Source organism: Neofelis nebulosa, chromosome 8 (genome assembly GCF_028018385.1).
Source record: "Neofelis nebulosa isolate mNeoNeb1 chromosome 8, mNeoNeb1.pri, whole genome shotgun sequence".
Classification (NCBI taxonomy): Eukaryota; Metazoa; Chordata; class Mammalia; order Carnivora; family Felidae; genus Neofelis; species Neofelis nebulosa.
Window position 1 is genome coordinate 103,992,734 of NC_080789.1, and position 121,896 is coordinate 104,114,629.

At 40.8% G+C, this 121,896-nt stretch overlaps 1 protein-coding gene and 2 long non-coding RNA genes across 6 annotated transcripts; 2 read left to right on the forward strand and 1 right to left on the reverse strand.

The window, feature by feature from the left end:
* Positions 1 to 39,002: 39,002 nt before the first annotated feature.
* LOC131484068 (uncharacterized) lies at positions 39,003 to 40,390 on the forward strand. The gene is made up of 2 exons (XR_009247998.1): positions 39,003 to 39,970; positions 40,301 to 40,390. It is a non-coding gene; the product is annotated as an uncharacterized LOC131484068 (long non-coding RNA).
* Positions 40,391 to 50,027: 9,637 nt separating this feature from the next.
* PARP11 (poly(ADP-ribose) polymerase family member 11) lies at positions 50,028 to 118,712 on the forward strand. Of its 4 annotated transcripts, none has more exons than XM_058743985.1 (9): positions 71,233 to 71,438; positions 79,913 to 80,012; positions 97,194 to 97,322; positions 98,388 to 98,508; positions 101,677 to 101,752; positions 104,858 to 104,930; positions 105,009 to 105,139; positions 114,103 to 114,254; positions 115,776 to 118,712. In XM_058743985.1, the coding sequence occupies exons 2-9, from the start codon at positions 79,989 to 79,991 to the stop codon at positions 116,090 to 116,092; spliced, it is 1,023 nt and encodes a 340-aa protein (XP_058599968.1). In that variant the 5' UTR covers positions 71,233 to 71,438; positions 79,913 to 79,988; the 3' UTR covers positions 116,093 to 118,712. The 4 variants fall into 4 exon arrangements, with proteins under 4 accessions (XP_058599972.1, XP_058599968.1, XP_058599971.1 ...); XM_058743988.1 differs by lacking the exon at positions 79,913 to 80,012 and adding an exon at positions 95,035 to 95,148 and having other exon boundaries at positions 71,234 to 71,438; XM_058743989.1 differs by lacking the exons at positions 71,233 to 71,438; positions 79,913 to 80,012 and adding an exon at positions 50,028 to 50,123.
* LOC131520162 (uncharacterized) lies at positions 57,880 to 71,150 on the reverse strand. Its single transcript, XR_009265955.1, has 3 exons — positions 71,011 to 71,150; positions 66,988 to 67,257; positions 57,880 to 58,137 (listed from the first exon to the last, which is right to left on the reverse strand). It is a non-coding gene; the product is annotated as an uncharacterized LOC131520162 (long non-coding RNA).
* Positions 118,713 to 121,896: the final 3,184 nt, after the last annotated feature.

The window sequence follows — 121,896 nt, forward strand, 5'->3', positions numbered from 1 at the left end:
AGCTTGGCTATACATTTTTCTCAATGTCTATTGGTGTCATTTGCCCATTTTTTTTCCCACTTGGTTGTTTATCTTCTTCTTAGTGATGTATAAGATCATTGATTTTCAAATTAACTTCCTTTTCCCCCAAATATATGCACTTAAGGCCATTTACTTTCCCCTATAAGCTGGATCTTACATATGTTTATATGTCATATTTTCATAATAACAATGTTTAAAATATCTACTATTTCTTCTTTGTCCTAGGGGTTATTTAGAAGCATATTACTTAATTTCAATTTTATGCGGATTTTCTCATTATCTTTGTGTTATTGACTTCTAGTTTAATCTACTGTGGTCAGGACATAATCTGCATGATTTGAAAATATTTTGAGGCTTGCTCTACAAAATAGCATACAGTCAATTTGGACATATATGTCTTGTCAAGTCCATATACACTTGAAATGAATTCTATAGTTATTGGGCACTGTACTGTATATATGTAAATTAAGTCTTTTGCTAATTATGCTGCTCAAATCTTTTATATCAACACTGGTTTTGTCTGCTTATTTTATGTTTTTTAAAAAACATGTCTAAATTTCCCACTATGGAGCTTTATACTTATAATTTGTATACTTTTCTGCATATGATGTGTTTTGATAAAAAATTTACTAAATATCTCCCATTGTAGTTATGGGTTTGTCTATTCCTCCTTTAAGTTTTGTCAACGGTTGCTTCATATATTTTGAGATTGTGATTTTCTTTCGGTAAATGCAAATTTGTAATTTTTATATCTTTCTGGTAAAATGACTTTCTTGATCATACTAAAATATCTTCCTTTTTCTCTGCTAAAGAGATATCTCTATATTTCTCACTTTAAAATTTACTTTGTCTTATATTAGCACACCTGTAAGTTTTGTTTTGGTTAGTGTTTTTATGGTATTTTTTTCATCCATTTATTCTTAACTTTTCTGTATTGTGATATTTATGGTATTTATTATGTAAGGAATATAGAGTCCAATTTTGTTTTTCATCTAGTCTGAGCATAGTAGTTTTGTCAGCTGGACATTTTAGGTAATTATAGACGCATTTATGTTTAAATATGTCATCTTACTACTTGACAGCAGATTAGACACAGCTGAGAAGAAGATAATTGAATGGGAAAATAGGTCAGAAAATAATTAAAGGTGCAAACAATGAGAAACAAAAGGGTACACAATATATAGGGAGAGTATATAGCAAGAGTATAGGTGAAAGACATAATATACGTGCAACTGGAGTCCCAGAAACAAAGCAAATTCCATGTTTTTCTTTTTTTAACTTTTTGGGAAGTATTTGTTTTAATCAATTTCTATTAGCTTGTAAAAAATATATATTTAACTTTATATATGTTATATGTTCATATGTTATTTGTTAATACATATATATGTTAATATGTATGTATATTTAACACATTAATAGAATACACACACACACACACACTTATATATTTACTGCTTACCCTAGAGATTTTAACCTGCAATCTTTATCTTATTACGGTCTAATATAAATGAGTACTTTTTCTACTTTGTGGAAAATTGCAGGTCCTTAGAACACTTTAACTCCATTTATCCCCTTGTAACTTTGTACTATTGTTGTTTGTAAATTAATTTCATATCGATTTGAACTTAACAAAATTATATTTTTATGTAGTTAATATTTATTTCCATTTACCCATATATTTTTCCTTTCTATGGTTCTCATTTCTTTTTGAATCTCTGTGCTTCCATTTATAAACATTCTCTTTCCACCTGAAAAATTCCCTTTTCTGTTTCTTTTAGCATAGGTTTGTTAATAAAGTTTCTCCAATTACTGCTTGCCTGAAATTTCTTTATTTCACCTTTATTGTTTTTTAAAACAGTTGTTTATTTTTTTAATGTTCATTGTTGAAAGAGAGAGAGAGAGAGAGAGAGGCTCTGAAAGTCAGCACAAAGCCCATCGCAAGCCTCCAACTCATGAACCATGAGATCATGACCTGAGCTGAAGTCAGATGCTTAACCAACTGAGCCACCAGGAGCCCTTCACCTTTATTTTTGAAGTATATTTTGCTGGATATAGAATTCTAGATTGCCAATTATTCTCTTCAGCCCTTTGAAGACATCATTCAACTGTCTTCTAGCTTTTACAATTTATGTTGACAATTAAGGTGTCAGTGTTGTTTTTCCTCTTTTGAAGGTGATTTTTTTCCTCTGCTGCTTTAAGATTCTTATGCTTTTTTTAGAAAAAGATTTCCTGCAGTGGCCCTAGGTGTGGATTTCTTTGGTTTATTCTGTTTAATGTTCAAAGGGTTTCTTAAACATGTGGGTTGATGTTTTATTTCACTGGGAAATTCTCATCCAGTATCTCCTCGAATACTATTTTTGTCTCATTTTTTCTCTCCTGGGATTTCAGTTAAATGTATACTAGTTCTTTTCACCCATTCCAGTAGTCTTATATTTTCTTTTATGTATTGTCAATCTTTTTTTCACACTTCTTCAGTTTGGATTTTTTTGGCCTATCTTTCCATTAATCAAATTTCCCTTTGGCTGTGTTCATCTAATCTAATCTGCTGTCCAATCTGTTGCATTTTTAATTTCAATTATTGAATTTCTCAATTCTAAATTGCCACTCTCTATATAAAATCTTTTTTAATATATAGTTTTCAGGTCTCTACCAAAGTTGTCATCTTCTCATTTGATTTATTTAACATATTTATGTTTTCTTTTAAATAGGTTCAACCCTGAGATCAAGGGTTTCATGCTCTACTGACAGAGCCAGCCAGGCACCACTAATTTATTTTACATATTATTCATCTTTTTAAAAAAGTGTCTGTCTGATAAATACACTATATGAATGCTTTGTGGGTCCATTCATATTGTCTGCTATGTCTCTTTCTGTTATTTTGAATGCTTGTTTATTTGACAGGAGAGGGGGAAGTAGAGTACTAGACAGATTTTTTGTATAAAACATTGGAGAGATAATTTGACTTCCTAGATGGTATCTTCCTGCATAGAATTTATTGTTATTGTTTCTTGTAGGCATTTAGATTAGGGCTGATCAACTAGTCCAATAAAATACTTGAAGATGGGCTAGTGTTTGTGAGGGCTGGTCTAATTCTGGTTCACTGCGATTCCTAGGGTATAGCCTTTTGATATCCCAACTAAAAACCTGGGAGGCTAATTAGCACCTTTCTCTTGGGGAATTCTGAACCTCAAATACCGTTCTCCAAAACTTGAGAGGCCGTTGAAAGTTCTTTACTTGACTTCTTCGCCACAATTTTTGATCAAATGTCTCTAGGGGAAGAGCCATATAAAATGTTGGACTCCTCAATCTGAACTTCCTTTTTCTCTAGGTCCTTATTCTTATAAATATTTGTTTCCCTGGTAGCCCTCCAGTCCCTTGAGTAGATTATTTATTTATGTGACATTTAACCTAGCTCTTCTAGTTGTTCTCGGGGACAGATTTGGTCTAAAACAGGCTGGAAGAAGCTTCCATTGCTGAAAGTAGGAAAGTTAGAGCATTCCCTGATGCCGTTTAAAAAAATTTTTTTAATGTTTTTATTTTATTTTATTTTATTTTGAGAGAGACTGAGCACGAGAGGAGGAGGGGCAGAGAGAGAGAGGGAGACAGAATCTGAAGTAGTGTCCAAGCTCTGAGCTGTTAGCACAGAACCCATCACAGGGCTTAAACTCAGGAACTGTGAAATCATGACCTGACCTGAAGTCTGATGTTCGACCAACTGAGCCACCCAGGCACCCCACCCACCACTCCTGATGCTATTTTAAAAGTTATCTTTCAGTACCTTTTCAATTTTTGATGTAATTATTGCTCTCAGTCAGGTTTTCTACACCTTTTGAGTAAGTCTTCTAGAAAATCATCCATTTTATTTAAGTTAAAGTTTATTGTTATAAAATTATATATGGTATTTATTCTCTTATAATTTAAAAAATGTAATGTATCTTTTGCCATGTTTCCTTTCTCATTCTTGAGTTTCTAAATATATGTATTTTTTTTCTTTATCAGAGTTGGCAAATATTTATCTACTTTATTGTTCTGTTCAATAACCTGGTTTCTTGTTATATCAGTTAAGTTTATGGTTTAAACTATTTTTTTAGTGTTTATTTATTTATTTTCAGAGTGAGAGAGCATGAGGAGGGGAGGAGCAGAGAGAGAGGGAGAGAGAGAATCCCAAGCAGGCTCCACACTGTGAGCGCAGAGCCCCACTTGGGGCTCAAACCCACGAACCATGAGATCATGACCTGAGCTGAAATCAAGAGTCAGATGCTTAACCAACTGAGCCACCCAGGCACACCTAAGTTTATGGTTTTAATTTTTTTTTTTAAATGTGTTCTCTAGAGGACCTCAGTTTTGTTTTTTCGTTCTTTCGTTCTTTCTTTCTTTCTTTCTCTTTTTTAGAGACAGAGAGAAAGTGAGCATGAGTGGGGTAGACGGGCAGAGGAGGAGAGAGAGAGAAAGAGAGAAAGGGGGGAAAAATCTTAAGCAGGCTCCATGCCCAGCATGGAGACTGAGCAGGGCTGGTCCCATGACCCTGGGATCATGACATGAGCCAAAATCAAAAGTTGGCTCAACCAAACTGAACCACCCAAGCACTAAAGATCTCAGTTTTAGGCCAAGTCAAGATGGTAACTTGGGAAATAATATTTAAAAAAATAAATAAATAAGGCTCCCCTTTGGTGTAAAAGAGTCAAGTTTCAATCCTGACACTATCATTGGCTATCTGTCTCATCTTAGGCAACTCTCTCCAAGTCTCTGAGCTTCACCTGTGAAAGGGCAATAATATCTATTCTATAGGATATTGTAAGATAGCATATTAAAGAATTTAGTACAGTGCAAGGCACATGGTTAAATACATAGTGGTTGTTATTATTCTGATGTGTGAACAACCGAGTAACAATATAATTAGAATTGTCATAACACAACTGCTGACAAATATTTAGGATGTCATGTAAAGTGATTACTCTGACAATAATGGAACATGGAAGATAAGAGCTAAGATTTAACTAGACAGACTTGGGTTTGGATCCTGGCTGTACCACTTACTTAGCTGTGTGAACTTGCACATGGTACTTAACATCTCTGAGCCTCAGTTTTCTCATCTGTAAAATGTGAATCATAATAGGATCATTTCAAGGGCTAGTCAATATAACACAAACAAAGTTCTTAATACAGGGCTTGCTTGGCACATAGGCTTTAATACATTTTAGCTATTGTTATTAAATTGTTAATTCCAGAAGGCAGGGCTAGAAACAACAAGTAGAGATCTCAATATAAGAAGGATGTTTCCAAAGATTAAAGTTCTCCAAAAAGGGAAAGATCTAGCATTGCAAGTAGTAAGTTACACATGAGTTAAACACTCAGTCTCCAAGGTGTTTTCAGCTCTGAGATTCTATGATTCCATGACAGTATCAGTGTTCTAGATCTTTCCCCCTTTCTAGATTCCTAGGCCATTTGCCTTTGCTATCTCACTTGGCAACTACTTTGTTACGCTATGTGTTCTTTTTGGCTTGTCTCTTCATTCATTTAATCACAGTGCAGGAAGCCCCTTGCCAGATGTTGAGAATAAACTGAGGAACAACACTAGACACCCCCCCGCCTCCCCTGAGGCTACAGTCCAGCAGGCAAGAGAGACATTAATCAACCAACCTTACTGACTACTGAGTGTGTGACTACAGCCTGAGATAAGAACCCTGAATATGAGAGAGCATGGAGAACCTGACCCAGACCCCCAGCTCAGGATTTCCCTTGAGTAAGTGACATGTGAAGTGAGATTCACATTTGACTAGGATGGCTGAAGTAAAACAGGGAAATGAGCAAGTCTTGTCTTAGATGTCCATCCACTTCTCCTAAACCTAACATCTCTCGACTGGGGCTCATGCTACTCGGCAGCCATTGCTTAGGCAATTCTTTATGTGGGGCATGTCGCCTGAAACCAATCCTCCCTGACTTGCTCTTACTAATCAGAACCTACCCATCTGGTGTCGCATTTCCTTATGCTTGGTTCAGCGCTAAGTCAAGTTTAAGATGACACTTCTTTTCAATTAAATCGGTGCATTTTATCAAAGGCTTTAATGTGTTAAAGAAGAAGGATGAGTAATGAGGTCATTTCAGCCATTCTCTCAGGCTGGTAGAAGGGATATTTTTGGGCAGAGAGCCTTTCTCTTCCTCTAAACTACCTCACGCCATGGTTGTATACTTGACCTACCTACGCTGGAGTTCCGCTCCGCCTCTCCACACCCCATCCCCCAACTCAAAGCCCCTCCATCTTCCCACACCCACAGATTCACCACAAACAGCCCTGGGTCTTCTCTACACAAGCATTCACAGCCAAACCCTGTGCTTTCTGCAGGGTTCCAGGGGAAAACAGCAGACAAAAGAATGTCTTCCACTTGACCCAAAGAAGGAGACCTTGTTGAGGAAGGGACACTTGCTTTGTTCAGCCTTTTCTCTTGGGTAGCAATTATTATCAGCTGCTGTCAACTCCTCCTTCAAGGAAGAGGGAGCGTAAGGGGAACCGAAGGGTGCCTGCCTTGTCACCTCTGTGTCTGGCTCGGTCAGCTTCAGTTATCTGCCTCAAACCTCTCTCTTAGGCATGGGAATGCATAGAAGTGTTTTGTTTTTGGAGCAAATTGACTATGAAATGATAAATCAGAAAGGTTCTACTGAAATAGATATGAAAGACTTCTTCTGTCTGCTTTAAAACGCTGCATGACAAACGCTGCATGATCACAACCTTTTTTCTCTTCCTCCTCATAAAAAAGAAATGCAGGCAGTACCATTTGGTGGTGGTGTTATTGTCACTACTATTTTTATAAAGTGTCACGTTGGCAATGATTATCTGTGTGCCTGCATGGTCTGCCTGGAGTCATGGAAGATTTATTTTGTGTCACCAATCACAAATTCACTGATGGGTGTGAGGGAGAGGAGCAGGGCTTGTAGTCTCAGAGAAGAAGTCAACCAGGGCTATTAAATGTAAAAAAATAGGGGCGCCTGGCTGGCTCAGTTGGAAGAACCTGCGCCTCTTGATCTCGGAGTTGTAGGTGTGAGTCCCATGTTAGGTGTAAAGATTACTTACATAAATAAAAATCTTAAAAAAATGAATACAAATTTAAAGTTTAAAAAATATATTCACAGGGTGGATAATCTACTTCCTCGGAGGATTTCAATAGGTTATCGATATAGGAATCAAGAGAAGTAGTGGGCAGTGTGGTGGACTAATGGTTTGGAATGCTGGTTTGTAAGGCAGTAGAAGGCACTGCACTTATATGCAGGATGAAGGCCTACAGGAGTTCTAAAAGAAAGCTCCAGAATTGATCAAATATGCAGAACATGGGATTTTGGAAGCAAGACATCAAAATCACTCAGTTCAGAGAAGAGATAATCTTCTCTGAAGAGAAGTCTTCGAGGATGTGAATGAGCCTGTAATCACTGATGTACTGCTGTTGTTCTGGAATCCAATATTGTTTTGATATTCCATCAGTAGACATTTAACTAAGACATTTATGACCAGAATTGGTGCTTGGACCCTAACCTGCACTGATAAGGCAACTAACAGCAAGACAATCAGCATCTTAATGGTTAGTCACATCTTTGCATACAAGAAGGAATATGGAGGGGTGCCTGGATGGCTCTGTTGGTTGAGCGTCTGACTCTTGATCTCCACTCAGGTCATGATCTCACAGTTTCATGAGTTCAAGCTCCGTGTTGGGCTCTGCGCTGGCAGTGCAGATCTTGCTTGGGATTCTCCCTCTCTCTCTGCCCCTATCCCAGTCTGTCTGTCTTTGTTGCTCTCAAATAAATAAATAAACTTTCAAAAAAAAGTATAGAAAATGAGAAATTACCTTTGGCTTTGAAAAGTAGGAGAGGATCACAAAGGAGACATTTGGAGTGGGTTTTGAAGGATGACTAAGAGTTTGCCAGGCAGTAAAAGAAAGAGAGGGGAAAGATCATATGCAAAATACAGCTGTTCTGAAGAAAATTATTTGTTTGGAGACTAAGAAGCAGTTCTGTGGGCCTGTGTCAAAGGCTGATGTAAAAAAATTAATAGAGACTTTATTATACATTTACTGAGAACCAGGCAACATCCAAGCGCTTTAAGCGTATTAACTAATTCCTACAACAGTCATGTGAGCTTTATTATTCCTTAACTGATAAGGAAAAGAAGATATATTAGAGAATAAAATGATTGTACCTTTTCATGTAGTTTTATGAGGAGCAGGATTAGGTGGGGGACAGAGGTCAATGAACCGGCTTCATCTTAAAGAAAGAAAAGCATGCTGTTTAGTATGCAGGAAGCCCCTCTTATCAGATATTTGCCAATGGTTCTTAATTGCCTTCAACTTACAGGATAGGCGTCTTAGTGTTCATGATCCAGGCTTCATAACTCTGATAAGTCCAAAACATGCGCATTTAGGAAGAGCAGCTATTCATCTCTGTTTGAAATGAAAATGGGACAATTTGTGTCCTAAGTAAGATATTTACAAAAGCCAAGACTTGTTTTTCTTTAAGTACATGGCTCTCTCCCTTATTCAGAATTACTTACTCTACAACTTCCACTGCCTAGAATCAGGAATACTTCGGAACAGTCAAAATAGACATTGTATTGACTATGTACTAAAAATGCGTGGATGTTATTCAGACCCATTTCTTCTTGCCGACAGACAATTCGTATAAGCTATGATGCTTTATAAATTGCTTTCAAGTACATTATTTCATTTTAATTTTCACTCACTTTAATTTTTGTGTACTTCCTTACTTTCTGGAAATAAAAGGTGCACCAGGCTCATTTTGGATATTTCCTGACCCAATGCTAAAATCAGCTATGTCTTCAAGAATCCTGGTTCCTTTTCAGGGCACCTGCGTGGCTCAGTAGGTTAGGTGTCCAGCTTCAGCTCAGGTCATGATCTCACGGTTCATGGGTTCAAGCTCTGTGTCAGGCTGTGTGCTGACAGCTCAGAGCCTGGAGCCTTCTTCAGAGTCTGTGTCTTCCTCTCTATCTGCCCCTCTCCCACTTGCACTCTGTGTCTCTTTCTCTATCAAAAATAAATAAACATTTAAAAAAATTTGTTTAAAAAGTAGGTTTAAAAAGAGAGTGCTGTTAGAAGCCAAGGTCTGGGTATAAGGTGTGTCAATTTCTCCTGGAGTACCATTACTTTTAGGCAGACCAAGGAGATACATGTGCGTATGTTAGTCCATGCATGAATACATGTCTATTAGTGCTTCTGTGTATAACCATGTATGAACGTGAGTCCATACTATTGTCTCCAATTCTAATCCATTACCATGCGGTTTGTTTTGGCCCCCTCTTCTTGCTTATCTGTAATCTCCCACTCCGATAATAAAAACCTGGCCCCCACAACTCACTTTCCATTTACTTAGTTGTTCATTACCAGGATACATGTATAGCAGAGTCAGAATACAGTGTTCAGGTAGTTTCTTTTGCCTTGAGTCTTATAGACTCCATTTATTTCCCAAGTTATTTAAAGTTGTACATTACCTACTCCCTTCAGTAAGGTTGTTCGATTCATTTGTTACCGTTCTATTATTTTGATCACATAAGGCATTCTGAAACCTCTTAAATGATTTTTTAAAATTTACATACATTAAAGATTTATTCCTTGTGCTATGAAGATCTATGGGTTTTGACAAATACCTAGTGTCATGCATCCACAATTAGTGTCATACAGAATAGTTCTACTGCCTTAAACCAAACCAAATCAAACCTGGGCTTTATCTATTCAACCTCCTCCTTTTTCCCCCAAACCCCTGGTAGCCACTGATTTTTTATTTTTACCATTGCTATAGTTTTGTCTTTTCAAACTGGTTTTCATTTATCCACATGTCTTTAAATAATTTTTTTAATGTTTATTTTTGAGAGAGAGAGAGAGAGAGCATCAACAGGGGAGGGGCAGAGAGAGAGGGAGACACCGAATCAGAAGCAGGCTCCAGGCTCTGAGCTGTCAGCACAGAGCCCGATGCAGGGCTCAAACTCACAAACCACAAGATCATGACCTGAGTTGAAGTCAGACGCTTAACTGACTGAGCCACCCAGGTGCCCCTATCCATATGTCTTTAAATTAAGGTTCATCCATGTATTTTTGCCACTTTTTGTCTCATTTCTTTTTCTTTTTCTTTTTTTTTTTGTCACTGATTAATATTCGATTGCATGGATGTACCACAGTTTGTTTAAATCAATCATCTATTAAAGGATAACCTTGACATTGCCAGTTTTTGGTGATTATAAGTAAAGCCTCTATAAATATTTGTGTGCGAGTTTTGGTGTGGGCATAAATTTCAAATCACTTGAGTAAATATCTAGTCAAATCTATGTTTGATTTTGTAAGAAGCTGCCAAACCGTCTTCCAAAGTATTTGTACCATTTTGCATCCCTACCAGCCATGAAAGAAAGTTATTGCCCCACTTACTCACCAGCAACTGCTATTGTCAGAGTTCAGAGTTTCAGGCTTTCAAGTACATGTGCAGTGGCTTTTCATTATTCTTTTAGCTGGAATTCTCTAATAATAAATAATGTGCAGCATTTTTAATATGCTTATTTGCCATCTGTATGTGTTCTTTAATGAGGTGTCTGTACAAATCTTTTGCCTATTTTTAATTGGGTAGTTTGTTTTCTTATTGTTGAGTTTTAAGTGCTCTTTGTACATTTTGCCTATAAGGTTTTTTTTTTTTTATCAGTTACATGTTTTGCAAATATATTCTCTCTTGTCTGTGGCTTTTTAAAATTTGAGCATAGTTGACACACAATGTGACATTGCAGGCGTACAACATAGTGATCTGACAAGTTTTTACATTATGCTATATGCACCACCGAGTGTAGCTACCATCTGTCCTGACACATTACTATTATAATAACATTGACGATATTCCTTATGCTGTGCTGTCGCCTGTCTTTTGATTCAACAATGTCTTCTATGGAGCAGATTTTAATTTCAGTCAAGTCCAACTTACCAAAGCTTTTGGTGTTGTACTGACTTATATATATTAAAAGATTTTCTACATCAAGCAAACATGTCTTCTGCAAAGACAAAAAATTTTTCTTTTGGCCAAATTTTATACCCTTTATTCCTTTTTCTTGCTTCTTTGCACGGGGTAAGACTTCTGGTACAATGTTGAATAGAAGGGGTGAGAGATGTTAATCCCATCCAGTAAATTAAAAAATTAATATATATTTATTAAATATATATTTTAATTTGGTTATTTTATTTTACCTTTTTTTAAAACTTTTTTTTAACATTTATTCATTTTTGAGAGGCAGAGCACAAGGGGGGAAGGGGCAGAGAGAGAGAGGGAGACACAGAATCTGAAGCAGGCTCTAGGCTCTGAACTGTCAGCACAGAGCCCGATGCGGGGCTTGAACCCACGAACCGTGGGATCATGACCTGACCCGAAGTCAGACGTTCAACTGACTGAGCCACCCAGGCACCCCTATTTTTTATTTAAAAAAATGTTTATGTATTTATTTTTGATGGGGTGAGGAGCAGAGGGAGAGAGAGAGAATCTCAGGCAAGCTCCACACTGTCAGTGCAAAACTCGATCCCACAAACCATGAGATCATGCATGACCTGAGCAGAAATCAAGGGTTGGACACTCAACTGAGTGAGCTACCCAGGAGCCCCAGAGTTTGGCTATTTTATATAGTTTCTACTTCTCTGTCAAGATTTCCTATTTGTTAATGTATTATTAGCATATTTTCCTTTATATATTTGAACGTTGTGACTTTAAAATTCCTCATACTTGCCAAATACAATGTCTATATTCTTTTGTGGTTGATCTCCCTTTATTGCCTTTTCTTTGGAAAATGAGTCACATTTTTATGTTTCTTTGTATGTCTACTTATTTTGTATTATACCCTGGACACTGTATGTGGTAGAGATTCTGTATTCCTTTGAAGAGGGTTTAGTATTTAGTTTTAGTGGACAGTTAACTTATGTGGACCATGCTCCATGCTATGTGCCCTCTGAGTGTTGGCAAAAGCCACTGATAAATTATTTCAAGTTTAGCAGGAGTCTTTGGACCCTGCTACATAGATTTGTAATTCAGGAACCAGCCAGCATTTATATACAGATTTGGGGGCTTTTTCTTTGGCTGTCTCCAGTCTTGGATTTCTCCCTTCAATTCCCAGATGATTGGGGTTCCCCAAATTATATCTTCTGGTACTGTAAGCTAGTTAGACTATTGATCCTATTTTTAATCACCCTGGTTGGGTGCTGACTGAGACTTGCCCTAAGACAAAAAGCTGGAAAAAAGAAAAAAAAGTCCATAGGAATCAAAAGCAAAAGTAGACAAATGAGACTACATAGAAATTAAAAGCTTTTGTGCACAATCAACAGAGTGAAAAGGCAATCTATGGAATTGGAAAAAATATTTGCATACACACACACACACACACATATATATATATACATATATATATTTTTTTTTTTTTTTGAGAGAGAGAGAGACCATGCATGCATGGGGAAGAGGTAGAGGGGGAGACAGATGGAGAGAGAGAGAGAGAGAGAGAGAGAGAGAGAGAGAAAATCGCAATCAGGCTCCATGTACATCATGGAGCCCAATACAGGGCTCAATCCCACGACCCTGGGATCATGACCTGAGCTGGAATCAAGAGTCAGATGCTCCAGGCACCTGGGTGGCTCAGTCTCTTAAGGGATGGACTTCAGCCCAGGTCATGATCTCACAGCCCGTGGGTTCAAACCCTACATTGGGCTCTGTGTTGATAGCTCAGAGCCTGGAGCCTGCTTTGGATACGGTGTCTCCCTCTCTCTGTCCCTCCCCCTGCTCATGCTCTGTGTGTGTCTCTCTCAATCTCTTTCTCTCACAAAAATAAATAAACATTAAAAAAAAATTTAAAAAGTCATATGATCAACCAACTGAGCCAACCAGGTACCCCTGCAAATAAAATATTTTATAAGTAGTTAATATACAGAATACATAAAGAACTCGTAGAACTAACAAGCCAAAAAAAAAAAAATCAAATAACCTGATTAAAAAATGGGCAAACTGGAATAAGCATTTCTCTAACAGTAATATTGAATAGAAATATTATGCTATCTTTTCTTTTGGGGGGATGTTAATGTAAATGGTATTGTGTTTTTAACTTCACATTCTACTTGTTCATTGCTGGTATATAGAAAAGCAATTGGCTTTTGTATATTAACCTTATATGCTTTGCTAGAATCACTTTTCTAGTCCCCTCCTCCAGTAGTTTTTGGTATATTCTTTCAGACTTCCTACATAGGTAACATCATTTGGAAACAAAGACAATTTTATTTCTTCCTTCCCAATTCATATACCTTTTATTTCCTTTCTGTTTTGTTGTTTTAGCTAGGACTTCCAGTATGGTGTTGTAAGGAGCGAAAAGAAGAGACATTCTTTCCTTTTTCCTGATTTTAGGAGGAAAATTTCCTCTTTCTCACCATTAAATACGATGTCAACTGTAGGGCTTTCATAGGTGTTCTTCATCAAGTTGAGGAAGTTCTTCTCTATTCCTGGCTTATTGGTAGTTTAAATCATAAATGGGTGTTGGATTTTTCCAAATGCTTTTTCTTATCTATTGATGTAATCATGTGCCTGTTGATGTGAAGGATTACATTAATTGGTTTTCTGATGTTGAGTCAGCCTGCACACCTGGGATAAATCATATTCGGTCATGGTGAATAATTTTTTTTAATGTATTGGATTAAATTTGCTAATATTTTGTTGACATTTTACATCTGTGTTCATGAGATATATTGGTCTATAGGTTTGTTTTTCTATAGTGTGTTTGTCTGGTTTTTGTATTAGAGTAATGCTGGACTCATGGACAGAATTAGGAAGTACTTCATCTTCTTTCTTCTGAAGAGATTGTACAAATATATAATTTCTTCCTTAGATATTTGGAAGAATTTACCAATGACCCCATCTGAGCCTAGTGCTTTCAGTTTGAGAAGGTTATTAATTATTGATTTAATTTCTTTAATAGATGTAGGTCTATTCAGATAGTCTGTTTCTTCCTGTATGAGTTTTGGCGATTGTGTCTTTCAAGGAATTGGCCCATTTCATCTAGGTTATCACATGTGTGGTCATGGAGTGGTTCATGATATTCCTTTATTGTCTTAATGTACATAGGGCTTGTAGTGATGTCTTCTCTTTCATTTCCGATATTAATATTGTGAGTCCTTTTTCTCTCAACTAGCCTGGCTAAAAAAGATCAACTTTATTGATCTTTTTCAAAGAACTAACGTTTGATTTTATTGATTTTCTCTATTGATATTCTGTTTTAATTTCAGTGATTTCTGCTCTGATTTTTATTATTTCTTTTCTTGTGTTTACTTTGGGTTTATTTTGTTCTTTTTTCTAGTTTTCTAAAGTGGAAGCTTAGTTACTGATTTTAGATATTTCTTCTTTTTCTTCTCCTCATCCTCCTCCCCTTCCCCCTCCCCCTCCCCTCCTCCTCCTCCTCCTCCTCCTTCTTCTTCTTTGTCTAATATATGCCTTCGCTGCTATAAATCTCCCTTTAGGCACTGCACTGTTTTTTCAGCATCCCCCAAATTTTGACTAGTTATATTTTCACTTTTATTTAGCTCAAAAAATTTTTTAAATATATCTTTAGATTTCTTCTTTGACCCTTGCATTGTTTAGAAGTGTTTTGCTTGACCTTCAAGTATTCAAGTATTTGGGGATTTTCCACCTATCTGCTATCAATTTCTAGCCTAATTCCATTGTAGTCTAAGAATAGATATTGTGTTAATTCTATTCTTTTAAATTTCTCAAAGTGTATTTTATGGCCAAGAGTGTGGCTTATCTTGGTGAATATTGCATGTGAGCTTGAAAAGAATGTGTATTCAGTGTTGTTGGATGTAGTAACCTATAGATGTTCATTCTATTCAGTCAGTTGATAGTGCTGTTGAGTTCAGTTATGTCTTTACTGATTTTGTCTTCTGGATCTGTCCATTTCCAAAAAAAGGGTACTGAGGTCTCCAACTCTGATGGTGAATTTATCTATTTCTCTTTGCAGTCTATCAGTTTTGGCTTCATGAATTTTGATGCTCTATTGTTAAATGCATACACTTTAAGAATTGTTATGCATTCTTGGAGTATTGACACCTTTTTCATTATGTAATGCCCCTCTTTATTTCTGATAACTGTCTTTGCTCTGAAATCTGCTCTCTCTGAAATTAATATAGCTATTCCTGCTTTATTTTGTTTAGTGTTAGCATGATGTACTTTTCTCCATCTATCTCGAAAACTCAGGTTTAAAATGATTATTGATACAGTTGGATTAATATCTACTACATATGTTACTGCTTTCTTTACATTGCTCTTGGTCTTTATTCCTATTTTTGTCTTCCTATTTTTTCTGCCCTTTTTTGCCTATTCTTATTTTTTCTGCTTTTTTTGTGGTAAAAAAACATATAACATGAAATCTATCTTCTTACACATTTGTAAGTGTATGATACTGTTAACTATATGCACGTTGTTGAGCAGAGGATCTCTAGAAATTTTTCATCTTGCATGATTAAAAGCGTAGACCCACTGAACAGCAAAGCCCTCTTCCCCCTCCCCCACACCCTGGCAACCACCATTCTATTTTCTGCTCCTATGGGTTTAACTACCTTAGACACCTCATATAAGTGGGATCATGCAGTATTTTTTATTCTATGACTAGCATATTACACTAAGCAAATATCTCAATATTCATCCATGTCTAGCATATGACAGAACTTTCTGCTTTTATAAGACTGACTAATATTACATTGTATGTGTATACCACATTTTCTTTGTCCATCCACCTCTTGCCTACTGTGTATAATGCTACAGTCAACATTGCAAATATCTCTTCAGACTCTGTTTTCAATTCTTTTGGATGGATACACAGAAGTAGGATTCCTGAGTCATGTGATGAGTTCTATTTTTAATTTTTTGAGGATCCTCTAGTTTTCAATAGCAATTGCACTATTTTACTATCCCATCAACAGTGCAAGAGATTTCCCATTTCTCACATTCTTAGCCACAGTAGTTCTTTTCTTTTTATCATAGCAATCCTAATGGGTATGAGGTAATAACTCATTGTGGTTCTGATTTCCATTTCTCTGATAGTGATGTTGAGCATCTTTTCATATACCTATTGGTCATTTGTGTGCTTTCTCTGGATAAATGCCTATTCAAGTTTTTTGCCCGTTTTTAAATCAGTTTATTTTGTTTTGTTTTGTATTGTCTCCTACTTAGTTGTGAGAGTTCCCTTGGATATTAATACCTTATCATATAAATGGTTTGAAACTATTTTCTCCTATTCCATAAATTGTCTTTTAAGTTTGTCAATTATTTCCTTTGCTGCAGTTTTTAATTCTGATATAGTCCACTTGTTTAATTTTGTTTTTTCATATTCTTTCCCTTTTGTGGTTTCTATTATTCCATTTTCTATCCTTTCTTAGCATATCAACAATACTTGTTTTTTGCTTGTTTAGTGGTTGTCTTAGAGTTTGCAATATGCATTTACAATTAACCCAGGTCTACTTTCAAATAAAACTATAGTGCAAGTACCTCACCCATAGTGCAAGTACCCTATAATAGCAAAATAATCCTAATTCCTATTTCCCATTTCTTTTTTTATTCCTGTCATTCATTTCATATTTATATATATTATAATATTATATATACTTATATATTAATAATACATTAATATTATATATAATTCAGTGTTGCTATTATTATTTTGAAAAAACTGTTATCTTTTGGGTGAATTAAGAATAAGAAGAATAAAAGCACTTATTTTATCTTTACTTATTTCTTCTCTAATGTACTTCCTTTCTTTATGTGATTCTAAGTTTCTGATCTGCATAATTTTCCTTCTCTCTGAAGAACTTTTAACATTTCTTCCAAGGTGGATCTACTGGCAATGAATTCCCTTAATGATTGTCTAAGAACATTTTTATTTATTCTTTACTTTTGAAGGATAATTTTGTAGTATACAGAATTCTAGTTTGGGGTTTTCTCTCTCAACACTTCGAATATTTTACTCCACTTTCTTCTTGCTTATATGGTTTCTAAGATGTAATTCTTATCTTTGTTTCTTTATAGATAAAGTGTTTTCCTCCCTCTGGCTACTGTGAAGAGCTTTTTCTCTATTTTTGATTTTCTGCAGTTTGAATATGATATGCCTAGGTGTAGTTTTTGTGGCATCTATCCTGCTTGGGATTCCTTGAGTTTCCTGGATCTGTGGTTTGATGTTTGATATTAATTTGGAGAAATTCTCAGTTACTATTTTTCAAATATTTCTTTTGTTCCTTCTTTCTTTTTCTTCTCCTATTGGTATTTCCATTGCACATACGTTATACCTTTTGTGGTTGTCCTGCAGGTCTTGAATAATTTTTTTACACTCTTTTTTCTTCTTCCTTTTCTATTTTGGAAATGATTTCTATTGAGATATCCTCAAGCTCAGAGATTGTTTCCTCAGCTGTGTCCAATCTACTAATGAGCCCATCAAAGGCATTATTCATTTCTGTTACAGTGTTTTCAATCTCTAGCCTTTCTTTTTTATTCTTTCTTAAAATTTGCATTTCTCTGCATACATTGCTGATCTACTTTATTCATTAGAGTCGTTAGAATATTAATTGTAGTTGTTTTATTTTTTTTTATTTTTTTTTTCAACATTTTTAATTTATTTTTGGGACAGAGAGAGACAGAGCAAGAGCGGGGGAGGGGCAGAGAGAGAGGGAGACACAGAATCGGAAACAGGCTCCAGGCTCTGAGCCATCAGCCCAGAGCCTGACGCGGGGCTCGAACTCACGGACCGCGAGATCGTGACCTGGCTGAAGTCGGACGCTTAACCGACTGCGCCACCCAGGCGCCCCGAATTGTAGTTGTTTTAAATTCCCAGTCTGATCACTCTAACATCCCTGCCACATCTGAGTCTGGTTCTGATGCTTGACCCATCTCTTTAAACTTTGTTTTTTGCTTCTTGGTGTGATTTGTTAAGTTTTTTCTTGCTAGTTGGACATGATATCCTGGGTAAAAGGAATTGAAGTAAACAAGTTTTTAATAATGTGGTGGTGAGTGGTGAGGTGTGGGGGGAGGGGAAGACTTTTATAGTCCTATGATTAGGTCTGTTTTTTAGAGAGCCTGTGCCCCAGACTGTGAATTCATAAGTGCCATTCACTCCCCCACTCCCATGCCTTAGGAGGGACAAGATGTCTAGAGTGGCTGGAGTTTAGTATTTTCCCTCCCCCATGAGGAAGGTTAGTGTAAGTGGAGTTGGCTATTTCCCTTCCCTACATGGATAGCCAGAACAGGTTGTAGTTAGCTATTTCCCTTTGCCTATTGGATCATCTCTGATAAGACCTCAGTAGGCTAGATTCTGGTAAAAAAAATTTTCTTACAGACAGGCCTGGAAGAACAGAGTTCTCTGGTACATCTCAAAATGACCCCTTTCCTTTCCCCTGGCCAGATGCATGAGGGGATTTTTCTCTGATACTCACTGTGAATACCTGGTCAAGATCCTGGAGGTAAAACTGACAAAAAGGAGAGGGCCCCCTCTGAGTTTTTACCTCTCAGACTTGTCCATCCTGAGCCTTTAGCAACTTGTCCATCCTGTGCCTTTGTTGGTTACAGTTTAACATGTCCAACTGCAGTACTGGCTCCCATGTACGTTTCTACTCCAGTAAGTTGTGATTTTCTATATTTGCCTTCGATTTTTCTGTATTTCCCTCCAATTTTGGGGGCGGTAGCTTGCCTTGTGACTTCACTTCTCTGATGGATCTAACAAGACATGTTGATTTTTTTTAGTTTGTTCGGCTTTTTCTAGTTGTAGGGATGGAGTAATGACTTCTAAGCTCTTTATGTGCCAGATCACAAACCAGAAGTCTATGATACCCTTTCCATTCTTTATATGCACAAAGATCTGACTCTTAAGTAGTCCTTAAGCAAGGAATTGCTATTCTACTAGAGTGTTAGGTAGCAGATGAAATGTGAGTATCACATGCCCACAGTGCATGGAGCTCACCAGGTTATTAATCTGCTTGCCTGGAGGAAATTATCTTAGATCAGTGATAGTTCTCAATCAAGAGAGATTTTATTCTCCAGGGAATATTTGGTAATGTCACGTTTTTGATTGTCACAACGGGGGAAGCTGCTATAGGCAACTATTAAGTGGAGGATGCCACTAACCATTCCTCATTGAGCAGAACAGCCCCCCACACCCCAGCAAAAAATTATCCAGTCCCAGATGTCAATAAGTGAGACTGAGAAACCTTGTTCTGAGTTAACCTTGAAGTTTTCTTCTCCTCCGTCTTCAATAAAACCAGTGTTGAACCAACTTGTTGTCTTGAATGCTATTTTACAACTTTGAAATTCAACTATTCTCTTGATTATTTTTAGGTCTTGCCACCATTATTAGGGTATGAGTCAAGATTCAGCCAACAATGCACTGAGTATCTATGACCCACCAGGCAGCATGCCTATTACTTTCTCTTGTTATCTTCATTCATCTTCATTAAATATTAATTGAGCCCTTAATACATGCCAGGTACAGTACTTCAACATGAAAGAAGGATTGTTTTCCCTGCTTTTACAGATGAGGAAGCTGAAGCTCAGAGAAGTCACCTGATGTAACCCAAATCATATAGCTCAGAATTGGCTTGTCAGTCAGATACATATGCTGAGAGAAGCCACCATAGCCTTCTCTCTGCTGAGAGTTGTGGGTGCCCATATGCTCTGGCTAACTGAGGCTAGCTAGCATCAGCATCTGTCAAAGTTTGGGAAACTGAGGCAGGGTTGAGGAAGCGACACCATGAGTGGCAAAGAGAGGAATAGAACCCAATGTTCCAAGTCCCCACCCAGGTGCTCTGCAGGCCTCCCAGAGAGCATGAATGGGTTTTGATGGGGATAATAGTCTCTCTCCAAATACACTCACTGCTAGCCTTTCTTATTGAGCAATTCAGCTTTCAAATGCTCAGTACATTAGACCAAAGGATGGGTGTTTTGTCTTCTTTTTCCCCCTGGCTTTTTCTTTTTTAGGGAAAGCAATTTGCTCCTTTCTGATTTAGAATGAGATCTGGCAAGTAAGTGCTTGTTCTCCCTCCTTCCCTTGTTTCCCCACTCCCTCCCCACCCTTCAGTTTAAAAACAAGTTGTGGGGAAAGGGAGGGGGAAAAAGAACACAGGATCCATGCTAAGCAAAACTATTTGCATAAGCTGTACACTTGGTTCTCAGAGCCTGAGCTGATCTAACCTATGACAAATTCCTCCGTCTCGGCCACCTGCCAGCTGCGTTTTCATCGGGGCTGGCAGGACAACTGAAGTCTACATTCTGTACTAATTAACGACCTTCGGGGAGAAGACCACCAATTGCAATGCCAGCACACTTTGCTTGTTAAAGGGGACAGGGGGCCGTGTTGGACAAGGCCCAGGCTTTTTTCTTTAGGGTGGTGGGCGGGTAAGCAGGCCAGGAGGAGTGAGGGGTGGACAGGGTTGGGGGGTGCAGTAAACATACCAGAAAGACAAACTCTAAGTTGTAGTAACAGTTGAGAAGACATCTGCACATGCCAGAACATTGTCGTGAACTCTGGCTTCTTCAAGGTAACTCTTTAGCAAGTAGGAAAGGGGCCTAGGAGTGTGGGGCTATCTTTTGGGGAAAAGACTTTGACTAGTCCTGAGAGTGGCAGGCAGAGCCCATGCTACACAGGGCAGCCAGGTCTGAAAACATTAGGGTTGCTTTATCTGTGCCTGCCAGTCACCCCCACAGAGCAAACAGTCATCAGCTTTTGGTAGCATCACCTTGTGGTACAAGGATCAGAGATATGGGTCTACAAGCCATGCTTCAAGAAAAATCTTCTCCAACAAGATCCCATCCATTTCATTTTTCTTTACTATTGGGGCTTGGGGACATAAGAGGACATTCTCAAAGCAAGTGGGGACAAGGAGAAGACTCATCCATGAATCTCCCCATCTAACTCGGTTGCTCATCTATGTACTGGCGAACGTCGCACTGCCTTTGCCACTTTGTGTGTATTCTTGTAGCCATCCTTCATTTTCTTCTCCTGGATGGAGGAGGCCTCCAACTATGACACATGAGGGCTGAGGAGACTCTATGAGATCATTTCACATACCCTTCTGGCTCCAAGAATTACTCTTTAGAAACTAACCCTAGGTGGGTGATGACACAGTAAGCTTTTAAAGAATGAAGAAGTGTCCCCCAGGGTCCTGCTTGTCCACTCGTATGTTGGGTGGTGTAGGGAATCTCTTTGTCCAACAGAAATGTTCCTGGCTGATGTTCCTTGGCCTAGGACCTCCTGCCCACCTGCCCAGCAGTGTCACTCCTTGAGGGAAAACAGAGACTTTGGTCTTCCAGCTCACCTCCTCACACCTCAATCTCCAAAGTCTGTGACGTGGAATTAGTTTCTTTCTTATAGGCACATCCATTCGAACTGTGGGAGGTAAAAGAAGGGCCAATTGTCCCTTCCCTCAGGAGGAGCCTGGAGTAGAAAGATGGGGTGTCCCTCTGCTCACCCTTATTCCCTGTAGGCCCCCAACCACCCCCATAACACCAGCCCCATGCTTCATTAAGGGAGCACAATGTGTCCCCGTGGTCGCCTGCCAGCCGGGATGTCCTGTGTGACAGCAGATGCAAAGAGAATGAACAGGCGGCTGAAAGAGCTGGGGACAAAAAGAGCACATTGTCCAGAGCTCTGAAAGGGCTGCCTGAGAGGGGACATATGCATCTGAAAAAAATACCCCAGTGGGTCCCCCCCTTGCTGGCCTCAGCCCGCCCTCACCCAAACCTTCAACTGATGCTACACAATGGCGTCTCTAGGCCCAGCAGGGCCAGGCCAGCTCCAGGCTAACAGCAGACACAGGGGTTAGAGGGTGAGTGCGAGGCACAGGTTCCCTCCAGGAAACTCTCTACCCTTGTCCCCTATCACTGAACTGCAGAAGACCAGAGCTGGGAGTGTCTGTAGAAATTATCTGGCCTCCGTCCCTCACTTTGCAGGTGAAAGAGGCTGAGGTTCAAGATAGGTGAGGCCAGGATTCCTGGGCACCCAGGTCTCCTACTGCCTGCTCTGCTTTGCTTTGGGTGCCACAGATGCATCAGAGAATGAGGGTGGACTTTCCAAAGGGGTTAGGTATTCTCACTAATCCTCCCCTCTGCTGCTCTGCCAGGGTATGGAGCCAAAACTCAGCTCAGGAAGTGATTGCATCATATCCGTAAGAATCCCAGGGCTTGGTTGGATTTCGGAGTTTGGAGCCCCAAGAAATGGGAGAAGAAGTAAAAGAGCTTACAAACAAGCTGCTATTTTGTGAGAGACGACTTCACGGTTTTGCAAAAGGAAAAGCACATGGGTTTACAAGTCAAATGTAAGAGTCCAAGTCCTCTATTCTGTTTTGTGAACTCAGACAATCCATGGAACTGCCGCAACTTCAACTTCAAAGTTAGAAAATTAGGGCTAATGCCAGTGTCAGTACCTTTATCGATAACCAATTCTGGTACTAACAATCATACTAGCAATATCTGCCCTGCCTCTCCCAGGGAGCCACTCAAAGATCAAATGTGATACCACGAGTGAAAGTTCTTTGTAGACAATACATCACTGTATAAATTAGAATATTATTTTTAACACTAGAAAGCTTGGGGAAAGCTGTAATGCATGGCCCAGGACAATATTTCTTTGGAAGATACTTTCTAATCAGAAATTGCTTCTTGAGTTTTTGGAGGAGGGGAGGAGGACTTAGTGGAAGTCAAGGTTCTTTTTAAAATCAATTATAAATTGATAACTCCTTTTAAACATAATGGCAGAGAAACTTTCTGGAAAACCAACTCTCCTAGTCAAGGAAGGTGTCCGTAGAAGCACTCAACCTTTAGCCTGTCTCCAGTGAATTTTATGACATAAGAAAGTTCCCCTCCACCTGGGGCCACTTCCTCTTTCCTCCTCAGCCCCTCCCAAGGTGTACTTAAGTGGACCCCACAGACTCAGACTGCGTCCCCAGGAGAAATGAGCTCACCGGCTGTATGCTAGCAGATGTGGGGAAGTCTGTGTGGTCTCTCACAACAGCTGTTCAGAATTCTTTTCCCCTGAAAGTTTCCATTCTGTATATGGGGAGGTGGGCAGGGGGGAAGGGCAAGCCGGCAGGCAAGGAAAGAATGTCAGCTCTCCGCCCTGTTTTGGAGCTGTTTTGTTTCTTTGAGATCTCAGTGTTTCAGAGACAGTGTACATGCTGGAAGATGTCATAAATGAGTTTGTTTTGTTCCAGATGTATGACACCAGGATCTCCGGCTTGGATTATACATATTGTGTTGCCATGCCAACACACACACACACACACACACACACACACATGCACACACATGCTAGTATCCCAAACTGTGCTCAACACTGGGGAGGGAATGAGGGGCCTCAGAGAAATATTTTTTTTCGTCTCAAAGGAATTTCCCATGTGAAGTCAAGTAACATATTCCTGAATCAATTAGAGGCCTGGTAAATATCACACTGCCCGGAACCCAGAAGAAGGAGTGTTCTTTTTGGACAGGGCTAATCAGAAGAGAGGGTGAAGGACTTCAGCTGGCTGGAAAGGAGGGTATAGCTTGGGCAGAAAGGCAAGGGCTGGGCACCCAAACAGGATAAAAGGGTATACAAGATGGCAGAAGTGGGATGAGCCCCTTTCTCCTACCCACGGGCATCCTACATATGTCCAGAAGTCTACTTAAAGATTCCTAGAGCAGAGAAGACCAACTCGTCTATCCCTATCTCCAAATGGCTTCATGACCAAGTCATCCTCTCTCATTCATAAAGCTTATTCCAGAATCTCTAGCGCGTTGTTCTAGAGTTTTACAACTGTAATTGTCAACAAATCTTTCCTCATACTTGCTTTTAATTCCTCTGGCAGCATGGTATTCACAACCTGAAAGCAAGTCTTAAATTTGTTTAAACCAATGGCTCCAGAGAGGTACTGTGTATAGGGTGAAAGGAACTCACTCAGCAAACACTAACAAACACCTATGGTGTGTCAGGCTATACGTTAGGCTCTAAGCATTCAGAGGTAAGTTAGGATTTTCTTCCCTTTAAGATGTTCATAGTGTAGTAAGCAATTAAAGCATAATGTCAGAAAGTGTATTATAAAATATAAGCAAAAAGAATTCACATGAATGTTACTATTTGGGGTTTGGGAGATGATAAGGAAGGTTGCATGGAAGAGGTTATAGTTGTGCTGGATTTTGAAGGATGAATAGCGGTTTGCCAGGTAGACATAGGAGAAACTGGTGTTCTAGGCACAGGGATCAGTAGGTGTGAATACATGAGGGATAGACAAGCATCCCCTCCTTATTTCCTCCTTTACTGTCATAAAGTCAATTTAGCATAAACTAAAAGAACAAAAAATGGAAGACCAAACGCATAAATAGCACAACACTTCACAGAAATAAACCTTAGAGGCACACAGGGTCTTTTATTAATTGGTTGGTGCCCAAGACAGTGTCTGAGACTGATGGTGAGGTCAAAGTTCTTAGCAGAGTGCCCAAGCATGTGAAAGCCACTTGATCATTCACTTATTTATAGACTACTCTGAGAAAAGGGATTCCAATGGAGGTAATGAAAGCTTTAGCTAAATCCATGAAAGATAGAATCATAACAAGAAGAGGGGTATAATGTTGGTGTAATAAAAGAAGACATGTTTGTCTACTGTGGCCCTTGGTCTCTTCTCAAATGTTTCTGTTACATAATATAAGTCTGGTTTCCTTACTCATTGAGCTGGAAGAGACACACACTACAACAATAGTAAGTATGATGGCAATGGTGGCAATGGAAACTTACCATGGACCACACTCTGCTCTACGTGCTTTGTATTTATTAACTCACTTAATCCTCATGATCCTGTAAGGTAAGTGTGATTATTAGCCCCTTTTTATAGACAAGGAAACTGGAGAGTCAACTCAAGCAATTTACCCAGGATCACCTAGCTAATGGTTATCAGAGCCTGCAGTTGAGCTTAGGTGGCCTGGTCCCAGAGCCCAGATGCCAATCCATGACCTTCTGGGTCTTCTTCCAGTGATACAGGACAAACAAGAACCCTTTCCCTGCACCCTTGATGCCTATTTACTGAGTCTCAAATAATAAAAATCATTGTTGTTGTTATTATAACTGTCTTCTAGAAGTCCTTTCCTCCCACCCTCACTTCTTCCAAATATCAGAATAGGGGTGGTGGCAGAGGAAAAGCGGACCCCCCAACTAAGATGTTGTTTGATGATTTGAAAGGGGTTCTGAGCATCTCTGTGTCCCTGCCTTTTACTTTTGCTGGGGGGATTACAAGCCCCACTTTGACCTTTTGCTTTACCTCTCCAAAGCCTTGCAAGAAAGATATCTCATTATAAAGATGAGAAACTGAGGCATGAGGACAACAATTCATGTACCAGTCATAAGACCCTGAGAACATCAAGGCAAGATAAGGCAGCAACTCCTATTATATAGTTCCCCTGACCACACAGCTCATGTCACTAGCATCACTAGCCCAGCGCCAGGTGAGAACAGATGGCGGCCATGTGACACATCTGCCTCTGTCTCCTGTTCCTGCTCCAAGACCGACTTCACACATCCATGAGGGCATTCTCTTCCACTGAGTTTGGATGCTGCCTCAGAAGACTTCTTTCTTTTTTTCTAAATTTTTAAAAAATGTTTATTTATTTTTGAGAGAGAGAGAGAGAGAGCACGCATGAGCGGGGGAGGGGCAGAGAGAGAGGAAGACAGAATCTGAGGCAGACTCCAGGCTCTGCACTCTCAGCACAGAGCCTGACGTGGGGCTCGAACCCACAGACCACAAGATCATGACCTGAGCTGAAGTCGGACACCCAGGTGCCCCAGAAGACTTCTTTCTCAGTTGAGTGCTTCAAGTGGTCACTACATCTCAATCTGATTTGACCCATGAGATAAAACCCTTTTGATATCCCTGGACCAACCATTAGCTGTTTGAAGGCTAAGAAGTCCTTGGGGCCCCTCTTAGATCTAGAACCAATATACCACCTCTGAGGAGAGCTGGACATTTTCTCACTGCAAGGCTTTTGGGCTAGCTAGTGTTTCTCTTCTCTTTTATGGGACCAGAGCTAGAGGAACAAACATCTGAGTAGTGGCCTTACTTGAGGTTAGATAAATGAACTTTTATTGTGTGTCAGTCCCTGTTAAAAATAAGATATAACAGGGGCGCCTGGGTGGCTCAGTCGGTTAAGCATCCGACTTCGGCTCAGGTCAGATCTCGCGGTATGTGAGTTCGAGCCCCGCCTCGGGCTCTGTGCTGACTGCTCAGAGCCTGGAGCCTGTTTCAGATTCTGTGTCTCCCTCTCTCTCTGACCCTCCCCCGTTCATGCTCTGTCTCTCTCTGTTTCAAAAATAAATAAATGTTAAAAAAAAAAAAAGATATATCAATCCCCAAAGCTTCTGCTTAGGATTGTACAGAATATATTCAGACTACAATGTGAATGGCACCCCAGAGGGTTGAGCAGTGCACAATCTGTACCACTGTCCCTTGATGCCCTCATTATTCCTCCCTTAGGGAGCTCATAGTTGAGTTGGGGTAATGATATCTAAATAAACAACCATAATTCAGTCTCATCAGCGCTATCACTGACGCACATCCAAAGTATACAGCAAAGGAGGAAACCAGTATCTCCCCATCTGAGAGCTGGGAAAGTCTTCATAGCATAAGTGCCTTTAAAGCTAAGCATTGAACAATGAATAGGAGCTCCTCCAAGACAGCAGGAAAGAAATGGCATTCTGGGTAGAGGAGCCGGAATGCGGAAAGGCGTAAGTGCATGGCAAATGGTTTATCATGTGTGTAGAGAGGAGGGGGTTGTGGGGCTGCAGGGAGTTCACTCACTCTGTTCTCAGACCACACGGGCTATGCCTGGGTGCCTGCAGTTAGATCAGGCCACTCCCAGGAATCTTCTTGTCTGTACTGCTCAAGGCTGTCTGGAGAGGAAAGGTCCTCAGAGATAAGCATGTCCAATCAGAGAGGAGATGGAGAGATTTATTTTTTTTAAGGCAACCCCCCCCCCCACACACCTCAGTCCCACAGTACATCAGTGTGTGAAAGTCAGAGCACCGATTCACAGCTTTCTGGGAGTGAGGTGAGAGCAAGGCTATTCCCAGAGGCTCCAGTCTCTGTTTGTGCAGACAGCATGGAATCTTTTCAAGCCATGACCATGTGGCATCCGCTGTTTCCCTCCAGGAAAATTCATGACATGGTGAGGAATGGGCCAGGCTGGTCTGCCAGAGAAGGGGCAGACGTTCTGGGGCCCTGCCCATTGTGGTGGTCAATCCACTTGAGAGACTGTAGCAGTTAAAAGCTCAGTCTCAAGCTGAACATAAAAGCAGTCCCCAGGTTGAGGAGAGGGAAGCAAGAAAGGGCTTTTAGGGACCAAACCTTCCTCAAGGAAAACGCTCCAAGGACAAATAAATCCACTCCTAAGCCAGATAAATCCCCAGGCACTCGGCCACTGAGTGAAGTGTCCATCATCTCTGGCAAGGGTTCGCTTTTCTCCTGCAGCCATGGGGGAAAAGTGCAGACAAAGTCCCAGTAGGTTCAAGCCACAGGGCAAATGCTGGCTGACCATCTGGGCCAGGACAATTCTGTCAAAACTAGATTTGGGGTACCTGTCACTGTTCCAAACACTTCAGGGACTGTCCTTGTCTATGAGTAGAATCCAAAATCCTCACTGTGGCTTATTTAGATCCATCACTACCTCCCTCTGTCGTTCAGCTGCTGCACCATTGGCCTGTTCTCACTCCCCACAGGTGGCTCTCCCTTCCCTGGGAAGTTCACTCTTCCCTGAGCTCATCACAGCCATAGTGCTGCACTGCCAGCCGGCAAAGCCCATCCGTCCCTCCCTTCTGAGCTGCTGAAAATGCAGCCTACCCCCACCCCCCCACACCCACAGCTGACTCACATTTTGCCCCTTCTATACCGCTAAGTCATGATCCCTCCTCTTGTTCCTCCACATGATTGCACTATGTTGGTCCCTACCTTATTTTGATCAAAGATAAATTCAATTAAAAAAAAAAAGGTATGCATGGTTGTATATCTTTCATTGGATTTCAAACTTCTTAAGGGCAAGGACCAATCTCCCACAGTGTTCATGTAAGTGTCTTACACTTAGTCACCATGTACCTACTGGAAAAAAGGAGTGAGGGAAGGAAGGGAGGATGGAGAGGTGGAGAGAAGAAAGGAAAGAAGACTACTGTTTTTTTTTGAAGACTACTGTTTTTTTAATTGTTTAATGTTCATTTATTTTAGAGAGAGAGAGTGTGTGTGTGTGTGTGTGTGTGAGCGGGGGAAAGGCAGAGAGAGAGGGAGACACAGAATCCGAAGCAGGCTCCAGGCTCTGAGCTGTCAGCACAGAGTCTGATGTGGGGCTTGAACTCACAAACCATGAGACCATGACCTGAGTTGAAGTCTGACGCTTAACTGTCTGAGTCACCCAGGCACCCCCAAAGACTACTGTTTAATGAGGTGATTTTTTTTAAGTTTATTTATTTATTTTGAGAGAGAGAGAGAGAGAGAGAGAGAGAGAGAGAGAGAGATGAGAGCACAAGTGAAGGAGAGGCAGAAAGAGAAAGGGAGATAATCCCAAGCAGGCTGTACAGAGTACAGAGCCAATGTGGGGTTCAAACCCACAAACCGTGAGATCGGATACTTAACCGACTAAGCCACCCAGATGCCCCTAATGAGGTGATTTCTTATTCTTGAAAGCAGACCTTACAAATATTGCCTTCTTGTATAGATATAATCAATTCTGTCTGAAAGAGAAACCCTGTAAACCAGATGTTTTCACAAAGATATCTATGTGTGATGTGGCATCACATATTTGAGTACATGAAAAATGGTAGTTGCTTTTCATAAAATGTTTCCTTTTTTTTTTTTTTTTTTCAATAAAGATTTCACAAGCCCCTACACTGTGTCGGGCACTACACAAAAAGAGACTGAAACATGGGGGCAGATGTGAGCTATGTCCTCTAGAAGCTCCAAGTCTATAGAAAAGGGGAAGGCATGAGCCAAAATATCAAATGCAAGGTGAAAATCCTTACACAAGGTGAGGGCTGGTGAAGAGGGAGGTTTACCGCCAGCCTGCAGAGATGGGAAAGCGGGGCTTTCTGCCTTGAAGGTCTGGGGAGGAATTGCAAATCTGTTTGTTTATTGCCAAAGAATGCTTGCCTTGGAAACTGGAGAGTGCCTCAGATTCAGTTCCAGTGATAGAGTGTCTCTAAACTGGGTCAGGGACAAAGACAAAGGACAGACGATACCATAAATAACAAACTTATAGGGCAGAAGGTGTCAGCTCAAGTATTTAGAGGCTCTCTGCGAGAAAGAGGGAACCGGGGGTGTAATCCTTGGATGAGAGAGGTTTAGGAAAACTTCAAAACCAAAAAGTCAATTAATTATTGAGCTCAGCACTTTTCTTTCTTTCCTGGCATGTTACACCTTCTTCCAAATTGATTTCCCCAACTTCAATCTCTCCCTGGTCTTAACTACCCTCCACAGTATTGCAAGGTTGATTTCCTCAGACAGCGCTTTGACCAGGTTATTTCTCTTGTTACAAATGTAATAGTTCCATTGAAAAAGAATAAAAGTAAAATTTTGATGGGCTAAGTCATTTTAGCTGTAGCCTGTTTTAACAGTGCCTCCAAGTGATTCTGAGGCATGTCAAGATTTGCAAATTATTGCCATATGGCTTATCTCTTCTCCCAAGGAAGTATATGTATCTTCTGAGGCAAGAGCCCTCCCTAGTATATCTCAGAGTCCCTCAGCTCAGAGGCTGGCACATGGCAGATGTTCTAGAAATCATGGAAAGGTAACATATATATTCAAAAGTTGCTTGTCAAGTGGAGTGCTGGGTGCAGAGGGAAATGGAGCAGAATTAGATGTGTCAATGGGCGTTTGTTCATTTTTTTCTATCCCCCCCCCTTTTCTCCCATGACTTATTTACTCCATAACTGGAAGCCTGTACTTCCCACTTCTTTTCACTCGTTTTGCCCATCGCCCCACCACTCTGTCCTCTGGCAACCACAAGTTGTCTGTATTTATGGGTCTGTTTCTGTTTTATTTTTTGTTTCTTTGTACTTAAAAAAAATCCACATGTAAGTGAAATCGTATGGTATTTGTCCTTCTCTGACTTATTTCGCTTAGCATAATACCCTCGAGATCCATCCATGTTGTCACAAATGGCAAGATCTTAATCTTTTTTGTGACTGAGTAATATTTATTGTATATATACATACCATGCCTTCTCTACCCATTCATCTTTCGATGGGCATTTAGTTTGCTTTTATATTTTTACTATTTTATTTATTTCTTAAAATGTTTATTTATTTTTGAGAGAGAGTGCAAACAGGGAAGGGGTAGAGAGAGGGGGGCAGATGGTCCAAAGTGGGCTCTGCCCTGACAACAGCAAATGTGATATGGGGCTTGAACTCACAAACCACAAGATCATGACCAAAGCCAAAGTTTGACGCTCAACCGACTGAGCCACCCAGGTGCTCCATATTTGACTGTTTTAAATAATGCTGCCATGAACATACAGGTGCATGTATCTTTCCAAGCTAGTATTTTCATTTCCTTTGGGTAAATACCCAGGAGTGGAAATCATCGGATTTCTATTTTTAGTTTTTGGAGGACCATCCATACTGTTTTCCATAGTAGCTGATCCAATTTGCATTCCCACCAACAGGGCACAAGGGTTCCCTTTTCTCCACACCTTCGCCAACACTTGTCATTTCTTGCCTTTTTGATGCCAGCCATTCTGACTGGTGTGAGGTGATATCTCATTGTGGTTTTGATTTGCGTGTCTCTGATGCTCAGTGATGTTGAGCATCTTTTCATGTGTCTGTTGGCCATCTGGATGTCTACTGTGCATTTGTTTTGAGTCTATTGGAGGAGACAGAATTGACACATGCAGCAAGTGAGAATAACACAGTGTTAGTCTGTAGGGGGCAGTTCCTAAAAGCAACACAAGCATAGAAAAAGGGATGAGCTCGGGTGGCTTAATTTTATGTCTTTATACGACTGAACTCTCCCTTCACGGTGCTTGTTTTATTCCTTATATGTCTAGGAGTAGGTGGCCAGCAAACCAGAGGATGATGATGATGATGATGATGGCAACAGTAACAGTCCTATTACTACTTGTGATAATAATAGCTAACCTGTATGAGGTGCCACTAGCATTTTATATAGGTAGCTTATGCAACCCTCACAGCAACCCAACGGTAGATACCAGGGAGGGGTTGAAGTTGGGGAAATCAATTCAGAAGTTACTGCAACGTGCTAAGTAACTCAATGAGATAATGTTATTAACTGGTTTTACAGAGGTGGAAACTGAGGCACAGGGAAGTTAGGGGAGATCTTACTGATTTGAAGCAACAATCAGGTTGAACACTTCTGTGGACCAAAAGGGTTGAGAAGGGAGAGCTAGGGTTCCAGCAAAGTGCAGGATGGGACTTTAGACTAAACGGAAATTCATGATGTCTTCAGCAGGAGTCTTTCTGGATGGCTGCAGCTCCATATTTGGGCTTCCATGAGCTTTCTGGTTCCGTGATTAGTTCGTTTTCCCACCTCCAGGGGGGGACTCCCCTTTTTCTTTATCCATTCTGCTTTAACCCATTTCACTATCCTCCTGTCCCTTTAGAAACCCCCAGATACTTCTAGGAGTGATATACTGGCATCTCATCGCCCTCTTTTTCTTCCTTTGCCCCTGGCTTGGATAGGCTCACCATTAACACTGAGGATCTTTGAGGTCTCTCCTCCATCCTAGAACATTCTTTTCATTTCTTTTTTTCTATCCCATCAGGTATGGAACAACAAGATCCTATGGCTCCTCTTACGTCTGGATTTTAAAAACAGATGCACAGAGAGTTAGAGTTCAGTGTGATCCTGTGGGGTGGATGCTTTGGGAGACCTGCGGCAGCTAAGTTTTATGCCATCTCTGACTTACTGTGTGACCTTGGGGCCAGCCACTTGCCCTCTCTGTGTCTCAGTCCCCCGCGGTGGGATCATAATATCTACCGCCAAGCAGTGCTCAGAGCATGAATGAATTATTATCCTGAACGCCCTCTGAGCTTCTGGGACAAAGGTGCTATGTTAATACACAGTATCCCTCTTCTTCTTCTTCTCATTAGTATTATTCAAACCCAGATGGCATTATTATTGTTGTTGATTGACAGCCCCGCATAGCCCCATTCACGGGTGTCAGAGAGCCAGGCGGTAGTTAACACAAGCAAAAACCATGTTTAAAACAAAGCCCAAGGAACACTCCAATAGTGTGTGCCTTGGGTTGCTATTAAAGCCAGAGCAGCTGCATGGCATCGCGGAGGGACAGGGCAAGGAAATGCATCCCGGAGCACAAAGAGGGGAAAGTGGGTCTTGACACTGATCATATAATCGTGCTGGGCTTTTATAGACACTGGGAGGCCTCAAACAGAATAAATGCTTGAACTTTATCCACGGTTTACAGGCAGCGGCTGTAAAGGTCTTTGTTGCTGTTGCTGCCATGTTAATGACCCAGCTTGGGGCGCTGCCGCGGCCGCCGGCCGCTTCTTCCAAAGAAAACAAATCAAAGTGAGTAACTCGATGTCCAGCAATGAGTTTTCCATTATATAAAAATAAGTATAAATCTTTCCCAGTTGGGCAGCCGTACTGCGACGTCGGAGGCTGGTAAAGGGGTCAAGGGAGCTAGACGCTTTGAACCCCTGAACCAGCACATCAAAAAGAGGCTCCTTCTCTTTGTTAATTGCAAAATAAACAGATAAAAATAAACTGTGGTGTTCTGGCTCTGTGGACAGTATTTGCACCAAAGGAGAGAGGATCGGAGGCAGCCTGGGAGGGGCAGCAGGGTCCCTTGATCTGATTCTCTGTTCCTTTTCCACCCTGCCTACACTGGTAAAACCCCAGGAGTAACTGACCCTCAACCAGCAGAGACATTAATCTTCAGCTACAGGGCCTGCCTTGCAACATTGGAAAAGTTCAGTCAAAGTGGTATCCTGGGCAGGTACAATTTAGTGCCTCGGAAGCTTTAAAAAATGATGGTCCATAAATATTCTGATCGTTTTAACAGAACTTGGGAATCTTTGGTAGCGTGAGGAAGCTGAAAAGTGGAGGCAGCATGCTTTTGGTGGAGGTTTGGACAAGCGGGAGCTCCTAGCACATGAGAAAATGGATGAACTAGGGTAGCTGGGACGAGGAGAGGCAAGCCTGTGAAAGAAGAAGGCAGGGTGGAAGTGGAGGGAGAAAGCAGGGGCAACGAAGCAAGAGAGAAGTCTGGGGGAGCTTGTCCCTGGTTGGCGGCGGGGGTGGGGGGGGGGCGGTGAAGGGAGTGACAGGGACAGAGTTAGTATCAAGGGAAGGAAGTTACACATCTGTGGGCCCAGGGAGGGAGGCCTTGGATGGGGAGGCAGATGAATCCTGAAGGGTGCTGTTTGTAGGGTCTGGGACCTATCCCCTTCCCATACCTATTCTTCCTTCAGTCACAGCAGAAAGAACTCAGTGTGCTGCTTGAATGTGGCAGTCTCCCAAAACAGAACTCATCACCCCCAACAAAAATAAATGTGTTCCTTTTACCCACACACTTATTGAGTTTTCATACTCTTCTTCCTCACCAAGTCTCGTTCCTTCCCTGGATCCTCCAGACTCTCTCTTCTTCTCCACCAGGTGGGTATTCATCCATCCATCTTTTCACTCAGTCACCATGATGGAACCCTTCCTGTGCTACCTTCCAGAAACCATGCAAGCTGTTCTAGATGCTAATAAGGTAAGGTCTCTGTCCTTAAGCTGCTCTCTTCCCAGCGTCAGAGACAAACTGGTGCCATCATAAGTGCTTGAAGCTTGGGGTGGGTCAGGAACAAGATCAGGTGAAAGGGAAATCACTGGGTTATGAGATGAGGAGACTGGGGGGCAGGGCGTGGGGTGAGGACCAGCTGGTTAGGAGGCCTTGTCATCTCTGAAGCAAAAGGCCACCTGGTCTGAGCTATGCCAGAGGGAGCAAAGAAGGCAGACTATCTACAAAGGTGGAATCAGGGGCGCCTGGGTGGCTCAGTTGGTTAAGTGTCTGACTTCAGCTCAGGTCATGATCTCACAGCTTGTGGGTTGGAGTCCCGTATCGGGCTCTGTGCTGACAGCTCACAGCCTGGAGCCTGCTACGGATTCTGTGTCTCTCTCTCTCCCTCTGCCCCTCCCCTGCTCATGCTCTCTCTCTCTCTTGGAAGTAAATAAACATTTAAAATATTAAAAAAATAATAAAATAGAAAGGTAGAATCACCTAGAGAGGAAGGTGTGGGAAAGGCAAGGAGAGGAAACCTTTCAGAATTCTAGCAAGTGTAATTAACTCCCCCCGCACCCAGAAGTGTGTCTAACACCCTCTGCGTGTCTCTGCTTTTGCTGCCTCCCCCTTACTTTCCTCCCCCAGGCATGTTCCCAGCGATTTCAAACTTTCCTCTCCATTCCCCAACATTCCTTCTCCTTCAGATCTCATTTTCACCTCCATATTCTCTCCTTTTTCCGCTTCCCTGCTCTTCCCAGGGGGCTCCACAGTGACATCCTACTGCCCAGGGCTGCTGGAGGGAAGTGTGGAAGGGTTCTCCTGGGAAGCACGACGAGGGAGATTGGGCCCAGAGAGGAGACAGACCCAGAGAGATGAGGTCAAGGGTGGATTTGAGGCAGAAATTAAATTAAATTAAACTGGTCTTGTTTCTTCCTTGACATAGTCTGTTGGGAACAGATTTAATGTGGTCCCTGGAGATTTCACATTCCATGGTCCTAAATTTGAGATTTTGTTATAGTGTGGGAGAGAACCTAATTCCTAAAAGGGCATGAGGGAAGCTTCCCTTCCTGTACCCCCCACCTCCCAGGGAGCGGGAGCCTACATTCCTGATTCTAAACACCTCAGGAAAGACCAGCACAGCCTTCAGAGAGACGACAAGGAGTCGTTTCTGTGGTTTTCCACACTGGTGGGTCCAGAGTGGTTTACTAAACATCTGCTAGATGTTCTGCTTGGCTTATGCATATGTGTATTGCTCATACATTATGTGTCTTCTACTCCTGACATCAACCTTGTGAGGTAACTGTGATTAGAATTCCACCTCAGAAATGGAAATACTGGGGCTGGCGGAATTAAGGGACTAAGCCATGTTCGCAGGAGGCCTCGGCCAGCAGTCTTTCCCACTCGGCCACGCACTCCTTCCATGGCCAGTGCTCTTCAAAAATAAAAGTAAAGCATTCATAACCCATATTAACCTGATGTACATTTAATCTGACATTTTTTCATTCTCTCTCCTAAAATGTTAGAAACAGATTCACTTTCTGGGTTTTGCCCGTAGAACATTTAAAATGTTTCCCATATAATTATGACACTTTTCGCCAGATGAAACATTTGGTATCCTGGAAAGGGTTTGGTTGCTTGGTTGGTTGGTTTTTGAAGGATGACATCAAATAAAGTCTTTCACTCACCTCATCTTCCAGACCTTCCCCAAGAGAAGCTCCTCAGAGGAACTGATCTCTGGGCCGATATGTGAGAATTCTTTCCCAGGACTGCCCCAAGGGGCAGGCATTCTGGAAGAAAACTGTCTGCCTCCCCTGCATGGAAGGGGACCAGAAGCAGGCTTGATGGGCAGTGGCTGGAGGTGTAAATGGGCAAGGGGGCTCAAAGTAGGGGCGCAGAAGGTGAGAGAGGAGTGAAACACTGCTGTAATTTAAAAAAAAAGTAGAAACTATGAGAGTGGCTTTGGGAGAGTGGAGGACAGAAGCTGGAAAGACCTTGATGAGGGTACTGGTAAAAATCCAAAAGATCTCCAAAACACTGTTAGCAGAAGCCTGATATCCTTCCAGAAAGCATCAAAGATTAAGGAAAAATGAGGCAAAGGTAACCGGAAATTAGAGAGAAAAGGATCCCTCTTTTGCAGTGGCAGAAAGGTTAACCACACTCTTGCCTGCAGTGATGTGGAAAATAGAAAAGGTACCTCAAGAACTGGGTGGCCTGGCCGAGGAGATTTCCGGACACCATTCAAGGTTTCCCTGGCTTCTTCCTGCTGCTTGTATTAAAATCTGACAGGAGAGGGATAAGCTCAAGGAGGGAAATAAAGTTAAATATAAAGGAGGCGAATCTGCATTGTTGGACTATCCCCTGCCTCTTCGAGCTGAAAAGCAACGTTAAACTAAGAATGGCTTCTAGACAAAAATACTATTCAGGGAATACTCAGAATAACACGTTGGAAAGATGAAACTGAGATGGTGGTGATAAAGTCCTTTGTGAAGACCTTGGAAAGATTTAAACTAAGGAAACTATTTGGGCAAAACCAAAAACAAAAACAAAAACACAGGACTTTTAAGGACCCTTGGCAGCCTCAGCAGAAGCCCGAGGTACAGAATGGTTTATCATGAAAAGATTTGTGAATGTGGCCTTTTTCCTTCCTCTAATTGCATGAACCACAATAAGATTCACAGGAGGCTCCCAAAGATTTAAAGAGAATTGTAAAAACAGAAACATCACCAGTTTGGACTAAAAGAGAGAAAGAAAAGTACCAAAAAAAAAAAAAAAAAAAAGTCTTTGGATCTCCAAACTTCTATAGGGCCGAGAAAACTCAGTAGCAAATATGGGCTACCTTTTACAGAAAAGGAAGAATGTGACAGAGGGCAGAGCCAAGAGCCACAGAGAATAATTCCCAGGGCTTTATCTCTCATGAGAGGACTGGCCACATGTGCCCTGCCACAGAATTACTTTAGACCCTGCACTCCTATTTGCCTCCTGTTTTCCCCCTTTCTGGGTGGAGTGTCTATAGCGGCTATCCCACACCTGTGATTAGGATTGAATGTTGGGTGTGGCAGAGGGGTACAGATAGCTGGTCCCTTTAATTCCCAGGTTTTCAGATAGAAATGAGCTGTGCTGGGGGAATGGTGTCCATCTCTCTATAGAATACACCTTCCTTGGCACTTTGCACACTCTGTTCCCCCTCCCTAGAGTTGTCTTCCCTTTATTTCTCTACCTGGATAATTCACTCTCATTCTCTAAGATTCAGTTCAAAAATCAGTTCCTCCATGAAGCCTTCCCAGCTTCACCAGTTAAAGTTAGTGGCTAGGTTTGCTGTCTTTCTACAGGACTTACCATGGCCTTACTTTCTGTCTTCCCACTGGCCCATGAGTTCAAAAATGGCAGGGACGATGTTTTATCACTTTTGTTGTTTACAGAAACTCATTGCAAAATTAGTACAGATGTTCAGCACATACATGATGGTAAACAAACATGAAACATATATATTTAAACAGATAGCATGCAATCTTTGAAGAGAGTGAGTTAAGAAAACCTAAATGGTGTGCTTAATAACTGAGGCATGGAGAAGAGGAAGTTTGATAAGTGTGGAGCTGCGGTCCTCTCTGGAGGTCAGTGTCTTTGATTTGGTGTTTGGAAAATCTGAATGTACTTGCCAGGTGGTAAGAGTATACAGGAAAGACACAGCTTCATTTCTTTGGGTGCAGGTGAGGAATTTTTTTCTCCTCAGCATACAATCAGTGACTTCTAACTCAATCTCAATCTCACAGAACATGAAGGGGGAACCAGGGGTTCTGGAGATGTGAACATCATCAAATTCCCAGAGACCACCTCAGACCTAAAATGTTCTGTTTGGAGAAACCAACTTGGAAACAAGCTTGTGTTAAGCTCCATGTGACCAGAAACTGGCTGTGTCTTCCTTTGTCACCACTGGCACATAGTAGGCATAAGAACATTTTGTTAATGGTTGATTATTGGCATATGGGAAGGAGGAAGAAAGGAAGGGAGAAGGTTAAGGGATCTCTTTAGAAATGTTCTAATGTAGCTTCAGTGAGCAGGAATTTTTTTTAAACGAATGGTGTGGATTTCTGGAGTGCGGGTGATATTGTAAAGAAGGTTTTACACCACCACAATAGTGATCTCCAATACCCATGGTCTCAGACTTTTCTCCAGAAGGCCCCTTACATCTGCATGTGACTCTGCTCTCCCCTAATTCTTAGTTAAGGCTCATTTCTGAGAAAGTAGGGGACAGAAGCCCATGCCTCCTGCTGTCATGGAAAACTCCATCTGAATGTCAGGGAACCAGAGTCTTGAGGGCAGATGATTCATGTTGGGCCCAAAATAAGATTTAGTGAAATGATTGATATTTCTGTTCTTTTTCTGTCTCTCCTCATGTGAATCTTATAGCTGAGATGTAAGAATTATCACAAATACACAAATATGTGTATCCCAGACTACATAGAACAACGTAGGGAGCCACTTGCAAGATACATTTTAAGAGGGGCTGGTGAGGGCTCTTTCCTCCTCCACCTGCAGCACAGAGCTGCCACTGGCCAATACAGTGGCTTTGTAGAAGTTAGAAAAACCATTCTTTCCTTCGAGAAGATGGCAGCTCTGTGCCAGGGTACATGGCTTAGCGGATAGAGGGTAGAATGGGTTTATGGTGTCACCCACCCTGTTAGCTTCAAGTTCCTCGGTGAAAACAGTCTACACATTCCCAGATGAAAGCCTGTTGTCATGGAGTCCAAAGTTCCACCATTTGGATTCCATTCTTTATGACTGGATGAAAGTCGTGTTCCCTCCTTCATCGTGACCAGGGCTGCATCGACACCAGGCTCCTATCAGCCATCACTGCATTACTCTACCAGATGACAAGAATTCGGGGCAACAACATGGGAGGAGCCACCAGGCAGAGGCAGGAACTAGTGGAAGGCCCAAGGAGGAACAGACGGGCTTGTAGGAGGAACTTAGTGGCCCTGGGAGGCTGAAGTTCTGGGGCAGAGGGTGGGAATGGTAGGGTGAGACTGAAGGTTGGTCAGACCAGACCACATTCACCTATGTCCTTGTAATGGTTTTAACGTGGCTTATAGCAACTTTAAAATTACACGTGTAGCTTGCATTATATCTCTATTGGGCAGAAATAGAACTTACTCTCGACATTAATGCAGTGCCTAGCACCTAGCAGGTGCTCATATACAGGACTTGAGATGAAACTAAATGTACCACAATGACATGTCTAAGAACTGTGGCTGATACCCTTTCCTTCAGCAGTACTTCTTTCTGTAATTTTTGTTCTTTTATTTTTTTCCATTCTATTGAGATATAATTGACATGCATCCCTGGATAAGTTTAAGGTGTACAGTATAATGGTTTGACTTACCTCTATCGTGAATCTTGTTCTCCTTTGCAAAAATTCATACAGATACTTAGCATAAAAAATTAAGACAATGAGCCAAAAGGTACCCCTAGATACTTTTTCTGTAAATAAAAAATTCCCCACGTCCCTCTCCCTTATCTCCTTCTCTGGGATATGCCATAATTGCTCAAGTACAGTGAGATAGTTGGTTGTACAAGTAGAAAAGACAATTTATTAACTTTGGATCCTTTTTGTAGATGGTGAAGTTGATTCAGAATTCTAAATTGTTTAGGGGCACCTGGCTGGCTCAGTCAGCGGAACATGACTCTTGATCTCCGGATGGTGGGTTTCAGCTCGGTGTTGGGTGTAGAGACTACTTAAAAATAAAATGTTTTAAAAAAAAATTCTAAATTGTCCAAACTCTAAATCCTTTCTGAGGGCTTACCATGGATTCAAAGTCAATATCTATAGGAAATACAGCACAGAGCAGAGGAAGTAGTTAATGCCTTTTTGTTAAGTGAAATTGAATGAATAAAGCCTTGAGCCTGAGTTAAGAATGTGCTGGGAAATAGAGATTTGGAGAAAAATTTTAGGCTTTTTCCCCCCCTGAATTACCAGGGATATGAAATCTCGAATAAATTTCATCTGGAGTTCTCAGGAAGCTGGGACGACTAGTGGAATCAGGAATAAAGTTGTAACGTGACATGGGACGACCACTTCTCGTTCTCAGCTGTCTTACCCACAGTTCTGTCTTACCCGCATGCAGCTTTGGTGTGACTCAGCCCTGTGTCCCGGAGTGAGCCCTCCGTGACAGTGGGCCAGGTGAGAGATGGCACGTGCGGAAGGAGGTGGCTCCCAAAGAAGCTCCAGGGGCGGAGGTGCAGGTAGGAAGCAGGCGTAGACAGGTGCCAGAGGAGACTGTGGTTTTAGGGGAGTTTTTGTTTGTTTGCTTAATTACTTGTTAGAATGGATTTAGTTTCTCTCCCCAGAAGAGATACGGATTCAAGATGAATTTTAGATGTTTTTAGAACAAAAATGCTACTCAGTTGAATTTCTGTTTTTGCCATAGCCGAGCAACTGAGCTGGAGGAAAAGAAAGCACAAGTATCCCGCACCCAGACTGAAACTGTTTTTTGTTTTTTCCGTGTCACAGAGCCTTCATTCTGTTCCTGAGGAAGAAATAGTATCCTGAAGGAGTCCAGAAAAGTTGGACAATTAAGTAAATATTTTTGCTCAAAAAACATGCCATTTGGTGCCATTTTCCTTGATAAATTATCTTCTCCTTGTCAAAAAGGGACCAAAAAAATGTAACCCTTCTCCTGAGATAGAATCATAATGAACAGAAAGATACAATTGGGCTTTTATAGATGTTAAAGCATTTAAACATACTAGACCTTGAAGTAATTAAGCTTTTTTCCATCATATTTTTAACATTCCTGAAATGGAAAAAAAAAAAAAAACCAACCCAGCGCTCATGCTAACATCTCTTCTCTTTTTAAAAGAATGCTGTGTTGGGGCGTCTGGGTGGCTCAGTCGGTTAAGCGTCCGACTTCAGCTCAGGTCACTATCTCGCGGTCTGTGAGTTCAAGCCCCGCGTAGGGCTCTGGGCTGATGGCTCAGAGCCTGGAGCCTGTTTCAGATTCTGTGTCTCCCTCTCTCTGCCCCTCCCCCATTCATGCTCTGTCTCTCTCTGTCTCAAAAATAAACGTTAAAAAAAAAAAAAAGAATGCTGTGAAATTGAGGAAGGAAATGAGACGGTTTGTCCCTAATCGTCTTGCCTTAATAGTTGTAAAGGCCACACTTTTACAAAAGTATATTAGGCTATCTTGACTGGCTTCATGCAGAATTAACTTAATGGCCATGATACAAGACAACCTTCATGGAAAAACTGTGTCCACTGCTTTCCCCCTACTTACACAGTCGCTCAGAGCAGACACTTAGATAAACAACAACTGACCACAGAGGTAGCAATATGGCAGTAAGTCACATGTCTTGTGTGTTCACTCAATCTTGCTTATCATATGATTCATCCATTCATTCATTCAGTTTATATGTATTGAGTGCATTGTGCAGAGAGGAAATAGAAATAGCTTAGCCTGTAGGATCTGGAGCCAGCTTCCCAGTTGAAATGAGTTTTGATCAAGGTCTTAAAGTTAAAGGTGTGGCAGGAGGGCCATGCTGACAGAAGGAACACAGGTGTAAAGGCACAGGAGCATGAATGTTCAGGGAACAGCAGGAAACCCCATGTCAATGGAGTGTGGGACGCTTGGCAGTGGAAGTGGGGTGGATCTGAATTGCAAAAGATGTTGAAAGGCAGCCTGAGGAGTTTATGTTTCAATTTTTAGGGAGAAACTTGTCTGAAATGGATAGCCTGTTAATTTGGCTTTCCTTAATTTTATATTTCCCTGCTCTCTAAGCATAAAGCAATAAACGACAAGTGTAAAAAGAAAAGCAAACATAATAAGATGTAGCCAAACTCAAATACGAGAAAACAATATCTTTCTGGATCACTGCAGAGCAGTGAGAGTGGATGGAGCCATGGGCTTGTGGGGCTCCAAGTCCAAATCAGACAGCAGCAGGAAGAAGCCTAACTCCTTTGGGGGCAACCAGGACTGAGCCTCTATGCACAAGATGATGGTAGCAGACTAACTCCCTGGAGACAGGGTCTGACTCTCTCAGAAGATCTGGGGCCAGGGAAGGAAGATCTAAGACCCAACCTCCTAACTAGGAACTGATCCAGGTTCTGCGATGGACTCTGTAATACTCTCATTGTCACTGTGGGGCGGGAGCCCCTCGACATCACTATAAACTGGTGAAGGACCGAGAGTGCAGGGTCCTGGGTGAAAGCATCCACAAAACTTCTCAATTGGTGCAAGAGAGATCAAAACAAACAAAACAGAAATCCTCTCATGCAAAATGAGTCTGCAAACTTTCCAGAATGTATGTAGAAATGAGACAATCAACAAAATCAATCCGTAACTCCAGTGAAAAAACAATTTATGAAGCAATTTGACAAGAACTCACGTAAGATGATTAAAGATATTAAAAAGAAATTAGATACATTTACAACGAGCAAAAGTTGTGACAGATAACAGGGAGAAATTGAACTAGATAGATTTAGTATCAATAACCTTTGGTTACATCACAAACCGCCCCAAAACTCAGTGGCTCAAAAATCAAACCTGTGTTGTATCTTACGGTTTTGTGTTGAGTAGGCAGTTCTGATCTGAACTGGCTTAGCTGGAGCTGCATGGTCCAGGATGGCCTTATTTGCACACTTGGGGCCTCAGCTGGAGTCACTGGGACAGCTAGGTGGCCTCTTATTGTGCTTTCTCATCTTTTAGGAAGCCAGTCCTGGCTTCTGCGCACGGAGATAGCATTTTCCTGCAGCCAGAAAAAAGGACAAGCTCCAGTGTACAAGCTCTTCTCAAGCCCTTGTTTGAATTATATTTGCCAATGTCCCCTGGTCAAAGAGAGTCACAGAGCTAATCCCAGATTCAAGGATGGAGAAAGAGAATCCACTTTTTCATGAGGAGAACCTCAAAGTCACATTGCAAAGGGACATGCATGTAGGAATGGGATGAATTTGAGGCCATTTTGCAAATCACCACATGTAGGTATGCAAAAATGATCTGCTGAAAATCTTGGAACCTAAAAATATATTATTGAATGGAATAAGAAACTGAATAGGCAGGATAAATCCTTTGGGCACAGTTTAAGAGATCATTAGTAAATGAGAAGATAGTGCTGACAAATTCACCCAGATTTAGTACAATAAAACAAAGAAATACAAAATTTTAAAGAGAATAGTTAAAGGAATGGAAGATTAAATGAGATGTTGCAACACACATCTCTAATTTGAGTACCAGCAAAAGGAAAACTTGAAGGAGCAATGGAGAAGCCATTTTTTGAAAGAGAGTAGCTCAGAATTTTCCAGAATTAAAGGAAAGCATGAGAATTCAAATCAAAAGTGCACTTTGGGTATCTAGCAGGATAAAGATACATCTATATCACAGTGAAACTGTGTAACAAATTCAATAAAAGAAAAATCTTTAAAGTTACCAGAGAAGAAAAAATAGATTACTTGTGAAAGATTAACAATTAGACTGAAGTTGTGCCTTCAACTTTCCACCCGTAGCAATAGAAGCCAAGAAATATAGGAATCGTATCTTCAAAGTGCTAAGGGAAATTTATATTCAGCTGAGTCAAAATGCAGTATAAAATTTTAAAAATACAGTATAAAATAGAAACATTTCAGAAATGAAAAGGCTAAAATCTTGCCACCAACTAATCCTCACTAGCAGAACTTATTATGTTATATTTTGACAAGAAAATGGAAAAATAATTGAGTATACAGAAATTAATTAAATATGTTACTAAATATAGTGAATTACTGACAATAAAAGTAATACTTTTTATTTATAAAGCAGTGAAAGTAGAGTTCAAGAGAATAATAAAATGGAAGAGGAAGAAGTTTTATAGATGAATTTTATGTATTATCAGAATAAAAATATTGAAAAAAGTTTAAAAATATTGAAAAAGTTTAGATTTGTTAATTAAATTTTTTTTTCATGTTTATTTATTTTTGAGAGAGAAAGAGCGATAGAGCACAAGCAGGCGAGGGGCAGAGAGATAGAGGGAGACAGAATCGGAAGCAGGCTCCAGGTTCTGAGCTGTCAGCACAGAGCCCGACACAGGGTTTGAACTCACAAACCGTGAGATCATGACCTGAGCCAAAGTTGGACGCTCAACTGACTGAGTCACCCAGGCGCCCTTGAGATTTGTTATTTTTTTTAAAAAGTATATTATTGTTGACTGTTTAAGGATAAATATAATATTTTAAAGGATAGAAATGCATACCATAAGCAGAAGAAAAAGTAGTGGTAAAAGCTATCAATCTAAAAGCACATAGAAAAGGAAAAAGCAAATTTAAAAAAGACAAAAGAAGGATAATAATAATTCACACTACTTACAAATGAATTATACATATTTTCTGATCACTGTGTGATTAAGTTAGACACCTATAAGCCAGAGGGGAGGTTTTTTTTTTTGTTTTTTGTTTTTTTTTTTTTAATTATTTATTTTTGAGAGAGAGAGAGAGACAAAGCGTGAGAGCAGGGGGCGGGGGGCAGAGAGGGAGACCTAGAATCCAAAGCAGGCTCCAGGCTCTGAGCTGTCAGCACAGAGTCCGACGCAGGGGTCAAATCCGCGAAACGGAAGATTATGACTTGAGCTGAAGCTGGCCACTTAACTGACTGAGCCACCCAGGTGCCCAGGTGTTTTGTTCTTTTTTGTTTTTTGTTTTTTTGATTTTTTTGAGTTTATTTAGAGAGAGAGAGAGAGAGAGAGAGAGAGAGAGAGAGAACACAAGCAGGGAGGAGCAGAGAGAAGGAGAGACAGAACCCCAAACAGGCTCTGCACCATCAGCAGAGCCCAATGAGGAGCTTCAACGCACAAACCCTGAGATCATGACCTGAGCTGAGATCAAGAGTCAGATGCTTAACTGACTGAACTCCCTAGGAATCCCCCCAGGGTTTTTTTTTTTTTTTTTTTAAGTTAAAAACAAACAAAGGAACAAACATGTTTGGGAGCTTAAAAATGCTCTCCTAAATAGTTTTTGGGTTCAAGAGGAAATCACAGTGGAAAGTCTAAAATATTTTAAACTAAATAAAAATGAAAGGGTCACATATAAACGTAAGATGCAGCTAGAGTGAAATTAAAAGGTATAATTTTGTACATAGAGCTACATAATGGTACATATTCAGTCCCTTCAAACCCATTGCCTAGATCCTTTTTTTTCATAATCATTAAGGGATTTGTATTTAATTTTCATGAATTGTTTTGTGTGATATTCTTTATTCTGATTCTGAACTTTTCATCAGGGCTATGTAAAAAAAAAGGTAAAATTAGAACCTACAATTAATTTATAAAAAGAAAGATGAAAATTACATGAATGTACAATCAATTCAACTCAGAAAAAGCCTAGAAACACCAGAAGGAAGGAGATAATAAAGCTAAAAGAGAGATCAATAAATTAGAAAACAAACTGTATCAAAAGATCAATGAGTAAGATTGGATTTTTTGAATAAAAGAAAAATATTTAGCAAGGCTACCCAAGAAAAAAAGGCATAAATAAACAATATTGAGAAGTACAACAGAAAAGAACGAAAAAAGAACATACGCATACCACATTAAGATATGGAGTAAACAAACCATGGGGAGAAAATAGATAAATGTATGCAAATAAACTTGAAAATTCAGATGAAAAGGTTGAAGTTTATTTTTACAATGGGAGAAGGGGAGAATAAATACTGGATGAAGTCAACAACCTTGGCCATATGTTCTAGTCCTAGTTTGTTAAGGTTTAAAAAAAAATCACAAGTCTGTGACAAATTCTTTTTTTTTAATTTTTTAAATGTTTGTTTAATTTTGAAGGAGAGAGAGACAGAGCATGAGCAGGGGAAGAGCAGAGAGAGGGCAAGACACAGAATCCAAAGCAGGATCCAGGCTCTGAGCTGTCAGCACAGAGCCTGACACGGGGCTCGAACTCACAAACCATGAGATCATGACCTGGCTGAAGTCAGATGCTTAATTGACTGAGCTACACAGGCGCCCCATGTCTGTGATAAATTATATTAAATATTTTTCTTCACCTATTGGGAAAAGCTTTTCCACCTTTCCCATGAAGATGGTGGAATGTGAAAGTAGAAACCAGAATCTCTCAGACTGCGATGCGCTCGCTGTGTGCCATTTGAATGGACTACCTCTGGACACCTTGAATGTGAGAAATACATTTCTATCTTGTTTAATCCACTGCTATTTAGACCTGGAGTCATGCCACACTGAGACCTAAGATATAAAACTTCATAAGGATTCCTATCAGAGTCAAGAGGAGCCAGGACTGCTTACTGTAACTGCTCCTTCTCAATACTTTACTGAAAGCCTAAGTAATACAATAAGATAAAGAAAATAGGTAATAGACACAAGAATTTAAAATCAAAAGGAAAACTGTCCCTACTTGCAGATGATATGATAGTATGAGATTTTCTAGACAAACTTTTGGGAATTAATAAAAGTGATCACGAAGGCTGGATATAAGACCAACAAACAAGTCAGTAGCCTACCTCATCATCAGTAGCAGATAATAAGAAATATAATTTTTAAAATGTTTTATTCACAAAAATGTAAGAAGTGTCTGTGGCAAAAATTAGGAAATAATACTGAAGGAAATGGAAAAAAAAATGCCTGTTACATTCATCAGGATGCTTTCACATGCTAGTAACAGATACCCAACCAAAAATGTCTTAAATCAGAGAATGTTTATTATTTTGCATAAGAAGTCCAGCATAAGCAGGTCCAGGGTTGTTTAATTCTGCCACTCAAGATGTCATCAAACACTCAAGCTCTTTCCATCTTTATGCTGTGTCCTCTCCAGCAAGGCTTTTATCCTCAGATTTGTCTTCTCAGGGTTGCAGATTAGATGTCCTAACTCTAGTCTGTGTGCAAAGTCTTCCTCACATAGCCCTGTTCTGAAGGACGTAGAAGTATCTCTTCACACATCCATTATTATCAAACCTTTCTCATAAATCTTCACCTTATGCCCCACTGCCCAGGAGGACGTCCTGAGGTCATGCCTGCCAGTAAGGGAGCTGGGAGAGCATCTCCTGTCTGCAGCCTCTATCATGGGGCTTGTTGTTCTACCAACAAGAAAGGCATGGGGTAGGGCATGTCGCTAATGAGTAGGTGACCAGCATACCCTGCCACACCTGGATAAATGGATGGAAGGACTCAATATCATTAGCTTGTCAGCTTTTCCCCCCAATTTAAATCCATGATTTCAGTGCAGTGACAACCAAAATTAAAATGAGGGTTTTTTTTTTCAAGGACCTTGAAAAACTCATACTAAAATTAATATGGAAGAACAAAGGGCCAAGAATAGCTAAGACAATTTTGGAGGGAAAAACATTAGAGGCGCTTGTCCTGTCAAAACATCCTATCAAGTCACAATAATTAAGCTGGAATTGCTTTGGGGTTCCTGGGTGTCTCAGTGGGTTAAGAGTCCGACTCTTGATTTCAGCTCAGGTCATGGTCTCACAGTTGTGGGATCGAGCCCTGCATCAGGCTCAATGAGGAGCATGGAGCCTGCTTGGGATTCTCTCTCTCTCTTTCCTTTCTCTCTCTATCCCTCTCCCACTCATACTCTCTCTGACTGTCTCAAAAATAAATACACTTTAAAACATTAATTTAAAAAAAGATGGAATTGCTTCGACATAGAAACCTAGACCAATAGAAGATAGAGAGCCCAGACATAAGCCTGACTATTTAAAAATCTGATACGTGAAAGAGGTGGCATTATTTCATCAGTGTTTCTCAAACAGCAGCATTAAAACCTTATTGGTCCCTTTGATAAAAATTAAAATCCCATGCACTCATCTGCACTCTCAAAATAATATGCTCTCCCAAAAAGATTGAGGGCTATAGTATTGCCTATATATCACTACCAAGCAGGAAATGTATTTATGAGCCAAGAGCTTTAATTTTTCTTTTCAAATAATGTCTGATGCTTTGAACCATGCTTCATTTCCTGCTAAGATTCCAAAATGTCCCCTCCCAACTGGGTTAGGAGTCACTGTGGGAGACAACGGGAAACTAGAGATATCTAAACAGGGGGCTGACATGGTTGGATCTGCATTCTAGAGACATCGTTGAGTAACAGGAGGATGGCATGGAAAAAGAAAAATAACATATAATCTTACCCGAATGGGTTTTTAAAATCTAGCAGCCTAGCTATGAAATACACACAGTGTAAAGGAGAAAAGACCCTCCTATGGGAGCCCATAAAAGACCGCCCAGGGACTCACACCAGAGGAGTGACATCTTATCGTGGAAAGTACCAGGGAACAGGAGCTGGAGGATTGGGCTGTGTCACTTGAGCACTTTAGGCCTCAATTTTCTCGTTTTTCAATGTGGGAGAATGATAACACCTACTTCGCAAAGCTGTTACAAGAATGAAATTACAAGGTGTATATGAAAAACACATTGTTGACTGTAAACTGCTATCTAGATGAGAACCAATACAGAGCACAAAGATGTATATTGTATCTCTGAGCTACAGTGCTCACCCTGGCAGTAAAATTAATGACATCGACTTCTGTCCTCCTTACCTGCCATAAATTCTTCATGCAAGCAAGGTCACCGAAGGGCAGTTTTGTTACTTAGAAAGCAACACCAAACCTTCCAGTTGGAAGAAATCTTTGAGGTTATTATTTCTGCCTCCCACGCCATGGAGGAATCCGGTCCACAAATTCCTGCCCCGGGTGGCCATCCTGCCTCAGCTTGAGCATTTCCCATGGTGGCCATTGGTAGGCAGCAGGAATCGTGATAGATGGAGCTGTGATCAGACTCCCCCCAACCTGTTTCCACTCTCTTCATTCAACCTCTGGAGCAACACAGCACTAATTCTCTCTCTCTCCCCTGTGACAGCTCTTCAAGGATTTGAAGACAACTTTCAGGGTTCTCTCAGTCTGCCCTTCCCTGGGACAAACATTCTCATTTTCTAACTGCCCCTCTCATGACAAGGTTTCCAAGAGCCTTCTCTTAATTTGCTGCCCACCCTGAGTTGCTCACTGCTTTGTCGGTATCCCCTTTAAAATCTGGTGTCATCTCCCTGCCACACCTCTAAAAAGAAACAGCTTAAATGAGTCAATGTAAACAATGTAAACAACCTAAATGAGTCAATGTAAACAGATTAAGGCATATCTATATGATAATAGAATGTGTAACTATTAAAGCTGTGTTTTTAAAGGATATATAATGAGTTGGGGAGATAATTCAGGATACGACGTTACTTTTTAAAACCATATAAAACTACATAAGCCACAGTTTTATTTATTTTGGGAGAGAGAGGGAGAGGTGGGGGCTGGGGGGGGGGGAGGGACAATGCAATCCTGGGGGAAGGGGCAGAGGGAAAGAGAATCCCAAGCAGGCTCCATGCTGTCAGCTCAGAAGCTGACGTGGGGCTCGAACTCACAAACCATGAGATCATGACTTGAGCCGAAATCAACAGTAGGACACTTAACCGCCTGAGCCACCCTGGTGCCCGTACGTTTTCCCCTTTTTAAAACTTTCTCCCCTTTGCCTCCTCCTTACACTAAAAAAGATCTGAAGGATGCATACCAAAATGAAATCAGTAGTGATCCTCAACTGATGAGAGAACTAGATTGCTTTCATGTTCTTTTTTTACCTCTCTACATTTCTAAGTTTCTAATGATTATATTTTGATTTTATAACTAAAAAAAAAAAAATGACAAAGGCCCACAAAGCTTAATATGAAGGAGAAACCCAGTGCCTAGGGCAAACCCTGAGACCCTGAGGGAAGTGGCCCAATGGCATGCTCATGACTGGTGGGGGGCAGGGGAGCGCCCTATGCTTCCCTCTCTGTTGCCTGATGAACATTAGTCTTTTGTAGCCATGTCAGAACTTTTGGCTTATGTTGAGCTTTTTGAGCTCAAGTCCTCAAGACTTCTTTACATTAACTATTGTCAACAGTTTTAATAACTGAGTTGTTGTTTTCTTTAAATCAAAATGAAAAACTTTCATTCCTCTCCCCCCCCCCCCATTAAATTCCACTGTGTTTGTTTTGGCTCCTTGTTCAGGCAGACCATATCCTGTTTCTGTCATGCAGCATATTATTTATATTTCATTTTGTGTCAGCCCATATTTACATGTTGGCATATAGTGCATGTCACTGAAAGATTTTCAACGGAACCGGTCCCAAACAGGGACCAGAGGCATCTTGTTGTATCTACCTCTCCTTGGGTGACTTCGCTCAATCGTGCAATGCTTTCTGGATGCCGTGGTTTGCCTGGTTGTACCTTCACTCAACTGGAAAGCATCTGGTCCTTATCTATTCGTCTTACCATGAGAAACTTTGTCAAAAGCCCTGCTGAAAGATTCGCTCCCTCTGGAATAATCCGGTGAGTTTTGGTAACCTTTCAAAAAAAATGTAAAAAATATGAAATGATGTCAGTATGATGTGGTTTATTCTGCATGAATTTGTACTGGCTTCTTGAGAATACCACTTCCTTTTTGATGTGATTATAATCTCACTCTTTAATAACCCAGGTTAGGGTTTGCTGGGATCAAAATTAAACTGAACAGTGCAGACTTTCCCGAACCTACGTAGTCTCCCTTTTCACAACTAGGACAGCTGCCCATCACTATTTCTTTGGCATCCCTCCAGAGATTCCTGAAAGATTACTGACAATGGTTCTGTGATTAAATCTACAAGCTGTTTCAGTCCCCAGGCATGTAATTTGTCAGGGCCTGGAGACCTGAGCTTATTTAGAGAGGCCAGGTATTTATTTTCTAAGGAGCTTCGCACCTAGGGCTGCAATTTCCTCTTCACCATGTTTATACTCTTTCCAGCTTAAAGATCCTCTTGGAGATAGGATGGAAGCTAAGTAGGAGTTGAGTAACTCTGCTTCGTATCTCTCACCTGCTAGCATTACATCCTCTGTCCTAAGCACTGGACCTGTCCTTCCCTAGTCTTCCTGAGCAGAACATATTTGCATAAAGCCCTTTCTGCTGTTCCTGAGCACTTTTTGCAAGTCTCAGCTCCTTCTGAGCCCCTGACTTGCTAACGTGGTGGCTACAAGCAAGTGACACTCTGCTTTTCTGCTCTGATTCTGTGCCCCTCCCTCCCACTTTTGTAAAGGCTTTTTGAAAACCTAAGGAGTGCTGTGGAGTTTTCTCTTCTGGCTGTGCCGGGGTCCCCTTTGCGGCTGGACATCGTGTTTTCTGAATTTGATTTAATTTGGGGAAGAATGTTTCTTTAATACATCCTCTGTCCTCCTGTCCTTTAAAAATAAAACACAATAAAATAAAGCGAAACAGAGTAACAACCAAAAAGTTCCTCTTCAGGTTTGCTTCCTATCACAGATGCAAATGAGGTCTGGTAAACAACTGGTGTACTTTTAGGCTCATCATGTTCAATTTGCCTAGAAAAATGTATGACAAATGATAAAAAATGTTGCTTAACTTGCTTCAAATAAGAATGTGGAGGAGCTGTTCTTTCCAGTTTATTGTGCAATGCGAAAGAGGGGAGAGGGCAGAGAATAAGAAAGAAGGGAAATTAACATTGAGTGCCAACAACACTATTTCATTTAATTTGTATATCACTCCTGTAAGCACTGTCCTGAATTTGGAGATGGAAAACATGAAGCTTGGTTTAAGTAACTTGAAATAACATTGTCTGTGATCTAATAGATCGAGCCAAGAGTCTAATTCAATCTGTATGACCCTACTGCTTATTCTCTTTTTCCTGCCTGATAGGTTGTAGGGAAAGCAGCTCACAGGACCAATATAGCCCAGAGATGTGTTTTGTGAACCATATGGCATTTAAAAAAAAATTGAATATATTGTCAACATTTACAATTTAGGAGATTTTTCCATCATCAAATTCCAGATTTCCAGCTTCTTTTGAAAATTTGTGGACCCACATTTTTCCCCCGGCAACCACTGGCCAAGTTGAAGAGAGGTGATCCCTTTAGGGAGATCATGCCCTCCCCAAGTCTTCATGATCTGTACTTCTTTCCTCATTTACATTCTCTACTTGGTCCTGCTAGGTATTTGGGTTTGCAAAGCCCAGGGCCATGCTGTGGCTCCATTGTTTTTCCTGGTTTCAGAGAGAAAGCCTTCTGCCACATGGAAAAGGAGGGAGCAAAGGTTATGAAAATCACAGATATGTCTCTTACACTCAATTCAGCCTTGTTATTCTCTTGGAAGAGGGGCTCCCAGAAACTCCAGGGGTTCCAAAAAGAATGTATTTATGTTACTCAGCTTGTCCAAGCTCCTCCATTCCCAATAATGTACTCACTTTCTGTGCTGTGGTTTTTTAACCACAAAGTCTGACAAGAATATAATTTAAGACGTTAGAACCTCTAAGAATGGGGGCAAAAGTTTGTTCCTATGACTGCTTAAACAGGGTTCTCAAGCATAATCAAAGCTTATGTTCTCCATGAGTTTCTGGCTAAGCCTGCCATCGTAGATGGGCACTACTAACAGAACATTAAAAATATTTAGAGGCTGGAATGACTAGGCAGTGGAGGTAATCTAGGCTGAGAATCAGGAAACCTGTTTAATAGTCTTGGTTCTGTTACTAAAGGACACCAGGGCATAGGATATTATAGTAATACAGACTTGAGAAAATAAGTTCTAAACTAGGCCTGGTAGCTAAAATGGAGAATATAAGAGGAAATCTGAAAATCATTTAAAAAAAATTATTTTAGAGGGAGAGAGACAGCAAGCATGGGAGAGGAGAAGGAGCGGCAGGGGTGGGGGTGGGGGGAGAGAGAAACTTAAGCAGGCTCCATGCCCAGCACAGGACATGATCCCATGACCCTGGGATCATGACCTGAGCTGAAATCAAGAGTCAGACACTCAATTGACTAGCCACTGAGGCACCCCTGAAAATCATCTTCAAGGGAGAAATCCATTCACTCATTCAGGTACTTGACACGTATTTACTATGTGTCCACATTTTAGTCAATGAGGGTTCAGAAGTTAACAAGACAGACAAAAATCCCTGCCATCACGGAGCTTACATTTTAAAAGGGAAAGGTAGGCTATTAAAAGAAAAAGAAAAACAAGTAAATATACATAATGACAGTTGGTGATAAGGCTGTGGAAAAATCCAAGCAGGGTAAGGGAGTTAGGGAGCTTTGAGACTGGGAAGAGGGCTATTTAAATAGAGTAAGTGGGACATCTTCAGCAGGAGATGAAATTGGAATACAAACCTGAAGAAGTAAGGAAGCAAGTCATATAGATATTTGGAGAAGAGTATTGGGGTAGAGGAAAGAGCAAGGGCAGATCCAGAGGTGGGACCACACCCAGCATGTTTGAGGTGGAGCAGAGGCCAGCATAGGTAGAGTGGAGAAGGCAAGGGGGAGAGAATTTAGAAATGGGGCACAACAGGCAACAGGGCTTCAGACCATGGAGGGACTCGCAGACCACTGTAGACACTTTGATCTTTGTTCAGGTCATCGTGGGAGGCAGGGAAGTGACAAACTCAGGCTACACGGGATTGCTCTGAGAGCTCTGTTGAGAATAGCATGTAGGCAGCCAGGCACAAGCAGGGAGTTAGGAGGCCATTACATGGTGACTGGACTAAGGAAGTACCTTGGAAGTGGTGGGTTGCAGTTGTATTATGCACATTACGCTGAAGGTAAAGAGAACAGGATTTGCAGAAGGATCACCATAGAATATGAGAGAAGAGAGAGGGAGCAGGGGGTGGGGGGAGGAAGGAGATTGGATTCTAAGATTTTAAGCCCCACCAACCAGAAGAATGCCATTGACTAAGATGGAGAAGTTTGTGAGAAGACCAAGTTTTGGTATCAAGACCAGAATTCAGTTTTGGATGCCTTCAGATGCCTCTTATACATCCAAATAGAGATTGTGAATGGGCAATTGGATACATGTACATGCAATTCCAAATGCAGGCATCATAGGCATATTGATAATATTTAAAACCATGGACTGGATGAGGTCACTCAGGGAGAGAGAGTAATTAGAAAGAAGTCTAGGGACTGGGTCCTGGACATTCAAACAGTAAGAAGTGGGGAATAAGGTGGAATCAACAAAGGAGACTGGAAAGCTATATCCAGGAAGGAAGAAGGAAAATCCGAAGAGGGTGGCTTCCCAGAAGCCAAGTGAAGAGAGTGTATTAAAGAAGGATGGAGTGATCAACTTGGCCAAATGCTGCCAAGGGGTCAGGCACAGTGATTACTTGGGAGGACCGCAGACTGCAATGGTGAGGCAATTATTGGTGATTTTCATAGGAACGGTCTTGGCAGTGATGGCATGCGTGGGAGGGCATGGGAGGGTAGGGTGCTGTGAAATCCTAATGAGACCAAGTTCAACAGAGAATATGGGAGAAGAAAGATTGGAGACTATGAGTATAAACAACTACTGAAAGGAGTTTTGCTGTGTAAAGAAGAGAAACGGGATGGCAGCTGGAGGAGGAAGTGGGGTTAGGGAGGTTTCCTGTGTGTGTGTGTGTGTGTGTGTGTGTGTGTGTGTGTGTGTGTGTTTAAGATAGAGCCATGTCTGAATGCTCATGGGACAGATCCAGTAGAGAGCAGAGAAGTGATTCTCCAGAACAGAGAGGAGAATTGCTAGGAAAATGTCTGAGTAAATTTGCAGGATGGGATCTGGTGTGTGCATGGAGAAAGTGGCCTTTGCAAGGACCAGGGCCAGCTCATCCATAGCAGTGGTATAAAGGTGAGATACAGGGGTGTCTGGGTGACTTAGTTAAGCATCTGACTCTTGATTTTGGCTCAGGTCATGATCTCAGGGATGTGAGATCAAGCCCCACATCAGGTTCCATGCTGACAGCACAGAGCCTGCTTGGGATTCTCTCTCTCTCTCTCTCTCTCTCTCTCTCTCTCTCTCTCTCTCTGCCCCTCCCTCCCTCACACGCACAAGTGCTCTCTCTCTCTCTGTCTCAAAAATAAGTAAGATAAAAATTTTAAAAGAGAAAAATAAAGTTGTAATACAGATATGTTGGTACATGGGGTGACAAAAACGTGTAGCTATAGCTGGTCTCGCCACCAAGTTGAAAATGTGTAAGACAGGGAGAAGTTAGAAAACCAGACTGAAATACCCATGAAGAGGTTGGTAAGGGATAGATGTGTTTAACTCCACTAACTGAATCTGAGAAGACACCAAGTGGAGGCATCCTCTAAGTCATGAGACAGAGTAGACCTGAGGGTCACAATTAGCTGGTCTACTTCAGGCGCCATGACCATAGGTATTTCTCCTTTGTCATGCTTCTTTTTTTTTCTTTTTTATGTTTATTTATTTATCCTGGACACTGCCACTCATAGAGACTCATAACTGCAGTTCTCTTCAACTCCCACACCATCATAAATGTCAGAGACTCATCTTCCAAGGCCAGGGACCCTTTAGGAACTAATGCCAGCACAATCTTCTTTAATCCTGACAGTTCCACCTTCTCAATGTCCTCTTGCTTCAAAGGCAAAAAGAGTATTTGGGTCTTTGATGGTCAAGTGACCCCTTTTTGCCATGCAGAAAGTTTCTCTGTTGTTGTTTTCTTTTTCCTATTCCAAGAATATTTCCATTTACCAGTTCATTAAAAGGTATGATAAGGATACAGATGACCATTCAGATGGAAGAGATGCATAGGAAAAGGTGTAGGGAAGGGGTATGGAGCTTCCATTCTATATACAGATACTCCATTCTCTTGAAATCTCCATGTGTTCACCAACCCAGAAGCTCTGAAAGTCACAATTAGAGATGAAGACTGTGGGCACTGCCATCTGAGCTGATGGCTAAAAAGCATGAGATGGGATGAGTTCACTGAGAAAGACAAAAAAAGGAAGAGCATAGCCCAAGGAGTAAGTGTTGCAGGACACCCACACTTAGGGAGCTGTGCATGCACGTGTGTGTGTGTGTGTGTGTGTGTGTGTGTGTGTGTGTTGGGGTGGGAAGGCAGAAAACACAGAAAAAAGGCATTGCTTGGTTTGTGAGTTCATACCTACTTTCTTGCTCAAGGGAGTGAAGATAACCAAGCATGCCAGAGAGGATGGAATGAAGAGTATTTTCAGAAAGGAGTCTTTAGCTGGGTGACCAAACCCAGGGAGGCCCCAGGGCTGAGAAAGGGGGCAGGGAGGGTAGCTTAGGAAAGTCACCAGATTTGAGAAGAAGAAGGTCACTGGCTTTCAGGGGAACAGTGGAAGAAGTTGGGTAGATGCCCAGTCTCAGGGGCTTAAGATGTAATTAAAAAAAGAAATGGAGACACTAGGTGGGTGTAAGGTTTTACACATTGAAACAATGTTCCCATGAAATGAAGAAACTTCTATGAGAAACCATATAGTGTCTCTAAAAACCAAGCAAAACACTTTGAGGGATATCCAGGAGGACGTGAGGAAAGGGAATCATGGAGAGGGCAAGAGAACCCTGGAGGGAGTGTTATGCCTGCACAGTCCTCAGACTGTTTCTGGCTGGGCTGTCCTGGTAGCATAGACAGAAACTCTGCGGCGCAGGTGGAAGGACACAGCCTACTGGTAAGATTGTACACACCAAGCAAATGGGAAAGCAACATGTGCTGTGCCCTAAAATCCCCCGGGATCTGTCTTTCATGGCCTGGAGAAGAGGATAGGAGGCAGGACATGTAGATACCGAGTCTTCTGTTGCTTTCCTTGTTCGTTTTCTGAATTACTTTTCCCACAGGCCTCTAAGTCTGGCTGTAAATGTGTGTCTTTGAGGGGTTTTTCTAACAGGCTCCTATTCCACATGAGAAGTCCAGGAGTTTATTCTTGGGGATGGTGCCATCAGAGATGGACCCTACAACTTTTGGAGAATGACAAATATTGTGCTTTGGGTCCTAAAGCCTCCTCCTAGCTATGTCTTGTGGAGGTCTTTATTGACACTGAGAGCCAAAAACTTCAGCCACAGTAGAACAAAACAGCTTCAGGCCCCCTCTGCTCCAGTTTGCTCTTTGACATTCTTACAGAAGGTCTCATGAAGCTTTTAGGACTAAAGCACACTGAACATTTTTACTTTGGAAAGAACTCATGTTTTTCTTACATTTTAAAGATGCTTGCATTTATTTATTAATCCATTAACACATTTCTTTTTTTATGTTTATTTTTGAGAAAGAGCACGAGTGGGGGAGGGGCAAAGAGCGAGAGGGAAACAGAATCCCAAGCAGGCTCCAGGGTCCCAGAGGTCAGCACAGAGTTCGAGTGGGGTTCGAACTCATGAACCGTGAGATCATGACCTGAGCTGAAGTTGGAGGTGAAAGGGACTGAGCCACCGGGCGCCCCCATTAACACATTACTTAATAAATACATTAAAGTGCAGAAAATGAAGTTAAAAAAAATCACCTCTCCACCTAAGGCAAGTCATTTTCTCGAAATAAAACAGATTTCAAGTACTTGAAATAACCGCAGTCATGGGGCCACGTGCTTGACCCGCATCACCAGATTGAATCTTCAGAACAAATTGATGAGGTAGGTATTTACTGTAGCTATTTTATAGATGAGGAAAGGGAGCCTCAGGGACATTCATGGGCCCAAGACCAAGAGCTGGCAAATGGCAGAGCCAGAGTCCCATTTCCAATCTGCTCCACTGAAAGTGTTTTTACACCACTGCAATCCCCCATGGTTTTTGGTCAACAGTTTTTCACATGGCAGCCTCGCCTTCATGGCTGTGGTGATGAGGGGTTTCCCTGTAGGAGGAAGTTCTCTGGGAAATCCATTGGGTCCCCTCTCCTCCTCCCCCAGTGATGCTACAATTCTCAGGGAGCTTGGACCACCCCACCCCCTTCTTCCTCCATACTGAGAACCTCTGTGGGTAGAGGGAAGACAAGGCAGCAATGGAGCCCCCTGCTGGTGAAGGGCAGGATGTGCAGACAGCTCAGAGGCTTGCAAAACAGGCCAGGTCATAATTCCTGTTCAGGGTCCCCTGGGGCCCTTACTAGAAGTGTGACTTGAGACAAGTGGCAAAACTCCGTGGGCCTCCGTTTCCTCAGGTGGAAGGAAGAAGTGATCTCATCCTCCTCTCTGGGGAGGTACGGTGGGGGTGGGGGGAAAGAGCCCTGCCCAGTCATCTGAGACCAAGCTGGAAGAGAAAAGGAGAAAATGTGGGGAAGCCATGGTCCAGGCAATGGGCCGGCTTGGAATTTGCAACCCGGTGAAGGCTGGGGGGGGGGAGGGGGTCAGGGGTTCAGGCATGTGAGAGATAAGGTTGGCTTCACAGGGATGGGATTTGCCAGGGAAAGTACTTTCCTTGATTTGAAGTGACAAGTGCTCTTGACAGTGCTCTTTAAGGGAAGGAGATGTGGCTTCAGTGGTGTAATTTCTGGATGACTGTTACTGGCGAGCAGGAGTTTATGTTCCCACGGCTGATGATGCGTCCAGCAATGCATGTGGCTGGGCTGTTTCTTCACACACTTTTACTTTTGCTTTCCTGTAAAGAGTTCCAGTGTTATCATTATGTTTAACAGTTATAAACACTCCCATTTATTACGAGCTTACTAAGCACTGGCTTTACTTGTACTTGCCTGGGAAATTTGTGCTTATCACCCCCAACCAGGGCAATGAGTGAGCTGTACAAACACTGCTTTATAAGCCTCAGGCTGGCTTGTTAGTATGCAGCTCTCACTATAATAGTACATGGTTCAGCCTCCCAGTTCCCAACTATTTCCTGGTGTTGGAAGATGGCAGGGGTAGTGACTACCAGAGAACTTAGCTTCTTCTCAGGTGTGTGGGGAGGTTTCGGGAGGTTGGGAGTCCTACACAGGAACAAAGATGTTTGCTGCCTTCTACATTCTACCCAGGCCCCTGGCCCCAGTGGATTCACAAATCACCGACATAGCATTTTTCTTACCACACAGTCCTTATCTGTTTCTTTAGTGCTCTCTCCCGCAAGAAGGTGAGCTCCTCATGAGCAAAATCTAGATATCCTTTCTATTATCTCCTTGTGCCTAACGCCAATGTCCCCAGTAGGGTCTGGTACATAAGTGGATGTTCAGTGTGTGTTGAACATAAGAATGACTTCTTTTCTCAGCTCTGTTTCTGACATGCTTTGGGAGCAGCTTATTTTTGGAAAGAATTTATTTTTCCTCTGTCACAAACTCATCCCAAGGCTTGCCCACAACTATAGGACAAGTTGACCCTTGAACGACATGGGTTTGAACTGCACAGCTCCAGATACATGTAGATTTTTTTTCCAGTACAATATTGTAAATGTATTCTCTTTCTTAGGATTTCATTAACATTTTCTTTTCTCTAGCTTACTTTTTTGTAAGAATACATGCATGTAATATGACATATTACATATGTGTATATACACATTACATATAATATAACATATAACACACAAAATACGTGTAAATCGACTGTGTTATGGGTACGGCTTCCGGTCCACAGGAAGGGATGAGTAGCTGAGGCTTGGAGGAGCCAAAAGTCATACATGGATTTTTTCTTGTGCAGGAGGTTGGTGCCCCTAACTCCCAAATTGTTCAAGGGTCAGCTGTATTTTTATGACAGTGGTGTGATTCTGAAGTGTTCTGTTAAGATTACTCATGACAATTTATAATTTACTATCAAGAACTATTTCACAAACATTGAGGGGAGAAGCCAGTTCTCCCTGGGATGCACTTGATGTTATGTAGGACACACAACAGTAGTTTCTCCATTGTTAAGAAATGTAACTATACCATTTATTTGGTGAAATATAAATGCGTTAGGCTGTTGGCCAATAGAAGAAGGGTTGGATTAGAATAGGATGGGCACCAATGATGCAAATTGATCCTGAAGCAATTAGTTGTCCATTCAACAACTTCTCAAATTTCATAGCATAGGGACGAAAGTGAGCTAGTTTGGGCTTTGTTATCAATTGTGTACTAAAATCCTTTTCTTGCCTTAAAATGAAATGTGTTCTAGTATTGAGCTATGTGGGCTTACTTCCTATGACTCCTAAGATAAAAAAGAAATTTCTGCATATTAGATTATTACCTAAATATTCTGATTAGGAAAAACTGTCAATGGCTTGGAATTCATTCAATAGCCCACCAAACTTTTTGGAGTATCCCCTGGACACTGCTGAACAGGAAGAGGGGAAGAGGGAAGAAGGGAGCAGCCCAGGACACACAAATCAATAACAACACAATTCAACACCCACACCCAAATGCCACAAGGATTATTGTGATCAAGTGGCAGACCAACTGCCTGAATGCATCAGAGATTTGGAGAGAGGAGAGCACAGTGCCTGGGGGTGGTTAGGAAACACTGCCCAGGAGGATTGGTAACTGCACTGGGCTTTAAAGGGCCGGTGAAAGCCCACTGAAAGAGATGGCTGGGAATCACATATCACATTTCACCTTAGGGAAGTGGCCTTAGCAAAAGGATGGAAGGGCCTGTGCACCTGGAAGACGGCATGGTCCATCTGAATGGATAGTAGGCTTGCACCTGGGTGGAGGGGACACAGCCAGAATTAAACGCTGGGGCCAGATATGTCGGACTCTGAGTGCCACACTGCAACATTTGGATTCTAAACCAAAATGTATCTTCCAAATTTAAAAAAAAAAAGGGTGGAATAAATTTTATTGAGAGGAAACTGAAAGCCGAGATCAATGAAAAAAGCTAGTAAGAAAATGTTAGATTACTTGAGACATAGAACAGAGACCATCAGACCTTGAAGGGCCCTTCAACATCATCTGGTCCCAATGCCGTATTTAACAGATGGGGACGTTTCAGCTGAAATAAAATCAAAACGTACCCACGCTCACTCAGCTAGTAAAGGGCAAAGCCAGAGCTAGAAACTAGTGTGGTGTTCTTTTCACCCCCCTTAATAAATTCAAATCTCCAGACTTTGACAAATCACATCCCAGGTTGCTCAAAGAACTCCCAGAACCATTGTCAATAATCTTTGAAAAAGCATGGAGAATAGGAGAACTGTTAACAGACAAGAGAAGAACAAAGTTGTCCCGATTCTCAAAAAGGGGGAAAGGGGCATATTATAAAAACTATAAGCCAGTCAGCTTGACAATTATCCCTGGCAGAATTCTAGAACAGAATTTTAAAAAGCTATTTACTCCACAAACATTATTATAATAATAGAAACGAAGGGGGAAATAACCCACAATTTCCCCACTTTAACCCATCAACTGAACAGATTATTAAGTAGACTCTTTGTAAGTCTTTAGAAAAGCAGAGATCACTCAGAGCCAACCCGAAATCTCAGAAAACAAAACATGTCTTCATTTATTCCTTTTTGTATAGGGATATTAGACTGGCAGAAAGAAGAGGCATCAAAACCATACTTGCTTTCAGCATGGCATCTGACGAAATCTATCATAATCACCTTGTGGATGAGACATGACCTGGCTGATAGCCAATGGGTACAACCACGGCTGGTGTAAGAATTATACCTAAAGACTGCTGATTAGTACATATGTCAGCCTGAAGGGAAGCCACGGCGGTGAGCCCCGGAGGTCTCTCTTTTACACGTCTCTGAAAGGATTTTTGTCTGTGTCTTACAGGAGATGCTTATCAGATTTTCATATGACATGAACAAGGAGGGATAGCTGATATGAAGGATGATTGGATAATATTAATAATAATAATAATAATAATAGCAAACACTTAGCGAACACTTGCTATATTGCATGAACTGTGTTAAATATTTTTCCACAAAATTATCACACTTAAATTGTACCACTCTCTGAGGCAGGTGGTAATATTAGATCTCCATTTTAGACATAAAGAAACTGACATTTTCAGAGATCAAGTCACTAGCCCAAGATGACACAGTTCATGAGCAGAGGAACAAAATTTTGAATCCCATTATGTCTGGCATTGGAGTCTGAATTAAATGAATCTATGTAATTTTGACAGACCACAGCCAGAAACTGGAATCCGTGCCACATCTCAGAGCTGAACACATGCATTATAACTTAAAAAATTAATTTCATATACAAGGATTGGGCCAGTCTGACCTACCATGTCCATAGGAGTGACCTAGGAGTTGGCCACAGGCTCCAAAAAGAAAACGGTGAAGAGAATTCACCAAATGTGGGTCCTCTTCATAGAAACACAGTGTTTGAACCAAGGCAGCTAATGGTCCTGCTGGCTATGTGATCAGAACACGTTTTAAGATAAATCAGAAAAAGACAACCAAAATCAATTCAGAAACCATGTTATATAAAACATCGTTGAAGAAAGGGCTGAGAAGTCCTAAACCATCACATATATTTTAGATTTTTTACATGTTTTTATTTATTTTGAGAGAGAGAGCACAGGGGAGGGGCAGAGAGAGAGGGAGAGAGAGAATACCAAGCAGGCCCTGTGCATGAGCACAGAGCCTGATTTGGGCTCGAACTCACAAACCATGAGATCATGACCTGAACCAAAATCAAGAGACAGTTGCTTAACTGACTGAGCCACCCAGGAGCCCCCTAAAGCATCACATATTTAAAAACAAGTCATATGAAAAAAAGCTCAGAATTCCTTTAAAAAGAAGAATGGAAATCTATGCGTAGAAGTTATAAAGAGCCATGCTTTGGTTCAACCTAAAGGACTCTCTGTTGGAATTCTCTGGAAATACGATGGGCAGTTTCTCAGAGTGGCCAGTTTGCCGTTACTATAAGAGTTTAAACAGACGGAGTGAGCCCTTGTTAATGTGGAAGAGGTTAGTGTGGGAGCTGGGAGGAAGACAGAGGTCATGTAAGCTCCTTTCCAAATCCAAAATTCTAAGACTCCACTTAGATGTTATCTTAGCAGAATTTGGTTAGTGGTTATGGTTCCAATAGTGAATAACTTATCAAATGGTCCATCAACCAATCCTGAAACAGATACAAATATGTTCAAACAATATGATTTGTTGGGAAATAGGAAAGTTTCTACTTTAATTCTTAATTGAATTTGTAGCTACCTGAATTTATATCAGTATTATTTAACTGGCAAAGGTCCATCCATATCAATCCATATCAGAACAAGAATGTAAAACTTCTCACTTTTAATTATACTGCACAGTTCAGCCTCCTGACCACCTATCTCTTTTTGACACTACATAGTTAAGAGATCTGTAGTTTTTTATAAATGCCTTTACTCCTAAATACACATTATACTGCTTTCATTCGGTCTTGACCATTTGGTTGATTTGCGGTAAAGCAGCACAATTAGATTATTGCTACTCCAGACAGCTATTCTTAAATGTGCTTGATAAAAGCTGATCTTGCCCACCCAGAAACAAAGGAATTCTCTGGCTTATTAGAAAGTTTGTGCTCGCTTTTTTTTTTTTTTTTTTTTTTTAAATTAAATCACAGCCATTCTTGCCTGTGTGCCAGCGCCATCTAGTGATGAAATGAGCACATTTCCAGTCAGGGAGTAAAAACCCTGTTTCAGACAATCTGAGGGACCACCATTCCTATCTGCATCCCAAAATATTTGGAGTGGAAGATACCTCAGGGGCCAAATATTTAACAGGCTTGTATCATCGTCTCATCCAGGCAGGCCTTCCCCAAGATCCTTCCCAGAGACAGTGATTTTTAGTCTAGTCCCAGAGTAAGTATTCACCCAGCAGAGCCCAGGCTGAAAGATATCCTCCCAGGACAGATGAAAATGAACGAACTGAATGGTAGAGATCACGCTGATTTTTTCCTTTCTATTTGTTTTTAGTTTAACTTTTTTTTTTTTTTTAAGAAGTCATGGCAAGTGAGGACATGCAAAGGCATGTGACTGGAGACCTGCAGAAATGCTTAGAATAGCCTCAGGGAGTGGGAATGGATGCAAAATGAAAGCATGACATAGGAAAATGTACAAGCGCCCTACGATAGAGGGGAGGAACTTAACTTTCTTCAGGGCAGTGGTTTTTGAGACGTGATTCCCAGGCAAATCTTGTTCAATTCTGTGGTAATGATCAGCCTTGTCTTAAAGCCATTCCACACTTCACCCACCGGACTTTGAAGGGAAGGATATTACAGGCATTCCTATTCCAGTTTTAGAATTATTCAGGATCATGGATAATGTTAAGAGTATCCTATCATGTAAGAATGTAAACATGAGAAAGCATCATCGACAAATGTTAAATGTTGATGGAGGGATTTGGATTACATGTTTGCTAAGGTTCATTTTCTCCTCTGAAAGTTTCTTATTCTGTGATTTGAGTCCATCCACAAGGTCTACAAGGAGTGCCTTTGTATCAGGGGTACCTGTCTCAGAGGTCCCACGGTTTGACAGAGTAAGAGCCTCCTTGTTTCTTTAGTTGCACAGGTGAGTCAAAGCAAAATGATCTGGACAGGAGAACTGATTCTTAGCTGATTCCTGTCCCTTGCATTCTTTGGATGGCTTGTGTATTTACTTGATATCTTTTACAAGTCTTACATGTAATTCTCTTTTTAGTTTCCTCCAATAGATTAAAAGTTCCTCAAAGGCAGGGAGTTTATCTTTTGCTTCCTGAATGTCTGGGCATCATGGCGCTGATATACCTTAGCCCAGCATCTGATCTGTCTCATTATGACACCAAATCATGGACTGTGAGATCTGGCAGCAACATTGGAGATCACCTGGTCCAATGATCTCATCTTTTAGATGTGAAATTGAGGCCCCTAAAGGGGATGTGACTTGTGCAACATCACCCAGCTACTTACGACCAGAGCTTGGATCAGCCTCTGAGTCTCCTGACTGTTCTAGACTTTAACATGTCATCTCAAGCTTCTCTCCCATAAAGGCAGGGAACACGTGCCCCCTAACCCTCAGCTGGAAACAGTCAGCCACAAGCAAGAAGCTGCTTCTAACAGTATGTGAATATTGCCTTCTCATGTATGCGAATATTACCTTCTATTGCATAATAGATACGTGCTTGTCTCAACATACAAATGTTAGAATTATTGTTTTCTAATAAGGAAAATTGGTACCGAAGGTATAATGGGAAAGTCATTTATTCCTTGGCATAATGCTGTAAGCATGGAAGTCAAAACAAAGTTGTAACTTTGGGTGGAGTTCTTGGGGTTTAAGACCGGTGGACATCTTTCTAGGTATGGTTCTGGACTCCCTGAAGCTATGTGAAGGAGGCCAGAGGAGGGTAAACCATGGATGTGAAAGCAAAGATCCTATATTTTTAAAAAAATGAATTGTTTTAACAGCTTTTTTTGAGCTGTAATTCACATACTGTACAATTCCTTTATTTAAAGTGCATAATTCAATGGTTTTTAGTATAAAGGCACTCTATCTTGAGAGAATGGGAAGAAAGCATGAGAACAGCCAGTGGTCAGTGTATTACAAACACACCTCCTTCACACAGTGCCTTTTAAAGTGGAAGGAAAGACAATACATATCTAGTTTTTAAATGCAGTGTATGCTCTGTCCTGCCTCCTAGTGATCTATAGGGCATTATTAATCTACAGAAGCCCCCTCTATTGCTCACCAACCCCCCCTCCCACACTGAATCAAAGCTCTATCCGTAGACATGTACTTGATTTGCTGGACGAAAGCAATGGACTTCATGGTGAACTTGCAGAAAAGAGCAGTCCTCGAGTTGGTAGGCGAAGGGTGCAAAGGGTCAGGGAAAGGGATGTAGGCAGTAAGGCAACAAGTAACACTGCCTTTTTATAAAGAAGAACATAAATTTATCTTGGGGGAGTACTTGAATTCCAATTGCAATTGGGTAATCAGGTCTGGTGTCAGAAGTAGATGGGTTGAAACCACATTGAAAACTGGCATAGAGGGGCGCCTGGGTGGCGCAGTCGGTTAAGCGTCCGACTTCAGCCAGGTCACGATCTCGCGGTCCGTGAGTTCGAGCCCCGCGTCGGGCTCTGGGCTGATGGCTGGGAGCCTGGATCCTGTTTCCGATTCTGTGTCTCCCTCTCTCTCTGCCCCTCCCCCGTTCATGCTCTGTCTCTCTCTGTCCCAAAAATAAATAAAAAATGTTGAAAAAAAAATTTAAAAAAAAAAAAAAAAAGAAAACTGGCATAGAGTAGTAATTAGGGGCACAGGCTCCGTAGCCAGCCACCTAGGTTTGAATCTTTGGTCTTGGGCCAAGGTAATTAATCTCTCTGAGCCTCACTACCCTTACATGTAAAAGGGGGTAATAAGGGCACTTACTCTATAGGGTTGTTATGAGAATTATATTTGTTGGTATATAGAAAGAGCTTATAACAGGGTCAAACACATACTTTGTGCCGTGTATTTGCTAATTGTTATACCAGGCCCAGTTCAATCTGCACATCTTATCTGCTCCCTGATCTCCAAACATGCACACTCAGACACACTCATACTCTTAGGAAATTTGCACCAACTGTTCCCTCTGTATGGAATACTTTTTGCCCAAATATACATCACACTTGCTCCCTTACCTCTTCCAGACTTTTCCTCAAATGTTACCTTCTCAATGAGGACCATCCTGATTACTCTCAATATCCTTACCTTGTTTGTTTTTTTTTCTGTAGTCCTCATCACCCTATAACATACTGCACAATGTTGTGCCTGCCCCCCTAGCATGTAAATTCCACAAGGACAGGGATTTTTCTCTATTTTGTTCACTGATCTATCCTAAAAAGCTAGAGACAGTGCCTAGAACATGGAGGGTGGTTGGTAAATATTTGTCAAATGAAGAACTGAAGAGTAATTCATATCAGATAATTTGTTCTAATTTCTTGACCTCCCTGGACATGCTCATTAGGAACAAGAGAAAGCCCCACATGCCTGGAATGACCTAATGCAGGCAGGACACCCTCCGGCCACTCTTTCCATCACCCAAACCTTTTGCTTGCCTCCCTGTCTCCTAATTTTTAAAATTATTTCTTATGGAAGTGTTTTCCTGCTTTCTGCTTTTAACCTCAAAGCTTCTCACACTCTTTTCTAAGTCATTTCTGTTGTCCCTTTCCGGATCAGTCCTATTAAGTCCTTCTTGACAATGTGATGACCAAAACCCTAATGTGGCATTCCTGGAAGGAAAGCCCCAGCCAGGAATGTCACAGCCCCAGAGCCTTTTCAGAATCTCCATCCTCTAATTAGGATGGCCACACATCTCAGCTGCTGCTTTTGACTGCTGCTGTGAGCTGCATGTTGATGCCCAGCATTGTGCCCAGATAATTTCCCTGAGCAGCTAAAACTAATAATCAGTGGTATTTTCAATAGAGCCTTGCCATTTAGTGGGGGAGTTATTTAGCACTTCATTTTTTTTTTCAGTTGAATTTAATTTCTGGTCATGTTTCCTAATTAGGAAGATTTACAGGATTCATTTTGATTTTTTGAAAAATTCCTTCCCAGGAATGCTTATCTCGGCTTCAGCAAATGTTTCATCTGCTTGTTTCACCTCTTAATTCCTGTCGGGGTTGTTAATGCGTCAGACTTCAACAGCAGGGCTGATTCTGGGGCTGCCTCATTGTTGGCTCTTTTTCAGGCTGAGGCTGGGTCTTTATGTTCAAGGCTGATGGGCACAAATGCTGCTTTTTCTCCCTTACTCCGGGTACCTTCTTGTGGCCCCTCGGCGTTCCTTTTGCGCCTTCTTCCGGTCTCCGGCTCCTCCTTTCTGTCAAATCCAGCCTGTCTTCCATGTGCATTTTGAGCACTCCCCTATTTCTGGCTGTAAATGAAGATTTAAAAATAAAAACAATTATGAAAATTACATTAAAATTATAAGTGATGCTATATCTTGCATCTCACCACTTACTGGTTCTCTTTTCTCCCTCTACTGTCTTTATGTGACATTTGGTTTTCACCACTTTCCCTTGCCACTCAACTAATGGTTTTCTGATCATTTTCATGCTTTCCAGTGACAGGTCTCCACTGCTCCTTTTCTTCTCCTCTTTCCTTTCCCCTCAGGCATTTCCTCCCTCCTCTCCTGGTATTCAAAGATCTAATACACTCAAGCAGGTGGAAGGGGGGCTGCAAGCACTCAGTATCCTTGGGCTGGGGTTAGCATGGCTCTAGACGCTTCCACCCAGAACACATATAGAAAACATGTAAGATAAAGTAAACTGTCTTCTGTTTGTTTGGTCTTCCTGAGAAAGCCAGTGACCATGGGCAGTAAGCATAGTTTCTACTGCCGTGGCACATTGCCCAGAGCCATAATGTAGAGGGAAACATTCCCAGTGCCAGACCTTGTGTGACAGGAGACATTTCAAGCATTACATGCAGAGAGTAATCTATTGAAAGACTGAGAGGCTGGGCCCCAGTGATGGGGCCCGTCCTTGAGAGGTATAGAAAAGTATAGTCAAGTTGTTTCCTATGAGGATATTTTAGAAAGTCCCAGATCCATTGCATTTCCTTAGCCAAATAAGAGGTGCCTTATTAGTACAATTTCAAATACCTAGATGGCCCAAGTAGGTAATTTAAGGATGAGAGATATTGGCCTGGTAACTCAGGTAAAGCTGAGAGGCCATTCCTAGTGGGACGGGATCAGCAAGACTTTAGCCAGTTGTTGGCATATGAGAATACCGAGTCTAAGCGAAGCCAGAGTCACAGTATTGAATGTGAAATTTCCTAGTTTTAAAATGGCAGTAACTTACCCCCTAAACTTAGATACTCTGTGTGTGCTAAAGCTCATTAGCTATCAGTTTGCGACCCCAGGACTAAATGGTCATTAAGGTCCCTTCCCACTCTTGTTCTCTCAGTGGTCATAAATCAAGAATGATAGGAAAAAAGTTTAATACTAAACTTTGCACAGCTATTTTCAATTTATGAAATATGTTCCCTTCATATTACTTTGAGATATAGCAGTTTATATTTTAAAAGCTGATATATATTCAAACCAGTTGTGTTCTCTCCATTCCATTCTTTGATCACCACCACTGGCAACTCTTAAGACTTCAAGGAAATGAAGTATAGTCCCAGCCCCACAAGGGTGGAGGACATGGTCCTAACTTGCTTTATAAAAATCCCCATCTTTGAAAAAGAGCTAAATAGTATTCACTTAATAAAAATTGTTGAACATGAACACAAAAAACACTAGTAACAATGGGCCAATTTCATTAATTATAAATAAATTTTAATCCTAAATAATGGAATCCAGTAGTGTATTCAAAGAGTAGTGAACACACTAAAGGGAGTGTTTATTTCAAGTATGTAAGGGTGGGCTGGACATTAGGAAATCTAGTACAGTTATATTAACAAGTCAGAGTAAAAAGTGAACATAGTAATAGAGCTTAAAGACAGTTCATAAAATTTAACCTCCTTTCCTACCTAAAACCTTGTAGGACACGAGGATTAGAAGGAAGTTTCTTTAAAGATAACTGTATTTTTAGGGGCGCCTGGGTAGCTCAGTCAGTTAAGCATCCAATGTCGGCTGGGGTCATGATCTTGCGGTTCATGGGTTTGAGCTTCACGTTAGGCTCTGTGCTGACAGCTCAGAGCCTGGAGCCTGCTTCAGATTCTGTGTCTCCCTCTCTCTCTGTTCCTCCCCCACTCGCACTCTGAAAACAAATAAAGAAAAAAAAATTGAGAGATGACAGCATATTTTAAGATTTTATTTTTAAGTAATCTCTACACCCAACATGGGGCTCAAACACACAACCCCAAGATCAAGAGTTGCATGCTCTACCGACTGAGCCAGCTAGGCACCCTAAGTTGACAGTGTATTTAAAGGATATCAAGAACGAACTAGAGACAAATGCTTGTTTTACTGCATTGTAGACTGAATGTTCATTCTCTTGTCATGTGTTCCTCAAAAGTTTTCTGAGGTTTTGGCCAATGCAATAGTAAGAGAAAAAACTGCATTATTTGCAGGTAAAATGAGTTTTGACATAAAAATTCAGAGAGATCAGCTTACAAACTATTAGAACTAATAAGACATTTTCAGTGTGTAGGGTTACATGTTAAATAGACAAAAATCAATAGTTTCCCTAACTTACAGTAATGAAAAATGTCTCATTTGCAATGACACCAAAAAAATTATAAAGTATCTTGGAACTAAATTCACAAAAATTGTGCAAATCTTTGTGAAAAAATATGTATGTATTTGAAAATATAAAATAACTAAATACATGAAGAGATGTATTCCTGAATGGGAAGACTCACGATTTTGAAAATTTTGAAAAAGAAGGGAATTAGGAGAGAACTTGCTTTATGAAACAGCAAATATGTTACAAAGCTACAACGATTATAAGTGTGACATGGCAGGGTAATACACAGATAATAAAATAGACAAGAATGTTCAGAAACAGATATGCCTCCCTCCCACACATTTAGTTTGTAATTAACGTGCCACTCCAAAGCATTGGGGAAAAAATGGGTTATTCAATAGGTGATATTGGGGCAACTGGTTAACTATTTTGTAAAAAGTAAAGTGGAAAAAATAAGGTGAAGATATCTATCTGAATCTATTTATAAGAAAAAATTAGAGATTTCAAATTTAGACACTATTCTTGAGTGTGATTTGGCAATATGTACCAAAATTTCTATAATCTCTTATTTAGATTATAATCTCTATAATCTCTTATTGAACAAGTCCATTTATAAGAACTAATCCAAGGAGGTAAGTGGACAAATGTACAAGAATGTTTATTGCTGCACTTTTTAGAATAGCAAAAATTGAAAACAACTTAAATATTTAACACAATGAATTATTTCAAATGTGTGTGTGTAAGATATATATACAAACCGCGGAATGCCATGGGTCTCCTTCAAAATGATGAAATAGGCTTAAATGCATTGGAGTGAAGGCTATCCATATGATATTAAGTGAAAGAACCAGGTTCTAAATCTATAGGTATTCCTTGATCAAAAAAAATTTTTTTTTTTTTTTAATGTGTAGAGCTATGTAGAAAAGCCCGGAAGGATAATATAAACAAACGGTTTCTTTTTCCTTTCTCCTGGGTAGATTCTATTTCTTTGCCCAGAAGATTCTCCCCATCTCTTAGGGTTCTTTATCCAGGTAAGTTCAATAGTGTATCCTTTAGGTCTTAAACTCCGTAGGCAGGAAGAAGGAAAGTAGACACTCTGTCCTAGGTAAGCGGCTCTCTTACCAAGAACCCTGTGCTTGCCATACTACCTATAAACCATACTGTACCTTTTTATTTACCTAAATTACCTTTTGCTTTCTTCCCTAAGACTCTAAGCTCTACGAGGGCATGGGCTGCCTACGGGTCAGTCTAGCATGCCAGAGCCTAGCTAGCTGTCTGGGAGCTCTTACTGCATGTCAAATACTGTGGTTGGTGTTTTAAATGATCTCACTACACCCTTAGGCGGGTACTATTACTGTCTCCATTCTGAAGAGGAGGAACTTGAGAGACTGTGAAGTTTGTCCCAAAAGCCACCGGCCACTCTGGGATTAATTCTCAGGCCTGTCTGATTCTTGGCACTCTGACACGACACTCACTACGTAGTGATCAATAAATACCGTTGGAAATACAACCATCCGCTGCTTGAGGATCATTCGGGGAGGAGATGTTGCCGTGGGGACTCAGCAACGGAAAGGTGGTTGGAGAAGCCCTTTAAATTCCCTTACACTCCCCTTACTCGCAAGCCCCGCCCACCGTGATCCGCCCACCGCCCGGAAGGGAGCGGCTGGGGCGGGACGAGCTTCCGGAGGCGGGGCGGGGCCAGCGCTGGTTGGCCGGTTCGGGCGGAAGTCGGGAGGGTCGGTGGTCCGAAGACGCTGGCTTGTGACAGGGCGGGGTAGAAGGAAGGCCTACATAAAGGTTGCCTCTCCATCCCTTCGCTCCCGGGGACCCTCGGAAAAAACCCAACACCCCGGTCCCGCGGCTAGCCCCTTCCCCCAGGCTCTCTCCGCTCGATTTCGCCACCGTTATGTGGGAAGCGAATCCGGTGAGTAGCCGGGCGGGACGGGGCGGACCCAATGGGCGGGGTTGAGGCGAGAGGGGAGGGAGGGGGTTCCCGGGAACTGCTCCCCCTCACCCGCTTCAGGCTGGGTGTTGAGTTCCGGGACCCCGAAGATCCCGGCCCTTGTGGGTTCTACAGTCTCTGGCCTTTTGAATGGTAGAGATGATTCCGTGGGATCCCCAACGCATTATTTCTTTCTGTTACAGTTATTTGACTTGCTGTGGTTTCTCTGCCTTCCGCCCTTCACTGTCTTTTTAAACTTTGTGTTTTGCTTCCTGATCGGAGTTACGGGGCTTCGGACCTGTTACTCTTCCTTTGCCTCAGGTGTACCTGCCAGTCCCATCCATCCAAAGCGAGGGGGATTCGACCCCCCGTGTCTTGAATGGGCCTAAGAGGAACCATCAGTACTCCTTTTCCCTTCTTGGTGGACAGTCATTTCAAACTTGGGGGACTGAACACTCAGTCTAAGCCTCTAGATGGGGAAGTTCTTAGATTTTTTTTTTTCAGTGGCCAGAACTGATGACCCGGGACTTTTCAACTGCAAGTCTTGTCTCTCTCTCTCTTGTTTGACTCCGGTATTTGCGTTGTGTCTGCACGTATTTTTGTCTGCTTTGCTTTTTATACATTTATTTAATGTGCCGCCCTCAAAGAGTGGAACCCGTTTGCCGAATATTCCATTAATCTCTTGTTAGAGTTGAAATCGCCTAGTAACATGGCAGACGTACACTATATACACCGTACGAGTTGACCGTGGAAATGGCAGAATCACATTTTGCCAAATTGTTGGACTGTGTGAAACTACCCCCTATGCTGAGATAACTGCCCAAATTTACTTACAGCCCCGTCTACATACTTGCAACAAGTCTTTTGCCTGTAATCAACACTTATTTTTTCCCATTTCTGGAATATATTGCCTGATGAGTTGGAGAGTTTATCAGTTAATTCTGTTATGGTTTTTAAGTTTTTGGCCAGTAGCAACTAGTCTTTTGGTCCGCACTTGTTGGTTGTACATCCCAGCCCATCGTGTCATCATCTAAGGTTTTTGTTGTTCATACATATAATTGTGCAGTGTCAGGCCTCATCAGAGAAAAGTGATTGCTGGCATTTGATTTTAGCAAAAGTAATTTAGGATTATGAGAATGTGCTCTCTGCTTTTATATTCATTTTCACTGTCATCAACAGTCTTCATTTTATGTGTGTGCATGTATATGTGTACATTTGGTGTGTGTGTATTCAGTTTTTATTAACAGTCCCTTTTGTGTTGGTTTCTCTGTACAAACTTTCTAGTCACCGCAGTATGTCTTGCTCAAATTATTCACTATATGCTAAGCTCTAGATGGGCAGGGATTTTTGTCTGTTTTGTGAGGATTTTTGTATCCTCAGACTAGAGAACAGAGCCTGGCACTTAGCAGGCACTCAGTAAATAATTGTTGAATTAATAAAGGTGATTGGATTAGGACTAGAGAGAGTCCTTGGCTCCTACTTTTCACTCTGCCTCCTCTGTCACATATATAGTAGCATCTGCTATTGGCTTATTTGTAAGTTTGTAAGGATTATAAAGATATTAGCGAATGTCTCATATATTTAGTTTGCTATATCATTATCTCATTTCTTTGTTTCTTCTGACATCACCCTAATGATTTTGTTTGATTTCAGTAGAGCAGACTGACTTTTTTGTTAGTAGTGGTGCACCTTCCACATACAATCCCACATTCTTCTTTGACTTTTATCATGCCGCCTTAGTATGTCTTAATGCTACTGTGTTTTTTTACTAGTACTGGTTTTCTTCCGATGAGCATATGAATCCCATCAATAAGGACAGTTTAGTTTTTTTAATTTTTAATTTTTTAATGTTTATTTATTTTTGAGAGACAGAGTGTGAGTGGGGGAGGGGCAGAGAGAGAAAGAAAGACAGAATCTGAAGAGGCTCTAGGCTCTGAGCTGTCAGCACAGAGCCTGACGCGGGGCTTGAACTCACAAGCCCTGAGATCATGACCTGATCCGAAGTGGGACGCTTAACCGACTGAGCCACCCAGGCGCCCTGAGGACAGTTTAGTTTTTGAAAATACAATCAACATCTGTATTTGTGTTTCTCGTGTAATTTATTATCTTATATCAATACAAGAGGCATCTGGACAGTTTGTCCAGCTGTGGTCATGGAATGGAAATTAATTTTAATGTTACCCTAAGCCAAACACATTGGGAATTAAAAAAAAAAAAAAAAAAAAAACAACCCACAATGTATCCTAAAGATAAATGCAGAAGACTTTTGCATTACACAGTTGAATTTACTATAAACTGAAATTCCTATTTACCATTTCTTGCCATTGAATGAGATAGTAAATTCTGCTTTGTGAAGAAAGGCCACTGTGAACTGCTTTAATTGAAGTCTTCTGCCTCTTTTCTCCCTGTATATGTTTGGTAGCATATATGGCCTTAATAGACCACCTATGAGCTACAGATATGCCTCCTACTGCAAATACACCTTCAGCATGATACTGTATTCTACTCACAAGTAGCTTTGAGATGATGTTACACTGATGCTGGCCGGGGTAATACTCCAAAGCAGCTGCCCCTTCCAAGCGAAAAGTCTCCGTGACATAGTTTGAGTGTGGAAAATCACCATTGAGCTTGCAACATTTCCTCAGGGGGAAAAACTACGAGATAACCAAGGAGTTATAATTAAACTTTGTCTCAGTACAAAATTTTATTTTATTTTTCAAGACAGTCATGAGGTCAGTGCTATCTACTCAAGCTTTTCACTGACCAGGCACCTTGAGGTAAGCATAATGTCCCTGCCAAGGCAGATCTGGTTGACAGAAGCAGCAGGCACACTCAGTTCTGATATGAGCTCTTGGCAGTTCTTCATCCACCTGGTGGAGGTAGCCCTTGACTGATGTCCCCCAGTTTAAGAAAGGGGCAAAGTCTGCAGAGAGGAATTGCCTTTCTCCGCCCCTTTGTCATTGTCTTCTTCCTCTTTTCCAGGGTTGGAATAAGTAACCACTGTTACATATGAAGGAGTTTCAGTTTCCCTCCATCACACGGAGAAAGGAAACTGAAACATGACAAACATCTGTGAGGTTACAACCCCATTTATTACAGTATTAAGACCTTACTTTCAATGATAAACTCTTCCATAATTCCTTTCCACATATTACTCATACTGTTAGGATCTGATGAGTTAGCTAAGGGAGGAGAAAATGATTTTCTCAAGATCACACAGGTGAGTGAGCAACAGAATTATATTAGTGCCCACGTCCTGTCTTATGAGGTGGTAGCAGTGGTAACATTTGTGTGTTGGTGCAGTGCTTTACCTGCTGAACCGTCTTTTTCTCTGTTATTTTATGTTCACAGCTGCCACCAGACTCACTTGGCACTGTGATTTTTATCTTTCCTTCTCCTGTCAAACTTCTTGAAAGAATAGTCTTAGGCTTTTTGTCATTCTTATCCATACCTCTGCTCTGCCAGCCCCACCTCTGCCCCTAACACCTTACTGGCTAATGGTCACCAAGAATTTTCAAATCTACACATACAGAAGCGACCTTTATGCCTCCAGCCTCTTCCTTCTGCAACATTAATGCACTAGGGGTGTTTCTCAGGAGTCTTTTTTATTCTCCTGGGACTGTATACTCCTTTGGATTTCTTTTCCTTTCTGTGATTTATTTCTGAATAATAATCTTAACTGCACTGCCTTCTTCTACCCCTGAAATGTTTTACTGTTAACCTTTGTTTTCTATTAGCACATCTTTTTTTTTTCCTTGTGAGTTCTAAGGCTTCAGATATTACTGTAGTGAATATGCCTGCCAAATGTACATTTTCAGTCCTGAGCCTATTCCTGAGCGAGGTCATGGACACCTCTACTGGTTGTCTCTCTGATAGTTCCAACTATCAACTATAAGTCAGAACCAGACTACCAGAGAAACCAGTCATTGATTCATTATTTCACCCACTCAACAAATATTTACTAAGTATCTACTACATATAAAACGTTCTAGACACTAGGGAGGAGGATTACAGACATGGATCAAGTCAGAGTCTGCTCCTAGGGGTCTTGCAATATGGTTTGGGGGAGAGAAGGTGATACCAGAGCATACAGGGGACTAGGAGGGTTTAGTAGCGTAAGTTACATTTGAGCTAGGTGTCAAAGTTATAGAAGTGTTCTTATGGGAAGGTGAGGAGAGCAAAATGACCATAGACCACCAAGGTGAAAGAGAACAACAGGTACAGTTTGGATAATGGAGTGAAATGGGAAGAGTGCATACCTGATGAGTAGAGTCTCAGTATGGGCATTTTGAGAATGAGGATGAAGGGGTTGTGGGTGGTGGTGACTAACATCTGTGTATTATCTCTTCTGAGTCAGGCATGTCCCTCAGGCCTGGGGGACAATGGAGGTAAGATTTGTTCCTGGAAATTGAAGTTCTATAGCGAACATAGTGTCTATGAAGATGTGTTCCTAGATCAACAGACAGTCATGGGTTCATATACTGATAATCTGTATGTTGGCATTCTTTGTAATCGTCCCAGTAGTGGATTGAGTTAAGCTTAGAGAGTAGTGTGACGTGCCAGTGTTTGGTGGCTGAGGCGGTGGTAAACAAAGTATATGCACACTGAGTTTATCTAATACCCATGCGAGGTAGGAATTAAATCATTATCCTCACTTTTTTAGTGATGATACTAAGTTTCAAAGTTTGGTGAACTTTCTGAATAAGGACGGAAACAGGTTTTAAATCTAGGACTTTCTGGCTCCAGAACACATACTCTTGCCAGTCGGACTTAACATATGGGATTTCAAGCGGGTAGAAAAGGACCTGTGTGAGGCGACTGGGTGGCTCAGTTAAGTATCTCACTTTGTCTCAGGTCATGATCTCACAGTTTGTGGGTTCAAGCCCTGCATTGGGCTGTCTGCTGTCACCACAGAGCCTGCTTTGGATGCTCTGTTCCCCTCTTTGCCTCTCTCTGCTTGCTCTCTCTCTCTCTTGCAAAAATAAATAAATTTTAAAAAGAAAAGAAAAAAAAGAAGAGTGGTGTCTGGGTGACTCATCGGTTAAGCAGCTGACTTCAGCTCAAGTCATGATCTCACAGTTCATGAGTTCGAGTCCCGCATTGGACTCTATGCTGACAGCTCACAGCCTGGAGCCTGCCTCAGATTCTGTGTCTCCCTCTCTCTCTGCACCTCCCCCACTCATGTTCTGTCTCTCTCAAAAATAAATAAACAGTGCAAATTAAAAAAAAAGAAAGTAAGAAAAGAAAAGGACCTGTGAGGAAAGTCACAGGGAGTTGAGATAAGGAAGGGTTCCTGAGCTGCAGAAAATCATGAACTTTTTGTGACACAGACTCTCATGTGTTTAGAACTTGTTTCTAGTGGTGCAGCACCTGAGCACGAGTAGGGAAATGATACAGCCTCCTCAGGATTGGCACGGCACATGCAGCACATGGCCGAGGAAATGAGTCGAATGTTTTTTGGCGTCTCAGAGTTTGGTATACAGGCTGCAGGCAGACATTTGCAACAGGTTTGAAGGATGGGGTGAGGGGAAATGCTGAGTATGACCCACCTGTTCTAAAATTCTCAAGCAGAATGTTGAGGTCTTTGGTTGATGCAACTCATCCCCTAAGAGTTAGGTCTGTTTTTGAAATAGTATCTGATAACACTCATCTATTTATTGAGCACTTAATATAAGTCAGTCAGTTCTATGCCTCCGCACTTACAGTGGTGAACAAAACAGACTAGGCCCCAGCCCTCATGGGCTTGCAGTGTAGTGCAGGGAGGCAGACATTAAGCCAATAATTAATCACACAAGTAACATTTAACTGCAACTGCAGTAAAAGCTTTGAAAGAAAAAGAACAGTGAGGGTGCCTGGGTGGCTCAGTCAGTTAAGCGTCTAGCTGTTGATATTGGCTCTGATTGTGATCTCACGGTTCCAGAGATCAAGCCTAGAGATGGGCTTTGTGCAGACAGTGCAGAATCTGCTTGGGATTCTGTGTCTCCCTCTCTCTCTTGTCCCTCCCCGACTCATTCTCTCTCTCTCTCTCTCTTAAAAATAAATAAACTTGAAACAACAACAACAACAACAATGTATCATAGAGGGAGCTAATATTAGATTGAGAGACCGGGTAAGTCCACTCTGTGAAAGTCACTTTTACAGCAATCTGAAGGATTGAGCAAGAGTCAGCCAGGTGAAGGTTGGATGGGAGGCCAGGAGGGCTATTTAGACAACAGAAATAGTGTGAGCAGAGACCCTGAGACAGAAAGGAACTTGGTGCCTCAGGCAGAGAGAAGCCATGTGTGGCAGGAACCCAGTGAACCAGGAGATGAGGCCAGTAGGTAGGCAGGAACTAGCCAGGCATGTTTAGAATTTTGAATTTTGTCCTTAGAGGAGTGCGAAGCCATTGAAGGATTTTATAGAGGAAGTGGCATTATCATATTTGTGTTTTTAAAAAGACCATTCTGACTGCTGTGGGGAACATGAGTTATGTATTAGGGAGGGTGTTAGGCAGAATAATGACCTCCCAAACATACCTACATCCTAATTCCTAGAAGTTGTGAGTATGTTAGATTGCATAGCAAAGGGGAATTAAGATTGCTAATCAGCTGACCTTATGATTGGGAGATTGGTTATTTGGATTATCTAGGTGGACCCAGTGCAATCACAAGCATCCTTAAAAGCAGAAGAAGGAGACAAAAAGCCAGAGAGAGATGTTACTATGGAAGAACAGTCAACATTGCTGGCTTTGGAGATGAAGTAAGGGAGACACAAGGCAAGGATTGTGGGTAGCTTTTAAAAGCAGGAAACGCCAAGGAAACAGATGCTTTCCCTACAGCCTCCAGAAGGGAATCAGGCCCACGGTGATTTTAGCCTAGTGAGTTCCATGTCAGACTTCAACATAGGTGTGAGATAATAAATTTGTGTTGTTTTCAGCCACTGAGTTTATGGTAATTTGTTCCCTCAACAATCGAAAATTAATCCAGAGGGGCATCAGAAAGGCTGTTGGAAGACCACTTGGGGATCTATAGTGTAGTCCAGGGTGAAGTTGAAGGTGATCTGGACTAAATCGATGGTAGTGGACAGAGAGAGACAGAAGTGGATCAGTTCATGCTGCGCTTTGGATGAGGAGTGACAGATTTCTGGCATGGGCAGCTGGGAGGAACGAGATACTTTTCACTGAGATGGGGAGACTGGGAAAGTGGGAGTTATGGTGGAGATCAAGAGTTTGGTTTTGGGCCTGTTCTAGGTTTAATGTGCCTGTGAAGCACTCAAGCAGGAAAGTCAAAGACGCTATTGGCTATTGGGTAGTTGGGTCCGGAACTCAGAGGAGAAGACTGAGCTAGAAATGGCATTTTGGACTTAATCTATGTGGATGGCTTTTAAAGTCATGAGAGTAAGTGAGGCTCCTAGGACAGTGTTTCTCAAACTTTGAACACCCATGCAGATCACCAATTTTAAACAAGAAAGTAGTATTTAAAAAATTGTTTTCAGTATTGAAAAGGATGATATTTTTGCAGCCTCTTACAAAGTATATATCTGTCTTGTTGACAGATAGCTTGAGATGTAGGTTAGATCCAGACACTCTGAATTGTCCCGCCTGTATTTCTACTAAATTAGGAGACTCCATGCTAGAGTTATAGATTGTCAAGATTTGCAACTGGTATTTGCTGGCTCTGTCAGATGTTTTGGGATGCCAAGACCAAACAGACTGAGAAAGCATGAGATTTTTCCCTGAAGACTATTCCTAATGCTCCATCAGTTGCCAAATTGACACACTTAAAAGATTAAGTAACTGTAGGGGTGAATGTTTCAACCAGCCTAAATGTTTGGAAGATAGGAGCAAATGGATTCTTAGTCATTCTTTGAGTACTTCAGTCTCTGGAAAGTGTCTGTTGGTGTTTTGTTGTAACATTTGGATGTGTTCCTTATATATCCACAAGCATAAAATCATTCTCACTTTGCTGAGTGAAGAAAGCCATCCAATTCTGGGAAGGAGTCACACCTTAGCAATTCAACCATTTGCAGCATAGTTTCGTGACCAACAAATCTGGTATCTTATTCTCCTCATTAAAAACTGAGATGTTTTGGCCTTGAAGTAATGGTTCAGGTTAGTTAAGCTGCTGGGTGTATTTTAGCTAAGCAGCCCTCTGGAAATCAGGAATGGCTATTCGTATTATCAGCATCACAAAGAAATATTTTTATCTCGTCTCTCCCTGTGGAAACTCTTGTCAGCGCTTTTTTTTCCTTGACACCCTTTACACTCGAGCAGGAAGGGTAATTTTGCAAACACTGCCATTTCTTTCCACACAGCCAAGAGCACATACTGAGTTGTCAAGATTTGCTGACACTCAATTTTCATTATTTCCTTCAACACTCAGTTACAATCAGGAGGCATATTGTTGACTTCTAATTGTTCCATGTGTCTAAAACGCCTTTTAGTAATGCAGCAACACCTTTTCTTGTTGTTTGTATAGCTCATGCTCTGTCGGTTTTGAGCGGGGTGCACCTTTTCCAGCCCACGTCACGGCTCACAAAAGCATCATCGTCTAAATGAAAACTGTCTTCCCTTGTGCCGTGAGTTTTCACTGATAAGCAGAACAAAGTTATTGAGTACTTCTACCCCATTACAGAGTACATATACTACACGGACCGATTTGTGTTTTTCCACAAGTAGTTTGTTCAGTTTTAAAACAAAATATATGCTGAAACACTCATGTGATAATAATTGCTGTCTCATATCATGTGCCATTGATATTATGTGACTTCCAGCAGAGTCCTATAATAAAGAAATTTTGTCAATAGCTGTTTTTTTTTTTTTTTCCCACAATTAAATTGGGCATTAAATTTGGGCTAACAGCTTCTTAGGAATATTAAGACCTTACCGTTTTAGCTGAGGAATGCCTCTAGTTTTGGTCTCTTCTCTACCCTGTCAACAAAGTAAATTGATTTGAGGCTTTGTTTGAAGATGAGGTGAAAGTTCACTTGGTTCTACACCACCATATTTGCTGAACACTAGCTGATACGCACTGATCAGCAGAGACTGAACATACTGACATAGCAAGTTGGTAACTTTAAAGAAACCCATGAAAATCACTATTACTCATACATTTCAACTTTACAAAATGTATATGAGCAAATTTCTTTAATTTTTCCTCTGAAAATGCCTGTGAACTACTTCATGATTCTTGAGGACTGATCATGTTTTGAAGTTGCTGAGAAGGACAAGAAAAGGGGCTAGGACTGAGTGAGCCCACAGAACCTAAAAGTTGCAGGCGATAGATTTTGTGGCAAAAAACGTAAGACAATCTAGAAAGTATGATTTCATGGAAATCAAGAAAAGAGTAATTCAGGACAGAGGGTAAGCTGTGGAATGTTACAGAGAGGTCAAGTAAGATGAGGACTGATAAAAGAGCATAGGGTTTAGCAACATGAAGCTAGGATTGGAAATCCTAGCAAGTCCAGTACGTTTGTTTGCTTGTTTGTGATGGTGGCGGGAGGTATTGGGCCAGAAGCTAGAGAAACTAAATTAGAGTGGATTTTACAGTGAATGGAAAGGGAGGAAATGAAAAGGTGTGTATAGCAAAGAGTTCTAGTTAATCCACCAGTGGAGATAAAATGGAATCCTAAAAGTGTACTGAATCCAAAAGAAGATAGAAAAAGATGAAAAGGGAATAAAGAACAAAAGGAACAAGTAAAAAGCAAATGGCGAGATGATAAACTTAAACCTAGTATCAATAATCATACCATAGGAAATGCTGTAAACACTTCAATTAGAGGACAGATTGTCAGATTAGAGTAAAAAGTAAGACCCAACTCTAAGCTGTCTACAAGAAACACACTTTGAATATAAAGATGCAAGTAGGATAAAACTGAATGGAGAGAGATCTGTGGTGCTGACAGCAGTCAAGAGAAAGTTTGAGTAGTATATTAAAGTGGGTTTCAAAGACGATGATATTAGAGTAAAGAACGTCATTTCCTATGATACAGAGGTCAGTTAATCAGTAACAACCCTAAACATTTATATACCTGATAATAGAGCTCCAAAATACATGAACCAAAACTAATAGAACTGTAGGGAGAAATAGACAAATCCCATTATCGTTGGAGACTTTACTACTCCTCTCTCAATAATTGCCAGAATAAGTAGATAAAAATGAGCAAAGGTATAGAAGACTTGAACAATACCGTCAGTCAATCAACTTGACCTAATTCACATTTATAGACCATTACACTCAACAATAGCTGAATACACTTTTTTTTTTCTTTCAACTATACAGGGAACATTTCACAAGATAGACCACATTCTGGACTGTAAAATAAGTCTCAGTACATTTAAAAGAATTCAAGTCATATAAAGTATGCTATCTGATCAAAATGAAATTAAATTAGAATTCAGTAAAAGAAAGATCTGTAAAACCCACAAGCATCTGGTAAGTAAATAGCACTTTAACGTATCGGTCAAAGAGGTAGAAAGTATGAAGGTAACAGATCAAACTTGTGATAAGCTGCTACAACAGTACTGAAAGGGAAATTTATAGCTAAATTGATGCCTGTATTGGAAAGAAATGTCACAAATCCATGACCATAGCTTCCTCCTTAAGAAACTAGAAAAAGAGCAAATTAAACTCAAGCTGGAGCAAGGAAATAAAATTTAGAGTGGAAATCACTGAAATGAAAACAGAAAAATCAATGAATGCATAAGCTGGTTTTTTTGTTGTTGTTGCTGTTTTTGTTTTTTTGTTTTTTTTTTTTTTTTGAGGAGCATAAATAAAATTGATAAACTTCTAGCCAGACAGATCAGGAGAAAAAGAATACAAATTATCAATATTAAGAGAGGTGACATCACTACATATTCTACAAACATTAAAGGGTAGTGAGGGAATGTTATGAACAATTTAACGTTAAAGACACAAACTACCAGAGCTCACTGAAGAAGAAATAACATGAATAACCTAAAATCTATTCAAGAGTTCAAATTTATGGAAAAGGCCTACCCACAAAGAAAACTCCAAGCCCAGATGGTTTCTCTGGTAAATTCTAACAAATATTTAAGGAAGAAACAATACTAATTCTGCACAAGCTTTCAGAAAATTGAAGAGAAGGTTATACTTCACAACTCATTCTATGAAGCTGGCATTACCCTGATACCAAAACCAAAGACATGATAAGCAGCTAATGAACACGGATACAAAAATTTTAAGAAAAATTTTAGCAAATTGAGTCTAACATATAAGAAGACTGATGCATAATTACAAAATGGTGTTTATCCTCAAAATGGAACGTTGGTTTAATATTTGAACAGCAATCAATGTAACTCACCATATAAACAAACTAAAATAAAAAAAACATATGATCATTTCAATGTATTCAGAAAAAGCATTTGGCAAAATCCAGTATCCCTGATAAAAACTCCAACCCGGGAGTAGAAGACAACTTGTTCAACCTGATAACGGATGGGCAGAAAAGGGCTAACTCAACAGGCCTGGGGTGCTCAAACTGTGTACATTCTCAAGAAAGGCCTGGGCTCTTAAAATAGTTTGTCTGATGAGTATATTTGCATGCCTGAGATCTTGAGCCATGCTATCCCAATTTATCTAGATAGTTTATACTGGCAGTGTGATTTATGGTGAACATTTGCTTTCTCTCTAGAGGTCTGGAATGTCCGTAGCTGAGGTCAGTCACATAGGGTGCTAAATGCTTACGTGACTAACTCCTAGTAAAAACTCTGGACATGTAGGCTCAGGTGAACATCCCTGGTTGGCAACCCTTTGTACTTGTTTTCACATATGGTTGCTGGGAGAATTAAGTGTGTCCTATGTGACTCCATTGGGAGGGGACACTTGGAAGCTTATACATTTTCCTCTGGACTTCATGCACTTTTCCCTTTTGCTTATTTGACTCTGTATACTTTTACTGTAATAAACTGTAACCATGAATAGAACAACTTCTGAGTCCTGTGAGTCCTTCTCCTATGAGCCTGAGGGTGATTGTGGGAACCCCTGACATAAGGGGCATCTACAAAAACCTGTGTCTAATATCAAACAAGAGTGAAAGACTGAATACTTTCTCACTTAGATCAGGAACAAATGATGCCCATTCTTTATTCATCATTGAATATGCACTGGAGATTATAATCACTGCAATAAGGCAAGAAAAAGAAGGCATGAGAAATAGCAGTCATCTATATGCTAAAACAAAGTAAGGCAATCTGTATCTCTCTATCTCTCTATCTCTAGAAATGCCTGTATAGAAGATCTGATGGAATGTCCAAAAACCTAGAAGTAATAAGAAGGTTTACTAAGGATGCTGAGTACAGGATCCATGTACAAAAAATAATGTACCTCTATATATAAGCAACATTCAACCAGTAATTGAAATTTTAAATGCAATTCCATTTACAATAACAAAAAATGTGGAATACTTAGGCATGAAGATTGCATAAATGATGTGCAAACCCTATACACTGAGAACTATAAAACATTACTGAAAAAAAGGTAAAGAAGACCTAAAACAAGTCAATAGATATGCCTCAGGGCGCCCAGGTGGCCCAGTCTGTTAAATATCAGACTCTTTTTTTTTTTTTTTTTTTAAATTTTTTTTTTCAACGTTTTTTATTTATTTTTGGGACAGAGAGAGACAGAGCATGAACGGGGGAGGGGCAGAGAGAGAGGGAGACACAGAATTGGAAACAGGCTCCAGGCTCCGAGCCATCAGCCCAGAGCCTGACGCGGGGCTCGAACTCACGGACCGCGAGATCGTGACCTGGCTGAAGTCGGACGCTTAACCGACTGCGCCACCCAGGCGCCCCTAAATATCAGACTCTTGATTTCAGCTCAGGTCAGGATCTTACAGTTTGTCAGATTGAGCCCCGCCTTGGGCTCTGTGCTGACAGTGCAGAGCCTGCAGAGTTCTCTTGCTCTCTCTCTGCCTCTCCCCTGTTCACGCTCTCTCTTTCAAAATAAATACATAAATGTTAAAAAAGAAAGAAAGAAAGAGATGTGCCTCATTCATGGGTTGAAGTTCTCAACATTATTAAGATGGCAATTATCTCCAAATGGGTCACATACTACACCATCCCAATCAAAATTGAAAGGACCTAGTAGAGCTAAGCAATTTTGAAAAAGAACATATTTGGAACACTAACACTACATGATTTAAAGATTCATTGTGAAACTACAGTCATCAAAACTCTAGTATTAGCAGTAAGATAGAGAAAATGATTATTAGAATAGATCAGAATCCAGAAATAGACCCACCAACATAGATACTGATTTATTGTTTTTTAATAAAAGGATTAAGTGGAAAAAGGACAGTTGTTCTATGTTTGGTCAGAGGTTGTGTTTAAGCCTCTTGTGCCAGTGGAGGGTTCCACTCTGTGTTGATCCCTCCATATGCAGCTTAGGAAATGTTTTCAAGTCTGTCCCATGACCTGCTCTGATCATTCCTGGGTAGGTACAGCCTGGTGCTTGTACACAGCCTTCCTGACTATCATGGTTAACTGTAATCCCAGGAGGGCTTTCCTTAGTTATCCCTGTTTCTCTATATTAAACTTCTGTATGCTCTACCATTTGGCTTGTATCGGAGCTTTGGGCCTCTTCATTGCTTTTCCTGGATATTTCCATTATTTTCAATAACGCTCTTTGGCATGAGGTTCTCTATTTTCTGTTCCAAATAAAGTCAGTCCCCTCAGAGACATGGAGCTCTTTGTCCCTACAGTGTGCCTTTCCCCCTCAGTAGAACCCTGTTGCCACTATACCTGTGGCTTGGGGTGGAAGTGGCTTTTCCCATAGTGATTGATACCTGGTCTTTGGGTGGAAGGGGTGTTGGTAGCCCTGAGTCTTCTTGACTTACTCCTTCTGACATGGAACTTCCACCTTATGAGTAAACTAGAGTGGTAGCAATCAGGGCTCAGTATCTCTAATCTACTGGGCCTGGAGTAGAGTTTCCACTACATGAGCTAGGACTGGGTGGAGGAACCAGGAGGTCCGTCCCATCTATGGCCTGCCCAGAACCTCTAGGCTGAAGGGGATGAGAAACACCAACAGCCTGCCCCTTCCAGGATGAAACTAGCCCAGGACTAGGATATGGAGGGAAAGGGAACCCCTGTTTTCTTCTCTGCACAGACCTGAGGTAGAGCTTCTGTAACAGAGTGCTGGAGGAATGGGGTAATGGAACAGATCTTGGCTCAAATGCCACACTCTCACCTGTTCTGAGATTTAGTAGATTTTTTCTGAATAAATGTTTCTCCATTTGCTATATGCCCTTAGAGACTTTACATGTTTTTGTTTGTTTGCTTTGGTTTTTAAAATGATGCTCACCAACTAAAATGCAATTTTGCTGGGAAGGCCCACTGAACTCCTTACTGTGTCATTCCAAAAGCTCCACCTTGTTTTTAAGCTTTTAATAGCAGGCTTTGGATCTTTGGATCTTCTTCTTAGACAAGAAGATTTCTTGTCTTAGAGACAAGAAAGTTTTCATTACCAAATATGATTTTTCTGAAGATACTGTGTTTATACTAATATTTTGTTAGCATTTTGTTCACTGTAATATTTTATTCACTGTAATAAACTTATCAGAAAGCTTTTAACTGGTCTGGAAGATGGCATTATTTTTCTCCTATAGACTGGGATTTTGATGTTAAATTACTTTTCCACATAGCCTTTCTATTTGATGACCCAGATTGACTATTCCCAGGTTCCATATAGTCTCTTTGGATAGATAGTATTATAGACAGATTCGACCAGCATACCCACTGCACTTGAAAATTTATAAAATGCTTTTCCGGTTTATACTAGCTTCTTTTCTTCATAACCTGGTGTGCCAGAAGCATCAATCCTGCCAATTAAAAACTGAACATTGGCATGGTAGCTGAACTAATTTGTTCAGCTAGCATTTATTAATTGCCTACTCCACGACAGACAGCTTGCTCACATTCCTCTTATTGCCTATAAATGTGTTCTAATCTAGGTCCATTATTACTATGGTTAATGTATTGTAAAGTTATTAATTTAAACTTGGCTTACTCTTTGAGCCTCGTTATACAGAATAGCCCTTCCTTTGGAGAAGTAACTTATTGTAGGAAACTATAAGACTTAGTCTTATGAACTAACTCTTGGGAAAAAGCCATAATGTCTGAGAAGTAAAGCAACCAAATTAAGCTTTCACAATAGAGGAGAGAAGGAGCAACTGTCCATATATGAAAATGAAGCCATCCGCGTTGGCAGTTTAGGGAAGAACTGATGCTCAGGAGGTCTTGGGTGTTTCTTTAATCTCCTTTGTACTGCTAACTCTATGATTCTGTTTTTTACTTTGTTTTTTGTTTTTGTTTTTAGTTTCAAGGTTTTGTTTTGTTTTGTTTTTACGTCTATTTTTTGAGAGAGACAGAGGCAGCGTGAGTGGGGGAGGGGCAGAGAGAGAGGGAGAGACAGAGAATCCCAAGTAGGCTCCCTACTGCTAGGGCAGAGCCGGACATGGGGCTCAAACTCATGAATCTGTGAGATCGTCACCTGAGCAGAAACCAAGAGTCAGGTGCTTAACCTAAGAATGAAACAGGCGTCCCTCAAGTTTTTATTTAAATTCCAGTTAGTTAACATATAGTGTAATATTAGTTTTAGGAGTAGAATTTAGTGATTAATCACTTACACCCAGGGCTTATCACAACAAATGCCCTCCTTAATACCCATCACCCATTTAACCCATCCACTGCTCACCTTCCCTCAGTTTGTTTCTCTGTTGTTAAGGGTCTGTTTTATGGTTTGCCTCTCTCTCTCTTTTTTCCCCCTATCATCATCTGTTTTGTTTCTTAAATTCCATATATAAATGAAATCGTATGGTATTTGTCTTTCTCTGACTGACTTATTTTGCCTAGCATAATACACCCTGGCTCTATCCATGTTACTGTAAATTGCAAGATATCATTTTTTTTATTACTGAGTAATATTCCATTGTGTGTGTGTGTGTGTATGTATCTATGTATGTTTGTTTGTTTGTTTATATGCACATCACATCTTCTCATTCATCAGTCGATGGTCATTTGGCTCTTTCCATTAATTTGGCGGTTATTGAAAATGCTGCTGTAAACATTGGGGTGCATGTGTCTGTCCCTTCAAATTAGTATCCTTTGGGCAAATACCTAGTAATGCAATTGCTGGGTCATAGGATAGTTCTATTTTTAATTTTTTGAGGAACCTCCATACTGTTTTCCAGGGTGGCTACACCAGTTTGCATTCCCACCAACAGTGCAAGAGGGGTCCCCTTTCTCCACATCCTCACCAACATCTGTTGTTTCCCGTGTTGTTAAATTTAGCCATTCTGAGGAGTGTGAGGTGGTAGCTCACCGTTGTTTTGATTTGTATTTCCCTGATGATGAGTGATATTGAGTCTGATGATACTTTCATATGTCTGTTAGCCACTGGATGTCTTATTTGGAAAAATACCTGTTCATGTCTTCTGCCTATTTCTTAACTGGATTGTTTGTTTTCTGGGTGCTGAGTTTGATAAATTCTTTATAGATTTTGGAAACTAACCCTTTATCAGATATGTCATTTGCAAATATTCTGAAGGTTGCCTTTAAATTTTATTGATTGTTTCCTTCACTGTGCAGAAGCTTTTTATCTTGATGAAGTCCTGATAGTTCATGTTTGCTTTTGTTTCCCTTGCCTCAGGGGATGTGTCTAGTAAGAAGTTGCTAAAGCCAATGTCAAAGAGGTTGCTTCCTGTGTTCTCCTCTAGGATTTTGATGGTTTCTTATCTCACATTTAGGTATTTCATCCATTTTGAATTTATTTTTGTGTATGGTGTAAGAAAGTGGTCCAGTGTAATTCTTCTGCATGTAGCCGTCCAGTTTTCCCACACCATTTGTTGAAAAGATTGTCTTTTTTCCATTGGATATTCTTTCCTGCTTTGTCGAAGATTAGTTGACCATATAGTTGGGGCCCATTTCTGGGTTTTCTATTCTGTTCCATTGTCCTATTTGTCTGTTTTTGTGCCAGTACCATACTGTTTTGCTCACTATAACTTTGTAAGATAATTTGAAGTCCAGAATTGTGATGCCTCCAGCTTTACTTTTCTTTTTCAAGATTGCTTTGGCTATTTGGGGTCTTTTGTGATTCCATACAAATTTTAGGATTGTTTGTTTTAGCTCTGTGAAAAATGCTGGTGGTGTTTTGATAGGTATTGCATTAAATGTGTAGATTGCTTTGGGTAGTATAGAAATTTTAACAATATTTGTTCTTCCAACCCATGAGAATGGAATGTTTTTCATTTCTTTGTGTCTTCTTCGGTGTCTTTCATAAGCATTCTATAGTTTTCAGAGTACAGGTCTCTTTACCAATTTGGTTAGGTTTATTTCTAGGTATCTTATGGTTTTTGGTGTAATTGTAAATGGGATCAATTCCTTGATTTCTCTTTCTGCTGCTTAATTATTGGTGTATAGAGATGCAACCGATTTCTGTGCCTTGATGTTGTATCCTGAGACTTTACTGATACCATATAGAACTTCATATATCAAGTTCTAGCAATTTTTTGGAGTCTTTCAGGTTTTCTACATAGAGTATTATGTCATCTGTAAATCGTGAAAGTTCAGCTTTTTCCTTGCTGATTTGGATACCTTTTGTTTCTTTTTATTGTCTGATTTCTGAGGCTAGGACTTCCAGTACTATGTTGGATAACAATGGTGAGAGCAGACATCCCTATCTTGTTTCTGACTGTAGAGAAAAAGCTCTCAGTTTTGCCCCAGTGAGGATGATATTAGCTATGGGTCATTCATATATGGACTTTATGATGTTGAGGTATGTTCCCTCTATCCCTACTTTGTTGAAGGTTTTTATCAAGGATGGATGCTGTACTTTGTCAAATGCTTTTTCTGCATCTATTGACAGAATCACACGGTTCTTAGCCTTTCTTTATTAATTTGGTGTGTCATGTTGATTGATTTGCAAATACTGAACCTCCTTGCAGCCCAGGGATAAATGTTACTTGATCCTGGTGAATGATTCTTTTAATGTACTGTTGGATTCGATTTGTTAGTGTTTTGTTAAGAATTTTCGCATGTATGTTCATCAAGGACATTGGCCAGTAATTTTCTCTTCTAGTGGGATCTTTGTCTGGTTTTGGAATCAATGTAATGCTGGCCTCATAGAGTGAGTTTGGAAGTTTTCCTTTCATTTCTCTTTTTTGGAACAGTTTGAGAAGAATAGGTATTAACTAATCACTTAATGTTTGGTAGAATTCTCCTGGGAGGCCATCTGGTCCTGGACTTTTGTTGGTTGGGAGATTTTTTATTACAGATTCAATTTCTTTACTGGTTATTAGTTGTTCAAATATTCTATTTCTTCCTGTTTCAATTTTGGTAGTTTATATGTTTCTAGGAATTTATCCATTTCTTCTACCCAGTTTGTTAGCATATAATTTTTCATAATATTCTCCTTTAATTGTTTGTATATCTGTGGTGTTAGTTGTGATCTCTCCTCTCTCATTTGTGATTATATTTATTTGGGTCATTTCTCTTTTATTTTTGATAAGTCTGCCTAGAAGTTTATCAATTTTATTACTTCTTTCAAAGAAACAGCTCCTGGTTTCATTGATTTGTTCTTCTTGGGTTTTTTTGTTTGTGTCTCTATCATTTATTCCTATTCTAATCTTTACTATGTCTCTTTTTCTGCTGGCTTTAGGCTACATTTGTTGTTCTTTTTCTAGCTCCTTTAGGTGTAAGGTTGGGTTGTGTATTTGAGATTTTTCTTGTTTATTGAGTTAGACGTGTATTGCTATATACTTCCCTCTTTGGACCACTTTTGCTGCATCCCAAATGTTTTGGATGGTTATGTTTTCATTTTCATTTGTTTCCATGTATTTTTTTAAAATTTTGTACTTAATTTTCTGATTAACCCATTTGTTTGTTTTTGTAGGATGTTATTTAGCTTCCGTGTATTTGTGGTCTTTCCAAATTTTTTCTTGTGGTTGACTTCAAGTTTCATAGCATTGTTGTTGGAAAATATACATGGTATGATCTCGATCTTTTTGTACTTATTGAGGGCTGATTTGTGACCCAGTATGTGATCTATCCTGGAGAATGTCCCATGTGCACTCAAAAAGAATGTGTATTCTGCTGCTTTAGGATGAAATGTTCTGAATATCTGTTAAGTCCATTTGGTCCAGTATGTCATTCAAAACTATTGTTTCCTTGTTGATTTTCTGCTTAGATTATGTGTCCATTGCTGTGAGTGGGGTGTCAGATTCCCCTGCTATTACTGTATTATTATCAGAGTTCCTTTATGTTTGTTATTAATTATTTTATGTATTTGGGTGCTTTCAAGTGGGGGTATAAGTATTTACAATTGTTAGATCTTCTTGTTGGATAAACCCCTTTATTATGATATACTGCCCTTCTTCATTTCTCGTTAAAGTCTTTGGTTTAAAATCTAGTTTGCCTGGATGCCTGGGTGGCTCAATTGGTTAAGCATCCAACTCTTGGTTTTGGCTCAGGTCATGATGTTGCAGTTCGTGAGATTGAACCCTGTCTTGGGCTCTGCTCTGGTAGCACAGGGCCTGCTTGGGATTCTCTCTCTCCCTCTCTCTGTGCCCCTTCCCTGCTCACACTCATTCTCTTTCAAAATAAGTAAATAAACATTTAAAAAAAATGTCATTTGTCTGATGGAAGTATGGCTACTCTGGCTTTCTTTAATGTCCTTTAGCATGATAAATGATTCTCTATCCCTTCACTTTCAATTTGGAGGTGTCTTTAGGTCTAAAATGAGTCTCTTGTTGGCAGCATATAGATGGATCTTGTTTTTGTTTTTGTTTTTAATGTTTATTTATTTTTGAGAGACACGGAGAGACAGAGCATGAATGAGAGAGGGGCAGAGAGAGAGGGAGACATAGAATCTGAAGCAGGCTCCAACTCTGAGCTGTCAGCACAGAGCCCCATGTGGGGCTCGAACTCATGAACCATGAGATCGTGGCCTGAGCTGAAGTGCTGAAGTTGGACGCTTAACTGACTGAGCCACCCAGGCACCCCGATGGGTCTTGTTTTGTTTTGTTTTTTTAATCCGTTCTGACACCCTGTGTCTTTTGCATTTAGTCTATTTACATTCAGAGTGATTATTGATAGATATGAATAGTGCCATTGATTTACTTGTTAAGTCATTGTTTCTGGAGATTTTCTGTTTGTTTTTTTTTTCTAGACTTTTTTGCTTTTGGTGTTTCTTTCCCACTCAAAGAGTCCCCTTCAATATTTCTTGGAGGGCTAATATAGTGGTCATGAACTCTTTTAGTTTTTGTTTGAGAAACTCTTTATCTCTCCTTCTCTTCTGAATGACAACCTTGCTGGATAGAATATTCTTGGCTGCATATTTTTCCCATTTAGCATGTTGAATATATCATGCCACTCCCTTCTGGACTGCCCAGTTTCTGTGGAGAGGTCTGCTGCTAACCTTGTTTGTCTTCTCTTGTAAACTAGGGATTTCTTTTCCCTTGCTGCTTTTAAAATGTTTCCCTCATCTCTGTATTTTGCAAATTTTACTACGATATGTATTGGTGTTGGCCTGCTTTTGTTGATTTAGATTCAAATTCTCTGTGCCTCCTGGAGTTGGATGTCTATTTCCTTCCCTAGATGAGGGAATTTTTCAGCTGTAATTTGTTCACATAAACCTTCTACCCCCCTTTCCCTCTTTTCTTCTGGGACTCCTATGATATGAATGTTATACTTTATGAAGTTGCTGAGTTCTCTGAGTCTACATTCATGATCCAATATATTTCTTTCCCTCTTCTTTTCTGCTTCATTATTTTCCATAATTTTATCTTGTTTTTAAATTCTTTTTTCTTTTATTTGAGAGACAGAGAGTACACGCCAGGGAAAGAGGTAGAGGAGACAGGGAGAGAATCTTAAACAGGCTGCACGCTCAGTGTGGAACCCTATGTGGGGCTTGATCCCATGACCCTTGGATCATGACCTGAGCTGAAATCAAGAGCCAGATATTCAACTGACTGAGCCACCCAGACACCCTGATAATTTGATCGTTCTGCATTACTTATCCATTCCCCTCCTTCTTCTATCTTTGTGCTCATTACATCCTACCAGTTTTGCATCTTGGCATTTTTATTTTGGCCTGACTAGTTTTTAGGTCTTATCTCTGCAGTAAGCAACTCCCTGGTGTCTTCCATGCTTTTCTCAAGCCCAGCTAGTATCTTTATGATTGTTGCTTTAAATTCTGAATCAGGCATATTACTTACATCTGTTTTGATTAGATACCTGACCATGACTTTTTCTTGTTCTTTCTTTTGGGATGAGTTCTTCTATCTTCGCATTTTGTCTAGGTCTATGTCTTATTCTCTGTGTTAGGGAAGCCTGTTATGTTTCCTGTTCCTGAGGCTTTTTGAAGAAGAGGTCACATAGTGTCCAGGTCCTTGTGCTTCAGGGAGTTTCTCTGGTGTGTGCTGTGTGCACTCTGCTTCTGTGTCTTAGTTACTCTATCCTTCAGACTAGTCATCTGCAGAGGCTCTCCTTGTCTACAGTAGGCAGTGTTTGGACCTTGACCAGAGTGTGGCAAATTTTAACTGGGTGTGCTCTGGTCTCCTTGTTAAAAGAGACCAGATCCTATTTCCACTAAAGCTAGGGCTTTGCAGCACACTGTGGTCAGTAGACTTGGTGGGGTGGGGGGTGTTTATGCTGGCCTTCTGGGGGAGGGGCCCACTACTCTGGTTCTCAGGCACACTTGCCGTAGTAAAGAAGCACCTGCAGAGTGCATGGGAGTGGAGCTTGGTGTAAGTGGTTTAGGTCACCACTGTTGGCACTGTGCTGTTACTGAAGTTAGTTTATGCTGTGGGACAGGGGAGGGAAATGGCACCAGCCCTCTCGTTCACACTGGAAAGGGGAGTTTGCACCCACCACTGTCTGGGAAGCCCTCCGAGAAGAGCAAACAGTCTCTCTGTTTTCCAAGTGTCCCTGAGATCCCTGCCTTCACCCTATGTCCCAGCTATCTGCCTACACAGCAGTACAGTGCACCTGTGTTGTATCCCAGGCAGGCCCACTGAGTTATAAAACTCTAAACTTTAGGGACAGTGTGGCACAGATGTGCACTGGTCCTCTGGAGAAGGGTCTCACTGGGCTGGTGCTGGTTTGTCTCAGAAAGGCAGTGGTATTGAAGTGCAGGAGCTTGGAGTTTAGAGTAAAGCACAGCAAAAAGCTGGTGCCCAGGTTAGCCACCCTCAGCAGGTGTCTCTGCCCTTATGCTAATAAATGGGGCAGTGCAATGGCACCTGCTGGCTATTTTGTCCCCTGAGAGGCACCACCACCTCTCCCAGATGTGCTCCAAGAAGGGAGAACCATTTCTCCCAGTCCATCCAGGGGATCCTCAGATCACACTGTCTGCTCCTGGGCCTCTGCCCTGCTTTCCCACAAGAGCACCACAGGGCCTACCAGGCTCCACACCAGCCACAGTGCAGACTTCGAAAACTTCAGTCTTTGAGCCCCACTGGTTATAAAAACTCGCCATAATCAACCCCTCTTGTTTTCCCAGTCAATGACTGGGAAAGTGTTTTCCTTGTACGATTCCCTCTGTGCTCTTTCTTTCTTTCTTTCTTTCTTTCTTTCTTTCTTTCTTTCTTTCTTTCTTTCTTTCTTTCTCTCCCATTCTCCCTCTCTCCGTCTCTCCATGACCATGGCTCCTTCCCCTCTGCAGCACCTGTGATCCTTCTCTCCCCCAAACCATGTCTCTGCACCTCCTACCCTCCACAGTGTGGCCTCTTCTCTCCCCCTAGTTGTGCAGTTTGTTCTGTCCTCAGATTGATTTCTTGGGTGTTCAGAATGATTTGATATTTGTCTAGCTGTGTTCGAGGGGTGAGGCACGCCTAGGGTCCTCCTGCTACTCCACCACCCTAGCCCCCCCACCCCCCACTAACTATGATTCTAGACAAAATAACTGCATTTTCCCTGCTTGATTTTTTTCTCTAACTTTGATTGGAAGATAGTGACTTTTCCTGCACATGGGGTTATAAAAGACAAAATATTTTGTGGAATTTGAAGTGCTTTAGAAATGTTCACTACGGTGGCACCTGCCTATAGTGATGCCCTCTCCAAAATAGGGATAAATATGAGTCTATCCTAGGTCCCACCCAAAGCTATTTATGACAGGAAATTCTGGAAGGACTTTGGTAAAGTACTTACATTTGTAGCCTGGCTTAAAGTGTGATCTTTGGGACAGTGTGACATAGCAAAGCACAAGTGATGCATGTATGCTGTGTAAAGGGTATTTTCTGTTTCCCATTTCTTGTTTTTATTTCCCTCTTCTAGTAAAAAAAGATAGAACTCCTAAGCCAAATATTTACCTTAACTATTACCTTTAAACTCATCTTTCTAAATTTTGGGAGTTATTTTCAGAAGAAAAAATAAATTTAGGTCATTCTTGCTTTCTCACAGTGGAATGAACAAATGATGTGAACAATAATAGAAGAAAGAGCAGGAGCTGGAATAGTTAATATGAACAATTGGTCTTAAATTTTAAACCATTGGCTTTATTTTCTGATTGAAAGGTATAAGGCAAATAGTGGGTCCTGTACCTGAAGCTCTTGACCCTAGGGTGTTCTATTTTTCATTTCTTAGCAGCCAATCAACTTTAAAACATGAAGGAAAAATCCAGAAAATAATCATAAAGCATTCCTTGGAGAAGTTTCCAAACATGAATAAAAATTAACAAGCCCCCTTCATTGAGCTCAGGTACTGTACTTGGTACTTTACTGAATTATCTCATTCATTTCTAACAAGAGCCCAATGAGGAAGGAGCCTTTAATCTCCATTTTATGAAGCAGAAACTGTGGCCTAGACGAGGTAATTAGAAACTTATCCTAGGTTATACAGCTTCTGGATACAGGGTGGACCATCTTAAGTAATGAAATTTAAAACAAATAATTTATAAATTACTCAAGTAGTTACATATTCTTTGTAAAATAAATCAAAGCTGTAGGAAATACAATTTTTAACAAATCACCGATAACTATATGTTTGTATGTGTGTATATGGTTAACCCTCCCCCCCCCTCCCCCCGCCACACACACACACATCTGAAACACACATAGTAAGTTGATAGTCTTGGTTAACCCTGAGGAAGGAAGGAGAGAAGATATCAGAAATGGAAGTGATGATGGTCAAAAACGTTTTTAGCTTTATCTTGAATGTTTTGACTTTTTGCAAGGAGAATATTTTCATATATTAATTGTGCAATTTAAATTATTCAGAAACCCTGAGGACACATTGGCTAACCTCATTGCCCTTTTTCTGGTGACCCTCTCTTCATCCTAGTCTCTACCCAAGAATGTTTAAAACTTTTCAAAGATTACGTGTACATGAGTTACTTGATATAGTGATGATTATAAAGTCATCATTGATGAAGTACAAAGCAGTATAGTATGGTGGTTACAGGCACAGGCCCTGGATCCAGACTGCCTGGGTTTGGATCCTGGCTTCCTTTTTGTATGACCTCTCTGTGCTCCAGTTTCCTCATTTATAAATTTGGGATAATAATACCTATTTTACAGGATTGTTGTGAGTCCTAAATGAGCTATTATATGTACAGCACTTAGTTCTTGGCATATTTTAAGAGCTAGATAAGAGTTACTGCAAATTATCCTAACACTCAGAAAACAACTATGATAAATTGTATATACATCCAAACTTTCTTCTGTGTGTGTGTGTGCCTATATGTGTGTGTGTATATATACACATACATACATGTACATCCAAATACATTCATGTGGGTAAATATAGATGGATTTTTTTATTAAAATTGGATTATACTATTTCTATGTATTGTAATCTTCCTTTTTACTTAACTCTATAGATTGCAAACATCTTTCCATGTCATTAAATGAAGTAATGAATGTTTAAAACAAAACTCAGGTGTATTTGGTTTTAACTAATGTGATACATGGATTCTTTTGACCAAATATGTGAACATATGGTAAGACAGAAATTTCTTGGCTCTGTACTGAGAATCTGGAGTGCTTATAGATATTGAAATATCTTAAATCATTGGCACATTGATATATCTTACTTAAGTGTATTATTATTTGTTTTATTTGTTAAGCAGTGATATTCAGCCTTTTTATTTATTTATTTATTTTTTTAAATTTTTTTTTTTCAACATTTTTTATTTATTTTTGGGACAGAGAGAGACAGAGCATGAACGGGGGAGGGGCAGAGAGAGAGGGAGACACAGAATCGGAAACAGGCTCCAGGCTCCGAGCCATCAGCCCAGAGCCCGACGCGGGGCTCGAACTCACGGACCGCGAGATCGTGACCTGGCTGAAGTCGGACGCTTAACCGACTGCGCCACCCAGGCGCCCCTATTCAGCCTTTTTAAATGTTTGTCTTCAGAGTCAATATGCCAGAGAAAATGGTATTTTTATTTTTTAAGTTTATTTATTTATTTTGAGAGAGAGGGGAAAAGATTGCAAGCAGGGGAGGGACAGAGAGAGAGAGAGAGAGAGAGAGAATATCCCAAACAGGCTCCATGCTGTCAGCGCAGAGCCTTGATGTGAGGCTCAATCTTACAAATGATGAGATCATGACCTGAGCCAAAATCAAGAGTTGGACACTTAACTGATTGAGCCACCCAGGCACCCCAGAGGATGGTATTTTTCAAGTGTCACCGTAGTAAGGACACTTGGAATACAGTTCTTTGTAAGAAGAAAAAAGATGTATAAAAAGTACATTGATTGTTAAGAAACATGTATTTCTTCTTCTGCCCCTTTCTGGCTTTTCAGGAGATGTTTCACAAAGCAGAAGAATTTTTACCCAGAACGGCAAATAGTGAGATGGATGAGATGGACACGTCAGACACCCAGTGGGGCTGGTTTTACTTGGCGGAGTGCGGGAAGTGGCACATGTTTCAGGTACCTCCTTTCCAGAATGAATGTAGCACAAGGGCATCCCCTTCAGTCAGCATCACTTTGCTGACGCACAAAGTAGCAGTGCAGACCTGGAAGGAAATCAAACCTTAAGGAAATCAGGTAGCTTGACTAAAAGAAAAATGAGAAATTCTTCTAGTCCTTTTCCTTCTCCTTTCCCCAGGTTTTCTCAATCATGTATTTATTTATTTTTTTTAACGTTTATTCATTTTTTTGATAGAGACAGAGCGTGAGTGGGGGAGGGGCAGAGAGAGAGGGAGACACAACCTGAAGCAGGCTCTAGGCCCTGAGCTGTTAGCACAGAGCCCAACGCGGGGCTCGAACTCATGGACCGTGAGATCATGACCTGAGCCGAAGTCGGACGCCCAACCGACTGAGCCACCCAGGCGCCCCTCAATCATGTATTTAGAAGAAGCAGTGCGAGTTCACTGTGTGTACAGAGGCGAGTGTGACTGAGTTGCGTAGTCTCAGTATGGCTGAACAACTGCAAATTCCATTTGGTGAACAAGGAGGAGGGGAAGAGAGCAAGCCTATATTAAGCACCTTGTGTCCACCAGGTATTATGTTAGATGTTGCGGGTATATTTTCTACTTTAGCCTCACAGCAGCTCTGAAGCAGATGTTAACACTCTGTCTCATGGTCAAAGAGCAAAACTCAGAAAGGCTAACGGAATCTGTCCAGAGTCATGGCTAGTGAATTTCAGCCAGTACCCAGAAGCTTGGTGGTCTTTCTTTACTTAGAAGCCTACCTAAAGAAGATTTAAGTTGAGCCGGTTAGGAAGTTGTAATTATTGTAATCATTTGTAGAAATTGTAACAATCTGGAGAGAGGGATTCTCACCAGTTGCTGGAGTTTCTTCGCTGGAAGTCCTTACACCCTTTTGCACATGCCTGCTTAGCGGTGATTCTCCCTGTGTGTGGGAACTAGAACAGGCGCTCAGTCAGTTCCCCTCATCACTCCAGTCTCTGTCTCTGTGACCACAGAACCGCCTCTGTGGCCAAGTCATTGACACGAACAGCTGGTAAATGACACTCTCTGGTTTGTCTTAAAGCCGGACACCAACATTCAGTGTACAGTTAGCAGTGAAGATATCGAAAAAAGCTTCAAAACAAACCCTTGTGGCGCCATTTCTTTTACTACTTCCAAATTCAGCTACAAGATAGACTTTGCAGGTATGTTTTTTTTCCCTAATAGTTGTGTGTTTTTAGCATATTGATACAGTAAAATCTACAGTTGTGAAGATGAGAATTAGTTAATATATTTGTGCACAGTGAAATAAATCCTTTTTGTCATACACAAAAATCTCTATAAAAATTCAAGATTTAAAATCTTGCACACCATTACCTTTTGTAAAGGAATATTTGTATGCTCATCATACAAAACATGTATGAAGATTGTCATATCTTTTGAGCTTATGTAACAGTTTTCCTCTAAGGAACACAAAACACTTTTTAGCTGTTGTTTTGTTCATCATTGAAATATCTGGGAATCTTTGTATTTTAAGGATCCATCTGAGAGGTTAAGTAACAAAGTCATAGGTAGCTGGTGATAGTTTTAAGACCAAAGTTCAGCTGAATGACCCATCTCTTAGTGTCTTTACCAGAAAACTATTTCTTTAATGGATGTTGCCTTTTGCCATTTTCTGATTTCATTGGCTCTTTCACAGAACAGCCAGCTAATCTGGAAATCAGTCCTACTTTGGATTTCATCCATGATCTATGGACATGGTTGTAGGTATCCCATGAAAAACCTGTCGGATTCAACTCTTTTAGTTTCAAGCTGTTGGTTTCAGCTGTTTGTGGCATAGAGGCATACAAGACCTAGAAGGGGAGCCTTTTTGTTTTTTAAGGTTTTATTTTTAATTAACCTCTCCACGCAATGTGGGGCTCAAACATACAACTCCAAGGTCAGGAGTCACATGCTGTACTGACTGAGCCAGCCAGGTGCTCTGGAAGGCTTTCTTAATAAAGCGTATTTTGGCTGCCACGTGGTTCAGTCATATAGATGTTCTGTCCTAGTTTCTATGAGTAGTGTCTTTTTGTTGTTGTTGTTGTTGTTGTTCTTTATATATATTTTATTGTCAAATTGGTTTCCATACAACACGTAGTGCTCATCCCAGAAGGTGCCCTCCTCGATGCCCATCACCCACTTTCCCCTCTCCCCCACCCCCCATCAACCCTCAATTTGTTCTCAAGTATTTAAGAGTCTCTTATGGTTTGCCTCCTTCCCTCTCTGTAACTTCCCCCTGCCCCTTCCCCTTCCCCTGGTCTTCTGTTAAGTTTCTCAGGATCCACATATGAGTGAAAACATATGGTATCTGTCTTTCTCTGCCTGACTTATTTCACTTAGCATAATACTCTCCATTTCCATCTACATTGCTACAAATGGCCAGATTTCATTCTTTCTCATTGCCAAGTGGTATTCCATTGTATATATAAACCCCATCTTCTTTATCCATTTGTCAGTTGATGGACATATAGGCTCTTTCCATAATTTGGCTATTGTTGAAAGTGCTGCTATAATCATTGGAGTACACGTGCCCCTATGCATCAGCACTCCTGTATCCCTTGGGTAGATTCCTAGCAGTACTATTGCTGGGTCATAGGGTAGTTCTATTTTTAATTTTTTTAGGAACTTCCACACTGTTTTCCAGAGCGGCTGCCCCAGTTTACATTCCGACCAACAGTGCAAGAGGGTTCCCATTTCTCCACATCCTCTCCAGCATCTATAGTCTCCTGATTTGTTCATTTTGGCCTATGAGTAGTGTCTTTTTGGCAGAGTTGTGTTGTGTTGTGGTGTGGGCGGGTGGTGACACTAAGAAAATTCCCTTGGATGAACTAAGGTCCAGAAATGGTGAAGGGGATTTGTCCAGTAAGAGAATGATGCAACCAAATCTCTAATCATTATTGTCCCCCCCAAAGTTTTTATTTAATTATTGAGAATTAAAACCATTATATTCTTCTTCCCAACTAACCTATAACTGCTTTTTTATGACATTAGCTGCCTTCAAGGGCCCTGACATTTGTCTTTTTGCTGCAGTGTAGACAGAGGTATTCGCTAGACCTTTCAGACATCTTGTGTACAAGTGCCAGTTTGAAGCGATACTAAGACATAGTGATACGCACACACATCAGGCTTCATGTAGAGGATGAAGTTTATCAACACATTTAATTCAGCAAGCCACACATTTCTGAAAGAATATTTGCTAATAAACTGTATTTTGGGGAGAGCTTTCTCTCAGACCATACAGTTTGTTAAAAAATGTCTTTATCAAAGAATAGGAGTCACATTCAATAATTTAATTCCAGCAGCCCCTCTCTATGATGATACTGCATCAAAGGTATCATCAGCATTTCGAATGTACTGTTTGCAAAATTAGCTCCAACTGTTTTGCCATAAGCTGACTCAGGTGCTCTTGGTAAAAATGGTGAAGAGGAAACTCAGAGTGAGGTAGTAGAAGACCCTGCAGCCTTTGCCTCCTGTGCTGAGGTGATCTTGCTTTTTCCTGCACAGCGGTGATGCCAGTGTGTGTGCAGAACCTAGGGGAATCCGAAAAGGGCAGGGCACACTTTATATTTTACAGCATTTGCCTGGATGGGTGAAGCTCTTTATTTTGGAATGGAATGATGCCAATTAGGTAAGATACACTGACTGGGATCTCAAAGTAAGCCTCAGCACTAAACTTTGTGGGAACGAAGACATGGATCTGGTAACAGTGCCACAGCTAAGGCACAGAAGAGAGAAGAAGATGACACTTCCAGTTAGTTATTAGTCTTACCTCACCAGAACCTCTTGAAGAAGCACGTATTTAGTCTAGCTAGATTTTCTATTGTTGGTTTTGGTATATGGTGTAGAGAAGGCCAGAAATGTACCAATTTTTGAAATTCTGTGAATTCTTTCAGTTTTATAGTGGTAGTGTATCTTTTTATCATTCCCAAAATTTTTGGAGCAATCAAAGTACACTTCCCATTCATAACCTGACCAGAAGATTCGGTACTATAATTTTATTCTCTTTCTAATACTCTTCATTTTCTTAAGTCTTGCACCGTAGCATCAGCTTAAGCTTAAGTGTGCTACAGAAAGGTGCAGACCCTGTGTACTGAGCAGTCTGAGCCTAGCATCCTGTGTGTGAGCGAACGATGAAGCCATGTTCCCTGAATAGCGCTCCTAGGATGTCATGAATAGATGTGTGCAAGGGGTCCTTGATACACTGTGCTCACCAGCGCCTCCCCAAGTGCCATGGTTCCGGATCGCCATGTGCTGTGGCTACACATCTTCGTGACTATTTGTAGCACAATCTGTCCCTACTGCCTATCTAATATCTTTGTCTTTGCCTACAGAAATGAAGCAAATGAATCTCATCACTGGAAAACAGCGCTTAATAAAAAGAGCCCCCTTTTCTATCAGTGCTTTCAGGTATTGTAAAGAGAACAGGGATAGAGAGAGTGGGCTTTCCTCCTCTTTTTGAGTATTTGACAGAGGCACAAATAAGCTGAAAATGTTTGGGTAGCTTATTTAACGATCTTGATGTTGGTCTTCTCATGGCTGAATTTTGCATTAGTTGATGAAGTACAGTATGATGGTTGTCTGCCCTTGTTCCCTTTCCTGTTATGCTCTTCATTTCCCCTTCTGTATTTACATTTTTCATGTCTTTAGGATGGTCACAGAATGCCATATGGTCTCTGCTATAAATCCTTAAAATAGCTTGCTGAAGTAGGTTTGAATTAACTTGTAAATACTCTAGAGCCATCCAGTTATATGGGCTACTTATAACTCCTAGGCACTTGCCCCCTTTTTCTCTACCTCCACTGAGCCCCATTGGGCAACTCCTGGGAGTGATTCTAAATCTGTAATGACCAAAGGAGACCTAAAGAAGGTGTGAGCTCAGTGGGATGGCAGCACAGCCCTCTGCTCCTGGCTCTGGGTCGCACATTGTCCTGTTTGGTTTCTCTGGCGGTATACAGCCCTAAAAGAGAGCTGTAGATGCCAGAAAAGAGTAAGTATTTGTTATTCCTGTGAATGAAATTGAAGGGGAAAATCTTCGGGAGCATACCTCCTACTTTCTGTCATGGTCCCTCAAGTAAATATTGCTGTTCAAAGAACATAAAATAAAACAGAAAAAAAAGTGGTAGCATGTGAATTGGAAGGGATACCCCTTTGCTCTTTCCAAGGAGATATTTTGAAACAAGGATTCAAATAAGGAAAGAAATTCTTTAAGTTTTTATCAGTCTGTTTCTTAAGGCTTTTGGCTTGTATTTTAGCATCCTGATTTAAAAGTTATTCAAGCACTTTTATAACAAATACCCTAGTACTGCTGTGGAATGTGGAGGATATTATTTTCTTACCCACCACATCATATCTTTATTCTTAGGCACAAGGAATATAATAAACGAATTTCTTAGCTTCCCAAGGGTATGTAATCTAGGGAAAAAATGGGACATAATAACGGAAAATGTTATTGTAATTGTACGTTATTATTTCTGGTATACTTTGGAGGAGAGAAGCAACAACACTATGGGGCCAAACACTTTGTTCTGACACAGACGATACAAATCATAGAGCAAAGACAGGAGAGGGAGAGAATTAACCAGAATGGACAAGAATAAGCAGGTTAATAGCAGAGGAGAACAGTTAGGTATGCCACAGTAGAGCGATGCTGGTAAGTGGGTGTTGATACAGAAATTATTTACGCAGGAATATATCAAGTGTGTATTACACAAGGTGAATAGTTCACATTTCCTACTGGCCAGGAAATTACAATTAATTAAGGCTGCGGTCTACATAAAAATTAAAACAACACAAACAAAAAAAACCCTTTTACATAGCTAAAAGGTACTCCAGGCAAAGTAAAAAAAAAAAAAAAAAAACAACAAAAACAAAAAACAAGCAACAACTGGGAGAAGTATTGTTACTCATGATCATAAAGGGCTCATCTCTGTAATATATGAAGTACTCCTAGGAATCTCTGAATGGTAGAAGACCAGCAAATCATTAGAAACATCTGGCCTCACTCAGAATCAGAGAAGTACAAATTACACCAATTTTTTACTATCAGATTGTCAAAAATTCAAAAGTTTGATAATGTGCCTTTTTGGAGAGGTTGTTGGAAGTAGGGATTCTCTACATTTCTGGTGGTAATGTTAATGAGCATAACCTTCAGAGAGGGCATTTGGACAGTATCTGCCAGAATCTAAATAATAGTCTTTGACCCGGAAATTCCATCTCACAGATGTCCTCCTACAGATATACAAGTAGACAGGTAAGATGGCAAAAGAATCAATTTGTGGTTTTGCAGCATTCTTAACAGTAGCAAAAAGTCAGAGACATGCTAAATACCATCAACAAGGGACATACATAAATTATGGTATGTCGGTACCATGGAATTTTCTGCATCTGCAAAATAGATCGCACTCATTTGTTCAACCAGTAGGTATTGCATGAGCCAGGTTCTGTGGTAGGGGCTGGGAATGAGGTTACTCTCTATCTATTGATGCAGAAAGATCTCTAAGAACATATTAAGTTGGGGGGGGGGATGGCTGCAGAAAAACCCCGTAAATTTTATGTGTGGGGGAAAGATTTGGCTTGTGTGAACCTAAAGAAGTCTGGAAGAATACCCCCAAAGACTTAAAAAAAAAAAAAAAAAAAAAAAACACAACCAAAACTGATTACTTGGAGTTGGGGCAAGAGTTGAAAATTGGACAGAATAATTTTCACTGTTTGTTTCTTTATATGTGTTGTTTCTTTATATGTGTTAATTTTCAAATCATATGATTGTAGGATCTTTTCAAAAATTAAAATGAGCTTTAGAAATTAAGCTAAAGATAGGCTTGAAATTTATGACTTTCTTCCAGTAACCTCCAGTCCCCAAGGAGGATTAGTATGTCCTTTTCAACCTTTTGCCATTAAGCCCTCCGACTTACTTTTTTTCTGTGTTTACATCCAGTGGCTTCAACTTGGTGGGCAGGTTTTTCAAAGTTTCGCTGGCTTCACTGGGTGAATTAACGCAGGCTGTGTATGGGGAAGAGAGGGCAGTAAACAGAGAATGGCTTAGGTGTGAGTTAGAGCTTGAAGCACATTGCATGTATTGCCAAGAGGTTTGGATTTTATTTGATAGGCAGTATCAGTCTTTTAGAGGGTTTTGTTCTGTTTTGATTTTAAATTGAGAGTTTCATTTCTTCTTGGAAATTCCTTTCCTTTATCTAAAATCTTCCTTACATTTTAAAGGAATTGTGACAATTAAAAAAAAAAAACATGACAGCATTAAACAACTGTTTGTGAAATTTTGATGTTATTTAAGACTGGATGTTTTCCACCAGAGTTTTCAATTCCGCACCTAAAAAAGTAGCACAAAGAAGACATGCTGTAAATATTTGAAAATAAAGAGCCGAGAGCTTCAGTTCATTGCGTTTGTCACAATGCCCTAGACGTGAAAATTCAGCTTTGGAGAAAAGGTGAAATTAAAGCACTGACAATGATTATTATCAGCTTCTAATATTTTGTCTTGTCTTTTGCTATGTAAAGTTATATCTGTGAAAACGAGGCTATCCCCATGCCCCCGCACTGGGAGAACGTGAACACTGACGTGCCCTATCAGGTAAGAGCAGAGCTGATGAACCCCACTGTGGAAGAGCGGAAAGGGCCCCAGTAAAACTATGCAAACTTCTTTTTCCAGCTTATTCCTTTGCACAATCAAACACATGAGTATAATGAAGTTGCTAGTCTCTTTGGGAAAACAATGGATCGCCACAGAATTAAAAGAATTCAGAGAATTCAAAATCTGGACTTGTGGGAGTTCTTCTGCAGGTGAGACGGTGTCCAACCTGAACCCTCTCTTTGGCCTCTAAGACCTTTGTAGTCTTAGAGATAGCAAAACATAGATGTCTAACCGGACTGCCCCTCAGGTGTTGTACCACCTGTGGAGATGCGCTGTGTGTTTCTCTTGTGGTATCTCAACCCTGTCTGTCAGTACTCCTCCTCAGCACTCTCGGGGAGTGACACAGAGCTTCCCTAGAGGTGAAGGTCAGGTTCACTTCCAGCCCTGTGACACTACCCCCAAGGGCAAAGACCCCCTCTCCTTGCCAGGTGCAGAACTGTGCAGTCTTGGCTGAAATCTGCATTAGAAGGGAATCTAGGGAGCTCTTTAGTTTTGTTGACATTACTTTGGTGGTACAGACCTGTCTGTGGAATTAGAAGTCTCTGGAAACATTGTTGAACTCATTTATTTATTTTTTATTTTTTAGAGAGAGGGAGGGTGCATGTGCCAGTCGGGAAGAGGCTGAGGGAAAGGGAGAGAAAATCCCAAGCAGGTTCCACACCCAGCATACAGCCTGACTTGGGGCTCGATCCCACCAACGTTACATGATGACCTGAGCCTAAACCAAGATTCATACGCTTAACCACCTGAGCCACCCAGGCACCCCAACATTGCTGAAATTTTTTTAAAAAAGCAATTACACTATCTTGCCTCTAGTCATTTGCTTATTTTGTTTTGAAGGACATTGTGGAACATACTTTCAAATGTCTTGTTAGGCCCAAAGTTTAGGTAGTAGATTTACTGCTTAATTTAGGGTATAAACGAGCCATTGGATTGCTCAGTATGCACTTCATCTAAAAATAAAGTCCATTACAGAAAACTTAAATGTATTGTCCAAATTAACCTGTTGTGCTGTATTTTTTAATAGCAAATGCTACTTAAAATAAGTGGTTTATAAGTGGAAATATTTTTATTAAATTTTTATTTGTTTTTATTAAATATTTAAATTAAATTTATGAGGATAGTTGATTTTTAATTTTTTAAATATAAGCAGGCATTTAATATTTGCTCAGGAAAATTTCAAATAAAATCTAATATGAATATCCATCATATCCATCATGAATGATGGATGAATATCCATCATCCTGACTTAACATACTTAACCACACATAATCCATTTCCTTTTTTGTTTTCTATTGTTGTTGCTGAAGTATTTCAGAGAAAATCGCAGACCTTAACTCATTTCATTCGCATATACTTGAAAATTAGGCTGACTTTTGTTTGGTAATGATACATGGAATTCTTTCATGCTCCTGATAAGTAGTTAATATGGCCTGAATATATTCCTGGTTTTATTGTCATAATAGTTTATGGTAAAATAAGGGGTTTCAGCTTGTATTCTTTATAGTCCTGAGTCTTTGGACCAAGCTAACTTTTATTTCTGACAGTAATGAGTTTAACTGAGTGTAGAAGGTTTTGTTGGGTTCTTTTTTTTCTTTTTTAATGTGAAATTTATTGTCAGATTGTTTCCATACAACACCCAGTGTTCATCCCAACAGGTGCCCTCCTCAATGCCCATCACCCACCCTCACCTTCCTCCCCCCCCCCCATCTACCCTCAGTTTATTCTCACTTTTATTGGGTTCTTGTTGACATGATTCTTTTGTTGAGGACGATGGAGGCCTCTCTCCCCTTAAATTTTATTCTCTCAGTGGATAAAGTGAGTTTGTCTAAAATGGTCTGATGAAAACTTAATTCATTATTCTTAATCAGGCCTCTGAAGTGGAGTTCAGTTTTAACTAAACTCATAACTAGAGTTGTCTCAATTTAATCATAGTGGTAAAAATGTACCAGTGAATCCACATGTTTAAACATTGTACACTAGGAATTTCACTGAAAAAGTATCACTCTGTTCACGCCCTTCATGATTTTATGTAATGTTGGCCTATAGAAATCTGTGATGGTAAATGAACCTATCACCTGCTATGACATTAGAAAATACTGGGTCTTGTAGTAAGGACAACCTGTTATTTTGACATCTCCATTAAGAACTAAAATCCTGGTCAATCTTGTTGTCACATAACCTCTGACTCACCGTATGGACAGTCAGACATCCATTTCCATGTCGCTCAGTCCTTTTTTTTTTTTTTACTTTTCTCCTTTCTTCTTCAAAAAAAACTTTTTTGTTTTTGTTTACTTATTTTTGAGAGATAGAAAGAGAGATACAGAGGGTGAGCAGGGGAGGAGCAGAGGGAGAGGGAGACACAGAATCCGAAGCAGGCTCCAGGCTCTGAGCTGTCAGCACAGAGCACAATGTGGGACTCGAACTCAGGAGCTGTGAGATCATGACCTGAGGTGAAGTTGAACGCCCAACTGACTGACTGAGCCACCCAGGTGCCCCTCTCCTTTCTTCTAATAAATATGTCAGAGTACCTACTTTGTGACATGCACTTTCCTAGGCACACATGGGATATAGCAGTATACAGGACCATAATTTAGACAAGGAGCCAGACAATTGCATCACAAAATAAAAATGAAAATTAAGATGAGTGGTTAGAGAAGAAGGTAGAAAGGTAGTCAGGAGGTTGAGCATGGAGGAGTTTGCAGTAGAGCCATTGGAATAGTTGTGTGATTTTCTTCAGTAGCCTTACCAGAGTTGAACTGACCCAGAGTTGAGGTCAGAGAGTCTGAAGGAGTAGGCCATGCAGGGCCTTATAAATCAAACTGAGGGGTTTGGATTTTTTTTCCCGGGACTGTGGAAAGCCATTATAGAATTTTAAGCAAGAGAATGATCAATATTATTTGCATTTTAGAAAAATAATTTAGCAGGCTGTACTGTGGAGAAGGGGTCTAAAGCAGTGGTCTCAGTTAGGAGTGATTTTGCCCATCAGGGGATATTTGTCAATGACTGGAGATGACTTTTAATTGTCATGTGGTGGGGTGAGGAATTAATACTGGTATCTACTGGGGAGAAGGCGTGGGTGCAAAACATCCTACAGTGCACAAGACAGCCTCCCACAACAATTATTTAGCCCAAAATGGCAATAGTGCCAAGGTTGAGAAACCCTGGTTTAAAGGGGTCACAATCAGAAGCAGGGAGACCAGTTTAGGAAATTGTTTCAGTAATTAAACTGAGCCACACTGGGTGGCTTGAACCAAAGTGGTATGTGCTATGTTGGGAGGAAGAGGACGGTTTTGAGATATCAAGGATGTAGAATCATGATTTAATGTATTCAGTGGTGTGGATAAGGAGATGGGAAAGAGAACTCCAGAGTTTCTGACTCATTTCAGTTGACTAACGGAAAATGGGCAGAAACAGATTTTGGTCTTTGTCTTTAGGGAGGATGGGCAGGAAGCAGTAGTTGGTACATGTGTCATAGCTCAAGAGAGTGGTGTAGACTAGAAATAAAAGTTTTGGAGTTGTTAGGAAATGTGAGGTAGTAGAAGCTGTAGAATTGATAAGATGACCGGGAAGTGTATGTAGATTAAGAAAAGAAGAGGACCAAGGGCTGAACTCTGCAAGGGATGAACAGAGGAAAACTCAAGAAAGAAACTGAGAAGTAACAACCACAGAAAGTGGAAGAAAAACAATATACGGTGGAGTCACAGAAACCAAAGGGAGAGAGTGGTTTAAGCAAGTAGGTCTCATCCTCAGGGTCACATACAAAAGAGATGCCAAACAAGATGATATTGAATTTCTCCTTTGGATTTTGCAACAAGGTCATTGGTACCCTTGATGAGAGCAATGTTGGTAGATGCTATATTGTGTATACACCAAATGTGACAGCTCTTCCAAGAAGCTTAGCAGTGAAGAGGAGGAGGGATGTGAGAAGATGGGTACCATGGAGTTAAGAAAGGTGTCTTTGTTTTGTTCTGCTAAGATTTTTGAATTTAAAGATGGGAGGGACCTAAGCATGTATAAATTACAATAGGAAAGAACCCAGGGAGGGGGAGTTTAAAGGACAAGAGAAAGGGGAGAGTAATTGATGCATTTAGACTCCTAAAGAGGTGTGATGGCATGGAATTCAGAGAATTTACTAGAATGTACAGAAGGAGCCAGACAAGGGTGGGCCAGTCATGTTTATAGATGAGTGGAGGTAGAGGATGAGGAGAGGGGTTAGGTTATGGAATTCCTGAAACTTTGAGTGTCCTTGGTGAAGTAAGCAAGGTCACCTACAGAGAATGAAGGGTTAGGGAATGTGGATAAAAGAGAGCGATAGGGGAAGAGGGGAGATTTGAAATGGCCACTATGGAAAATGGGGGAGAAAGAGCTAACTTGGGGACCATAGCATTTCCATCAGTGCTGAGGGTTTAGCTGATGTTGGAATATGTGAATTTGGAGTAGGGACCACGGGGATGTTGTGTGATCTATTTCAGCAGTCCATATGTAAAAGCAGAGAGTGGAGGTGATTGGGTTGACCCAGGGTTGGGCAGGATACGGCATCAAGGAAATGAGAGCAGTGAAAGCTGCTACCTCACTAAGAATATGGATTTAGGGGAGCGGTGCTCCAAATCACCTGCAGAGCTCTTTAACATGCGGCAATGTCTATCACCCATCCCGGGTCTACTAAATTAGAGCCTCTGTGTTCTGACACTTTTACCTTTCAAAAGTTCTGCAAGTGATTCTGATGGAGAATCAGCAGCCAGGATGGAGAACCACTGGTCTGAACCTAGGCGAACTTCCTTCAATCTGGAGCATGAAGATATTCCTGTTGCGATTCAGGACGCATGGCAACTTAGCCCTTTTGGCACCCTAGTCCCTGAGACGGTGGGTAATTGTAAGATACCTTCAAAAAGTAGGTGCTGCAGTATTTTCTGTAAGTTCAGAAATGACTGTGGGGTTGGGCATAGGTGGGCAGGGTTGTGAAGAACTTAGTGTAGCTTGAGTCCTATGATGTTTCCCAAAGGTTTAGCTGCAGCCCAAGAGGTCCTAGAGTTCATTGTGAACCTTTCTGGAGCCTCAAGGCCATAGTATGTGAGGCTGCACATTTCATGGGTGCCTTAGTAGTTGGCACTAGAATAAATTATGTTGTGGGGATGCAAAGCTTTGCCCCCCCCCCGCCGCCACTCTGCCTTCAACTGGTATATGCCACATCCAATCCAGTGACTCAGCAGATTTTCAATGCTCACACTAAGAGAGACTCAAGTGAATTTTCAAATTAGAAATTATTTTAATTTCTAAAAGAAATTAATGAGTGAATATCCTGATTTTGAAGTGCATTCTAGTCATTACAGATGGTAAAGCTTGACCTTAGAAAGATGTATACTAAACAAATATTTACTTGGGGAAAAAGAGTACGAATTCACTAGTGCCCAGCTAAATAAGAGGATTACCATAGTGGTAGACAGCTGAGCCCCTTAGACAATACAACTTGATTTCTACAATATGGTTGACAAAGGTGCTTATGCTGGAGGCAAGATAGATGTATGCCAGTGGTAGTATGAAGAGAAAAACTAATACTCAGTTACAAGTATTGGGCAGAGAGTAACTTGAGTGGCATGCATGCTTTCTTCTTGAGACCTTCAACATTTCGATTGTTAATTTGGATAGAAATGTAGAAGGCTTACTTATCACGCTTGTGAAAGCTTTAAAACTAGAAAGGGTAGCTTATTTGTTGTGTAAATGAATCATGAGTAGAAAGACTTTGGAAGATTGAAACAAATTTGTGAAAACAAATTATATTATCTTTTTTTTTTAAAGATTTTTTTCCTTGCTTAGAACAGCAACAAATGTGTATCATAAGAAAACAGACAAAAGTCAGTACCTAAAAGTCTAAAAAAGAAAGTCGGCAAATTTGTTCGTAGTGAAAACATGCTGGGTTTTTCTGAAGTAAATATTTGTTTCATGCACATCCTTCTAACACCATGCTTAATGATCTGAAAGACCATCACCAGTAGATCAAAGCATATACATTGAAGTTTTTGTTTTTTTTTAATTTTGCTTATTTATTTGGAGAACGGCGGAGACAGCAAGAGTAGGGGAGGGGCAGAAAGAGAGAGGGAGAGAATCTCAAGCAGACTCCATGCTGCCAGTGCAGAGCCCAATGGTGGGCTTGAATTCACGAAACCACGAGATCATGACCTGAGCCAAAATCAAGAGTCAGACACTTAACCGACTGAGCCACCCAGGCACCCTTGAAGTTTTGATACATATTGTCAAATGACTCTTGAGAAAGACCATTTCCATTTCTGTCACTTTTAAAAAGTTTATTTAATTTGAGAGAGAGGGAGAATGAGAGGGTGAGGGGCAGAGAGAATCCCAAGCAGGCTCTGCACTGTGTGGGGCTCGAACTCACTGTGAGATCATGACCTGAGCCAAAATCAAGAGTTGGACCCTCAGCCAACTGAGCCACCCAGGTGCCCCACCATTTCTCTCGTTTAAATGCAAGTATCATTCCCCCACATAGTCACTAACCTGCATGTTGTTTATCAATTATGTATTTAAAAAAATTACTATATCAAGTTTAATCGAAATGAACCTACTACATTAGGTTTATAAATCAGTTGTACCAATATAGGAAGCCAAAAAGAGATCTGGTTTGAGAAAGTCTTGGAGGTTCTGAGTGAGTACAGAATTGTGTTTTGAGTGACTACAAACTCACGCCTCTGCTGCAAAATGAACTCGGTGGTACACCAGGAGAGCCGTGCTGGCTGATGGTATCTGGACTTTTTCTATTTCTTACCAACATTTATAAATTAGAAGGTATCCAGCAGACTCTTGTCAACTAAAGGCTGTCCAGGATAGAAAAAGGCCTGGAAGCCATGCCCTCTGAGAATAGTTGAGGGAATGGATGTTTAACCTCTAGAAGAAAGCCTAGGTTGGTGTTCATTGGTTATATTTTGGAGAATCACAGAGTTGTTACATATAAGTGATCGGAGTTGTTCTGTGTTCAGGAGAGAATTACTGGGACCAATCAGTGGACATTAACAAGAAGTCAGATTTTGGTTCAGTGTTGCAGGCGACGTCCTTCCTAACCATTCTAGCTGATCACAGAGAGTTGTGCTGTCGTGCAAAGCGTGTACTGGAATGAATTGAAGCAGATGTTAAGTAGCTATTTATCAGAGATATAATGAGGGGAGGGGATTTTTAAATTTTTAAGATCTCTTTTCTATGAAGTATTTCATAGAAATATGGAAATGCTGCAGTTAGTTCACAGACACCCTTGTACCTGACAATGAGATTTAACATTTTGATATTTGTTACATTTTTTAATATTTTCTTCATTTTTGTATATGGGCTTTCTCATTTTTTAGTGTATTTTTAAAATTTATTTTTATTACTGAAGTTTAGTTGACACACAGTGTTGTATTAGTTTTGGGTGTACAACATAGCGATTCAACAATTCTACACGTGACTCGCTGCTCATCAAAATACATGTATTCCCATCGGTCACTGTAGTGTTATCACAATATCATTGACTCTACTCCCTGTGCTGTGCTTTTCATCTCCATGACTGTTTAGTTTTATGTTTATTTGTTCTTATTTATTTATTTTTATTTGAGTATAGTTGGTGTACAGTGTTACAGTAGTTTTAGGCATACAGCATGACGATTCAACTTCTCTGTACACAATGCCCTGCTCACCACAAGTATAGCTACCATCTGTCACCATACAAGGCTATTACAATATCATTGGCCATATTCCCTATTCTGTGTCTTTTATTCCTGTGACTTATTCATTCCATGACTGGAAGCCTGTGTCTCCCTCTCCCCTTCACCCATTTTGCCCGGCCCCCTAACCCCCTGCCCTCTGGCAACCATCAGTTTGTTCTCTGTATTTATAGGTCTGATTATGGTTTTTTTTTGTTTATACATTTGTTTTAGATTCCTCATGTGAGTGAGATCATATGATATTTGTCTTTCTCAGTCTGACTTATTTCACTTAGCATAATACCCTCTAGGTCTATCCATGTTGTTGCAGATGGCAAGATCTTATTCTTTTTTATGGCTGCTTAATATTACACTGTGTGTGTGTGTGTGTGTGTGTGTGTGTGTGTGTGTGTGTACACCACATCTTCTTTATCCATTTGCCTATCAATGGACACTTGGGCTGCTTCCATATCTTAGTTATTATAAATAATGCTGCGATAAACATAAGAGTGCATATGTATTGTTTGGGCTTTTTTAAAGATACAAACATTACAAATACAGTGGAAGTGTTTATCCCATCCCCTTCCTGTTCTGCTTTCCTCCTGAGGCTGGTGTTCTACCTTCTTGCCCATGTTTTTATATTTTTTACTACCTATATGTGTTCATATACAATATACAGTATTGAGTCATTTGTCTCTTTCTGCAACATTCCTTTTGCATTCAACATTATTTTTCAAGAGTTGTCTATTTAGTACATGTAGATCTGGTTTATTTTAAATTTAATGTATGGATATATAATTATTCATTTTTCTATGAAAGAATTTTAGGCTGTTTTTAGTTTGTTTGTTTTTTACTGTTACAATCAGTCTTGCACTGAATATCTTTTTATATGTTGGAAGAGATTTGTTCACTGGGAAGTGTGTTGAACTGGATGGGTTAATGTTCCTTCCAGCCCTACGATTCAAAATTCAGTTCAATCCAACCAACATTTTCTAGTCTCTGGAGATAAAAAGATTAAGGCATGGTCCTTGCTCAAGGAATGCACTGTTTAAAGACTCTCTGAAGTTTATATTATTTCGTTGTTTATCGTGTCATTTTTAGGCATCTATAAAGCGTGGCTGGCTTAGGCATTCAGTTACCTTGACTATGATGGGGCATCATCTGGGATATCTCTATAGTTTTGAGTATAATTTTCAACCTTAAGTCTCAATTTTAACTAATAATTTTTGGTAAGATGATTATGTGTCCAAGAGCATTTGAGGTTATTTCTTTTCCAGAGCTGTTTTCACCACCTATGATTTATGTTAAAGAAGTCTTTTCTGTTTTACCCTTCGTTATTGAACTTGGCTCTTCTGAAAATTAATAAATGCCACTTATGGTCTATCTCTCTGTGTGTTTTATGCCTATGTGTATTGTGTGCTTAGGAAAAAGGCTCAGCTCAAGAAAAAACGAGGCGTGCCTCAGATTAATGAACAGATGCTCTTTCATGGTACCAGCAGTGAATTTGTGGAAGCAATTTGCATTCATAACTTCGACTGGAGAATAAATGGTATACATGGTGCTGTCTTTGGGAAAGGTAATTATCAGAATTCCAGGCCCAGTTTGAGTCCTAGGAGACAATCTCGTCTCTTTAGAGATAATTGATTGTTTTATAATTCAGGAGTTTGATAGTCATTAAGTTAAAAGTTAAACTGTACTAGGTTCCTGGCACACCCTCAGAGTTTCTGAGCCACGGAAAAGCCACCTCCTGCATGTACAAGGTAGAAGTAAGACTTTGACACCTCTACCAGGTTAAGTAGCTCCCCAAGTCCCAGTCATTCAGATGGGACAGCATGTCTGCATTGGCTGATTTTTGCATTACATTTAATTTCCAGGTATAAATCCTATACAGGTATGACTATACCAAACCGTTTTATGTCCAATGTATAAAGAACTATAAAATAAATTGATCACATTGTACCCAGGTCTAGGTACTAGTATTTTCTGTTCATTTAGTTTTTTAGAAAATGATAGGTAAGGATATTAATGAGCAATAAGGAGTAATGGGGGAACTCCTCACCTTTTTTTCTAATACTGTGAAAGTCCAAGCTCTCAAATTTATACCTACTACCCAAGCAAATTAAGGTGAGAAATGAGGAGAAAAAGTAGGGGTGAATGTTTATTTTTCTGGCCCTTACTTTGTACCTTATCTCCAGCGAGAGAGCTGGCTACCACTTAGGATCAAGATATGCTACATTTTTAAAGAGTAAATTAATTTTTAAAGTAACTCCTGAAAAGGTCATCCCATTGATCTGACTGTAAGAGGATTAGAAAAGCGTTACCATAAATCCTGTCAGCACTGGGTAACCTGAGACTTTGTGATTCGTTTCCCAAATATTTTAGAGTAAATATTCCCTTCGTGATGTCAGTCTCCTAGGCCTACCGTTTGGGAAGATTTGATGCTTCATTGACTTTTCACATGTAGGCAATGAACCTCTGTGAAATTGTACTTCGGGAGTGCTCAGATGTGAATAGTGTTGCACTCTTCAGAGATCTCTTTGTGGTTGTGGGGTGGTTACTATCTCCAGAAATATTATTGATTTGTTACCCCATATCATAGAAATGTGGTTTCTTGGGTTTTGAAATAATCTCCATAGACCAGTAGTTCCCACTGCGCTCTGCAGAGCTCGGTGAATGCTGGCCAAGGGCAGTGGGCTGAGGAAAGTGCTGGAGGGAAACAGAAATGGGAGGGAGATTCAAGCAGGTAAAACTCAGGCCTTGCCTTACTTTTAGTCACGGAAACAGACTGTATCTGTCTTACGTACTGGATTTCTCTAGAAGCTTTCTTTTGAAAATAGAAGACTGATAGCTCTGTTTTGGTGGGAGCGGGGGAGGGTGTCAGTGGTGGGGAATGGTCTGTGTAACAAATCTATCTGTGGGGTGGTCCACAGCATGTGCTTTCTGGTCTTTCCTTAAAGATCTGCAGACAAGGATATTCCACATCTCCTTTCGTTATACGATTCCACGTGTCTGCTCCCCTAACAATTAGAGTGTTTTTGCTTGTGTTTCCTATATTCTTCAGAGTAATCTTGGCTTCTTCTGGTCCTTTTTGTTTAAGGAACCTATTTTGCTAGAGATGCTGCTTACTCCAGTCGCTTCTGCAAAGATGACATAAAGCACGGAAACACATTCCAAATTCATGGCGTCAGCCTGCAACAGCGGCATCTGTTCAGAACGTATAAATCTATGTTTCTTGCTCGAGTGCTAATTGGGGATTACATAAACGGAGACTCCAAATACATGCGGCCTCCTTCCAAAGACGGGAGCTATGTGAATTTATACGACAGCTGTGTGGATGATACCTGGAACCCAAAGATCTTTGTGGTGTTTGACGCCAACCAGATCTACCCTGAGTACTTGATAGATTTTTATTGATTTCACTTCCAAATCTCAGTGGTCAAGGAAGTTCTAGTCTGTTTTGCAGGAAGATTTGCTCTCCTGTCATCTAGCCACTAAATGTTCACTATCTGATACTTTTGAAACAGATATGGAAAAAAGTGGCGTCCATATAAAAAGGCATACTGACTTGAAGGTTGGTTTTTTTGTTGTTCTGTTTTTGTCCGTTGCTCGTAGTCTTGTCTGTTAAAGATTGATAACCATTGCCATTTTAACACAGAGGTGAAAGATAGCACTCAAAACTGAATCAGCTGGGTCTCAATTAACATGATCATTCAGAGTCTGTAAAGTTTACATGTGTGTTCTATTTATTCATATATATGTTGAGAAAATAAAAAAAAAAAAACAGAACTGTGTCCCTTCAGAAGAATTGATCCTTTGTAAGTTGAATTCTGAGAGTATTGTCCACCAATCAGTATGTTGCCTTTGTTGGTCTTCTGAAGTGGGAATTTTAATTTTTTTTAATGTTTATTTATTCTTTGAGAGAGAGAAAGGGGGAGAGAGAGAGGGCATGAGCAGGGGAGGGGCAGATAGAGGGAGACACAGAATCTGAAGCAGGCTCCAGGCTCTGAGCTATCATCACAGAGCCCGACGCAGGGCTTGAACTCATGAACCACAGGATTATGACCTGAGCCAAAGTTGGACACTTAACCGACTGAGCCACCCAGGCGCCCCCTGAAGTGGGAATTTTAAACCCTGAAGCAGTCTGAGTACCTTGAGAGAACTCAGAAATAAAGCCATTATTTACAGTGCTGCCAGACCAGCCAGAGGGAGAAAGTCAAGGTAGAGTGTCCTGCTTCTGATTGCGTCTAGAGGGCAGGCTGCCGTCTCATTCTCTTGTCCCCACGTTGACAACTGCAGAGGGCAGTTAGCCCACAATTCATCCACCGAGGCTCTTGAACTCTGGTTGTAGGACTTGCTGCACACAGTGTTTATTGCACCCTCAAAGTGAAATCCCTTTGTTTTGAGTAGCAAAATGACAATCTGCGAGCTCTTGAACAGTTCAATACAATTTATAATCATGCCTAATACAACTTTGTGTACCTGTTTCATCTATTTTGCTATTATTCTATTCTGAAGAAGAATAGGCAATGTTGGAACAGCTTCCCGCCCCTATAGATATCCTGGCAGAGACAACACCTTGGCAGAAATGTCATACCAGAGTTCAGGTATCAGATGGGGGAATCGGCCAGATGATTGCTGTTTCCCAACCTTGATTGTCCATGGTTCTTCCTGAAAAAAAGAATACACTTGTATCAAGCCTGGCCAGAAAACCGTTTCCTAACTCAGTATAATAGTGAATTCTCTTCCCATTATCCTCATTCAGTTTTGGCCGAGAGGTTGTGAACATAACTTAACTTCTCAGGAAAAAGCCAGTAAGTGCCCAGGCCTGTGTGTCTCGTTTCAATCATTTGAATTGGGAAGATATCTAGAAATAATAAAAATAAAGAGAATGGAGCAAGATTAGGCATGGTAATTCTTTAACTGCCATAAATCCCCAGATTTATTGTAGCCCAGAGGACATGTAACTGGGCAATTCAGAGTACGTAGTACACAGGAAACTGTTACATATGACACTCTGAAACCAAGCAGCAACAAAGACTTCCTGACCCAGCTGCACACCCTAGCAGCCAGCTCCCATGAAATGCTGTGAGTATTTAGGAAGAGCCCATTTTAGAAACACACAGAGGTTATTATGGAAATAATTGGAGGAAAAGTCCCTAGACAACCTTGTGAGAGGCTCTAGACTCATTCACCAGAAAACAACTAGAGACACCAGGAATTCCGATTTTGAAAATCTTTTTGTTCCATGTATTTGTTATTTACACACACACAAAATGCTATGGTGACCCCCACTTCAACATGGATGTCTTGTTTTCAGTTTAACATGATTGCCCTTCCCATCACTCGAAAGGAATAAGTGTTGTAGCATTTGGGGGTTCTTCTTGTGCAGACCTTATCTGAAGGTGTGACCGAGAGCCCTAACTGGAGGTTTGCAAGGCAGTCTGTCTGAACTCTGAACTTCCCTAGCTGGCTCACATGTAGTAAGTATCACAACATTGTAAGAGAGGATTCTTTTCCTCTCGTCTGACAATGTAGTCCAACTCTCCTTTTATAAGAAAGAGCTGATTTTGATAATTTTTTTCAGTGTGATAGTGTAGCATTAATTGATGTTAAAATTCTGTTTTGGTCAATAGATTGAGTTGAGGAATCGTAATTAGTATATAAACAGACTGGACACAACCATCTGCCACCTTTTCCTCTTGTCCTCACATAGTATGTGTGGAGAGAGTAAAGAGAACCTATTCCAGATTAATGAATAAATGACTTTTAAAAGTCTATGTTGAGTAAATTCCAGCTGATCGCGACTTTTCTTTTTCTCTTTGGTGACATCAGTCTCAGGGTAAAAAAAAAAAATGTGTTTATGAGAAACAGTTTCAAAATCTTGTGGTTATGAACAGGAAGGCTTTTTTTTTTTTTTTAATTAGTGCAACTTTCATTTCTAGACTGTTACGGTGATGATAAAGCATTTGGAGCCATTTTTGATATGTGAATGTATTGTTTTTACATGTGGTGATTAAAGCTTTCCATAGCAGGGCCCGGTTGTCTGTGTATGCCATATATTTGTTTCTATGATTTCTGCGTCTCATCTCCACCTTGCATTATTTAAGCCTACATTTGTAGCTCAAACTCAACCCTCAAGAAGTTTGTTACCTCTAACCCTTATGTAACGCACTTACGGATGGGACAAGTCTCTTGTTCTTGGTTTAAGTCATCATGAGCAATAGCTAATCAAATAATCTGGGAAAATCATTTACTCTGCTATTGAAAATTCCAAAAGCAGTCAAGGCCAAGTGCCTACAGACAGCGTCCTTTACTCTCAGGGTGCTCCCCTGCCTCAGAGGAGCCATTCTGGAGGGTGAGTCTACATTCACCTGAGGCACATGCCTCCTGCAATTCACCTAATCTCCAACCACAGTAAGTTGTGAAGTGTGTGTGTGTCCACAGTAAGTTGTGAAGCAAGTTAGACATTTCATTTCAAGCTCGTGTTGGCAAAAAAAAAAAAAAAAAAAAAAAAAGAAAAGAAAAGGAGAAAAAAGAAAAAAGGAAAAGAAAAAAGAAAAAGGGGGGAGCTATCCAAAGCTGCCTTAATGTTAGAGGAATGATCAAGGCTACTTGTGCAAACAAATCAGGTTTTCTGTTCACTAAAATCATGTCGCAGTCTGTGTAAATGTTGGCCTACTGTCAAGGCTCAGTGTGATAAAAATGCAACTTCGATGATGTAGAAATGTGACATCTTTCCAAGTTTTGTTCCTAGGCCATCCGGGATGTGGGGTCGCCTCCCAGGTCACCAGGAGTAGCACTGGGAACAGTCTGTCAGCGGTCCTGGTTACACAGTAGCCTCACGCCGCGTTCTCCTTGGAGAAGGATGTTCTGTTTGCTTTTAGATAAACGAATTTTGTTTAAAACCAAGAGTCTATTTCTAGATGAAATTACACATTCTGTACTTGTAAAGAGGAAAAATAAAAGGGAATGGAAAATAGCCAGGAAAGGAAAAGCAAACAAAGCCTTGTCAAATATTAGTTTTCATTAGGAACTTGAGCAAAAGGATTGTACTTATTTTTACCCCTTTGCACTATATGCAGGAAGAGGTTTGGTGAAACGAGCCGCCCTGCCTCGTTTCCTAGGAATAATTTTATAACATCGCTTGGGGCAGCACTGGTGGAAGAAATCAACATTTCCAAGAAGCATGAAGAGCACCATTATTTGGGGGCTGCCTGGGTTTTGTGAGTAATACGTGCAGAAGTGAGCCCTACATATCCAGGAAGATGTTCTGAGTTCATCCATTCAGCTTTACTTTTTTGCAGACTGGCTCACTTCTCCCATTCCAGAGACTGCAGGCTAGAAGGTGGCAGAGAGCATTTGCAGTCTCTTTCCTCTGCCCGCTTCCCAGGCTGAACTGCGCCTCGCGCCTGACCCATCCCAGGTAAAAAGGTGTCTTGGTTATTCCGAACCCTGAGACAGTAAATTCCCTGCTGTTACGGAATTAAGTCTCCTGCTGTAAAATTATGTAATCCATTTTCTCAGCTCTAATTGCTTGGCTTTCATTCTTCAGCACTGCAGGCTGAGAACTTGGCTTTTATTTGAACTTTCTCACTGTGTGGCGATGTAGCTACGAATTTAACATTGATCTTACTCATTTTCAAGTGGCTTCTCATGAGATTGGAACATAGAACAATGCCAGGGACACTTATGTTTCCTGCAGCCTTGCTGTATCCTCTACCAAGAGGTTATACAGGAAACTGATTCTGACCATCTCCGGCTTATGCTGACTCCACTGTGGACAAGCCAGTTTAGGAGAATCACAATCGAGGATTTCATTCAAATCAGTTTTGCAATATTAATTCTAAGTCCAGATTGTAATTCTTGTGTTTCCATGTTCCTTTTTAAAAAAATACCTTTTCCTGAAGGGCTCATTTTGCTTTAATGTCTCCTGGATAACAGGTGGAAGCTGCAGGCATTACAAGTTCACCTTTGATTAACACTCTTAGAGAATCAGTGTTCAAGCCCAGCTCCTCCTCTTTATTCCTTTAAGAAGGAGATCAAGCACCATCTTGGGAGTTGCTGATCCAAGTTTTATTTCTAGCTTTGATGTTTCACTCAGCGTGACCTTGGATAAATCAGCAGAGGGGAAGGTTCACTTTTCAGAAGGTGAAGTTTCTGAAAGACTCTTGTTAAAAGTAAAAGGGCCTGACAGAGTCTGACCTGACTGAAGATGGTTTTTGAGTTTGGGTCAAGAAAGTCCAGCAGCGGGGATCGCGATGCATTATGAAGCAAGAGTACAGAATAGGAAGGGAAGTTTCTCCCTGACCCTCTACTGCCAGTCAGCCCCTCCTCGACTCAGAGGTCCTGCGGTGTGCCAGGCGGTTGACAAGTTGTGCACCGCCTCTGCTCTGGGGGAACTCCATGCCTAGCGGGGGGGCATACGCTGAACTGTAACAAGAGCAATGGGCTTAACTGAAGGGGAGCTTCAGGCCACTGTGAAAGCCTGCCACAAAGGGACCTAACCTCTCCTAGAGAATTAGAGAAGGCTTCCCTAAGAAGTGACATTTGAATGTGGAGACCTGAGAGATGAGTGGGTGTTAATTAGGTGAAGGATTGATCTTAGTCCCTCCGGCAACACCCAGTGGTGGGTGCCACATCAGGCTTTCGGGAGATGAGAAGAGCAAGGTATGGGTAGAAGGCAGGTTGTAGCGTTTTTTATCATTAACATTAAGGTGACAGAATCAAAGCCACTTTAAGAGCCAGAATTATTGCCCAGCTGCAGCTGGCCCTGGGGATAGCCTCAGGGGAATCAGAACCCCCACTGAGGGTCAGTGGAGACAAGAGCAGGGATGGTGTAGATCTTTGTATATAACATGCTAGCACAGTCAAGATGCTTGTTAGGTAGGCTTGCTTATTCTTGCCCCCATGCCTTTGCTCATGCTTTGCTGCTTCCCCCCCAGAACCCACACTTGCATACCTCCCTTCTCCCTCCAGAGTCCCATGTCTCTGACGCATGGGCCCTGGAGTCAGGTGACCAGGTTGAACACTGGCTCCACCACTTACCAGCTATCTGACCCTGGAGAGGTTTCTCAATCTCTCTGTGTTTCAGTTTCGTCATCTATAAATTGAGATAACAGTAATGCCTACCTTATGTGATGATGATGATAATAATAATAACAATAATAATAATAATGCCTGTGGAATGCTTTGATAATGCCTGGCAGCTTCAGCAAATG

Coding starts and splice junctions, on each gene's coding strand:
- PARP11 (XM_058743985.1), top strand. CDS start 79,989: ATGAAAACTGTCTTCCCTTGTGCC. Junction 98,509..101,676: donor CTACAAGATAGACTTTGCAG/GTATGTTTTTTT, acceptor CTTTGCCTACAG/AAATGAAGCAAATGAATCTC. Junction 104,931..105,008: donor ACACTGACGTGCCCTATCAG/GTAAGAGCAGAG, acceptor TTCTTTTTCCAG/CTTATTCCTTTGCACAATCA.